Source organism: Perna viridis, chromosome 11 (assembly GCF_037379345.1).
Source record: "Perna viridis isolate PV_CMFRI_1.1 ecotype Kerala chromosome 11, ASM3737934v1, whole genome shotgun sequence".
Taxonomy (NCBI): domain Eukaryota; kingdom Metazoa; phylum Mollusca; class Bivalvia; order Mytilida; family Mytilidae; genus Perna; species Perna viridis.
Window position 1 is genome coordinate 435,503 of NC_142455.1, and position 119,923 is coordinate 555,425.

The window sequence follows — 119,923 nt, forward strand, 5'->3', positions numbered from 1 at the left end:
CTAATTACAGACCCATAATTCTTATAAGGTGTGTTGGGGAAGTAATGGGTTGTTAAATACATTTACAACCACCTTCATTCAAACAATCTACTATATACGTTTCAATCGGGATTTCTACCAGAACCATCCACAGTTATTGAAATGTACATGTATAACAATATTGTTATACTCAATTCATTGGAAAAGAAATTTCATGTTTTGTATTCTGTGATTTTTCAAGGGCTTTTGATAAAGTATGGCATCAGAGGTAATTGCATAAATTGAAATCATATGGCATCCAAGGTAAACTTCTGGACTGGTTTCATAGCTATCTTAAAGATAAGAAACAACGGGTATTCATAAAGACTTCCAACTTAGATATTTGCATTACCTCGACCGGAGTACTGCAAGGCTCAGTATTAGGACCTCTTTTATTCACAATTTATATAAATGACATAGCAGATAGTCTTTTTTTCCTTTGTAGGATTTTTGCTGATGATGCATCTTCCGGCTACTCAAGCAACAACATAACAGAAATAAAAAATGCTATCGATCTTTTATCGTTGGACAAATGGTCAAAAACGTGGTTAATGGACTTTAACCCAAATAAAACAGAAATTATTATGTTTTCAAAATCCATGAAGATACCAGGAGGCATGATTCAGACAAAGTCATCACAAATATAACAGAATACAACAATACAATATCAGACAAAATCAGTTTTTATAGCACAGTTTCCCAATAAACATTAAAAAAATCAAAAGTAACTGTACTGAAGTAAGCAAAGGATACATTTACAAAACATATTAATTCTAACATTCTTACAAAAAATCACCTTTTTACCTGTAATTAACATCACCAATTAAATAACGTTTTTACAAGCTAATCCGATTGTTTACACAATAATTCCACCTATTCCAACATGAAATTTTTGTTTTTTTAACTTAAATTTCAAAATGTTGGAATAGGTGGAATGAACCTAAGGGAGATTCAGGCACCCGACAAATTTAAATTGTGTTTACTGAACACCAGTGATAAATTATTCCTAACATTTTTGCTACGGCCCAAGAAATTTAAATATATTGATAACTCAACTTCGTAATTCTTCATTCTTTTTAAACGTTGATTTGTATAGAGTCAATATCATACAAAGTCCGTCGTGTCATTGTGATCATACCTACGAGACTGTTCACAATTACTTTTTGTATGCCCTCTTTATAGCAATGCAAGAACCAAACTAATGATCGATCTACAGTGGGTTCTTGAATTTTGCAATATAGACCTATCTATATCTACTTGTTGGTCTTGCAGAAAATCTATCAGAAAAAGCAATACCAGGTTGTGTTGGACCGTGTATATTCCTCCGTTTAATGCACTAAGGGATTCCTTATTTGCTCGAGCTGAATTAGTACACATCACATCACCTAATCTTATATTTTTACGGTCTCGTCATAACTTTGTAAAACATTAATAATACTATTGAATTTGAATGCCTATACTTTATTGTAATTATTATTATTTCAGGAGACTTCATAAGTATGTTATTTTACTTGTGTCTGATCCATTTGGTTAATTACAAATTAAATCTGTTTAAACTCAACACTCGCATCTTAAACCACTTATTCGTAAAAAAAAACTTCATTAATTATCCATAAATACTTATAGTATTCCTAATTGTGTTCGCAGTAGTTACACATTCGTAATTTGGTCGTATTTATCGTCGTATTCACTCTTAGAAAATCGCACAGGGTTCGTTCATACTATAGCAAGCAATCGAAAATCACTCGTAAAAAGTGCTTTTGTCGGTCAATACGTGTTCGTTTTACGAGTCATGTACATTTTACAGATTGGTAAGGACAATCCGTGTGTGTGAAGAGGGCTTGAATCATATCATAATAACTCGGTATTTCTAGGCATTAAAATGTTCGTGTTTTCATCGGTGACCAGTGTAAGTAAGAGAGAAAAAAAGATAAGTCGTTGGGCAGTTACGAATTGTAGTCATGTACAGAATGGTTGGTAGTTTGCATTTGTACTTTTTCTTCTACGCTTCATTGGGTTTTTATATAATATATGTTTTTTTTTATTCAATTACTTTGTTTCCCGTTCTTTGTTTAGTTTTTACTATCATAAAAGGCCTTATTCCTATAAAGAAATATTAATTATAGATTAATACATAGCCTTTTCAGGTCGCTATTATTGTTAGCAACTTCTTGCACTTGTAATTTCAGTAGTGTACATTCGTATATGATTTGTATAATTAACTGTCTCCGGGACAATTTTGCAATGCCGGTGAGTGCAAAAATGGTCTTCACCATTTTAAATCACAGTCAAAAATATTTTGTTAGAGATGATGCACTAACATCCTAGTAAAAAAAATATACGAGTTCACAATCTTACCTTGCTTACAATCTAAACACAGTAAGCATTTAAAACCAAATTTCCTCTGAGGAAATCTGATTTCCTTTAAGGAAATTCTTATTTCCTTTGAGGAAATTTCATTTCCTTGAGGAAAAACTACATGTCAAATTTCCTCAAAGAAAATTTCAAAACAAGCATTTCCTTTAAGGATAACCTTTTTCCTTGAGGAAATTTATTGAATTAATATTTGCTCTAAGGAAAAAGTGTTTCCTTAAGGAAATATATCAAATTCAAATTTCCTTTGATGAAATTTTATCACTTTAAATTTCCTTAAAGGAAAAACTAGTGAAGAACTTTTTCCTTAAGGAAACTTATCGTGTAAAAATTTCCTCAAAGGAAAATTCATTTCATTTAGTTTCCTTAGGAAAAAAATAGGTCTTCAGAAAATGCACCAAAATGAAATGTCTTTGGCAAAAATTCTATCCGAGGAAAATTCAAATGAAATTTTAAGTAACAAGCTTCAAGAAGAAGGTTTTTTTTTTAGAAAGATGTTTAAATTTGTTACATTATGCATATCAACATTTTATATCTTTATAACTATAAATTCTAATAAGCATTCGAACAAATGTCCTGCTGGGTTTGATGGTTAGCAGGATACAGACTGAGCTTGATCATCTTAGCTGGTTTCGTCCTCTGAGATTGTTTAGGACAGTGTTGTAACAGTGGATGAGTGGAGATCAACCAGGTGATGGAATTAGCTTGGCCTTGGAAACACTGTATTTCAGGTAATTGGTTTGATCTGGTCCTGGTTTGTGTCAGATGTTATAACACAGTCACACTGGAGTACTGTTTCACCCGTTTACAACAGATTCCTGTAAAGTAACAAAGTCATGGTTTTAAATAATTTATTTGGAAGAGTGTCATTTTAAGACATGATTTAAATAATCATTAAGACATGATATGTGTAAGTCACTTGTTTTAGTTGAGCATAGATACAGTATACAATACTACTTTTTGGAATTTTCACAATGTAAATGGGAGCATATAACAACAAAACCAAAAATTCAAATTAATTTCCATTTCCTTTTTATCTTAAAAGGCTTACGGATGGAATACCTAAAAACTCTATGTTCCTCATTACATTGCATCTCACAAAGTTTGATGAAACACAAAACATGACCAGAATATTAAATGAAAGTAACTATAAATTCAGAAACTGATAAACACCAATACATGTATCTAAACTGATAAATACTAATACATGCATCCAAACTGATAAATACTAATACATGCATTCAAACTGATAAACACTAATACATGTATCCAAACTGCAATAATTCTGAGTAAAAATGTACTGTTGGATTTGGTTTCTCTCTTCAAAGTACTAGTACTAGTTTGGTTTGTCAAATGGTTAAAATAAATGCATTATTTAAAATCAAATATATGTACCAATTAACTACTAGTAACCAACTATCCTTCTTTGTTACAAATATTTTCTTCTTTAGCCCCATTTAATGTCTCCTTTCTTGGAAGTCTTAAAAAAATAGTGTTTAAAATATTAATATCATAAAGTGTACAATACTGAATTTTATGCAAAGCAACATGACAAAAATGTTAAAATGTTCCACCTTAATACCTGTCTTACATACTACTTGGTAATAACATCTTCAAGACTTGATCATTCTGTGTCAGCATATCACCTGAAATGATATATATGCAAATAAAAATATCACATCTCATCATTTGAACCGCACACCATTTTTTGGCAGTACAGTACACAGCAGTACAGCAAAAGCCTTAGGGATGACAAGTTGGTTTTGTGGATATCAGTTATTACATAATGAATAATTAATTCATTAACATCAGCTATTACATAATGAAAATACTGATTAAATGTTTAAACCTTTAACAAGGCGAAAATAGATATCTTGATCAAAAACATTTTCCAGAGTCTTATAAAAGGTGATATTTTCTTCATCATCTACATATTTTTTTTTTATTTAACACCTAATTGTTCATCGCAGTTATACAATAACTATTTTACAACAAGAGACAAATATTTTTTTCACTAAATTATAGTTGTTGGGCCTGATGGGTTCAGGAATGATGTACTTTTTTCTGTAGTGTATGTCATTTCTAATGGTTCTTACAGTGTATAACTTGCTTGCAGTAATACCTGTTGATCATACTAAGTTATGAAAGATTAAGGCAAGTGCAAGGTGGTGAAATTTGCCAAGCTCACACATTATGTATAAGAATTAAAATTTCTGATAATTCTTACTTATTTAACACTTTCATATGTGACATTTTAGTGTGAAAACATGAATTTTACCAGAAAATCACCTAAAAAAAAGTATTTCATTGAAGAAATAGAAAATTCATTGGTATTAGCAAAGATGGTTAAAAAGGGGGAGGGGCTCAGCATTTATTTACATAAACTGATAAATTAGCCATAGGCTTGACTTCATTGCACTGATTTTGTTGTTCTCTAAATCTTTTAATGTTAAATTGATAAATTAAGTCGAAAAAGGATGTATTTACAGACAAATTAACAGTTTTTTCCTCCACAACTTTGATATACTTCTATTAAAGCTATGTTCCCCCCTAAAACCACTCATTGAAACTGTCTTATAAGTTTGTAAATTTGTTAAAATATTCTATTGGTTGAACAGAATGAATGCTTTTAGTTTTGTTAGAAAAAAAAGTAACTCTTTAGGCTGCTTACCACTTATTCAAAAAACTGAGCTTTTAGAATGTACACAAAAATGGTCCTAAAGCTTAACAATTTTTTGTGCACTTGTGTAATATCACTGTGGAAAAAGTCAAATCTACAATAGTGTACCTATTTTAAGACCTAAATTACACTTTCTTTACTTGTACAGCATAATTAATGGTGACTGCATGGTACTGAATTTAAATATTTCTATGAGTTTTGCAAAAAGACTCCCTCTTTTTTAAAGAAATGTAGGGGAATTTCCCTTTAATTTTAAGCTCATTGACTACGGCACTTCGCCCCGTGCAGGTCCGGGTGTTAAAAGAATAGGCCTGCAGCAGCGCTAAGCTTGTCGTATAAGGCAACTAAATAGTGCTAAGAAACCTAGCCGGGGGCTAGGTGCTCTGCCCACAGAGCAACTGGGATGTGTGCCCCAGGTGGTGGAATGGGGTACCCCTGGCGTGTTACATGCTGGGGTTGTCAGGCTATAATACTGAAAACTTGACCGCAAACCATAGTGGTGCACCGTGTTGGGAAAGATGCCACGTTCCTCGCACGTTAAAGAACCCTGCTGTGGTATTCGATAGGAGTAGGAACCTTTGCGCTCTGCCACAGGAGGCTAAATTGCCCTTACCCATCCCCCCTTTTTCCAGTGGCAATCAAAATTTGTCGACCCTATTATCCTTGTGACCCATCCTTTCTTTTTTTCATTTCATGTTCATTTTATCATCCATTTCATGTTCATTGTCTGAATATAGCTGAAATATTGCTGCTCGGACGTTAAACCCCAACAAACAAACAAACTACGGCACTTCAAGGTAGTAAACCTTCTATGATATTTTAGAGTTAGTAATATAAGTATGCAGCATTTAGGTGATAAACATGTATAGTCTTCTCCGGGTTAAACTATTTGGTAAAACTAAAGGCAGAAGCCCCATAAATCACGAACAGGGCGATAGAACAAGACTGATCTGAGACTTCTGTGACTAAAATTATAGCAGCATATGATATAATTACCTATTCTTTGCTACGATATTGATTGTAGACTTTCCAATGTATCTAGTAAGGTATTTAATCAACTACTCTTTCTTGGAAGCAAGAAATGAACGAGGAACGAAGTGATAAATAATGCGTATATTTTCTTAGCAGGTCATGATCATTTCGTACCAAAGTTATTGACGCCTTTTAAATTTGTTTTCCACAGCTTACGATTCCCTATGATCATAAAAAACCGGGAACCCTCCAACCTAAGTTTACTTTTTAGTGCGATGTCTGTTCGGGAAATAATTCTGGAATCGAGCGCGTGTTTTATAACAGAAGTCTATTGTAATTGCAGGCAAGGATTTTTATAGATGATGCAGGGGTCCGGCCTTTTTGAAAATTTTTGTTAATTTCGAGTAAAATTTTGACCCCCCCAATTCAACATCTTAGGGTCCTCCCCTTATGTAGTGTTTATGCAAACCAACCCGACATATCGATACTAGGAGGGTAGCAAGATCAAGGATTCGACCATGTACATGTATATCCCGGAGAGTATAGATTGTACATGTACAAGCAGTCTGAATACAAAATTAACAAAACTTGTAAATAGTCCGGGTCCCTGCATTTGAAACATATGAATGATTGAGTCTCCAACATACACCTATAGTATATCAAATAGTTAAATCAATCTGGGTCGGATCCAGGATTTTAGATTAGGAGGGGGCGCACAGATAAAATTTAGCCGAGCGGAGCGAGACGAAAAAGTTTTTGAGGTTAAATTTTTTATATATTCTTCTAGAGTGGGTGCAATGTTGATTTCTTTTGTGGTAAAATCAACTGCAAAATTAAACTTTCAACCTAAAACCGCCTAAATCTACCCCTGACAACCCATGTTTGCAAATTTAGAGGGGCGCACGCCCGCCACGCCCTCACCTGAATCTGCACTTGTGAATTATATATTGATACTCCCAAAACAAATCCTTAGATCTTTTGACGTAAATTAATCTAAATATACACTGGCGTTTATGGTAAATGGTATATATTTAAGAAACCTTATATAACTTGTGTGAAATTCGCTTTTAACATTGAACATAAAAAATTGAAAACGCGCGTGGCCAGAAATTAATAATAAACGGAGCATTAATGAAATAACATCAATTAAACATTTGCGTCTATACAATGCAGATTCGATAATGGTAGTATTTTTTTTTTATTAACAACATGTACAAGTGCATACGTTGGTTGGTTTTAATAAACAGTAAGTTAATTACGTGTATAATGAGCATTAAACGGGTACTGTGGATTGAGATACTGTGTGTAATACATGGATACAATTCGACTAGGAAAATTTCTTAGAATAAAACAGGCCAGAGACCTATGATATAATTAAATTAATTTAATTACTGGTCCATGAACGTGATCCAGGATTTTGGGTTAACGGGCGTGTATAGAATGCCGAGCGAAGCGGTACAAGAAAATTTGGGTGTGTGTATAAAAAAATTTCAAGATTTCATGACAAAAAAAAATTCCTCATTTTATGTCCGTCCTTGGATTCCCGCTTGGAAATGTGAAATAACGGATATAGGGATGTTAACACTTTCTGCGATTTTGATATTTATTTTGGTGTTCTCTGAATATATAAATATTATTTTTTCTATAAAATGGTTAGACGCTGGTGCATTTTTTATGCGATTTACTCAGGAGTTAAATATATTATAAAGATCCTTGGTTTTACCTTAGACCTGTCATTAACTACAGGTCTATGGTTTTACCACATCCGTTCTTTTTTCTACTGATAATATAAAGTGTGTAGTTCGAAGCATTTTACTTGCCGAATGTCTTTTGTTATTTCTACTGTTTAAATTCTTCTCTTTGGTGTTAATGGATACACAGTCAACTTTTTAATTTTCAGTAAGAAACATGCTTTATTTCCTTAGAGTAATGTATAACATAATTGTGTACTGATAGCAGGTAAATTTCTTTGGTAAAATTTTATGTTCAAGACAAATTGCCAAGACCAGCCACTTGTATAATTTGATAGACAATTAAACATTCACCATATCATTTTCAGCATAATATAGTTTTAACGTAAAAGAAAAACATTGTTTTTTTTATAGATCAGATACAGATTTATGATTTTGCCATATTAGCGGCACAAGGAGAACAATCATAGATATGGTGAGTCATCCATTGGTCAGAATTATGCTCTTTGCCAGTGACTTGTCAGCTTACAACGGATTGCAGGATAATTAAACATGAAGATAAAGTGATCTCATTGTGAATAGTTTGCTTTTTATACACATGTATTGTTTCTTAAATGTAAGATATGACTTGATTTATTGCTCTACCTGTTTTTCAAAGCACATTAATGAAATGAGATTTAGTGATAAATAAAACACTTGACAGTACTTTTCGAAAGAAAATGTGAGAAAATTTATTCCTTAAAAGTCATTTTTTCATTTAAAATTTTGTTCTGGTAAGAAAAATGATTTCCTTCGAGGAAATTTTAAGTGAAAGGGTTTCCTCAAAGGAAATTTTAATGTGATTTATTTCTTAAAGTAAAAAGTTCTTACTTTGAGGAAATTTTAATATGATGTTTTTCCTTAAAGAAAAATAATTTCCTTTGAGAAAATTTTGCTGTGATATTTTTCCTTCAGGAAAAAAAACTTTTATCCTTTAAGGAAATTCTTGTTTTTCCTCAAAGGAAATCTGATGTATAATTTTGCCTCAAAGAAAATTATTTTTCCTCACAGGAAATAATATTTCCTTAATGGAAATAAGAATTTCCTCAGAGAAAATTTGGTTTTAAATTCATACTGTGCTTAGATGATAAGCAAGGTGAGAATGTAACTCGTATAATTTTTTTATTAGGATGTTAGTGCATCATCTCTGACAAAAAAAAATTCGCTGCGACTTAAAATGGCGAAGACAATTTTTGCACTCACCGGAATTGCAAACTTGTCCCGGAGACTGTTAATTGTAAATTACTACACCACCTTATGCTGCGGATCGGTGCCGTAGAACCGTCAATTCTAGCTTCATACGAGATCAAAATGTAACTCTTGAAACACTTTACGTGCACATGTGTTCTACATGGGGTTTTTACTTGTAAGAGAGCGGGAAGATTACATTAAAAAATGAAATGATCGGTTAGCATTGAACTCTCTGTAATATAGCTGAGAAAGGCCTCGTCTGCGAGTTGTTTTGATTGAGAAACATTCTCAATCCCCACTGGGTCAAAAAGACTAGATTTTTATGACTCAATCGTTTGAGCGTTTAAGCCTTTCTGAGACAGCATGTGTGAACAAACTAAACTAATTGAGTTATCATCTTGTAGCCCAATGTCTCAGCTTTACAATGGTACCAAGGGAAATGCTGTAAGACTTACGATTTTGGGGTAAAATGAAAAGATATGTACCACTGCTCCACCGAAAAATCGCTTAAATTGGCATATGGAAAAAGGAGACGTTGGGCTGCATAATGATACATATATATGTCAGTTTTCTTCGTTTTGTAGAATGAAGAAGTTCGAGGAATAAAAAACGTCAAATATGGATTTTTGCCTCAAGATATAAAAAAGTAGCCAAAAATACAAAAATCCTTCAGTTTATTTTTTGCCGACAAAAAAGATTCGTAAATGGGAGTTACACTCCTTGAGACGTCTAGGCAAAATATAAAATATCTGTAAAAGCCTTTCTAAGATTATGCAATGTATAACAAATATAAATAAATGTCAACGACAAACTGACATATTGTTGTTGAAAACTGGGCATTTCACAGTCCATTTTGGAAATACCCCAATAATCCTTCAAATTAATATTTCTAATGTGCTTACCATAAAACAGGTTAAAACAAAAGAAGTATACATTAAAATACAAACAAGTGCATGTATTTTAGATCTCCGCAATTTATGACTGGATCGACGAAGAAATTCAAATAACAGTTTAGATAAATTTTGCATTTTATTTTCTGTCATTTCAAAAGAGGCATAGAATACGAAAGAAATATTGGTAATTTTTATTTCATAGACATATTAATGTGTAAAGATAGAACATTTATCTCGCATATGAGCTTTCTATACCAAATACATGTAGCAACATGTATGGTATCTTTATACGTATATATATTTGAGATATAAAGAAGGTATTTTAGTGTTAAAGTTCACACAAAAATATACATTTTAGTTATGCTATAGACATTGCAGCATCTGTTAGTTCTTTTGATTTGATGTCAACACAAGGAACCGAAATCTGAATATACCTTGCTAGGCCCATATACCACAAAACAGATGCAGTGTGGGCACATCAACCAACGACACGAGCACCGGCTCTACATTGCCAATACGAACCAACAACATCGACCTCAGCATTTGAGCAACCGGTAGGAATCCAAAGCCGATATTGTTTGCTTTATACATGTATATACCCTGATTGTATTTTAGCACGGTAAAGATTTTCCATATCTTTACAAACAGAAATGCCGTACTGTCCGTCGTCTTTGAAATGTTCGTTTGTATTAGAACGTGCCTGGTTCAGTTGGTACACCCCAAGGTCATTTCTCTCATGTAATCTTCAGTTAAACGTGGAAATTCTTTCCAGACGTCGGATGCTTGCATATTGTGCCATAATGATCTTTTTTGTCTAAGCCCTTGATTTTACCATTTCTTGTACAAGATTTGGCTCCTTTACTTTTTGTAACAGTCTTTTAGCTCTGGCAAGGGCATGTTCGTTGTCGTAACCTAACGGCGGTCTATGTTTGTTACAGGTACCTGCAACGATACGTACAATATTTCCTATAATACTTTAACATTGAATTGGGTACAACATTGGCCAAAAAAATGCTATCGCTTAAGGCGACTATTCGCGGAACAACCCATCTGACTTTTGTAACTAACTTTGAGTCATTGGCATTAGATGTGGTGTGTTGTTTTACAGACTGTGCAAGGTATGCCGGAATGTGAACTTGGTACCCTATGTCATGTAGGAGACTTAAAGAATCCCTGAAACCCCTATTCAGCACAAAAACATCCTCTTTTGCCAGCCAATCATTTAATCCTTCACTGTCTGTCCTCATCATATGCGTCAACATAGACGCATCATAGTTCTTGCCATCTGCCAAATAAGGTCCAAGCACACAAACACTGTAGCCATCACCAGCAACAACAATCATTGGCTAATTAAGGGGTCTGTTTTTTTTTGTGCATGGAATAGGACCTACGCTGTAAAAGGTAATCACTACTTTTCTCAATGTACATATATGTCCCGTTCATGTCCAAATCTGCCAAATCAACACGTCCATCGGCAAGAAGTTCCTGGCAAAGACTGTGGTATGGTCCTTAGCTATTGTTTCACGAGACACGTGAGAAAAACCAAAAGTCGAAGGGACATATGTTACAAGATGGGATTTCCATACAGATTGAAATATTTTGAAAACGGTTATTTTTCCGGACAGAGAAAATAATGTAGAAAGTAATCCTTTCTTAATTTCATTAAAAAAATTCCCAGAGCTTAGCGTTTAGAACGAACGGAGGAGGATCGTTTGTTCAAGTATGATACTAAGTCATTGAATCGTATCTTGTCTATACCAGTGACCAAAAGGCAGAATTATCAAAGTCTAATGTTTTGAGGCTGCATATGTTTAGGCATATGTGTTGTCGACACTGTGGTAAGAGCATTTTTATATCGGTCTCTTGGCATTGCGAGTGATGGATCCACCTAGTTATTTTTCAGGTAAGCAGTGCAACACTGTGCGCCAGCTGGATCAATAATGTTTTGCTTAATAAAAATGTCCGTCCTGGCGTTCGCTCTTACTGATTTTAATCCGGGTTTCTTTTTCAGGCAAACAAAGCAAATGACATTTGATTTCCAGACCTTCAAAATAGGAATCGGGAGAGTTGGCATATTTATTTGTATTTGATTTCAAAACGGTGTTTCCTTCTTTGCCAGATCGCGTCAAGAAATAGAATGCGTTGCGACATTTATTGCTGACAAAGTCATCTTTAGACAGTGTGATTCATGTTCTTGTACACAGATACTTGTGCAAGCCAGTCTGTACCTTTGACAGTCTACGAGGATATCTCAGATCTCTTATTCTTTTATGACAGTTCAAGGCAAACGTAAATCAGAACGGAGGACAGGAGATTTTTTTTTAAATAAAAAAGTAAAGAAAGATATTACATTCAAGTATGAAAAACAAAACAAAACGCTTAAAATTTGCATAAATACGGACAAGGACACGGTTAAGAAAAGTGCATGCACGTACATGCAAGCATGTTCAGCGGTGGCTAAAACAAAATCTACATCTGATTCAATAATAGAATAATTGAATAAGAACAACCACTATTAAAGTAAAGCATGAAGTAAATGAAACAAAATGATAAAAGCTCTACCTCTTTCACGTACGTATGTACTCACATGTGTTAAGGTATGATTAGGTTTCACGGGTAGCCTGGTGTCTTGTCATGTGCTAGTAAGTTAGGTCACATGATACATGTACAAGTACAGGTAAAGTTGGACAGTCATTTTTTAAGTAATTTTATGTGTGATTTTTTAAGGTTTTTTTCCGAATAGACATGGTTATTTTCTCCCTCATTGCATTCGCCCGAAAATGAATCTTTTCTTGGCTCCTATGAATGTGAAAAACAAGACAGTGTAGTGTTGTGCGTTCGTTACAAGATCGCTATTTATTCAACAATTTACAATGATTGATACACTTGTAAGATTAAAATTAAGAACTTGAATAAAGAAGAACGAAACGAAAACTGCCTGGACTTAAAAATCTGCCGAGTTTTCTTATAATAATGCACACAAAGAAAACACAAAAAAACCGTCGTTCATTGCAAATAAAGGGCTCATGTAAATTTGGACTGCACTGAACGCTGATTAAATGTGCTATCCTATGTACAACAATACAAACAAACTAGGATTGGTTGGACCGACTCAAGACAGTGTAGGGTTGTACGTTCGTTACAAGATCGCATATCAAAGTAGTTGGGTTGATATAAAATTAAAGACCAAGATTCATGGAGACTAAAATTTGTTGCTGAATAATATCCTGAATATAACCGTCTTTGGACTTTTAATAGTCTGTCTGGGACTTTATTGTTGGCTGCTGCTGATACGCCCCCACTCCTAAGGCTACGCAAAGCATATTTAGAACTGTGTAAACTATTTCTTGAAGGGCATTCAAAAAAACTTGGCTCTGGTATAAGAAAGAGGTTTATCTGTGTTTACTTTTGAAATAATTTACAGCAGTAAATAAATAATCCTCTGAATGTAGATCTAATCCTGCTAGTGAAATACATTTTCTTCACCAGTGTACGGGGCATAAATCGTTCTAGCTTTTAGCTATGATAACGGAATTGCCTCGTCTGTAAATATCGGTCTTACTTGTAGGAATTTTTACTTGAATGTGTGAACTATGCCAAGTAATATGCGACAAACGAATGCCTGACAATTCACTAAACCTTAAGAAACCAGAGAACCCTAAAAGGCACAAAACGCAAGTACGTAATTTTAAAAGGTTTTCCTCGTCTGAAGCATAAAAATGCACCAATTTGGACAAAATTTCGGTAGCGATAGGTTCTTTTATTCAATGGTTTTGAAAGAATACGTTTTCCACCCTCGAGAATCAGATTGACAAATTCACCAGAACAAAGGTTTCATAATCAACAAGATCAGTCAATCCTCTCCATGAAAGTTCGTATTTTAGAAAAATTTACCATCCTACGAACAGTCCCGTTCTAAGTAAAAACTATCGTAGAGAAAGAGAGTACTGGATACGCAGACTAGGTACTGCAATACCTTACTGATGCAATGGACTTATGGATGCCGTCGAGGACTATGCAAGAAAATGGATAAAACGAGAACAAGAAGACATTGATTTTCTGTCAGAGTGCTTAAAGGCCATGATGTCTTTAATTTTGAAACGAATGAAAGTTTTAGGTAGGTCAATGAGTGCCAAGGCTACATTAGTTTTCGAAGACCCCGATGTAGCAAAAACATTGTCTACTGTACATGACAAATATGTTATACCAGCAGACAAAGCCCAAAACAACATTGTTTTTGTCTGCAAAACGTTTTCTATCCAATCTTTATTATCAGAGGTAGACGTAGAAAATAATAGCAGTGATAAAACCTATACTGCTACCACTCTCTCCAAAGAAGAGATTGTGGAAAACCATAAATCTGAGCTATCCTCTTTTGGTCTCTCTCCCAAGGCGATGATTGTGATTTACCGTCTATGTACTGGATTCCTAAACTTCACAAGAATCCATACAAACAACGTTTCATAGCTGGATCTGCAAAATGTACCACCAAACCTCTTTCAAAACTTTTAACTTCTATACTCACAACTGTCAAAGAGGGTCTGCAGTCCTACCACAACACTTGTTACTCCCGTAGTGGTATTATTTCAATGTGGATCCTGAAAAATTCGAAAGATCTTTTGGAGACAATCAGTCCAAGACTATTATCTGAATATATTAGCATTAAAATCTATGATTTTTCAACACTGTATACTTGTATTTCCAATACTCAGTTAAAATCCCGACTTAAAAACATTATACATCGTTGTTTTTCCAAAAAAGATTGTACACCTAGATACAAATATATAGTTCTTGGTAGAGATGCCTTATACTTTGTAAGAAATAATTCCAAATCATCTTCCAAATATACTGAGGAAGATGTTTACAAAATGCTGGAATTTTTAATCGACAACATATTTGTCCAGTGTGGTGGACGTGTTTTTCAACAAACGGTCGGCATTCCAATGGGAACAAATTGTGCTCCTTTACTTGCTGACCTATTCCTTCACTCTGGCTGACTTTATAGCTGACCTGATCAGAAAGAAAGAATATCGTTTGGCTAGATCTTTTAATCTCAGTTTCCGCTATATAGATGACGTATTATCTTTAAACAATCCTAATTTCGGGGATTTGATACATCGCATCTACCCAAAAGAACTTGGGATATAGGATACTACAGACACTGTGAGGTCAGCCTCAATATCTTGACCTACACTTAGAAATCGATGGTAAAGGAAAACTATTCACCAAACTTTACGACAAACGTGACGACTTTTCATTCAGAATTGTCAACTTTCCTTTCATCTGTGGCAACGTCCCTTCGGCTCCTGCCTATGGAATGTTCATATCACAACTCATACGTTATGCCAGAGCTTGCCGAAACTACGCAGACTTTTTGTATCGCGCTAGAACTCTAACAAATAGGCTTCTGGAACAGGGTTATGTTGCTACAAGATTTTAGTCATCACTACAGAAATTTTATGGTCGTCATCATGAACTCGTGGATCGTTATGGTGTATCCATCTGCACCATGAAAACTGATTTATTCCACGGGTCATAGTTTTCCTTTCCTCGTTTGTCTACCCCGGACTTGACTTTTTATGAGCAACTCGGCGGGTGTTTCTAGAAAAGCAGAGGACGCTTACCCTACCGGTGCACCTGGTCCCATGCTCCCAGTTTTTAGTGGAGTCCGAGTTGCTGATTTGCTTTTGTTACTTTGTATGTATGATTTTAGTTACTTTATGTTCTTTGTTGTGTATGTCTGTTTTCCATGTCTGGTCTTTGCCCCTGGATTACATTCTTTTGATTACCGCTATAACCTTGGTTCCCTTGATTACTCTTTGGACTTGTGCTAGGGAGTGGTACCAACGTTTACTGTAGAAATAAGCCTCTAAAACTGACGATGATACTTTTTGTTGGACAAGACCGCCTAGAAACAGATACTAGATACTGAAGCCGGTAAATCCGAAAAAATAAGAGAAATGCACCATTGTTTAAATTTAGAAAAATAACAATCACATTTTTTATTGGTTGATTCTGATTTAGAGTTCTTCACAATATCAGGTAAATATTTCACAATGTCCGAAAATTCTCCATGGTTCTGAAAGGCCCGTAAATCATCCCAGTGGCTCCGTTGAGTAGTACCTGTAATAGATATCAGTATAATAAATGATACTATTCAAAAATTATAACACAAACAAAGTTAACGAAAATCAAAATAATTATCACACACGTATAAACATATGTACAATACATTCAAAATTACTATACAGAGAACAGTCCTCTATTATATATAATGTTTATGCAGGAGTACAGTCCTCTTTTACAATCTGGCATCAATGTTCAACACTAACACATGACTTTGAAACTTGTATGAAGCAAAAATGCTATCTTTATCTGAACCAGCTATGAAAAAATTCTTAGGGTTCTTATACTCAATAAAATTCTTAAAAAAAGGTAAAAATGGACCTAAATTCACTAGGGATGGCCAAAAAGCTGCCGATCTCCATTTCGAAACTAATAGCGACCCTTTAGCTCTACACTGTAAAAAATGACTTATAGTTCTGTTGATTAGATGAACTGGCGGGACAGCCCAAATTAAATCAGAGGATCAGTCAAAAGCGAAAGCATCTACGCCCGATGTACCAGGTACCCAGAAAGCTGAATAGAATTTGTTTACTTTAAACTTAGAACAATCTGCGAAAGCATCGCAAGTAAAAGGGCCCCAAATTTTGTTCAAATAGGAAAATATATGATGATTCACGTGGTATGCAAGCTAAAGATAAATCAATGTTAAATATCAAACATTTTTTATAAATAGAACAAGCTAAAGATTGTAATTCGGGTTTCATGCTTCCTATATGGTTTATTCTTACAACATTCTGATTGTCAGAATAAAGTTTGACAAACTTATTATGGAGCTGTTCTCCAAAAGATAACAAAACTAATCTACAGCTTTTAATTCTTTATTTGTGGAACTTGGAGTTTTGTAAATTCGTCTCACATACAGTGGAAAGTTTGATTCACAGAATCGAGCAATACTCCTGCACCAGCGTGATCGCTTGCGTCCGTATAGAGAATACGCTCCGGTTCGCGCAGCCATGGTGAAATTACACGCGGGGGGGGGGAATACTACTAAACCAAAACTCTAACTCTGTTCGTGCAAATTCGGTAAGCTCAAAATGAAGATCCCAGTGAAATTTCTGTGCGATTAACATGGACATCTGCCTTGTAAAAAACTGACAAACCGCGCCATACGCGAATCGCAAAGAAATAATGAACCCTACAACGGATGCAAGCTCTCTGGCTGTAACTAACCGTCTAGACCGTAAGCTAACCTTTTCACGCAGGTTTTCTAACTTGTGTTTCGGTATATCAATAAAACCGTCTCTAAGATTCCACGTAAAGCCTAGCCAATCAATAATTTGAGAAGGTTCCAATTGACTTTTCCCCTCGTTAACTAGAAAACCTGCGTTAAAAAGATCTTTTTTCATAATCTTAGCTATTATATGACAATTATTAAAATTGTCACAGGCCCAACCGTCGTCAAGGTAAACAATAGCCTTGATTCCGCTCGACCTCCAGTGTTTAACTAATGGTCTTAACACCTTAGTAAAAACAAACCCAGAACTAGAAAGGCCAAAAGGTAGGACGCTAAATACAAAATATCTGGTTCTGGAACCAAATTTCCAAGAGAATCCTAAAAAAGTATAAAATTCTGGGTGTATATTTACATGGTGATATCCGCTAGTTAGGTCATATTTTATCATGTAATTACCTTTCTGAGCGAACGCTAAACCTTCTACTGTACCTTCAAATTTTACTTTCCTCTTTTCTAAACAAGCATTAACATGACGCAAATCTAAGATTAATCTTGGTTTTCTACCACTTGACATAGATACAGACAATGGATTAACACAATGAGGAGGATTTGACATTTCATAAACAAGATTTTTCTGTAACAACTCTAATATACCCTTTTCTGCAAATTGTGCAAGGTCTAATGCAGACTTATTATTCTTTAAAATAACTCTACTTGGAATAGTAAAAAAATTCTAACCTATACCCGTTTTCTACGATATCTATTATGAAATCTGAAGGTTTTAAAACTTCTTTCCAAAATTTTACAGAATTTTTTAACCTGTCTTTCACTGAAACAGTACTGTTTTTAAATTCATATTGTTCTTTCAAATTGTAAAATAAATACTCAACTTGTTCAATATCTGACGTCGTATCACCTGAGACTTCACTGTTTGCTGTCTGGGCGGGTTGCTGTAGCACTAGGTGGTTGTCTCTGCTGGTACTGATCTGTGTATGGACAGAATTTTGCAATGTGACCCGGAAATCCTCATGTATGACAGAGTCCGTTGAAGGCTGAAGGGACGGCTGACCTGTACCCGTAGAAATTGTTGAAGGTTGGCCTTTGTGCGGGACCGGCTGGTTGACGGGGGTAGAAGCCTCCTGCTTGAGCGCCAAGAACAAGCTGTTTGCTGGACATTCCGTCGAATACTCCTGGATTACGCTGTGAATAGTTATGTGCAGGTTTAGAATAGGGGGTATAGCCCTGAGTGTCGCTTTTTGGCGGCTGCTCGTGAAACTGCTGCACGGATTTTAGCGGCATCTTCAGCATTATCAGCGATATCGGAATCAGTATACTCTTTAACTGCATCCCAGCCATGTTTATCTGCTAATTTCAAAAGTTTATTTCTATATTTAATGGCCTTCTTTTCTGAATCAACAATAGATTGCACACCTTGCAAGTCACCAAAATTAAGTTTATTTTCAATAGTTTCTAAATTGGGCAAGTGCTCTTCATTAAAAACAAATTTAATTTTGTTACCTTCGCTTTTGAAATCCTAATTAGTTTTAAATTTGTCCTGTAGTTCAGAAACAATTTCGACTCGCTGAGTTTTCTAGGCAAAATCAATCTTCTTGTTAAACAAATTGACAGCGCCTACTGCGTTGAAAGCTGCGCCTCTAGTATCTCGGGGAGAATTTATAGAGCGTCTTTCTGCTTGATCAGATTCATGTCGAGAATTTTCTACATCAGACATCTTATGTATACACCTATAACACCTTAACTCGTAACGGACGTCGCATTAATGAAAAACTTTCACGATTTGTTTAAATACTACATGCAAAATCATCAAAGCGAAAAGGACTACTCGATTAGGTAAAGAACTTAATTTGCATATTAGGTTGAACTATTAACGGAATTTCATATACGAAAAGAAATTCAAAGATCCAGCGTAAACCAAAAGATCCTTTCTCGTATAGAAAGTATAAGTAAAGTCACACTTTCACTTTTCATTTTTTTGGTTAACGCTAAATCTCACTATTAAATAAGACGCAAAAGAGTGAAAAAAATAATATTTTATGCACTGAATAGCCTTCCATACGGTTTTCGTGCATTCGTTTCTCAATCTCTGTTTTCAAGTTTGAAATTTGATGTATCAAAGCATAAAATCTATCACATAACCTATATTCTTAATGAGTTTTCTTCCGAGTTAAAGGAAAAAATCACCATTATTTCAGTACGCAGAAAGCCTTATGGACCCTCATCCTTTGAAAGTCATAAGCTATTGTCAGTCAAGTTGCTTACATGTATATGTGATTGTTTGGGATCATCGCATAGACCTACAGTTTATTTGAGTCATTTTCTTGTTCAAAGAGTACCTCACATTCAATTATAAATATTCTTTGTGGTTGACGTTGTAAAGCCTTCAAAATGTTTACAACTTGCTCCGGTTATAAGTGTGTATCCTTGAAGCAAAATTATTTATATATTGTTTGTAGCGATATTGTCACCAGCGAACAAATCATGCATTAAATGAATATAGAATTCAGTTCTATCGTGGAACTGACAACCTGCTACTCTCCTCTAACAACGTATTGAGTAAAATAAACAATTCACCTGGGTGAATAACAAAATAACCAATCTAATCTGGTCAAAATTCAAAAAGAAGACTAAAGAGGGGACGTCGGTATCACGGATGGCAATATTAAGGTAAGAGCCGGAAACCACCGCAAAGGTCCTGACGTGGGACGGGCATTTCCGATAGAAATGGTGGTCAAAGTCAAGACAAATTAAGAAAGGAAAAGGAAGAAATGGGTAAAATTTAATAGCTCAAAAACTTCATTTGTCAAATTTAGAGAACAATGATGGAGTTTTCAGATATTCTTCCTTGTACTGAGATAAAATCAGTGAACATCCTTGATGAAAAGATAAACGACAAATTGTTCCGGCTCTGTATCTGACATCATCTTGTTGTCGGAAACTTTTAATCAAAATGAGGAAGAAAAACAAACTTCCCCAGAAATTTCATCAATCATAATAGTTACTACTTGTAGAGTCAGAGCTCGTTTTGGGAGAAAGGCAAAACATGAAGTTCTCTTTAGGGATGTTAATTGTTACTGTAGCTTTTATACATAGACCTGTATATGCCTGGACAGGGTAAGTCCTTTGTATTTGTTGGACTGATTCGTTTAATAGTTTTTCATATTTCTTCCAAAGTTTTTTAACTGCCCCAATTCTATGCTCTTTCAATCAAAAGTCATTCTCCTTTTTTGCATAAGAAAATTTCAACGAATGAGTCGCATTATGAGCGTTATATACTTTACACGAATTAAGTAAAGAAAAATGCTCCCACATGGATTTTATTGAAATATGGTAAAATGTATCTTCAGAATCATGCCTATCATTCATTTTGGTTTCACTTTGAATCACGGATGAACAAAATAAAGTACCTTACTTTTATTGGGTGAATTTTATGTCAACTTTTCCCGCAATTTCTTTATTCTGGAATAACTTGCACTCCCTCAAACGTTCACAGTTCCCATTTTAGCGTTGGTGCATCGTTTATCGTGCGTTTACACATCGTTTGGCGTTCGTTTAAACGCACGATACAACTTGAATTATCTGTTGTATTTGAAACTGCATGGACCTAAATTATACAGGCTTTAAATGAAATAAATCTACATAAACCTGGACTCTACAAGTTAACATGTACTGTAAATATTCCATCTGGACTATACAGGATTTCACAAGCGCATCAAACTTATTAATAAGTGGAAAAGTATTAAAAAAGTAATGTGTATAATATATGTAAGTACTATAAGCTACATGTATCCATGTACATCCACATAGACTTTACAGGTATTAAATGAAATACATGCTGCACTGCTGTACATTAACCTGGACTACACAGGTTGTTAACTGTAAAAAAACTTTTTACTCATACAATGTGTATTAATACGCAGAAAATTACTGAAATGGACAAGTTTTATTAATATCAAGACAAGTTATCATACATGTAACAAAATTATTTCGAAATTGTTGCTTTAATGTCACCACAACTTTTTTTTAACATAGTCTGGTAGTGTTGTCCCTTGCCATATGCGACATTACGGGCCTGAACAACCGCTGCTCTTATATTCTTATACTATTTTGATAGCCCAAGAGCATAAAGGTGGACCCCATCTTATTCGTAATTTGAAGCCATGGTTTCCCTATTCCAAAACCCTTTTTGTCGGAAGAACTTGATAGGTTGGTCTTTCTCGAACATCTTTCCAAGTTCCTATTAAATTCTTCAACCCTTGTATTAAACCAATTCGTATCGACGTCACACTGGATCCGTTTTTTGGGTTCTATCCTGATTAAAACTTGCATCAAAATAATTTGAGGAGCCTCAAATTGCTTCAAGCTGACTACTAGTCAATTCAATTTCTGGACAACATCGTCTACAGGTTTCTCCTCGCGCAAATTATTAGACCCAAATTGTAACACAACTATGTCTGGTTTTACATAATGGACCATAGCTCTTTGTATCTGACCCTGCATATGTCCCCTCCCGGAGTGCCACCCAAATATACACCACAAGCATTGTATGACATACAAATTTTGCTTGTTCAGGTGTAGCCAAGTGGAAGGATAAGCAAGATCAGCTGACTTTAACAGGAATTAATGAACAAGGCTTGTAAAATTGATACACTAGATACTCAACTTCTAATCTGTAAAAAAGATTTGATCCACCAAAAGGCTTGTAAAAAAGTTTTATTCCACTAAAAAGTTTTGTTCCACCAAAATGGCGCTTGCGTATGCAGACGACTGAACAGACTGTCCAGACAGAAAAACTGGCGGCGGTCTCCTAATCTTTGATTGGTTAACCAATTAACATTGCAGGTCCTTATTTGGCCATAACTGTATAAACAAATACTAAGGAGAATAGTTTGCATGTACTTTAAAGCTCATATGAAAATGATTTAATATAATTTGTTTTACGTCATAATTCCTTGATGTCCAAGGACATAAATACACTTTGTATATCTTGAATTTGTTCTACAGGCACACTTGTAGCCGAGTTTACAGATACTTCTCGAGCTATAGCTACTGCATTTGTAGAGGATGGTGGGGGTAAGCTTAACAATAACAATTTAGGACTTAAAACTAAGGTAAGGGACATAACTTTTGAAATCAGTGGTATATTCAATTTCTCCAAAGCCTTTCAAGCATTCAATTTAAACAGAATGAAATCAATCATACTCAGATGCTTATATGAGATTTATGAAAATGGTTTGTACGAAAACATACCAAAGATCTGTAAGAGTTATTTCCTATAACTTTAGGGCTTCCTTCTTAAGTAAAAAAATAACGTGAAACAACTGCAAAATCTCACTATAGTCAGAACTTTTTAAAGAATAACGAGTTTTATGTGAGAAATATTGCAGCTAATGTATAAACTTTGAAGTCATTAGAATATAATTGTTTCATGTATAGTTACTAAGAATTTTCATTGTAATCTCAATCTAGAAAAGAATCCGTGAAAATCTCAAGCTACGTAAGATTTTCGTAGTAATCTGAAACTACGTAAGATTTCCGAAGTAATGTAAAGCTACAACAACGTACGAAGGACCTCCGTAGTAATCTCAAACTACGTAAGATTCATATACCCATTACAGTGGAGCGGTCAACCCAGGGAAAGGGCTTTATTTTAAGAGTTTAATGCATCCACCGAACTTTTTCAAATGTGTCAAGGATATATTGAAGTTCAATTTAAGACTTTTCGTAAAAAATCGTACGGTCCGGTTTTTGTTAAATCCACGTTTATTGTCAAATTTGTGCGCAATTTTGATATAACATGTGTATGTACTAAAGTTAAGAAAAATATGCAACGCCGGAAGATGAAGGCCTTGTTCATATTTAATAATTTAGTCGAAACGTCCTGGCACAGAATCTGCCAACAAAATAGTTGCCAACGAAAACATGAAGAAATATATACAAAATTATTCTACAAAACAATGTGTAAATTTGGATTTCACCTCCTCTAACCCTAAACTATTTCTAGAAAAGCAGAGGACACTTACTCTACCGGTGCACCTGTTCTATGCTCCCAGTTTTTAGTGGAGTCTGAGTTGCTCATTTGCTTTTTGTACTTTGTATCTATGATTTTAGTCACTTCATGTTCTTTGTTGTGTATGTGTGTTTTCCATGTCTGGTCTTTGTCCCTGGATTACATTCTTTTGATTACCGCTATAACCTTGGTTCCCTTGATTATTCTTAAACTAGTCTTTTTTTATTAAACGCTGTTTAAGGACAATAAAATTCACTGTTATCCATTAGCAAGAATACGGGAGTTAACAAAAATACCCCAAGATTCAATGCAAAACTATTGATCAGAAAATATTGTAATTATTTTGATAGTATGTGACAAAGGATATTTAGTCAATTGCCGGAATAAATTCCTCCTTCTTGCCGGAGTTTGTACATAGAAGGAATATTCGATTCATCTTACATTTCAATTTCTTGAAAAATACAGCTATTATTTCAATGAAAATAAGTGATAATTTGTTTGTTTTCATTGCATTTTAAATTTACAGTCAAGTAATTCAGTGAGCTATTATCAGACGAAACCTGCAAACTAATGAACATGTTAACCAATTATGTTAGGCGCGTTCGATTTGTAGTTTCTGGTTTAAAACTTGAACGTGTTAAATTATTAGACTTATGAGTTTTTCTTGTATTTTTTCCATGCTGATATTAAATGCATTCAATAAGTTGTTTTCATCATTTTCGGGTTAGGATTTTCCCTTTAGTTGTATGAGGCACATACCCATTTTATACTAAAAGACGGGGTCGTGGTCTAGGATTTTTGGTCTTCTTAAAATCATTTTTTTTTTTAAGCAAATGAATTATAATATACTCTTCAGGCATATGGTAAATTTGCTTATTAGCCAGTCAACTTTACGATAAGTAATAAATGGAAAATATTATATCATTATATAAATATCACTTGAGGTCAAATGAAAGTAAAGATTCAGTTTAATCAGATATTTTATTCTTGATAAGACCAAATAAAATTAATAAGTAGACTTTCAACCCCCCCCCCCCAGAAAAAATGACCCCAAAAAATGGAACTGGAATTTCAAAATCGGGATATTTTTCACGTCAGTTTCTAGTATTTAGGTCCATGTACAATGTAATATAGCACACAAATCTTTCATTTCTTGGTGACTAATATGATGTTTCTTCTCTGTGGCTATAGATTTAGAACCTATCTTTACATCAGATAGCTAAACTTAGGCTAGCAGATATCTGGTAAGGAATAAAAAATAGAATCTTCCCACTAACCCCATATTTTTTGTGAAGGTTGGAAGAAAATTTACCATTTCAGTTTACTTGGCCTAAAGAAGACATGGCTTTGTATGTAGTCAGGAATTTGTGCAAATATATCACATTATTACTTATGAATGTCTTCATGATTGTATTTCAATTATAGTTTATTTAGAATTGAATGTATTTTGTGATACATATACACATATCACAAGTATATTTCACGGACCGATTATCAGCCGCCCTACCAGTATAAAGTGAAAGCGTAATCAATGGTAGTCAAGGACGTTAAAAACCCTCACTCAGGGAACCAAGATTCTAGTGGAAATGAAAAGAATGTAATCCACGGACAGAGATCAGACAAGTAAAACAGATACCCACACCAAAGAATATAAAATAACCAAATTAATACATACAAAGTAATAGAAGTAAATGACCAGCTCTACAAAAAAACTGGGAGCATGGACCAGGTGCAACGGAAGGTAAGCGACCTCTACTTTTCTAGATTTGTCTAAGCGGGTATTGTAATCTTTCAGTTTTCCTTATGTAGGTTGTTCGCTTCAAACCTTTCGTCCTTGTAAACTATTAAATCTAAGCTTACAGAACATATAAGTAAATAAGAGTATTTCATGTTCTTCATTATTCATGTATTCATGACAAATAACATTTGAAGCTGATCAAATTACCCATTAAAGACAATAAAGCCATAATTTCAGAACTGTGGATGCATATGTTGTGCTTGTTTGGAAACTTTTCAACAATAAAGTTAAATGGTGCATACGCGTGTATGTCGTATATTTCAAGGCTAGAGACTGTCCCCATTTCACATTATATACGATGAAATAAGAGTGTAAATTTAAGATCATGAGTATTAAGAATTAACTTTAATATTAGAAGTGAGTGCTCTTTGTCCCAAAGTGGAATAGCATATATTCTTCTTTTTTTTTTCATTTCCAACTGCCTTTATTAGTTCTTGACTGTTTGTATACATGCTTCGTATATCATAAGTACATAGTCATTCAGATACTGTAATAGTTCCCAAATGTCTCGTACATATGTTTCTTGGTCTGTTATTACATGTAGCAAAAAATTGTTTAGAAGTCAACCGAAGTTATCCGTTGGAGAACCACATTGATACATAATATTCTTGTCATGCACTTCCCTGTTGGAGTTAAAATATAATTTGGTTATAATGTTTAGCGGTTCTTGGTGTGTTTTTGGTAGAAATAGCGTCTGCCATATTTGTTATTTGTAAACCCTTGTTTCAACTCGGCGTTCTAGGTGTCGGATCCAATCTTATTGTAGGTTGTTAAGTTTTACGATATAAAAAATTAAAGCCTGAGGGCAAGCCAACGTGTGCTATGCATTATGAAAATAGAGAACTCATACATAGTAATTTATTCATATGGAAATAACATGTTTTAGTCATAGTTTTGACTCCTCTCAAATAGATTTCTTGTAAATATTGTAGTAATGTAGATATATAATTTTTATACATATTGCACATGTAGATATAACACCACCTATAGATAATTTTCTTTCTCACTTATACCCTCTTTTTTCTAATTTTAATTTAGGTATACCTTAATGAAGAATATGTCCTAGTTACGTCACAAAAACATGTAAAAAGACCACGAGCTGCTTTTATATTAATATCTATATTCATTCATTGATTTTTTTTTATAAATTACAACAGTTGGTGAAACAGGCCTAATATAAAAATGTATAGTTTTGACAATTATATCGTCTAAGTCCTTTAATTTTAGTTATATTAAATAAATGAATAATAAACATTCAAATCCACTACTTTTTACAGCCATTTGTCGAATTGAGTAGTTAAAAAACGAAATGATTTAGTTAAAAAAAAAGTGTAGAAAAAAGTCACGACGTTAAACTATGTGTACATAAATCGTTGAAGATTGCATTCAATTCACGATAGTAGTTGTTTACGATTATCAAAGAAGACCATTTTTCATGCCCTTTCTTTGTCTTGGAAATGATATCTAAAAAAAATTTTATTTTTAAGTCACCTGGCCGAATGCCATGTGAGCTATTCCCATCACTTGGCGTCCGTCGTTAACAATTTTTCAAAACTCTTCTTCTCTGACAATTGACCAATTGGAAGAAACTTAGTATGAATGTTCCTGAGGATATACTGCATAGAACTGTAATGGAAATATTTGATCCGTCGAAAAACATGGCCGCCGTTGCTGAAAATAGAACATTGGGGTCAGACAGTAGTTTTTCGCATACATCTCCAAAACTGTTCGGTTTAGGCAAATTCTGACACAAGTATAACTGTTCAGCATAATCTATCTGTTGTCAAATTTTCATTTTAATCTGTTGAACCATGTTGCATTCCTTTTTTTTTTCTTTTTTTTTTTTTAGGGGTAAGACAGTAGTTTTTCGCATATCATATCTCCGTTAGATTTAGCCAAATTCTTTCAATTGCTGAAATGATTCTCTATATTATGAGGCCTAGAAAAGTCACCCAGGTATCAAAGTTGTCATAATACTCCTTGTAAGATTTATTGCCCTTGAAAGATGAAAAATTACTGTTTTTTTAGCCAATATCTTGAAAACTCTAATAGATAGAATGAAACTTTCTATTGCTGAAATGATCCTTATGAAACATGTAATTCCTACCATAGTTTTCTTGAGTCACAATTGTTTGACAACTCTTTGCAAAATGTATTGCCCTTGAAAGGCAAAAATTAACCTGGTGAGCGATTCAGGCCTCTTATTTCATAAATTACCCCTCTCTATTTTACATCCAATTTTTATATAACTGGACCACCTCCGACTTTTACGACAAGTTATATTTTAAAGTAGAAATATTTTTCTTTTAAATGATGTATAAATTAGGTGTAAGTTCTTCCGGTGCATTAAAATCTTATTTTTCACACTTAAACCGCTTCACTACATGTATACAACAAATATAAACAAATATGCATTTTGTATTATCGTACTGAATTTAATTTCACAATTTCACAGAGTTTGTAATAAAATGGCTCTTAGTGCCAGTCTTTTCGTAAAACTTGAATTCTAAAATCTTTAATTAGAAAAATGGCTTGTACATGTAGTAGTGAATGTTCCAGAATTGTATAAATTGCAGTAAGTGGTACATGTACGTATATTTGTCCAAAAATATTGTTTGACAATATGTATTACGTATCCAAGTGTCTATGAATCGAAGTATTTGTTGTGAAAAAAAGTGATGATTATCATTGAACCTACTCGCTCTACTATGCCTATCCATTATTGAAATTAAATAATTTATTAACAGCGCTCGTATTTTCCTGTGAGTCATTTAAACAGTAATGAATCGAGTATGCCGGTCCACATTCCTCAATAAGTTCTTTATTTTTTCATAAGATGTTTGTTTTCATTTTTAAACAGAATTTTGCGTTGAATTTTAAATTGTCTAATACATAGAATGTCAGTAATCTTACTTCATCGATATTTAACGTATAAGTCATATATGTAATGATATATAATATTTGAGATGACAATATACATAAACCACCTCTATCATATTAACATGATAGAGCATAATGCGTATGCTTACTTGCTTTAACACAATTAAATATTACATTAAGCTATTAAGCTATTACATTCATTTTCGTACATTCTATTATACTATTATCTTTTCAAAATCTTATTTTGAGCTTTAAGTTCATCTTATACATTTTTGTATTTTTTAATGTTAATATAAAATCATATACAAATTATGACCTTATTTTTTTTTATCTCCCCTTTGTCTTCAGGGGTAGGTTGGGTACGTCCTGCTTATCTTTTTTTTCAGACTTTTATCTTGTTCTCCTACAGAATTCAAATTGTTAACATGAGATTTTATCTTTGGTTGTGAAGCATAAAAAATAGATGCATCACTCTTTTTGTTTTTATCAGAACTATGTTCTTTGTCACTGCTATTGTGTCTTGCAAACTGTGAATTTGAGTTTGAGTTGTTCTGTTTTTGTCGTTTATGTTCCCTTTGTCCTTACATTTATTTGATTCATTGTCACTATCTTCATCAGCTTCTATACCTTTGTGCTTATTGTTCTGCTTTTGTTAACTTTGTTACCTTTGTTCCTTGTTTCATTCTTAGATTTATTATCACTTTCATCATCAACATTTGCAGTCTTTGCACTTTCAGCATCACGTTTGTCATCTTCATCACATTCATTGTCACTGAAGATTTCAGGGTCAAGTCTTTATGGACAGGCAATTTCTTTATGCCCATAGCTATCACAAAATCTACATTTCCAGTCAATTTGGCAGTCCTTGAATTTCATAAAAATTGGCAGAGGCTCTTCAAATTGCTTATATATTCTCACTCTTTTTCCATTTTCACACTTGGTTATCTTTCCTTCAACTCGGGCACATTCTTTGCGGAAGGCTATAAAATCTAATCCTTTCAATTCTATAACTCTTTTAATATTACCATCGTCTGTACCGAGTTGCACCTTTTAACTCTAACTTTCTTGATTACACAACATGCAGCATTGGGGTTCAGAGGATTAAGTTTTTACTTAATTAACCTGTGACTTACATGTATACTCAATAAAAACTACACATAAACTTAGAATTGTAAATTTCGTTGGGTTTTCCTTGGGTGTGGACATCTTTTTCTTGTCAGATATATGACCAAAACGTAAAACTTTGAAAGAATATCTTAGTTTTGCTAAACTCAGTCAAGTAACTATTTTTCCATTTAATGCAACTTTTTTCTGGAGTCCTTATATTATTTCATTTGCTATGGATACATGTTCAAATTCACAATTAACACTTTTAACACATGATTACTTTTCAGTCGTATTGTAGGTCAATTAGCTTTTTCTTAAATCTTGAATGCAATGAGTGATTCATTTTCAATTTTATTCAAAATTAAGACGTAAAATAATTTTTCAGTTGCTTTCATTGGGGCCATATAAGTAGAATACATCATGTAAAAAGGTACGACTGTTGTCATGGTTGGAGGCATAATGGAAATCAAAACTGTAATATCCGTAAGTATCCTGAATTTATAGGACCTGTACGCCGTTGTTAATAATAGTATTAAAGATACGATAATTCCACCATTGTTTGTTGCGTAGATTCTGATTTCATTCCTTGATGAGTAGAACAATAACAGTGAAATATTTCCTGAAATGAAATTAACCGCTTTAAAGTTGAATTTTTTTCTTCCATTCTAAGCTGGTGATTGAAAATAAAATGCACGTGGCTAATTTACGCGGGGCGATAAATACATTTCTACGAGAGTTTCCCGCCATTTTATATTTTCCGAGTTTTCTAAAGATTTCATGGAAGAAACCTTTTCTTCTTCAACCTGTTCTTGAGTTGCGTTATTTCTTTACTCTTTGTGGTACAATTCAGAAACTGATTGCGTCCCCGTTCATACTCCGACAAACGCCTAAAATAGTACGTATTTGTATATTTTTATTCAAGAGAACTTTGAAAATAATTATCGAATGAATAGGTTAATCAGCTGTTACTGTTCTATAAGGATTATAGCATGTACTTTCTAACAATTGGTCCTGACTCCTTTTCAAAGTCAATGATTGCAGTTTTTGGCCGAGGCAACAGCGAGGCCAGATACAGTTTTTTGAGGTCCAATTCAACTTGTAGGTCCGAGGAAATTGTACAGTACATACATGTAGTACCAATATGAAAAAAAAATAAATTCTATAACATCTTTACTAACCAGTTAGGCTAAAGAAAAAATGCAAGTTTCGGGTAACGCCTTGATTCTGTATAAGGTAGGTAAGGATTTAGATTACTTACCTTTACTGTGGCCACAATCTAGAGTTGAACGGTGTTTTTTTCCAAATATGGCACAAATTCAATAAAAAATTAAGGTGGTGAAGTGATAAACACAGCGAATTATTTTTAGGTCTCATGTAAAATTAGAAATAAACTACACATATACCTGCATACACATACACACGATTTGGTATGGAATGTATTATCGACTGGTGACTATTCGCCGAAATCCAAAATATTCCTAGATGGTGCTGTTATTAAATACTATGTTGTGGCTACAGACACTTAAAAAGAATTTTTCATAGTTCACAAGGTTTGCGTTCCTATAAAACGAATAATTGTTGAAAATGCCAGAACTTGATTACATAGTCCGTAAGTTTACGTATTAGATTCGATTTTCAATGTTTTGCATGGTCTGAATCTCTTCAGAATCTCGTAAAGAATAAGAATATAAAAGATACTAAATCCATTGATGCTGTATTGTTCATTAACAACCCTTATTTTGGTAAATGGTTACCTTTAATATATCTACAAGAGCTCGAGATAAAGGAGACTACAAAACAGCTTGTTAAACATCCTTTTTGCACCTACATCTCGAATTCGGAATTCTTATTTCAAATATCAGTCCTAAGTTGAAAAACACTCCGTTTCTTTAAAAAAGGTAATGACGGCTTTTTATAAATATTCTTTATGCTGATATAACCATTGATTTACACATTATGACACTATAGCATATTTACACTGCAATGGAAGGAGATAGTTCGGAATGCTGTAAAACCTAGAAATAACTCACCATTTCGTTTTCAATGTCTCTACCAAGTTGTTTCAGTGGTGTAAGATCTATTTTGTCAGATTTATTTTGGACTTATTATGAATCAGATGAGTGTTTGGCCTTTTTTTCTTACCCTTATTTTCATATTAGACATTTTTTCCTTATTCATCCCATTTTTTTGTCTCCGTTTTTGTGTGTAGATCACATTTTTTATTTTTATTTGTTCTGGTGATATAGTTTACAAAAGAAGAATATCAAACGTATTTTACACAGCAGATTAATAACTGTATTACAGCTATATGCAGCCCTGACTGTCAAAACGGTGGAACTTGTGTCAGACCGAATACTTGTTCATGTAGAGATGGATATGAAGGAGAAATTTGTAGTGGAAGTTTGTATCCATATATTTCTCTGAAATATCTGAACATTATGTTAATTTAACTTGATTTTGAAATTAAAAGTTGACGTAGGAATAAACACATCTTTCCATTTTTGTCGATAAAAGTTTTCTGTTTTCAAAGCTATTGTGTTTTTACTTTTCGTTTTATTCCTTTAAGTTGTGTCATAATCGTATTGAAAAAATTTTATCATTATGATTTTCAACAAAGTACATACGTTGACAAAGGTTGGCTTATTAATTGTTTTCCTATTTTACAGTTGCTGCCTGTTCCCATTTAATGCCGTGTTATCCAGGACGTTGCTATGGGAGTCGATATAACAGCCAATGTATGTGCTCGGAGGGCTTTGGGGGACTAACGTGTAAAAGACGTAAGTTTTTCTTGTCCAATATGCCACCCCTGACCTTAACTCGACCTGTTTCAGATAAAATTCATCATCAACTCAGAGACAACGTGAGTTACATTATACACCTTTCGTCTACAAATAGATCTAGTTAAATCAAACTTTTCACTGCATTTATTATACAATAACAAGTCAACTTATATAAATTGTTATATGTGTAATATGTAAAATAAACACTTTCATTTTTGTTTCCTTGATCTATTCAGAATATTTATTGCAATTCTCGTTTCTATGATCTATTTAGAATATATAACAATTGTCAGAATCAGAACAAATGTCACTCTTATTTTATTGATTCAGAAAAACCTGTTATTCGTGTTTAGTTGATCTGTCATTCACTGTCAATCTCTTTTCTCTAATTTTTTTTCGGAATATGAGCTGTCATTCTCTTTTCGTTGATTTTTTCGGAATACGAACTGTCATTCTATTTTCGGAGGCTTTTCAGAATCAGAACAACTGTCATCCTTGCTATCTTGATTTATTCAGAATAAGCTCGGTCATTAATGCTTCGTTTATCTATTCAATATAAGAAATATAATTCTTTTTCCGTTTATCTATTCAGAATTAGAACAACTATCATGGTTGTTTCGTTTTCCTATTCAGAAGAAGTACTGTCATTTTTATTTCGGTTATCTATTCAAAATAAGCACTGGCATTAATCTTTTTTTTTGCTAATCAGAATAATAAAATCATTGTCAATCTTTTTTTTTCTTTTCGTTGATCGAATCAAATTAAGGACTGTAAATATTGTTTCGTCGATCGGTCTATTCATGATAAGCACTGTCATTTTTTTTTCGTTGATCTTATTTAGAATAAGAACAGTTGTCATTCTTGTTCCGTTTATCTGTTCAAAGTAAACAGTTGTCTATCTTGTTCCGTTTATCTGTTCAAAGTAAACAGTTGTCTTTCTTGTTCCGTTTATCTATTCAAAGTACACAGTGTCATTCTTGTTCCGTATATCTATTCAAAGTAAACAGTGTCATTCTTGTCCCGTTTATCTATACAAAGACTAATCGAGGGAACCAAGGTTATAGCGGTAATGAAAAGAATGTAATCCAGGGACAAAGACCAGACAAACTATGACGCGTTGAACAAATCAGTTTTCATGGCGCAGATGGATACACCATAACGATCCACGAGTTCATGATGACGGTCATAAAACGTTTGTAGTGATGACTTCAATCTTGTAACAACATAACGCTGCTCCAGGAGCCTATTTGTTAGAATTCTAGCGCGATACAAAAAAGACTGCGTAGTTTCGGCAAGCTCTGACATAACGTATGAGTTGTGATATGTACACTCCATACGCAGGTACTGAAGGGATGTTGCCACAGATGAAAGGAAAGTTGACAATTTCGAATGAAAAGTCACTACGTTTGCCGTAAAGTTTGGTCAGTAGTTTTCCTTTACCATCGATTTCTAAGTGTAGGTCAAGATATGAGGCTGACTTCACAGTGTCTGTAGTATCCTTTATCTCAAGTTCTTTTGGTTAGATGCGATGTATCAAATCCCCGAAATTAGGATTGTTTAAAGTTAATACATCATCTATATAGCGGAAACTGAGATTGAAGGATCTAGCCAAACGATATTCTTTCTTTCTGATCAGATCAGCTATAAAGTCAGCCTCATAAGAGTGAAGGAATAAGTCATCAAGTAAAGGAGCACAATTTGTTCCCATTGGTATGCCGATCGTTTGTTGGAAAACACGTCCACCACACTGGACAAATATGTTGTCGATTAAAAATTCCAGCTTTTTTTAAACATCTTCCTCAGTATATTTGGAAGATGATTTGGAAGTATTTCTTACAAAGTATAAGGAATCTCTACCAAGAATTATATATATTTGTATCTAGGTGTACCATCTTTTTTGGAAAAACAACGATGTTTAATGTTTTTAAGTCGGGATTTTACCTGAGTATTGGAAATACAAGTATACAGTGTTGAAAAATCATAGGTTTTAATGCTATCATATTCAGATAATAGTCTTGAACTAATTGTCTCCAAAAGATCTTTCGAATTTTTCAGGATCCACATTGAATTAATACCACTAAGGGAGTAACAAGTGTTGTGGTAGGACTGCAGCCCCTTTTTGACTTGTGAGTATAGAAGTTAAAAGTTTTGAAAGAGGTTTGGTGTAACATTTTGCAGATCCAGCTATAAGACGTTGTTTTTATGGATTCTTGTGGAGTTTAGGAATCCAGTACATATCACAATCATCGTCCTTGGGAGAGAGACCAAAATAGGATAGCACAGATTTATGGTTTTCCACAATCTCTTCTTCGGAGAGTGTGGTAGCAGTGTAGGTCTTATCACGGCTATTATTTCCTACGTCTGCCTCTGATAATAAACATTGGATGTAAAACGTTTTGCAGACAAAACAATGTTGTTTTGGGCTTTGTCTGCTGGTACGACAACATACTTGTCATGTAGAGTAGACACTGTTTTTGCTACATCGGGGTCTTTGAAGTTGTTAGTTCTCGACACTTATTTTCAGTCTTATACGTCAGATTATAAAACAATCATGATGGTTCGTATTTCAGTGGAAAGTGATGAATATAGACCGTTGATAGAAAAGGCCAATGCGACATTTGCTAAGTATTCCTATACAGAAGGAAATAAAATGCTTTATCTCTTCATGACTGACGCAACAAACTCGACAACTAATGCTTTAATCTGGACAAACCAAGCCGAATTCAATGAAATGAAGTTTGATATCGACGCTTCTATTGACGCCAAGTATGTGTTTCAACACATACCACCAAAACCACGATATATCAGAAACCAGAAGTTTGGAATTGTCGATGCAAACGTTTTGATAGAGCACTACAAGTTGAACAGAGGTGAGATTGTCTTGTTGTATGACATGTTCACTTTGCCATAAATTATGGGTCATTATTATTATTATTATATTAGTTTTCAGCTGATTGGTACTTTTACTCTAAAATTTCATCTCAAATTTTATAACGCTATGGTGAATGTATGTGACACTTGAAAATTTTTCAATTCATGAAAACTTGAACTTAATTTTCTATCTGAATGTCTGATCAAATAGAAGAAACGCACATGTAAATAAATCAAATTTGGAACGAGGAACCAGATGAAAAATGTCAAAATGTATAGGCTACAAAAGTAAAACCATAATTTATATTGAATTCAATGGATAAAACCGGGATAGTAGTTAACACACTAGAGACTCTCTTGTTCCGTTCATCTTTGAATATGTTTATTAGTTTTATTTAATGAGGTCTGCACAGGAAATATTTCTTACTTAAAAGCATTTTTAAGCAGAGGCCAAAATTCTTATTTTATGGTATGAAGACATTTTACCGTGAGAGTGTTTGTTAAATATAACATTTCTGAAATAGATAATAGATAAATGATAAAACTTGCAAATATATTTTATAAAAAAGCTTTAATTGAAAATTCTTTTAAATAATCACAGGTTTTTATTTTCAAGATTTTAGTATCAGAATGCAGTAATCATCCTTTGGGTGTACAAATGTTCAACTTTTCATGACGACGATATTGGAATATGATTACAATGTTTCTAAAATTCAATGGTCTTTAGATTATGGCACAGTATATGGGTCATTACTGTCTTTCAAATAATGATACAAACCGGCATCTGCAGGTGGGGAAGATCTTATCATCAGTTCTTATTGTATCTTTTCTTACTCGCTATTTTTGTTATAAACAAACTTCATTTAGACCTTAATTATATCATTGAATATTTCGAAACTTAAATAGCCACTATTTTAGAATAGTCTTTCAATGTTTTGAATGATAGACATATTTTCCTCATATTTTTTGGGTAAACAAGTAAAAATATCTAGAGTTTTAAAGCTGTATTTTGTACAGTTTACATAATCAGACACATTATTATTACTATTATTATTATTATTATTATTATTATTATTTTGTTTCCATTTTGATAACAGAGAGTAACGAAAAACTCGTGAATTGTCAAAATTTTACCTGTCAAGGGCCGAGTGACAGAACGCCAATTGCAGACGACACCATTAAATGCCGACTGACGAATGGAACGAATCTGTTTCAAGTTGATTCAGGAGACAGGTAACATTTTAAATAAAACGAATATGACAAAATACCACGGGAAATAACGCGAGTTGCATAAAGCGACAACCCGATTCAGCTATAAAGGAATTAATCCTTTAGCCAAATCAATTATCAATAATTGGCTATTTAAATCTCACTACCTACTACAAAGCAGGTATGCCATCCTGTCACACATGTACTGTTGAATACTTACACATAATTATTCAGAAAACAGATAATAAGGTTGATTACTCGTGATTGGATAAAAACCGAAGCAGCAATATGTAAATAAAGACCATAAAGGGAACATACATCCCTAAATGAAAACAATTCTTGTAGAATCAGTCTGTTATTTAATTATTTGTCTTTGACGATGAGACTAATGTGTACTAATCACTGAAGACAAAGCACGTTAAGTGTGCACTTTCAAGGAATTTGACGTGGACATAGATAATTCAATTACGCAACTGCCGGTGTATACATTTCAATAATTTGACCCGGACGCCAAAACAAAGATGATAACTGTCACCTGACTTCAAAAGGAAACCACAAAAATCCGAATAAATATAGTTCCGAACAAAATTAATTATTTTTCTAACCTGATAGCGTATAACTTAGTAAGCATTTCTGTCAGTCTATCAGTCCATTCGGTTATCTGCATGCATTATTCATTATCTCTCACATATCATATATCACTTTATCACCTATTTCGATATTTTTTAATATTACATGAAAATTATGAAAGTCGACATTCTCGTTTACTGCTACTGTTCTTGTATGCGTATTACAGTGGTATTTTCAATGTCATTACAGGTATGTTATAACGTACACCGTGATAACTGGTGGTTACAGAGAACTGATAGACACGAATAATAACAACCAGCACAACACCGAGACTTATCACGGAATTCCATCAAAAAGCACCATGGAGTTCCGGTTTGACCGAGATGTTCCGATACACTGCAGCGAAAGTAGTTTATGTCTTGGAAACCAACCACCGTTCAAGCTTGAGAAAGATATTACAAAGGTGTACATAGAAGTTACTTTTACAAATTGTGTTTGTCATTGCATTTAAAAAGAGGATAACTTCAAGATCTAATAGTTTTGCGAAAAAAAAGGATGAGGAAAACTTTTCATACATAGTTCTAATTTATTATTACATAAAAATTAATGCCAAAGTATCAGCAAAAATTTAGCGGTCCTTATCTATTACTTTCAGGAGAAAACAACCTGAGCCTACATGAAAACACAGTTCGAGTCAAACTGTTCAATTTTATCGACAGTGATAATGTAATTTTATGTTATTTAAGGAACCATTGAAGCCGAGTTGGTTTGGGTGGACAGACAAACTATCAGGTATCGTCAGATATTCCTTTGAAGTATGGAAAATGGAGTACAGTTTTGATTATCACGTTTTGAGGGAATCTAATATAAGAAGACACATCAACCCTGTCCCAGATTATATTACCAGTCAGGATTCAGGAAACACCACACGTCCTGTCTATGAACCTAAAGCACCTGGTGTTTATTCAACAATTTTAGAGGTGGTTGATATGGCCAATAACTCACGATATGCCAGAAGAATAGCTATTTATGATAAGACTTCTAATATTACAACAAGGTCAGAATTTCCACTGTATGTCATTTCCGCTAATAATGATTCAAACTATAAATGGCAGACAACCCGTAATTCCGAAAGTAGTCCAAGCGCTATAATCAAGCTAGAGATATCCTGGAAAGATCACTTCATCAACCAAATACATGAAGACGGACACTTTTTAGCAAAGATAAAGTCTTACGAGCCGCGACTCAGTGACGGTGTCGACAGGATAGATTATAAGAAAATTGATCCTCATTTTGATGACAACGAGGGAAACAGAACAGTTGCAGCCATTCCAAACGTCAACTCCATCGTAAAGTTTGAGTTTAATTACGGCACGGTCACTTCAAACGTTCCACCAAGCGGATGGGAAATCATCCCTCTACAAGAACAAAGAAAAACTAAAAGACTTACAGGAGAAACTATTAAGGACGGAGATTTCCGCAAGATATGGGTTAGAGCTCACGACATCATGGGGAATACAAATGTAGACTCTGTTGTCATAGGCTTTGATAACACTCCGCCCATCATTTACGATACGCCGAACGCCGTGGAGAAGAATGTTGACGATGGAGAGTACCCCTTTTCTAGCAGGTTTGTGTTGTGTTTAAAATCAGGTTTTACAGCCGTATTATTGTCTGATTTAAGTATAAACCGCGTATGCTTTGGATGGAAGTATAATGGCGCATTTTTTAAAAAAAAGTTTTGTAGTCACTTACAAAACAATAGCTAAGGAGATTTTAATGTTCTGGTACAATATCCGTCATCCTAGAAGGGAACTCACCTTCATTCTTTTTTTTTGGTATCCGTCATCACAGAAGGGAATTAACACACTATTTTTTTTTTATTGTTATAAGATATTTCTTTTCGGAATTATGGATTTGTAAATAACACTGAAAAAGGAAACACATATGTTCAATTATTAACTTATTGTTCAAATTTAGAGTCACAGTTGAGAGTGAGGACCGACACAGTGGAATAAGAAATGTTTCTTTCAAATTTATACTAAGAGGCTCAGGAGAGATTAAATCACAACATAACTTTGTTATTGAACCAAAACGAAAGGTAAGTCACATTCTCTTTGGATAAAGCAAAAACAGGAAAAACACATTATGCAATACAGCTGAAAGAATAATCAAGGGAACCAAGGTTATAGCGGTAATCAAAAGAATGTAATCCAGGGACAAAGACCAGACATGGAAAACAGACATTCACAACAAAGAACATAAAGTAACTAAAATCATACATACAAAGTAACAAAAGTAAATGAGCAACTCGGACTCTACTAAAAACTGGGAGCATGGACCAGGTGCACCGGTAGGGTAAGCGTCCTCTGTTTTTCTAGAAACACCCGCTTAGTTGCTCATAAAAAGTCAAGTCCGGGGTAGACGAACGAGGAAAGAAAACAAGTAAATAATTCATTTATAGTACAGGATTTTTTTCCCAATGAACGTCCTTTTTTTTGTTTGTTTTTGTTTGTTTTTGTTTTTTGTTTTTTGTTTTTTTTTGTTTTTTTTGTTTGTTTTTTTTTTAAACTACGATTCAGTGAAATAGGCACTGTGAAATGAAAATGCATATAGCGGCGTTCAATTGTCAACGTCACATGGTAGTCAATTTAAATAGTCAAAGTATATAGGGTCTCCTCATAAGCTAATGCTTCCAAAATACGGTGTCGGAAAAGAATGAAATGAAGCAGATGTTGACTCTATATTTAGTCGAACATAGCCATGTTAAATTATGATGTGTACAAAAAATTTACAGAGTGGTAATATAAACTGTTATCACGAAGGATAATTCAGATGAATAACCAATCACAATGACCTTAAAGACAATTATTGTACCAATAAGATTGGAATTATTGTCAGATATACAGCCAAAATATACAGGCCATGTAACCTCGTTGCTCGTTCCACAAACATAGTGTGTATTTTAACTGGTCCTTGTATATCTGCCATGTTAGCAATCTATGCAACCTACGATATCGTAAATTAGTCTTTGTCTGGTTTAGACTACACTAGAGGATGCCCGCTAAATCGCGGTCGAATGAGCAAAGTGTGAATACAGTACTAATTTGACGGATCCAAACAAAGTGAGTAATCGTTGTACAAAACGATCATCTACCATACGTCAATGGTGCACAGTTTTGTTCAAATTGCATTAGTGGTTTAAGAGGAGTTGATCATTAACCTTTCTGGGGGACTTGCTTTTCTTTTTTTTTTTTTGCGCTCGCGGGCGCGGGAAAGTGTGTACTTTTGGACCGCATTTAAGGGAATTATACTTTCTATTTTTATTCACATAACTTATTTTTTAACCCTTCCTTACCGAGGAAGATGTTTACAAAATGCTGGAATTTTTGATCGACAACATATTTTTCCAGTGTGGTGGACGTGTTTTTCAACAAACGGTCGGCATTCCAATGGGAACAAATTGTGCTCCTTTACTTGCTGACTTATTCCTTCACTCTTATGAGGCTGACTTTATAGCTGATCTGATCAGAAAGAAAGAATATCGTTTTGCTAGATCTTTTAATCTCAGTTTCCGCTATATAGATGACTTATTATCTTTAAACAATCCTAATTTCGGGGATTTGATACATCGCATCTACCACAAAGAACTTGAGATAAAGGATACTACAGACACTGTGAAGTCAGCCTCATATCTTGACCTACACTTAGAAATCGATGGTAAAGAAAAACTATTGACCAAACTTTACGACAAACGTGATGACTTTTCATTCAGAATTGTCAACTTTCCTGTCATCTGTGGCAACATCCCTTCAGCAACTGCGTATGGAGTGTTCATATCACAACTCATACGTTATGCCAGAGCTTGCCGAAACTACGCAGAGTTGTTGTATAGCGCTAGAACTCTAACAAATAGGCTTCTGGAACAGGGTTATGTTGCTACAAGATTGAAGTCATCACTACAGAAGTTTCATGGTCGTCATCATGAACTCGTGGATCGTTATGGTGTATCCATCAGCACCATGAAAACAGATTTATTCAACGGTACATAGTTTTCCTTTCCTCGTTTGTCTACCCCGGTCTTGACTTTTTATGAGCAAGTCGGTAGGTGTTTCTAAAAAAGCAGAGGACGTTTACCCTACCGGTGCACCTGGTCCATGCTCCTAGTTTTTAGCGGAGTCCGAGTTGCTCATTTACTTTTGTTGCTTTATATGTATGGTTTTGGTTACTTTATGTTCGTTGTTGGGTATGTCTTTTTTCCATGTATGGTCTTTGTCCCTGAATTACATTCTTTTGATTACCGCTATAACCTTGGTTCCCTTGATTACTATTACAAAATAATCTTTTCTCCAAAGATCGAAATATTTTTAACAACGAAAGAAAAACCTTGATTTTTATGTTATCAAGAATTCCGCTTATGTGCACGCTGAAGGGGGCCTTCTTGGTCTGGTTTGAGGATGTTGGTGTTTTTTCATTGTTGAAGACCCTAACGCAACATCAAGACGCAGAAGAGGCGTTACAGCCTAGTTCCTTGATATCGTTTTTTTTCAATGTACCATGCGAGTTTTTTTTTTTTTTTTTTTTGAGACGCGCATTCACTCCGTAACTATCCTTCATATGTTTATACAAATATCAACCCCCAAACTAGGATTTATTCGCCCGTAATTTTAATGGGTGATTGTTTGATGGTCTAGTGGTTTTTTTTTTTTTTTTTTCTTTTTGTTGTTTTTTTGTTTGTTTGTTGGGGAAGGGGTGGGAGGGAAGGCGAAGCTGGGTTGAACACCCTATAATTTTCTGAAAGTCCACCCAATTAAAAAGAGCATAATAAATTCTCAGATCACAGAAAACAATGGGTAGGGGGTTTACAAGTCATGCCAGTTTACACAAAAAAAATGGGGGATGGGTACCGGACTTCGGGCGCAGATGTTACACATAGAAGGGGAAAGTTTATTTCGACACGTTCTACGTCTTTCCATGTGTGGGCAATTGTGGCCCCCAGAAATGATGTATTTCGTTTAATTAAGCAAAAATAATGGACTAAAAGTACTCGTGTAACACATGTACACATGATCCGAGCAGTACGTCGATTGAGCATGCGCGAAAGCGTATTATAGCACACAGAGTATAGATTCGTTAGTTATTAGAATGCATTGTGGGTAATTTAAGACGCTTTTCAGACGATAATATATTCTTCTGGGTTTGTTGATTTAATTTTACAAAATAAATGGCTTAAAGCTGCATTAGCTGCCACATTTGTTCAGTTTTGATTCTACTTAATTTTTGCTGATTCAATGAAATAAATTTGTAGTAATGCAATTGAAGCAATAAATGCCGAATGCACCAACAGACTGTTGTGAAAACAACGTTTTTTAATCAAAGAAGATCGATAGCTCTGATCTAATTATTTTTTGCCATTACTTCCGAAGATTGCCGACAGGACATTGACTTGAGTAAAAAATACTTTCACCCTGGTAAAAACAAATACGATAACGGATACACAGGTAAGCCACATTATATCACAATACGTAAATTATAAAAAGATCCTTGCGTTATTTTCGTTTTTTTTTTTCTTTTACGGCTTGGGTCAGTCGGTCTTCTTTGCCGTTTATTAACCACCCTCGCTTTGCAATCAATTATCTTGAAGATTCGACCCTTACAGCACACGCGCGGATTAAGGTCACCAGAAGTTACATGCATACGAATTTATCTAGCCTAACGTCGACTTTTTGTCTTGCAAGACAATAAATATATCGATACCTATTTCATGTATTGAATGCGTTTTATTTGTGGATATCAAATGAAATTATACAGGAAAAGTACAATTTAGTAGAGATTATTCAAAGTTAAGGCATATTTCAACAGATACAAAAATTTACGAAAATGACAGCTAATGCGGCTTTAAACTATAAAATGTGTGAGTCATATACATTACTAATCACCAGTATGAAATCTTTAATTTGTTCACAAAGTAACGTCTCTGCAGGTAGACCTGTTTTCAATGTAAACATTACTATGTTTGTAAATGTAAATGCGACTATTTTCGAAACCAAATACTTTAATCAAAAACACGTTGCAAAGTATCATTATTTGAGTCATAGTTATTTCCAACTAAGATTTTATTTTCAGCATTACGTAAAAATGGAAAACTTCAAGTGTATTTATTTTTAAATATTTTAAGCAATCAGTTTAACATTATAATACACCTGCATGTTCTTGGGTTGTTCGCACTAGGCCATACTATGCTACATGGAGATATCCTACACTCATACGTCTCCATTATCTTGGGTTTGTCTCTGATTAAGAAGGGTCATCATCACTTTCATCAGATGTTTCTCCTTTGACTTAGATTTCATAAAATATAGGATACATCAATAAAACTTGAACTCAAATACAGTTAATTCAAATCTAATGCAACTACACGTGTTAAGTATAATTAACATGTGTAATATAATTATTGGTATTGTTGTATTGTAATATTTAACGTAATTTTACGGTTTCAATCCTAATATTCATCGTTCTTTTGTAAAATCAGTTCAATTCATTTTTATAAACAACAAATAAAATCATATACATGTAATCGTTCGTACTGGAGACTGTTTTTTATAAAAAAAAATGTTCATATGTTCGTTTAAATATTGTTTCTCAAATGCGGAAATATGTGTAGTAAATGATATTAAACTATAATATTCCATATTTCTAACCTTTTAACAACGACCTTGTCTTTTCCCTCTGGTCCTTCAAATGGTTGACAATACATATTTATTATACATATTTTTATTACACATAATACACTTTTGTGTATTGCTTGTGTTTGCTATGCTTCATTGAGCACACTTGATCTCACACAGTACAAGTATGTCCATTTATGGACATGAAACTGTAAGCGTTGAATGTCTCAATTTGCATCTGTTTCCACTTTTGATGTCTGCTGAAAGTATTGTGTACTAAAATAGCAATTAAACCAGACAAAAAACAATTTACGATATCCCAGGTTGCATTGTGTACATTGTATTAGTTTATTCTTTTCTGGATTAAATTCAGATACACTGTAATTAAGTAGATAAAAAAGATTGATCTTAATCAGATCAGTATGGCTAAAAAGGATAATGACCATTAGTACCATTACTATTGGAATATAGTATACGAACGATATTGTTGATGACTCGACTAACGGGAATATGCGAGACTTCTTATTACATACATTGTGAGTCTGGTTAAAATTTCAAACAATCAATCCTAAATGCATACTATGGAACGCCTAAACTGTCTGATGAGATACAGATTTGTTTGCGTGCTGTCAATTTTATATTACTTGCTGTGCTTTTATAATTACATGTGGTCATTTTGTATTTACGTTATGTAGGAACATCTTTACATTATGTCATTTTGTCTTTAAGTTCTGCCATTTCGTCTTTACGTTCTGTCATTTCGTCTTTACGTTCTGTAATTTTGTCTTTACGTTCTGTCGTTTTATGATTACGTTATGTCAACATATATTTACATTATGTGGATTTATCTTTACGTGCAGTGGTTTTCTTATAACGTGAGGTCGTTTCATCTTTACGTTATATCGATCTCTAAATACTTTATGTGCATTTTCTTTTCTTTACGTGCTGTGATTTCTTCTTTACGTGATGTGGTTTCTTCTTTACGTGATGTGGACAAAAAATTCATGATGACGTGTGACCGCGGAACTTTTCGATCCGGTGTAAACTTCAAATCAGTCCGTAAAAGGCAAAATAGACGTCAAAACGTCTACACTTGAGTAGTCTATCCAGTCACCCTAGAGTGTTTATTCTATAGTAAAAAAATAGCTTATTCGTTATTTACATTCAATATTATCACAATTGATACACCTGGGACTCTGTTGATGACTTGTGGCGATTTCGTAGTCAGAATATATTTTTTTAATTCCAAAATCATGGGAATTTCGACTCCCGCGAAAATTTGCATAAATTTGCAATAAAGAATTTTCAAAAAATGTTAAAAATAATACCCTTACCCCTAGAAAACTGGTCCCAGTATCAAACATAATTTTCATTCACAGCATACTGACACTATGAAACTCGTATTTTAGGCATTCATAATTAAGATAATGATTTGCTCAACATATCTGATCAAATCAGGCGTTTGAATTCCTTTATGAATTTTCCGTTTTTATGAAAAAAAAAAAACATTATTGTCGCCTACACTCTTGAAATTTGCAAATATGTTGGATGCATCGATAATGAAAGCAATCGCCCGCAACATGCCCAGTGTACGCCGTTTATATGTTAAAAATTAACATTTTGGTTCATGTTGAGGTTTTTTTTTCATGGGTAGGGGTGGTAATTTTTGCACCAACTTTACTTGGAAAAGTTCAAATATTAATTACCTGGCCGATTTGAAAGCTTAGACACTATACAAATCTACTGCATCACACAAAAGCTTGTTTAAACTACGGTATTCTGAAAAAAAGATAATAACAGGTGATATAGAAGAAATTCTGAAATTCTGTAAATTCTACTTTTTACGATTTTATAGTAACTGTAACCCTATAAACAAAAACACACGCCTGAATTGGTCAGATATTTTGGGCAAATAATTATCTTTTAAGTTATGAATGCCTAAAATATGAGTTTCACAGTGTCGGTATGCTGTGAATGAGAATTATGCTCGATACTGAGACCAGTGTTTTTTTTTTTACGGGGAAGGGGTTAAATTTTAAAACATTTAAAAAAAATCTTATTAATTCAGGAAATTTAATTTCTATCGAATGAATCAAAATTTGAGACTTTTAAGTCGAATGATATCTTGTAGAGTCGAAGTTATGCGACTTTTTACGGGAATATTGAAATTCCCATTTTTGTATTTTTTATTTCTATTATTATTATTATTTTTCTTTTTTGGTTTTATAAATTCTGATTACGAAAATCGCCACAAGTCACCAACAGAATCCAAGAAGTATCAGTTGTGAATATCCCGAACATAAATAACAAATACTAGTAATCCTGTTTTACTGAACAATAAATACTCTAGGGGTTGTGATATTGAAAACTATGTCAATTTAAGCGATTTCAATGCGACAGAGTTTCATTGTATTCATTTTGATACAAAACCCAAGTGTTACCGCAACTTTCTTGGTATCATTGTAAAGCTGAGACATTTGGCAGCATATTGATACATACATATGTGAATTTACTTCGTTTTGCAGAAAAAAAAGAAGTTAGAAGTATAAAAAAACGTTGTTTTTTTTTCAAGGACAACAACTCTAAGGAGCTGTCCAACAATTTTGACTCAATGAACACTTTGGTAGGACTTATCAGAAGGATCCTTTTATCAATTGAAAGTTTCATTCTATCTATTATAATTTTCAAAATATTGGCTGAAAACTGCTAAAACATATTTTTTTTGTCTTTCAAGGGCAAACAATTTAACAAGGAGTCATTCAACAAGTTTGATCCCCACAAACATTTGTAGGTAGTGTCATATGGTCCATTTCAACAATTTAAAGTTTTATACTATCTATCATAGTTTTCAAGATCTGTAAAAAAATAATCATTTTTCACCTTTCAAGTGCAATAACTTTTTTCTCCCTGGAGACTTTAGGAAGCCTCATAATAAGGATCATTTCAGCAATAAAAAGAATCTGGTCAAACCTAACGGTTTTGGAGATATATGCAAAAAACTAATGTCTGACCCCTATGTACTATTAGTAGTAACGGCGGCCATGTTTTTCGACGAAACAAAAATCCCCATTTCAGTTCTATGGAGGATACCACATCAAGTTTGATTCTAATTGGTTCATTAGTTCACATGGTCTTGGGACAGGGGGGCTAAAAAATGATTTTTGCCTCAACGAGGTATAAAAAGTATGCAAAAATACAAAAAAGTATTGTTTTGAACTAATCAGATATGTTGAGTAAATCATTATCTTAATCATGAATGCCTAAAATACGAGTTTCACAGTGTCAGTATACTGTGAATGAAAATTATGTTTGATACTGGGACCAGTTTTCTAGGGGTAGGGGTAATATTTTTAACATGTTTTGAAAATTCTTTCTTGAAAATTAGTTTTATGTGGTTTATTAATGTAGAAAATTAAATTTAGTCACGCAATAACTTGTAGAGTCGAATTTATGCAAATTTTCGTGGTAGTCGAAATTCCCATGATTTTGGAATTAAAAAAAATATATATTCTGACTACGAAAATCGTCACAGGTCATCAACAGAGTCCCAGGTATATCAATTGTGATAATATTGAACGTAAATAACAAATAAGCTATTTTTTACTATAGAATAAACACTCTAGGATGACTGGATAGACTACCCAAGTGTATTTCGTTCAGCATTTTTCGAATCGGCGTTGTGACGTCTATTTGCCTTTTACGGACTGATTTGAAGTTTACACCGGATCGAAAAGTTCCGCGGTCACACGTCATCATGAAATTGTTGTCCACATCACGTAAAGAAGAAACCAAATCACGTAAAGAAGAAACCAAATCACGTAAAGAAGAAACCACATCACGTAAAGAAGAAATCACTGCACGTAAAGAAAAGAAAATGCACATAAAGTATTTAGAGATCGATATAACGTAAAGATGAAACGACCTCACGTTATAAGAAAACCACTGCACGTAAAGATAAATCCACATATCGTAAATGTATGTTGACATAACGTAATCATAAAACGACAGAACGTAAAGGCAAAATTACAGAATGTAAAGACGAAATGGCAGAACGTAAAGACAAAACGACATAATGTAAAGATGTTCCTACATAACGTAAATACAAAATAACCACATGTAATTATAAAAGCACAGCAAGTAATATAAAATTGACAACACGTAAACAAATCTGTATCTCATCAGACAGTTTATGCGTTCCATAGCATACGTTATTTCTGGAATTACGTAACTTCGACAGAACGAATTTTAGCTATTCGTATTTCCAGAGCAGATCTACATATTTATGACGTCGTTGACGCCTCGTCCCTATAAAGATGATGTCATGAAAAACCGAGGCAGTGGGTGGCCCATTAAATTTTTTTTTCACATAATTTTCAGCCATGTAATATCAAAATTATGTTATGATTTCTTTGAAGTGAATCGTTAATATACTTGATTACAATCTTTTACACATAAAACCATACTACCTTATTACAATCTTACCAGCTGGGTACATGTAAACACGTATCTCACGACAAGTCAACATGTTACCAACTGGGTACGTGTAAACACGTATCTCAAGTTAAATCAACATGTTACCAACTGGGTATATGTATACACGTGTCTCGCGATAACTCAACATGTTACTAACTAGATGCGTGATAAGTCAACATGTGAACCGGGTACATATTGGCTCATTTGAAAACTAAGTCTGGTGTTATTCAAATGTAATTAAAGATAAAGATAAAGACACGTTTATTGTACAAATCTCCCACGGTACAAATACCAATACACAATATAATATGTTGTCATCATAAATTATCATCATTAATATAATTTTGAAAACATTAATAACAATAGTTATATCGAAAGTTCACATTAATGAACAATAATTTACAAGTACACCTTTCATTTCATTACAAAACAATGAAAATGACAATACCTCTTTTCGCACATGTTTTGCCTTTTTGATATAAATAGCAGTATTTTTCAAGATAGCTTAGTCTTCAGTTTTAAAAGGATTAATCAATTTGTCCACATGTGGATTACTGTGACACCATATAGGTAAAAAATATCTTCTAATTCTGACAATATTGGACAAACAAGCATAAAATGGTATTCATCTTCCACTTCATTAAAATTACACAATTGACATACTCCGTCTTCACGTAATATATTTTCATGTCTACCTTTTTCAATAGCAAGCTTATGATCGGAACATAGAATAGAATAAATTTCTAAGATTACGATACAGTATTTGAATATTTTCAATTATACATATTGAGTCCTTAATCTTGGTATAAAACGAGCATTTGGGGGAGTTAGAAATATATTCCCACCAGTTCTGTCCATTTATATCTCTTAGTCTTTGTTTAAACGTACATATAAATAATGACTCATCTCCAACACGTTTGTTTTCCCATACTTCACCAAAACCATACAAAAACAACAGTCCTTTGACCTTTGTACACCAATTCAAGTGTCCATGATATCCAACATCTTTGTATAACATAGTTTGGGTAATCTATCATCCTCTATTATCCTCTAATTTTAGTAAACGCAAAAAGTATTTGATTGGTTTACACATATAGTTAAAATATTTCGTAAAGACCACATTCTCCTCTCGCTATATGGTTATTTGGTCTCTGTCCAGTTTCCAAAAACAATTTACAGAATTTGTTTTGAACAGCTTGAAGGTCTTTTACTTTATTCATCCCCCCACTTCAGCACCATAGTAAAGAATTGGCAATACCATAGAGTCGAACAGTTTAAATCCATGATTAATGTCTCTTGTTCCAAGTTTGCATAAACACTGCTTCATAATATTCATTTTTTTCACACTGTGTGATTTCTACAACAAACATTCCATTTAAGTCTATTAGTAAAATCTAGTCCTAAGTCTTTATAATAACTAACTACAGTCACAAGTTCTTTCTTAAAATATCATTTCTCATTTTTTGATAAATTACCACCATTCATAAAAACCACTATATTTGATTTATCCGTATTAACCGACATATTCCATGTTCACAATAGGTTTCTGAACAGTTCAAACGTCTCTGTAGATCAATAAAAGTATCGGCTATAAGTGCAAGGTCATCCGCAAATAGAAGTAACATAATGTTATGAAAGTTCTTATGGATAAAAATACCATTTCCTCCATTTCTTTCCCTTTCACTTGCAAGTTCATTAATACACATAGCAAATAACCATGGACTTAGCATACAACCTTGCCTTACACCAGAATTGCAGTTGAAAGCAACAGTTAGAACTTCTGGCGTTTTTACTTTAGCTTTTACATTATCATAAATACTTTGTAATAATACTATCATTTTACCATGTAAATGTTTACACAAAAGTAAATAAAAAAGTTTTGATCGTATGCCATCGAACGCTTTAGAAAAATCTATATAAGCACAGTATAAGACACCACCTTTCTTTGATAAATATTCATAATAATACATAATAATAGTAAGTATAAATATATTATCAATAGTGGAATGACCAGTTCGAAAACCTGCTTTTTCTTCAATAATATTATCATTCAAATCAGACCACAATACCAATCTTTTATTTATTACACCCATGAAAATTTTACTGATAACACATAGCAATGACATTCCACGACAGTTTCCACTGTCACACCTATCACTTTTTTGTACAATATAATAATTATAGCTGTAACCCAACAGTACAGGTAATAACTCTGTATATATACATTTATATAATTCCTCTGGCAAATCATCTTCACCTGGTGATTTGTTATTTTTAAGTCTTTTTATCTCATTTAAAATTTCATCACCAGTTATGTCGCTATTTATGAAGGAAAATCTTCCTCAATACACATATCACAATTATTGTTATGTGATTGTACAAAATCTGAAAATTCAGTATCCTTATCTACAATATCAGGGTTTAAAAGATTACAAAAATAAGTTTTCCATTCCTCACTTTAGAAAAGTCATTTAGAAGCTTACATTTTTTACTTTTCACTTACTTGCATTCTGAATCAAACCATTCTTGTTGGTTTAGTACATTTGTAGTGTTATATTTTTTACTGCCACATAATAAACCAGCTATTTCGCACTTTGTAAATGACTAATTAGAAGATTTGTACCCTCAGTAACATCCCCCTCTATCATTATTTCGATGTAAGACAGAAGATTTACAGAATCTGATTGATTAAAAATATTCTTACATATCACACCACTTGTATCTTTTCTTTTTTTTTTCTAAAACCTCAGCATCATTTTTACAACATCTAAAGCTGAAAAAGTTAAACACATGAAATTGGCAAATGCTTTGATAAATCATTTGAGAGCACTTTAAAATCTGATACCCGTTCAAATAAATTATAGGTAGTATTTACATAGTCAATAACACTGGCTTCATTTGAACAAATGTATGTAAATTTACCATCTTAGTCATTATGTTTTCGACCATTGATTATACATAAATCATATGTGTAGCATAGCTGTACTAATGATCGACCAAAGTTATTTGAACTTTTATCTTTTTACGACAACAATTTACTACAGATGCATTTTCACCATCATCATTCATTATAAAACTGAGACTACTAATAAAGTCAGTTTTGTCCTGTTCAACAAAATCTACCAAATCAGCTCTCCTAGAATTAAAATCACCAACAAACAAACATTCACAGTCCTCAAACATTGATTTAATGTCAAATAGTGTATCTTCAAGTATATCAATACCATTGTTAGTATACTGAAAAACAGTATTTTCTGGATGGATATGTATAAAACCAAAAACAATAACCTTGTTTTTTAATTACACACTTGAGAAAAAATCATATCTTCATAATGTTTTAGTATTTGTACAACTTTCATTTTTTAACAATATGCCTTCTGACAAGTCCTAGTACACCACCAGAAGCTTTATTATAGTTAAGAGTTAACATGATTACAAAAAATTTCGAAACACTCAAAATCACAAAATATATTTACATGCATAAACTCATTTTTTGTTTTTAATGTTTCTTGAAAGCTCAAAATATCATGACTGCTGAGTATCTGTTCAATACCACTTCTGTCTCTGTATACCTTTGTGTTCAAACTTTCAACATTCCAAGATGCAATTCGAACATCAGTCGAGATATAACAATTATTAGAGTTTCCAGCATATTTATAATACCTCGGCCGAATCCCTGTTTTTACATAACTTCACGCAACTCTTTGCTGTTTTCATCATATGAATACAATTTACTGTCGATCAACAATTTATTTATCATATCTCATGGAGACTTTACTACCTCTTTCACGTGCTTCAAGAAAAAAAAATAAAAATTACTTAAGTTTTTCCTTGCTGTTATCACTTTTGGGGTAAAATCTTCACTGACACGGTAATGCCTTTTTTCAGAATAGTATTACAATCCCAGTGCTTAAAAATTTAACGATTATCGGTCAATTCTTTTCAGCTCCGCGTACCCGCTTATCATATTCTATTTGTATTCATTCAACAAAATTTGTATCTAATTTTAGAACATGACTCATAAATCTACAGATTTTCTTCTCACAATCTGATCATGTTTCTCTCTTTATAGATGAAGCTGAAGCACTTATTTCTTCTCCAAATTCGTTTTCAGTTTCAGTATCACTATCTTTTACACATGGTTTATCGTCAATGCCAACAAAAATCTTTTTTTTCCTCGAGGAAGCCTCTAGTTTTTCTACATGATCTTCCAAAGTTGTCACTCGATATTTAATTTCGTCGTTTTTTTTCTGTAGCATGTCTATTTTAAAGTCACTTTTATCGTGCAGTGTTTTGATATTGTCTTTCACATCAGACACGTCTGTTTTAACCTCGATCACATTAGATGATATAGCAGTCATTTCTTGGCGAATTCCATGTAATGTTTTACATAAAGAGTCAATCGAGTTATTCCCCTTATCCTACTGTAACGTTGTGTGTGACATCGATCGGGTACTGAGTCTTTCAGCTGTAGGGATGGGCCACGATTCAATTCAACATCTCCACTGAGCATTAAAATTATACTTATTAAAAGTGATAATCTCCAGCTGAATACAGAATTTCTACTATGTATTGTACTGGGTTTGGGGCCATACATCATGGCGGATTTGTCGAGTCCGAATTTGCCGGGTGGTTGGTGGAATGAACCGATTCTCGCTCTCCACTGGCATAAATCATCACCCATTTTGATATGAACACCTATCACACGATAAGTCCACATGTTACCAGAACTGGGTTCGTTTAAATACATATCTCACGATAAGTCAACATGATACCAACTTGGTACGTGTAAACACGTGTCTCGCGATAAGTCAACATATTATCAACTAGACACGTGATAAGTCAACATGTTAACCGGACATCATTTTGGCTCATTAGAAAGCTAAGGTGCTATTCAAATGTAATCAAATATGCAAAGAGTAATCAGGGGAACCAAGGTTTTAGCGGAAATCAAAAGAATGTAATCCAGGGACAAAGACCAAACATGGAAAACAGACATACACAACAAAAACATTAAGTAATTAAATAAAATACAATACAAAGTAACAAAAGCAAATGAGCAACTCAGATTCCAATAAAAACTTGGTGCACCGGTAGGGTGGGCGTCCTCTAGGCGTTTTCTAGATATACCCGCCGAGTTGCTCATAAAAAGTCAAGTCCGGGGTAGACGAAAGAGGAAAGGACAAAAGCGTGTTTAAAGTACAGTATTTAAAAAAAAAATATTGCCCATTACAAGTGAAATGAAAGGAAATATGAAATTCCGAAAAGTTCCCTTTGTATGAAAAGCTCATTGTTGTCAACGTTATTGACAAATAATCGCCTGAAATGAGCAGATATCTTGAGTACATCGATGATTACAACTATAGTACCCAACATGCCTTTTTACATCGTTATATGCTAAAAACAATTGGGTTCATGTTGAGGTATTATTTTGCGGGATAGGTGTGGAAATGTTTACCTCATTGGACTTCAAAAAGCTCGAATACATATAACTTGAGCTCATTTGAAAGCTAAGATACCGTATAAATTTACAGTATCATATAAAATCTTGTTTTTTTATGGGTATGGGTAATATTGTTAACTTTTTTTGACAATTTGTACATGAAAATTAGTTTTTCGTGATTTATGATGTGGAAATTGAATCATCTATCGTACGATACCGAATTTGATACTTTTTAGATGAGCAACAACTTGTAGAGTCGAGTTTATGCGACTTTTTATGAGAATAACCGAAAATCCCATTTTTTACAATTTTGGATAAATTCTGACTACATGAAAATCGCCACAAGTCTTCAAACGTAACCCACAAGTATCAATTGAAGTTGAGTTGAAAAAAAATGTCAATTAATGCGATTTTTCGGTAGGGTAGGGGTACATTAGGAGTACATATTCAAAACTCCCAAGTGTTACCGCGCCATTGTTTTAGTACCATTGTAAAGCTGTGACATCGGGCTACACGATGACACATATATGTATTTAGTTTCTTTACACGTAATGTCATACGAAGACGCAGATGCTCGTACAATTGAGTTACAAGATTCTTGTGTTTTTGGGTTTTTTTTGTGTGTGTAAATAGGGTACAAATATAGGCTTATATTGAAAAAAGAATCCGAGACAAATTGATATGGTAAAAGGAGATATAAAAATACCTGTAAATCATACTTTGATGTTGATGAGTGGGGGTGTTCGGTGGCCTTCTTATCCTATGGACTAGAACAAAATTCCAAAGTATATTAGATGCTGAAACAACTTCATAGAGTATTTATCTAACTCAATGACTCAATGATAGGCAGAGTTAGACAAATGTAACGTTTAAACTAAAAAAGGCTTTGTCGTGGTCAAAGAACTAGAGTCATTTTTAAAGGTACCCAACAAGTAAGCATTATATATAATAGTATTATTTTGTTATTGTGATATGTTTGGTTTTGCCTCTTTATTTGTCTGTTTGTTTGTTTCGTATTTTGTTTTGTTTTGTTTTGTTTTTGTTTTGTTAAGTTTTTTTGTCAAAGATATGTAAATATCTGAACTGTGTTGAATAAATCCCATTCTAATAATAATAATAATAATAATAATAAGTTTTAAGTTGTACTTCCAAGCAAGTCACATACAAGCCCCCTCGCGTTCCGCTAATGATCACATAATTCAAAAATTTAAATTCAGTGTACAATTTCAAGCCTATATACCAAGTTTCATAAAATTTGGATGAAATTTACACTGTTTTCCAGTGGGCAAATTATTTTAGATGGCAGCCATCTACAATAATCCAAAATATGATGCTTATTCACACTTAGATGATTTCATATACCCTTTTTGGTAAAGATATCTCAAGTAATTTTTCCTACATAAAGAAAAAGCATTTAAAAATCACAAAAATCAACCAATTGTTTCATTTTGTTCGTTACTATGGCAATACATGAAATATCAGTTCGCTTCTTTGGGATAATATTATAGAGATCATCAAACACTACCACAACACCAAATACACAACACCAATTTTCAAGTTGATAGCTACTTAGATTTAAAAGATATCACTATGTCCTATATTATGACCTACACCCCTTTTCGACCGAAGTACCCCTCCTTTCAATTTTTTTTTTGTGAAGTGATAATCTTTGGGTTAAAATTCCCAAAATGTTGAATTTAGCATACAATTTTAAGCCTAAATATCAAGTTTCATAAAATTCTAATGTCATTTACACAATTTTCTAAGGGGGCACTTTATGTTGGGTGGCGGCCATTTTTAAATGGTGGCTATCTAAAATAATCTGAAATTTGCATTCAATCACATTAAGATTGTTTTATATAGCCCTGACATTTGGTGAAGGTATCTCAAGACATTCTTCCGACATAAAAAATCTAAAAGATCACAAAAATTGTTCGTGTTTTCGTTACCATGGCAACACAAAATATACCGATTCACTTTTTTTCCATAATATTGTAATTCTGGTCAAACTCTACTACCACACCAATTTCCAAGTTCCTGGCCACCTGGGTTTCTGAGACATCGCAATGTCCTAAATTATGACCTATCCTCCTTTTCTGCCAAAGCCCCCGCCCTTTCAAATTTTTTTTTGTGGCGTGCACATCTGTGGGGCAAGGCCAAACTTCTGAGAAAGTTTCGTTTCTTTCTCTATAGTAGTTTCCGAGAAAACGTGCGGACAACTTCATCAGTAAAAAACGTACAAAAACAGTAAGTCCCGACACTTCGTGTTCGGGGACTTAATTAATAATACATCAAATTCTTAAAATCAAGATTTATTAGCTCAACTGCACCAAGGCCATATGAGCTATTGTCACCACTTGGCGTCTGTCGTCGTCGTCGTCGTTCGTTAACAATTTTTCGAAAAATCCTCCCTGAAACTACTGAGCAGAATTATATGAAACTTTGCAAATATGTTCTTCAGGGTATCTTGCACAAAAGTTGTGTTTAGATTTTTTATCCGTCCAAAAACATGGCGTTAATAAAAATAGACCAAAAAATAAGGGTCAGACAAGCGTTACCTTTAGCCAAATTCTGACGTGGCAAAGGTGTTTAACATGATGAGATCTATCTGTGGTCAAATTTTCATTTTAATCTGTTAAAACATGTTGGAGTTATTGCCCTTCTTCGACATTTTTTTGCTATTTTTAATGTTTTTTTTTCGAAAATCTTCTCCTCTGACATTACTTGACCATTGGAAAAAAACCTGGTATGAATGTTCCTTGGGGTATCTTGCACAAAACTTATGTTTAGATTTTTGGTCCGACAAATACATAGCTGCCGTTTCTAAAAATAGAACATAGGTATCAGACAGTAGTATTTTGCACATTATATCTCCACACCGTTTGGTTTAGCCAATTTTTTTCATTTGCTGAAATTATCCTTATTATAAGAACTACAAAATTCTCCAGCTGTTGCCCTTGGAAGATGAAAAGTGATTTTTTTCCACAATTTTCAGCCAATTTAAAACTATGATATATAGAAAGAAACTTTCACCTGCTGAAATGATCCTTATGATAAGTCCTATCAAAGTCTTTGTGAGTCAAAATTGATGGACAACTCCTTGTTAATTTTTTTACCCTTGAAAAACAAACTTTAATCAGGTGATAGATTCCTAGTAGCCTTTGTTCTGTTTAGGGAAGACACTGTCCAGGATCAGATTGTTACTGTTTAGGTCAACTCTGCTATGAAGAAAAAACGGTTCTGGAGATGAACAACTGTTGGTTGAGGGTTCCTATTGACAGAGTGCAAAACGAGGCTCACGACCTTGAGATTACAGTTTATAACTCAGCAATGTTGTCAATATCAAAGACCATCGAGGTATCTGCTTTTTTTTCCTATGATCAAACGATACATTTGATATACATCATAAAATGATAAGTGAGATAATAATTAACTTTGATGAATCACATCGTTAATAGAATGTCATTCATTAGAAAAAGATCCCATATTTTTTATGCAAGTTAGATTAAGACCTTTTATTGATGAAATGGGCGACTATATTTATACTGAAAGCCTTTTGGTATAATATACATAAGGTCTATGCTATTATAGAATGTCATGGTAAATTAAGTTATCCCCTTAAATGCTATGTATATAATTATTTTTATATATCTGCCTTTGATTTCAGATTGGAACAGTTGACTCATTCAATGGAATCAGAGAATGTGAGTACGATTTCAGAAAAGTTTTTGATAACCTTTGGTTATGGACCGTGCAATATTTATCATCGGGGTTGGACTGGTAATAGATAAATGTAAATTAATACATGACCCATGACCATAGTTTAAAGTAGTATTATCCTTTAAAAAAGATATCAGGTGCGGAATAATTTTGTTCTTTTTACTTACAATTTTCATTCAGAAAATAACACATGACACGCAATTTCAATTTTCGATACAGTTTTGTAAACGCCACTGAGTTATCAGTATTTGGCCATTCAAGAAACAGAATTGCGATCAGGTGACTTGCGTTTCCATAGAAGAGCGTCTTTAAGGTCAAATGGTATTAAAAAGAGAAACCACAACTATGACTCAAGAACACTTTTGTAGGCCTTATCATAAGGATCATTTCAGCAATCGAAAGGTTTTTTTTTCTATATTTCATAGTTTTCAAGATATTGGCTGAAAACTGTAAAAGAACGTCATTTTTCACCTTTCAAGGGCACCGACTGTAACAGGAAGTTGTCTGATAACTTTGATCCAATGCAGGCTTTTGTAGGCCTTATTCAGCATGCAACTGAGAGAACTGAACTAAAACTAAAAGTAGAAAAATTATGACTGACCTCTTTGTTCTATTTTTAATAACATGTCTTTCCACTGATCAGATCTATGCCGCATATCCTAAGGAATATTCATACTAATTCTGATTCTTATTGGTCTGGTAGTCTCAGAGGATAAGATTTTTTAAATAAATTAAATTAAAAATAGGGATAAAATGGTGAAAAAGGACAATAAGTCCAAATTGGCGTCATAGATTACAATGAAAATTTGACCAGTGAGATAGATCTCATCATGCTAAACCCTTTTATTTATACTCTGGGTCACCCGCCCACTTTTGACAACCCTTTTATTTAGACAGAATTTGACTAAACCTAACGATTTTGGGAACATTTGCGAAAATATTTTTAATATAAAGAAAAAAGAATGAAAATTATCCACAGTCAATATTTGGTAAACTTATATGATACACGTACAGCCAATTCATCCGAAAACTTTTATTGTAAGAGGAATCAACGGAACAAAGATTCGAATGTAGTAAACGAGCAGAATAGACTCCACTAAAAGGCAAATATTGACCAGGTGTACCGGTAGGGTAAGCGTCCTCTGCTTTTCTAAAAACATCCGCCGTTGCTCATAAAATGTTACGTTCTGGGAAAAAGAGGAAAGAGTACTATATAGTAGTTGATGTACTACTAAATTGGCAAGAAGAAAAACAATTGAAAAAAAAAAGACTGGTTGTAGAAATACATGTAAGGGTTGTTTAACGGTTATACTCGTGGAGAAAATTACGGATGGCTTCAGATAACCACTCTTATGTTTTGTTGTCAAGGAATTTGAAGCAAACGATTATGATATCCGTCCGTCTGTTCGTTCACCCGTCAGTCCGTCAGTGACTACTAATGAGCCAAGTTAGAACAAATGACATCAAGTGCTGCCATATGCCAGGAACTGACAAGGCAATTAAACTGTTGAATAGTTTATTTAGCACAGAATGATGTAATATGCGAATGCGTATGCCTATGGTGAAAAGCTACAAAGAGAAATGAAGCTTCCTTATAACATAGGTTTAAGCACATAAAAATTAACAACAATGCGTCAAATATCCAAAAATGCATGTACAATAAACCTAATCTACCAAGTATCAGTTATGAATACTATCTGTAAACATAATCAAAACATACATCTCAAATACCTAAATTACCCACAAAATTATCAAAGCATTCATCATATATTAAGAAAAACATATATTCCTAACTAGAAATCGCAATTAACACTTTTGACGACTCCCACGTACACACATGGCGCGCACCCATGTATACAACCGTAACTATAAAAAATCGATTAACATACGCACCTACAGTGATTTCACAGGTGAATGGGTGAAAACAATAATACGCCGAGCCACTGCCTGAATTTCACACAAAATATCAGAAAGTTGAAACAACTTGCCATTGTCCTTGTATGTTAGCCTCGGAAAAGCAGGAAGTTTACGCCTTAGTGCGCTTTCTACTTTATCGGGACAACCATATCGTGTGTTCAAACCCTCCCCAGCACGATCGAGTGCAACCTTCGGGTTGCCTGCATTAGACACTTTGAAACTCTTCACCTGTTTGTGTAATTCTGGTCCTGTACACTGAAGTATTAAGTCTATTTCTTCCGACAGTGTAGCACCGATTTCCTTGATTACACTCACAAAAGTGTCCTTCCACGAAACATAGTTCTCCGGTTTATCGTCATATTTATACAATCTTGTTGTCAGTATGTCCTTTTTCACCAGAAATTTCACTAAATCGTCAGCAACTGACACAGCTAGTCTAGAAGTTGTGTCGACGGGATTGTTGGATATATTTGGAGGACCAGGAACAAATAGAGAAATATTTACATTTTCTGCACACGGTTGCTGCTGAGAAACGTTCACATCATCATCGTATTGCGTATTTTTTTGTTACCGTTGAGGAATAAAGTCATTATTGTCCTGCACTCGTTGACTAAGACGAATATTCTGATCACTCAGGTAATTGTCCACATGTTGTTTCCTAAAAGTACATTCAGCACTACTCGCGTTATCATCTTCATCTAGAGCGTCTTCCAATACTTGAAGTTCGGCAGTAACTACAGCTGCGTCCCTTCTAGCCAACAAACCTTTCTCCTTCACGTCAATTTGAGCTGAATGATACATGATGCTTCGTACTGAGCTCTTTGATTCAATAACTCAGATTCTTCTTGTAGAAATTCAAGTTTCTTTCTCGCAGCCTCAGCTTTAGCTTTCTACTTTAAGAGCAAGTCACTACAGGTACTTGAGGCACTTGATAATCTACTCGAGCCTTTATCGGACTTTCTAGTTTTTACAGTTAGTGCTTTAGTTTGCACTTCCTTCGGTTTTGCTGTGAATGATCTCAAAAGTTCTTCTACTTTCCGCACTAAAGAGTCTCTAATCACCTTGAGAGCAGATAACTTGCGATCTGCTTCGTCAGTCCTAGAAGCTGTCAAGAATCGAATAAATTCATCTGACTTTTCAACACAATGTTGCAGTGTTCCATGAAGTGAATCTAATGTTGACATTAAATGGTTTTTATGACATTCTCCAGAATTCATCGTGGTATTAGAAGGATTAATAAGCCGAAAATGAGGTGCTCTGACTGAGCGTCGCAGTAAACAAACGGTAACCACCGGAATGAAAACCGGACCGATTGCCGGAAAATATGAAACATCAAGGTTACAGACCACCAATTCAACCAATGAGCATTTGGAACGTACGCAAAAATAGTCCTACGCAGAAATTACCCCTGTTCCTCATAGTGCTGTGAAAAAAGTTCTCATCTTATTTTAAAAATTTAAACAGTTTCTGAAAGGAAAAACATTTCTGTACATTTTATAGGTGCATTTTGCTTCTTGTGATGTGAAGCCTAATCTCCATAATGATTTTTAAATATACCCCTATCTTGTGAAAACACTGGGATTTCCCATGCTATTTATAGACCCTTCACTTCCGGTGACCAGTACTGCACTGCAAGTCTGCTAACCCCACATGCCATTCTGAGGATTGTGAGCTGACATATGTAGAATCATGCTGATATATAGTCATCTGCAGGTTAAAGTTAAGGTAAAGTCCAGAGAAGCCATTGAATATTGTGAAATTAGCATAGAAGCCTATGGGAAGTGGAATTAGTGGTTTTTAGCCTTAAGCTGAAGCCATGGCAAAATGAAAAGTTTCTTGAAATAGCTTTAAACTACTTGAAGATCTTGTTAACTTTGCCATGAGAGGAATACACTACAAAAATCCTTCAAAATATGCATTTTTTTAAGTTATAGGTCCAAATTATGGAAAATTGGTCTTTTTGGCTGATTTTTATGTCCTATCTTGTAAAAAGTGTAGAAAATTTAGTAAAAATATCAAATATTAAACTTTGAGGGCTATATTTACCTAAATATGGTAGTAATAAGCACTTGAAATCAAGTTTTGTGTAGATTTGAGCAAAAATTAGGTTAGAAATGAGGAAAAACTCACTTTCATTACTGCGGTTAAGGCCATATAAGCATTCCCCTATGGCAACATGGAAAATCCATTATTGAGCACTTTTTTTGCTTTAGGTGCCCTTTACTGGTCATGTTTTAATGTGAAAACACTGTATTTACAAATTTAAAGCCAAATATATCACCTTTTGTGAAAATTTAAAGATTTAGGATGTTTGACATGTGATCAAGAAAAAGGGGGAGGCATGTCAGAAATAAATTTTTAAAAATAGACCAATTTCTCAGAAAATGATTACTTTTAAAACTATTTCTTCATTAATATTGTTAAAAAACAAGTTGTGATTGATATTTTTTATTTGAAAAGTCAGAAAAAGTTCTTTGCAAATATTTAATGCATTTCAGTATGGTAGAATATTTTCACTTTTTTGCTCGCACAACTTGGTTACCCTATATTTAAAAATCAAATATTTAAAAAAGTGCTTGTCACATTTCACTGAAACTTTGCAAATGCATTCAGTATGTGTGTAGGAAGATACCTGTATAGTTATTTATTTTTTCTAAGACAAAAAGTGACTCTTTAGGTTACAGACCACCAATTCAACCAATGAGCATTTGGAACGTACGCAAAAATAGTCCTACGCAGAAATTACCCCTGTTCCTCATAGTGCTGTGAAAAAAGTTCTCATCTTATTTTAAAAATTTAAACAGTTTCTGAAAGGAAAAACATTTCTGTACATTTTATAGGTGCATTTTGCTTCTTGTGATGTGAAGCCTAATCTCCATAATGATTTTTAAATATACCCCTATCTTGTGAAAACACTGGGATTTCCCATGCTATTTATAGACCCTTCACTTCCGGTGACCAGTACTGCACTGCAAGTCTGCTAACCCCACATGCCATTCTGAGGATTGTGAGCTGACATATGTAGAATCATGCTGATATATAGTCATCTGCAGGTTAAAGTTAAGGTAAAGTCCAGAGAAGCCATTGAATATTGTGAAATTAGCATAGAAGCCTATGGGAAGTGGAATTAGTGGTTTTTAGCCTTAAGCTGAAGCCATGGCAAAATGAAAAGTTTCTTGAAATAGCTTTAAACTACTTGAAGATCTTGTTAACTTTGCCATGAGAGGAATACACTACAAAAATCCTTCAAAATATGCATTTTTTTAAGTTATAGGTCCAAATTATGGAAAATTGGTCTTTTTGGCTGATTTTTATGTCCTATCTTGTAAAAAGTGTAGAAAATTTAGTAAAAATATCAAATATTAAACTTTGAGGGCTATATTTACCTAAATATGGTAGTAATAAGCACTTGAAATCAAGTTTTGTGTAGATTTGAGCAAAAATTAGGTTAGAAATGAGGAAAAACTCACTTTCATTACTGCGGTTAAGGCCATATAAGCATTCCCCTATGGCAACATGGAAAATCCATTATTGAGCACTTTTTTTGCTTTAGGTGCCCTTTACTGGTCATGTTTTAATGTGAAAACACTGTATTTACAAATTTAAAGCCAAATATATCACCTTTTGTGAAAATTTAAAGATTTAGGATGTTTGACATGTGATCAAGAAAAAGGGGGAGGCATGTCAGAAATAAATTTTTAAAAATAGACCAATTTCTCAGAAAATGATTACTTTTAAAACTATTTCTTCATTAATATTGTTAAAAAACAAGTTGTGATTGATATTTTTTATTTGAAAAGTCAGAAAAAGTTCTTTGCAAATATTTAATGCATTTCAGTATGGTAGAATATTTTCACTTTTTTGCTCGCACAACTTGGTTACCCTATATTTAAAAATCAAATATTTAAAAAAGTGCTTGTCACATTTCACTGAAACTTTGCAAATGCATTCAGTATGTGTGTAGGAAGATACCTGTATAGTTATTTATTTTTTCTAAGACAAAAAGTGACTCTTTAGGTTACAGACCACCAATTCAACCAATGAGCATTTGGAACGTACGCAAAAATAGTCCTACGCAGAAATTACCCCTGTTCCTCATAGTGCTGTGAAAAAAGTTCTCATCTTATTTTAAAAATTTAAACAGTTTCTGAAAGGAAAAACATTTCTGTACATTTTATAGGTGCATTTTGCTTCTTGTGATGTGAAGCCTAATCTCCATAATGATTTTTAAATATACCCCTATCTTGTGAAAACACTGGGATTTCCCATGCTATTTATAGACCCTTCACTTCCGGTGACCAGTACTGCACTGCAAGTCTGCTAACCCCACATGCCATTCTGAGGATTGTGAGCTGACATATGTAGAATCATGCTGATATATAGTCATCTGCAGGTTAAAGTTAAGGTAAAGTCCAGAGAAGCCATTGAATATTGTGAAATTAGCATAGAAGCCTATGGGAAGTGGAATTAGTGGTTTTTAGCCTCAATAACCAAATATATAGGTGCCGTGACACCGTCCGTACGGTCATGTGGGTGCGGCTCCTCAGTTCCTCCATATTTGGTGAGATGACATTTTTTTCCCTGCTTTTTCATTCAACAAAATGTTGTAGGAGTTACCGTACTTATGTAGCATTCCTTTATCAATGTAAAAGGCAAAGCACATTGCTTGCCTCCACATATGGCAGAATGTATTGCTAGGAAATTTCAATATGAACACTATTCTGCTATTTTGATATCAGCAAATACCAATGTATCTTTTGTAATCAAATCTTTTCTTTTTTCGTCCTAATTTTACTCTTATCATATCTTGTGATTTGTTATAATGTAGTATTCCGTGATTTCTGAGGTATTTCAACTTTTAGCCCTTCTTATTAGTATGTACATGTATCATATTTCGTAGGTTTTTTTTCTCAGATTCGGTACAGGTGGGGTTCAAATGGCGATGTGTTGCTTTCTCATTTTCTACTTTTTTTCTTTTTTTTTCAAATTATGTTCTTGTCTTACTATTTTTTTTCGTAGATTACAGTCCATCTAACATCACCGTACATGAAACTACGGACACATCACTAAGTATCAGTTGGATCCAGGCACCTACTTGTTATGAACGTGCTGGAATTTTGATTCGACTCTTTCGACCCGACAACACATCACAGGACTTTAAGGTTCACAAGGACGCCACATCATTTGACCTGACAGGACTGTCGGCGACGACACATTACTGGTTTGAACTATACACGAAATATGGCAACGATTCCTTCTCAGAAATAAGCCGATCACCTGCAACTTTAGAATTTACTACGACTGAAAAACGTAAGTTTAATTTTCTTCTTCCTGACTTCATATTACAATTAAATAAATTACAAATACTTGTTGAAGAGGAAAAAAGCAAATTGTAATAGGACTTGCTACGAATACTTCGTGTACACAACCGCATAATTACAAAGTGTATCATTGGCTATAATAACCAAATTATAAGTAAAACACTTGCATAAGAAAGAAATGTGTATTGAAGTCGCCATGTAATGTCCTGTGCAGAACTTCTCTAATTCTAAGCTGGCGATTAAAAATGCACGTTGAATTTTTAATCGCAAGGTGGTGATAAAATTTCTTTGAAAGATTTCTTGCCTTTTTACATTTTCCAAGTTTTCTACATATTTCATTGGGAAAATATTTAAGATGCCTAAATCTGTATTTACAGCCTCTGCTATGGAAAGTTATAAATCCCATCTTTATGTGAAATAGAACAGTTTTTCTTAACTAATGTAACGGAATGATACATTTTGACTTCTCTGATGGAATATTTTGCATTATTACGAACTAACTTAAAGACGTTATATGGTATCCATGCGAAACGTTCTACTTCATCCATTGTGTACGTATAGTATAATTATAGTTATTAGCAAATATTACGAAAGAATGTCTGACGGATTGTCTACAACTACGGTCGGTGGAATATCTGGTGGTAAGTAGAACGTATAACCAGTTGGTGTAAGTAAATAGACAATAACAGTGCACTGACTTGACACTGCAACAATGATTTAAAAGAAAACTGATGTTATACGCATGAAAAACGTTGAATCGGTGGACATCCTGGCAACTTCAACAAAATGTAAGGTTGTGACATCACATCGGAGAGTGGCTGTATATTATGAAAAAGGATATCCGCCATAAATATGTTCATGCGTTTCTTTTAACTTTGTTACTTGCTCGCGTGTTCTCTGTATTTTCTGTCTTTGTTAATTGAAGATTGTTCAAATGTTAATCCATGAAATGCATTTTTTAGCACTGTAGCTTACAGTTTGTACGTATCTTTCTTTGCTTAATGACGTTTCTTTTTATGTAACATCTTTCTTTTACATTTCTACAATTATTAATTTGTAAAAGACTTCTTCTAACCCTGAAAGTTGTAGATTTCCAATATCTTACTTTATCGGATTCTTTGAGCGTTTAATTTGTGCATCATTTTGATAAATAGATATTTGAAATTAATTTAGAGATAAATCCAAAATCTTTTAGGGATAAAAAAAATCTTCATTTATTGTCATAATTAGACCTATAGCATAATATGCATTCCTTTAATCAAAGTGACATCATGTTATGAAAGATTAACCGAATATAAACAGTGTCTGTTAATTGTGTCTGGTGTAATTGTTTGATGTATATTTAAGTAGGGCTGTCTTTAGTGCTATACCGTGTTTTTTTCAGGTTCAGGATCAATAATATAAAGTCTAGAATATTTAATTTATGGAAAAGAATATTCCAATTTCGTTCCTTGTAACATAGGTGTCAGACAAGGAGAAAACTTGTCACCTATATTCTTTTCAATACATGTCAATTATTTAGAGGACCTTTTCAAGAATCAAAGTATTCATGGGCTGAATCTTTTAACTGAAGAAATTGAAACTGAACTCTCGTATTTTTAAAATCTTTTCACTATATTAAATGCTGACGACACGGTATTACTATCAGAATCAGAATCCGATCTACAAAAACAACTTGATGCACTTTATGACTATTGCACATTGTGGAAACTTAGTTAATGTTAGCAAAAGTAAATGCAGATTACTCAACTTATTCCTGGAATGCCAGTTAGATTTTTTTTGACCGAGTTATACGACCTATTCTCTTATACGGTTGGGAAGTATGGGGCATTGAAAATAATACTGTTATAGAAAGGGTGCATCAAAAATTTTGTAAGACCCTAATGCATGTCAAAAAGTCAACGCCATATTTTACGGTTTACGGGAAACTAGGCAGATATCCACTGGAAATAAAAATTAAACTGAGTGTCATTAACTTTTGGTTTAAATCAGGTACTGGAAAATCTGAAAAGCTATCTGCAATTTTATTTCACTTTGTTCTTAAAAAAATATGGCGATAGAATTTTCTGGGTAAAAAAGGTTAAATCAATACTGGATGAGTATGGTTTGTCTTTTGTTTGGAACAAACAACACGAACATAATGAATCTTGGATATTTTTGACAATTAAGCAAAGCCTTCTAGACCAATTTCAACAGTCGTTGAACTCAAAAGTGAAAAATTCACCTGTCTCTGAATTATAGATTGTACAAAGAAGATTTGGGAATTGAAAACTATTTCAGGATTTGAGATGACAAAACATATTATTACTCTTTGTAGATTTAGAACCTTGAATAATAACCTTCCCATTGAAAGTGGGCATTGGCAAAATATGGTGATAATAAAAAAATGTTATTTTTGTAACTCGGGAGATATTGGGGATGAGTTTCATTATTTGTTTAAGTGCACATCGTTTGATATTGACAGAAAAAATACTTCTCGGAGAAAAAAAATTGTTAAAAGACCAAATATTATTAAATTTTAAGCTTTGATGAATAGCTCATCACCTCAACATTTTATGTAAACTTATGCGACAAATTACAAAGATGTTGTGTCCAGGGTAGTTCTCTAAATTTATGAATATTGAAATTCATCATGAATGTGACTCAATATTATTCCTTCCAATACATGTACATTAATCAAATTCTTATGCATATTATGTATCTATGTAAATTGTATTGAATTTGTTCTCTGTACTATAGTATAATGGTGTTTGAGTAATAAAATATACATAGCATCTGCACAAAATATGTGTTTCCAAACACTACAGCTCTCAACCCCATTTTTATAGTCACAACCTACCTTGTCCTCAATACCATCGGCCTCACCACAATTCATTTCTACAGTTGCAGGTTTTGATTTCACCTTACCTACTTGACCTATTAGTGATTTAGGAAACATCCTGAACTTTCCCTTTTCCAAACATGAAATCAAATGGTCCCTGATATATTTTTCTTCGTACTGAATATGAAGATCCCAGTAAAACCACTTATACAGAATTGAACCGTCTTTGTAATTACATATAAACCACAATCAACTGAATTATAGATTGTTTATGAATTTCTGGGATTTTGACGAGAAGCCGCGTATTTTGTTACATGAGTAAATCTGTGATAACTGGATTTCCTGAGAAACTGTAAATTTATCAAATAAACTATTTAAAACATAAACCTGTTTTTTTCTTTTTTATCTGTTTGGACTGATGTTACCCAATGGCGCTTTCCTGTATGGTGCATTTGTGCTGATGTGTCTGATAAATTTCCCTCAGCCTTACATGCCATTTTTCATCCCCCAACTCATGCTCCGCTTGATTTAAAGGATACCATTCATAGATTTGAGGCTATTTTATGTATTCTATTATGTCAGAAGGTGCAATATGTCGTTCAGGAATGACTAATTCGTCACTCGAAATAACTGCTCTAGAAAACTTGTTTTTAGGTGATAGTTGCCTGTGACAGACAAGCCGATAAGAATTAATCTCATAGTTTTCATAGTTTTATACAAAGTGGAAACCGAGAACAAGCATGTTAACAGGCAGTTCCTGTCATTCATTCTCTTGTTTCAAAACAGCATTATAACTCTCTCATAATTTTTGTTATAAGTTTTACGAGCCAGTTAACCTGTTAATGGTGATTAGAGATTGTTAATTGCTAATTGTTAATGAGTGTTAAACAATGGAGCTGTGTTTTTAGACACTGGGCTAGAGTTAATGTTATGCCCATGGATAGAATTAATCATAGAGTTCTCATATAGTGCCATAGACATGCTATCTGTAATAAGAAAAATTGGTGTTTTAGAACTATGTAAAAATTCAGAGAAAGTGACTTAGATCTATATACAGATTTACATAATATATTTTGTAAGAATTTAATTCCTCATCTTGAGGAGATGTTGTTTCATAAGTATGAAATTGAATGGCAACGGAGAATTTTATCCAATTATGTTGGTAAAAAATTAAGAACTTATAAACTTTGTACTACTACTTTTGAAACAGAATTATATTTAAGTAAAACCATTATTCACAGATATAGAAGTGCATTTGCAAAATTTGGGGGTGGCGTAGCGTAGCCCATTTACGTCCTGAAACAGGTCGTTATGAAAATAAAGAGGTCAATGAACGAGTATGTTTTATATGTAATAATCAGATTGAGGATGAGAAACATATGTTATTATCTTGCCCTTATCTTGTAGATTTGCGAGAACAATTATTTTATAAAGTCAAAGGTGTAAATAGAGAGCTTGATAATTTATCTGATGATGATAAATTTGTTTTTATGTTTCAAAGTGTTGAATGCTTTGATATAGTTGCCAAAACCTGTTTTATTATTTTAAATGGAAGAAATAGTTTTCTGTACTCACGACAACATTTTATCTTTTAAGCTTAGTTACTTTTTACATGTGTGTTTATATTATGTCTTATTCAACTAATTTATGTTTAATAGTCTCCCATAATTATTTATAGAATGACACGTGTACTTACATTGTATGATAATTTTTAATTATTGTATTATACTATGTTTTATTATAGTATTGACATGTCTTATGTTGTACATGTGGTGAGACTTTAATAAAATATTGAATCTGAATCTGAATCCAATTTAGGCAGATTATAAAGAACATAATTATGTAGTTCGACCTGACACGATTTCTGCTTATAAAACTACTGTTGTGAGACTAATTAAGATTCTATATAAAATAATACCTCCAAATTTTATTTTACCTACATTAAATTTTCATAAAATATATACATGTATATTAATGTTCTAAGCCTAATTATGTCGATAAATGATAAAAGATTTTTCACCACGAAAAAAGTTCGTCCTGTCAAGATTGTGGATTTATTTCTAAATCAATTTAAAATACCAAAAAGCGCTTTTATTCTTCTTTAGAAATCATTCAAAAGTTTTGAATGTCATTAAACAAAACAAAAGTTATAGCCAAAATAATGTATCGGAAAATGACCGTCCTGTTTCTAGACCAACCCCTCGATCTCTGGTGATAAATCACCCATGATTAACATGTTTATCCTTCATTCGTCAAATGTTAGTGCGTTCTTTGTGACCGGGTCGATCGTATTGATTTTAAAAGAAACGTTTTCAATTTATATATAACCTGTATAAATCACTGATTTAAGACTTTCAACAAAGAAAGATACTGGAAATTTACGACTTTCACGGTTAGAAGAAGTATTTTACAAATTAATAATTGTAGAAATGTAAAAGAAAGATGTTACAGAAAAAGAAATGACATTAAGCACAAACTGTAAGTTACAGTGCTTAAAATGCATTTCATGAATTAACATTTAAACTGTCTTCAATTAACAAAGAAAGAAAATACAGAAAACAAATGAACAAGTAACAAAGTTAAAAGAAATGCGTGAAAATATTTAAGGCGGATATCACCTGTAAATATACGGTCAATTATATTCTGACTGCTCAAATAGAACCGTCGCAATATAAAACATAATTCGTTCTATTTGTAGATGTTAGTATAGATTACTGAGTTGTAGAGCACCTTACGGGTCCGGGTGTCAAAAGAATATGCCCGCAACAGCACAATTTTGTTTACACGCTTCGTGCGACATTTTATTTTGTCAGCGTGTAGGAAACTGTCTATTCAATCAACGTTGTTATTGTGTGAAGTTCCGCGGGTCGGAAACTATTGCATCAACATTTTAGTGTTTGAAGTTGTCAGCATGTAAAGATATACAATTGACATTGTCAGTGTGTGAAGTTGTCAGCATGTAAAGATATTCAATTAACATTGTCAGTGTGTGAAGTTGTCAGCATGTAAAAATATACAATTAACAGTGTGAGTGTGTGAAGTTGCCAGCATGTAAAGATATACAATTAACATTGTCAGTGTGTGAAGTTGTCAGCATGTAAAGATATACAATTAACAGTGTGAGTGTGTGAAGTTGGAGGTCGTAACCAATGCATCAACATCATCGTTGGTGTGCGTTATTGTCCTGGAAAAAAAAACGTAAAACAGAGGAAAGTTTACTTAATGTAAAAGTAATGGAAAAAGCGGGATGGAAAAATGTATCGATGGCTTCTTCTGGCTAATGTATTGAATGGTGTTCATTTTCTGTGTTTGGGAATGGATGAGTAGTTCACACTGAGTTATACGACACGGTTAATGTATCATTCAGTCTACTGAACAAAAATCGTTCAATTAAAACTCTCGAACTGTTTATGAGCAAATTAATAAAACGTATGTTTGACCAATTCATTTTTTAAACTCAGTGGCGGATTTGTGGTTGCCAATTGTTAGAAAATTTTGTTAATTTCGCGCAAATTTTGAAAAAAAAAGCAAATGATGGCCTATAGCGAGAACCCCCCTTTTTACGGGAATCCCACTGGATTCCAATTTCAAAACTTCTGGTTCCGTTCCTGATGTATGTACTTATTTATCAATTGTCTTATTTATCACTAGAAAATAAATTAAAATTTCTGACATCCATTATTGATTTCAGGTTTCATTATCCTTATCATCGTCATCATTGTCGTTTTGTGTTTCCTGGGACGAACTGGACGATTACAACCAGCTAAGGCTAGAGTTACGCAGGGTATCCGAACTATACGTAATTCCGTTCGTGCACGGGATAATCGCTCATTGGGAAGTTATAAAGTGAGTCTTTATTTTTCATTCCAACTACTTTTTCTTGAGAGAGCATAGAGACAAGTTTTTTGTTATATATAATTATATGTATGTTGAATGTTTCTGTTTATTATATTATACTCCTACTCAACGAGTGGGCGGTATATTGGATTCAACTCATTTGTCATTCCGCCCGTCCATCCACATTCCGTCGCAATTATCTCGGCTACCAATTGATAAACCTATTTCAAATTTGACGTGTGATCTTATATAGATGGGGCATATGTTGTAATATGTGGTTCTTGGTGCTGTCTAATTTCAACCTTCTATTCCATGGGTCTTATGTCACAAAAATCTCATCTCCCCGTGGATGGAAAGATTTATAAGTTTGTATGTTGCTTCATATAGATGAGGCATACGTTGTAAGTGATTTTTGGTGATTTCAATATCACGTACAACTAGGGGTATCCCTAGCACGACAACGCGTGCGACTTCATGTTTTATAATGATATTTCGATTTATCTCAGTCCTTTTGTTTAAGGAGTGGTTAAGAAGGAAATTATTCTTTTACGATTGCGCATGTACATTTTAAGTTGAGACTCCCTAGTATTTTATTAATACATGTATAACTATGTTTAAACTGTTTTAGAGCAAACTTATTTCTATAGTGGTGATAACAGGTGCGATATTGCAAGTAATAAAGCTTTGGTTAATCTACAAAAATAGGGATAGTCTTTCCTTGCAACGTTTCATTCCCTTAAAATATTTGAGCTTTCAAGTCAGCGCATCGATGTTAATATTTGACAAAAAACCTCATGTAAAATCACTGCAGCGCATCGATGTTTTTGTCAGATAAAAATATCATGTGTAACCAAGTCAGTGCATCGATGTTTATATGACAAAAAACCTCATGTGTAATCACTGCAGCGCATCGATGTTTTTGTCAGATAAAAACATCATGTGTAACCAAGTCAGTGCATCTATGTTTATATCTGACAAAAAACCTCATGTGTAATCACTGCAGCGCATCGATGTTTTTGTCAGATAAAATACCTCATGTGTAATCAAGTCAGCGCATCGATGTTTATGTCAGATAAAAGACCTCATGTGTAACCAAGTCAGTGCATCGATGTTTATATCTGACAAAAAACCTCATGTGTAATCACTGCAGCGCATCGATGTTTTTGTCAGATAAAAACATCATGTGTAACCAAGTCAGTGCATCTATGTTTATATCTGACAAAAAACCTCATGTGTAATCACTGCAGCGCATCGATGTTTATGTCAGATAAAAGACCTTCTGTGTTATCAAGTCAGCGCATCGATGTTTATGTCAGATAAAAAACCTCATGTGTTATCAAGTCAGCGCATTAATGTTTATGTCAGATACTGAAACAGCCCATCAATATATGACATTAGTGATTATGTTTGAGTGGTCTAGAGAACAGTGGGGGCCTCCATATGGTCAAGTACACAATGTATTTGAATTTTTCACATATATCATTACAGAACCGAGCCTTCGGTACGGAATATGACGACGACATTTATTTCTATGGACAGATGGATATCAAATTTGATAATTTGGTCATATCGCGAAAGGATATCGCATTAGAATCCCAGCTGGCAGAGGGAAGATTTGCTACTATATATTTAGCTAAATACTATGGCAATCAAAAGGACTCTCAAAGTGTAGTAGCCAAAATCATGAAGGGTTAGTAAGATATGACCTAATAATTATTTTCGTTCAGTTATTTTGTAAGAAAATGAATGTTCAGTACCTTTCAAATGTAAACTGAACTCAAATATTGTGTAAGTCTTGAATGATTTCTTCTAGGGAAATACAAATAATGGACAGGTCAGAACTTAACATTCACAGGGAGACATATTACAAATAATGGACAGGTCAGAACTTAACACTCACAGGGAGACATATTACAAATAATGGACAGGTCAGAACTTAACACTCACAGGGAGACATATTACAAATAATGGACAGGTCAGAATTTAACACTGGAGACATATTACAAATAATGGACAGGTCAGAACTTAACACTCACAGGGAGACATGTTGCAAATAATGGACAGGTCAGAACTTAACACTCACAGGGAGACATATTACAAATAATGGACAGGTCAGAACTTAACACTGAAGACATATTACAAATAATGGACAGGTCAGAACTTAACACTGGAGACATATTACAAATAATAGACAGGTCAGAACTTAACACTGGAGACATATTACAAATAATGGACAGGTCAGAACTTAACACTCACAGGGAGACATATTACAAATAATGGACAGGTCAGAACTTAACACTGAAGACATATTACAAATAATGGACAGGTCAGAACTTAACACTGGAGACATATTACAAATAATAGACAGGTCAGAACTTAACACTGGAGACATATTACAAATAATGGACAGGTCAGAACTTAACACTCACAGGGAGACATATTACAAATAATGGACAGGTCAGAACTTAACACTGAAGACATATTACAAATAATGGACAGGTCAGAACTTAACACTGGGGACATATTACAAATAATGGACAGGTCAGAACTTAACACTGGAGACATATTAGGCTTATTAAGTCTCCTGGGGAGACAGATTATAAATACGGGAACGCACTTCGGTCACAAAATTTTAGACAGGTTGAGATAAATTCCGATGTTTTTATGTCATGGTGTTTGGTATGTTTTAAATACTTGTAACATGGCAAAACAAAGATAAGTCATTGTATCCATAAACATACAACGCCATACATTACTTTTTGGATTCTTCTGCACTTTCAAAGGCAGTGTTTGATCTCTACATTGAGATGTGTATAATGTCAAACAAGTTTTGTTAAAACATATTAAGCTGGACATTTCAGCTCCTTTCAGCTTCCTCCTTATTTACTCACTAGAGTATCAGGCTTCGTCGAGTTTTTTTTTAATATGTGGTCAGCTGTATACTTAGCCATTTGTTTCTCCTTGCTTCCCGGCAAAACCTTACAGATTTGTTTGTACTTTTAATCTAACAATTCGAAATATGGATAAATATATAAAATTTTGTATTTCCCCCATAGCGGTGTCAAAGAAAGATTCAGCATGCATACAAACTATGGATGGTTAACCGGTTAACCATCGGGGGTACCGAATATCGAATACCAAAATGCTACTTGGTTAACTGTCGGAGGTACTGAATATTTAATTCCAGAAATGCTATTTGGTTAACTGTCGGAGGTACGGAATATCGAATACCGAAAAACGCTACTCGGTTAACCGTACAAAATGTACATGTTATGGGTTTGTGCCAATTTACCGTTCATTTGCGCAATATATCATCATTTACGTCTGAATTTACGCCTCAGTCCAATATGGCTAGCCTCAGACTAATAACTAAGCCAATATGGAAAAACTTGCGCAAAAATACTATAATATTATTGTGAGTGCATGTTGCGTGCTTATCAAATCTTGTTTAAATATATATTTAGATGATCAGAATGAAGAAAACGTGATGAAGATGAAGGCAAAAATCAATTTCTACGTCGACAAAGTTGGGCAACACAAAAATGTTATGGCGTTTATAGGCTCGGTACAGGATGACCAAGCACGTAGGTATTCTAGTAAGATATGGAAAAGAACATATAAAACATGTTGGTAATTATTACTTTGTTCTTATTCATTTCAAGTAGAGGACGCTTACCCTATCGGTGTAATAATCCCACTTTTTTAGGGGAGTCTGGGTTGCTTATTTCTTTATTAGTTTCTTTGTAAATTCAAACAGTCATTTGTGTTATTTATGTTATATGTCTAAGATATTAATTCGTCAAGTTTAGTTGAAATTCGCTGTGAAAAAATGGCGGGAAATTTTTCCCGCTGTTTTTCAATATATAAATAGTAACAAAAATCTACGTCACAGATGCTTCAGGAAACATTTGAGTAGCTCTTCGATAGTTTTCTAGATGTATTGAATATATTTTAGGCTAAAATGACTAAGTTGGGAAAATGATGTGCCACCCATCGCCTGATTCTTACCAAGAATGGTACTTAATCTTCGTCAAAGTTCTCCCCATTATGGACTAGGATCATTGCTTACCGACCGGATACGATATCGTCGATATTGTTCGAAACCATAATTAACGCATTGTTGTCAGTGTAAATGTTTAAATGAATGACTTCATAATTACTATTGGGCGTTTCCTTCTGATTTTCGGCTTCTCAGTTCAAGCGAAAAAAAATATTCTCCTGGACATGATCAACGATAATCTATAATAATTATGTCAAAAAAGCATTTCTACCCGAAGTTTTGTATATTGACTGATCGTTACACATCCTATTCGTTCTTTATTTAGGAGGACCATTTATGGTCCTGGAACACTGCGAGAAGGGAGTCTTAAAGGACTTTCTGGTTTCTAAGAAAGGTAACGTCACCATGGACATTGAAGAGATACTGTTTAGGATGTGTTTTGGAATATGTCTTGGTATGGACTACCTATCTGGAAAAAAAGTGAGTTGAAATGTTTTGGAAGGGACTACCTATCTTGAAAAATCTTGGAAAAGACTATACCTATCTCAGAAAAATGATGAGTTGAGATGTCTTAGAAGGGATTACCTATCTTGAAAAAAGGTAAGATGGTTTGTATTGGAAGGAACTACCTACCAGGAAATAAAGTGAGTTGAAATGTCTTAGCATGGACTAGGTAGACCACATGTTTTGTTATAAGTGCATGCAAGATTGATTACCAGTCTGTCCCGAAGGTAAATTAATACATTTTCCGGGATGTGTGTACATTGACAACCAATGTAGCCGAACGGTAAACTGATACAGATTTTTTAGGAGGTAAGCATTGTGGACTAGGCTGACCCAACTGAGGTTTGTGTACCTTTGTACAGTTTAGACTAGTCTGGCTTAAATGTGTGCGTACATTGAGGATTGGTCTGGCCTAATAGAACTGTACAGCGAGGACTAGTCTGGCCTAATAGAACTGTACAGCGAGGACTAGTCTGGCCTAATAGAACTGTACAGCGAGGACTAGTCTGGTCGAACTATAAATTGATATGATTGTAGGATTCGCCTTTGAGCCTATGAAGGACGGAGCTATTTGTATTAACCTTGGACTTTGTTGATAATACAATAATGTGTTGTTATATCGCTGGTATGTCGATCAACAGGAGCATGCGAGACTTCCTAAAATACATGCAATTGTGTCTGCGTTCAAAAGTTCAAAACATTTTTTCCAAATACACAGTCATTTCCTAAATACGTCACATCCAACAAAAAGATGTTTCAATGCATCTACATATATAGGACATCGCTGACACCTTCTGTTTGCTTTCACTATAGCAATGCTGGTATTTTGTGAAGATATTCTTCGATCCTGAAATCATTCTGTCCTTCCGTTATCCCTCATCGCTTGTATTCTCTTATAACTTCAATTAAATCGTTTGATGGATTTACGTGTAAGAATCAGCCTTATAAAAACCAGACAGGAGGTGATTCATGCATGTTAACCAAAGTCACTCTCAGAAGCAGTTACAGACCACATAATCACTCTTAGTTTGTCATTGTTGCACGTTTGAAATAAATGAATAGGAAAAGAAGTTGCGTAAATATATGGGATATGTAGACCAAAAATGCATGGTTTGTTCAGTGGGGTTTTCTGCATCACGAATGACCTCTGCCATTGAGAGTGTCTGAATTTCATAGATGTATGACAATATTTTCTCAAATCTAGAGGAGTATGTAACAACCCAGTTCTATTTGTGTTTTTATTGAGCACCTGCTATTTTAAATTTTGGGTTTCCATTAGAGCGTATCATGAATGTAAGTAGAGTATTAGTCGTACCCATTTCTATCTTCAAGTTCTCCTATACCATCCTGTAGAATTGAACTTTATATGAATTAAAGAAATTTTTTGCCGTTATGCACCCATTTTATCTAAAATTAGAATTTTAGGCCTTCATGGGGACATTGTTGTTGATTCATATGCACTTTGTAGGAGGAACAAATGTACTAATTTGTGTCCAATACTGCTCTGTGAAAGAATGCATTTTGTCCCATCTAATTTTGTTCTCCGCCGCAACGCACAGGATAGACTTTATCTGGCCTCAGTACAAAATTTATGTCTTGTTTCGTTTTCAGTCTACTTGTATGTTGTTGGAGTATAATGAGGTAACTATTTCGCTGTACTGTGTATAATATTGTTTTTGAGCCAGCTGCTACATGCCCTGTGGTATGATGGTTTCCTCGTCGTTCATTGAAGACCCATGGGTGGCCTTGGGCTGACATTTTTCATCCCGGTGTGCTTATTGCATCTTTGACATATTCACCATATTCATTCTCGTATATTAGTAATGGTGTGAGGTCGCCCGTCCGTCACAGTTACTGTGTGGCTGAATCTCCGCTGAAACCGGTAAACCTTCTATATTTGATAGGATTTATTGTTATGGGGTGTAAATGTGCATACTACGCTGCCATTTCGTGTCGATAATTTATGGTAGATACAAGACTTAATATATTTACTTATTTAATGTTAAACATTTCTCAGTCAAAGAATTAAAACGTTGTGGGTCCTTTCCGTGATTTTAAAATTTAGGTTTTTGAAGTGTAAAACAAGCAATACCGTATGTTTGATTTGAAATATACCGTGAGAGTATATAATGAGACTAAAGCTATCTCCTAAGTATTTGACCTTTCAACACTGATTGGGACATCTTGTGATTGTTTTGTCAAATGAAAGGCAATAGAAAATTTTCAACTGATAAAACCTAAGTAGTGGTCAAAATCAAAGTCCGTATAACACAGGACAATATCCGGGTAAAAACCGGAAACCACGGCTATGATCCTGTCTAGTACATTACGGTACATTATTTCCAGCACATTTCAACTGTATTATTGAAGGGCAGAACATAGCATGACATTGCCACATATGATCTATCTTTTTTCTTTGCTGCCTTGTATGTATTTAATGCTCTTGCGTGTCTTATGTGTATTATTGTTATCGTTATACGTTATGCCAGAGCTTGCCGGGACTATGCAGACTTTTTGTATCGCGCTAGAACTCTGACAAATAGGCTTCTGGAACAGGGTTATGTTGCTACAAGATTGAAGTCATCACTACAGAAGTTTTATGGTCGTCATCATGAACTCGTGGATCGTTATGGTGTATCCATCAGCACCATGAAAACTGATTTATTCAACGGGTCATAGTTTTCCTTTCCTCGTTTGTCTACCCCGGACTTGACTTTTTATGAGCAACTCGGCGGGTGTTTCTAGAAAAGCAGAGGACGCTTACCCTACCGGTGCACCTGGTCCATGCTCCCAGTTTTTAGTGGAGTCCGAGTTGCTCATTTACTTTTGTTACTTTGTATGTATGATTTTAGTTACTTTATGTTCTTTGTTGTGTATGTCTGTTTTCCATGTCTGGTCTTTGTCCCTGAATTACATTCTTTTGATTACCGCTATAACCTTGGTTCCCGTGATTACTCTTATTTGAACTTGACACACCTTTCCCACAAAATTCAAGACTTTTTTTTTAAATCATGGCTTGGTTTACATAATTTTTATTAAAGTTAGTTCTTTTTTTTTTTTACTTATTTTTGTTCATTTTCTTTTTCTGTACTGATTTTACCGATTTTGACTGGTTGCAAGTTTATGCTGCTCATTTATGTTCAAATCTTTATTTATAATCGGTACTTGTAAAACATTACAATACAAGTTCTAATTAGCTTTTAAAACCAGATTTGAACATAAATGAGCAGCATAAATTTGCGACCAGTCAAAATCGGTAAAATCAGTACAGAAAAAGAAAATGAACAAAAATAAGTAAAAAAAAAGAACTAACTTTAATAAAAATTATGTAAACCAAGCCATGATTTAAAAAAAAAGTCTTGAATTTTGTGGGAAAGGTGCGTCAAGTTCAAGTTGAAATAACGTTTTAAGATTTTAATTTGACTTGGTTATTGTCCCGGAAACCTTTCTTGAACCTTTATATAAGTTTATACAATTTTAGTGCATTATGAAGTTTCTCATCTTTCTGGCAGGTTGTACACAGACGGTTGGCTGCCAGGAACATCTTACTAAACCACCTGTATGAACCAAAAATCACTGGATTTGGGCCGGATCCAGATCAAGAGGTGGAAGGGGAGGTAACAAACTTTGATTATTATTATTGTTTGATTATTCATTCACCGAAACTGATTTTAATGCCATTCTAGTGTTATTTGATTCATTTAATATCGTTTAATGGTACGTGTAACAAATTCGTATAAAATAGTTATGAAGTTAATTTTCTCTTTCATTTAGACAATTTTTCTAAGACTATAGGTGGGTTAACTTGGAAAACTTTTAAAAAAATATATACAATGATTAAATCCAGATTTTCACTTTCAAACTGTTGAGTATAATTGATTATGTTCATGATTTGTTTATAAGGAAAGGATTCCGTTGAAATGGATGGCTCCTGAGTGTCACAAGTCAACCAAGGGTGCTACAGAACTTAGTGATGTCTTCTCGTATGGTGTTGTAATGTGGGAAATATTCTCATTAGGTACATTGTGTTTAATGAATGCTTTGACTTCACTTTCCGCTTTTACTATCATCTACAATGAAGCCAATCGAGACTACTCGGCCATTTCCGCTATTCTTAAATCAACTTTGTATACTGAAAGTATAATGTTTTGCGAGTCAAAAATTCCATCCACCAGATAGCACTTTAAATTTTAGTGAAATATTATTAGAAATAAATAACATAACTCTTCCAAGAATTTTGGCGCGAAGAGAGGAGCGAGCTACGAAAAAGTGTTTAATTATTTTCTACTTCACATTTGACGTAGCAAATCAAAGTGCATTAGACTCATCTGTACCCTTTCATTTAGTATTGAATGCTACATGTAAGTCTTATATGAAAGTTGAAATGGGTCCTCGATTCATTCGACCATTCATTTCTGTATATCAGAGTTTTGATGTCCTGTATGATTATCAGTCTGCGCTATTTATAGAAGAATAAATGTTCACTTATTTGTACTTAAGATAGATATAGAAAGTAAAAAGGCAGCGACTTTCGTTATCACTTTGGTCTTATTTTCAATTCTGTTTTTTTTTTTTTCAACACTACATTTTAGGCGATACACCATACCCTGGGATCCAGAGCAGAGATGTTTTCTCAAAACAGAAACAAGGATATAAGATGAAGAAACCAGAACTATGCGATGATCAGTAAGTAAATGGGTTCAGATAGAGTGTTCAATCTATTCTAAATATTTCAAACAGATAGGCCATTTAAGCCCGATGGCCAATCATATTCATAATAGTTTTTCATATTGACAGGTTTTAGTTACGTGATTGTCCAAAGGTTAAGGTTCAGCATCACTTTTAGACAAATTAAACTCAATTAAATACTACGCTGTAGAAGAAGATGTGCACCTGCGAATTTAATGTACACCTATAGACACGGTAATTAAAATAAAATTCCTTTTCTGCTTTAAAATATTTTAATCCTATCTCGAATTTGCTGTACATAATTTGCTATTCTGCAGATGGTGCAAAAATAAATTAAGTATATTTCATGGTTTGAGATGTTCCGGTTCCCCACACGTCAAACGTGAACAGTAGAACCTAGATCTCGGTGATGGCTTTGGCTTCCTATTTCGATCGTTTTGGTTTTTACTACTTCTAAAATCTTGAATACAATTTATTTTGGGATTAACATTTTCCTACATTGTATATATTTGATTCAAATGCTTCTAATAAGTGGGTTTTCTTTGAAGCACATGTACAGCATGTCGAAATTTTCAATACATGTATATATGATTGGTATTTCTTTTAAATTCAAATTGGTGTGCTTGTCAAAGATTCTTTCTAGTAAAGTCGATGGACATGTTCAATAAACACATCCGCAATGTATGGCTTGGGTAGAACAAAATCATTTTCCACCCGGAAGTGTTTATTGTGTATGCTCTATGCAGTTAGCACGAAAGACGATTAATTTAAATTATAAATAAGTGGATGTATCAAGAGAAATTCATTCAGGTGTTTGTTCATTTTGTAATCATCTGTATTCGAAGCAAAAGTAAGTTCAGTTTTGATTTAATTGATTTTTCATAAAATTAATGTAACTTTCCCTTATCTTGGGGATCCATTTTATTTTTTTAGATACACAGGTTTGTAGACAGAGGGAAATTGAGTCGATTTGACGAAAGATTATTATGAGCCTTAATGCGCTGTAAAATTTTAATTATTTTAGATTTTACAAGATAATGTTGAACTGTTGGCACTACCATCCTTCTAAGCGAAACGGATTCGCCCAAATCAAAGACGATCTGAGTACAATGTTTACAGAGGCTCCTGGTGATGATTACTACTACAGGTCTAATGAACTAGAATAGACTCTTTACTGTGTCGGTTTGTATGGGGTGTATTATTTTCCCTTTTACCAGTAGTGTGTTGACAGTGCTTCAGTATATTGTTTGGCGTATATTTTGTTTTCAATAGATTAAGCCAGACATGAAAGTCAATTAAATTTAAGTCCACTTATTTAAAATGGAAGATAGATATTTAGCCATAGCTGTATATAAAGCTATTGATTTGTTCTTTTATTTGCAATTAATTCGCTTTGGTATAGATATTTGAAAAAAAAAAAATATTTTTCTGAATTCAAGTGTGCAGGGGCAGATCCAGAATTTTGTGAAAAGGGGTGTCTGATCTAGAAAGTATTACAAAGAGTGGGTTTCCAAGCTACCTCTTAGATAGACAAAAAAGTGGGTATAGTTCCAAGCTACCTCCTAGGTAGACAAAAAAAGTGGGCATAGTATAAACAACAATAAATAGCAAGCGGACACGTCTGAGACCACACATAATAACTCAAATACTGAAACAAAATAATTTAGTGATATTTTTGTGATTAAAAAAAATTCTGGTCCAAAGGGTCTGTGGGCCTCAGGTAAAGGTCACAACTCTGACAAATCATTGAAGCGTTTGTATTCAGCATTTTACATCAATCTCATGTAAGCATCAAAGTAACTGATTGCATTCTGTTTCAAATGAAAGCTTGATAAGCGTTGGTGAAATTGAATATGATACAATCATATCACTGATTTCAAAAGTTATGTCCCTTACCTTAGGTCTACCTCCTTAACATAAAGCACAAATGTAATTGAAAAATGACAACTTGCCAAAAAAGTTTTATTTTTTAGTCATTTAATATATTTATAATTTTCTTTCGTTTTTGTATAGAAATCTTTGTTTTTGCTTCGCTGATTAATTTTAATACAAGCTTAAAATTAGCAGAATAACAGAATAATTCGGTGTTTTCTTAAATGTATACGGAATTACGTATAATGTTATGGGCTATAATTTTCGCGGGTTCCAAATTTTCTAAATGTTCTAATGAGAAGGATGTCAAATTTTAGCCATCTTTAATTTTCGATTATTAAAAATGTAAAAATGCGCGATATATGCTAGTACACAGAGAAAAATTTGCGAGATTTTATTTTCTCGCCAACATGGCGAAATACGTCTATTCAAACAAAATTATAGCATCGGAAACGCATGAGATTTTTTAAAAACTATACAGTTATGAAGTACGCCGGCATTTTGATTCAATAAGATCGTATTTGTTATTGTTTTTGGCTATGTATACGTATATATCTAATATATCTCCGTATTGTCCTGTGTAGCAGTGTATAGCAATCATTTTGTCCTTATAACTTAAATAACTTAATATCTGTCTAAAAAACAAACATAAACATTGATATAGTTAGTTTACTTCTCTTAGATTGTGTCTACGCTTTTTGCTATTTTCATTAATAAATATAGCTAACAATTGACTGCTTTATTTCTAAGTATCGGCCATACAGGGAAGCCATGAATTATCCAACGCACAAATCATTGATACGGGAATTATTTCGGAAAAAAATATTCCCAAATTTGTGCAAAAAAAATCAAGTCAGCAGTGGGCAGAAAAAAATTATGTTTCAATATTTCTCCTATTATTTAAAAGTAATCAAGGGAACCAAGGTTATAGCGGTAATCAAAAGTATGTAATCCAGAGACAAAGACCAGACATGGAACACAGACATACACAACAAAGAACATAAAGTCACTAAAATCATACATACAGTACAAAGTAACAAAAGCAAATGAACAACTCGAACTCCACTAAACACTGGGAGCATAGACCAGGTGCACCGGTAGGGTAAGCGTCCTCTGCTTTTCTAGAAACATGTTGCTGAAAATAAAACATATAACTCGACATAAAATCCCAGTCCCTAGAGAAGAAAATGGTCTACGCCTAAGTAAGGAAGCTTTCCATAGCATGGCATTCATCGCTGTCCATAGCATGGCATCCATCGCTGTCCGTAGCATTCATCTGTCACTCTGGTTAGCAGAATCTATCATCTATACATAAAGCGGTGTTACCGATCGATACAGGTCAATATATAGAATTCGAAATTTCCGCTCCTGAACATTCAGTTTTACCAGTCCTTGCTTTAACAAATTATATAACCAAAATGAACAGTCAATGTTATGGTTCTATCCAAACACTTAGTGCCTACATGTAGTATAACCACTGCAATGTTAGCTGGATTTTATGTCTTGTCACGTGTGAATTCCATTTCAAAGGCATAGGCAGTGGATACAATAATATAGAATTAAGACCAAAAAAAAGCACAATGCGTAAATTCAATGATAAAAATATGAAGAGTAACTATTTCTACACTATAATAAGTTTGGTAGTAACACAAAATAGACAGTCTGATAACCATGCATAATATTGATGTACCCGGAAGTAGCAAACTAATTACAAATGGGTCTTGGATTTTGAATGATTTCAACAGTATAAATTCCGGGCGAACAGTTTCACACGCATGCCCATTTTGTTGTCATGGAGGGATAATGGATAATGTAGTGTTTATCTTCTTTTATTTTTAATCAAGGCACATCACGTTTTTATCGTAAGTGTTATTATTAATGGGTAATTTTGTTAGGCGTAAATTATGCGAACTCAGTGATCATGAGAATCCGATTTTTACTCGATACTAGCCATTGAGGATCATGAGAGCGTCACCAACACCCACAGAAATAATATTTTTACTATTTTCATATGTTATTAAAAGTCGCGAACTTGAACTTTTAAAGTATTAAAAGGAGGGTAAAAAATTGAAATTGAGCATTGATGTTGAAGTTTCTAGACAGTACAGTTACTTTTATACACACATATTTCGACCATGTATATAAAACTGTATTATTTAAATTATGTTATACATATCAAACACTTAGTGTAGAAAATCTGAGAAAAACATGTATACCATAGATACTGGTTCACTAGAACCCTTTCATTAATTCATTATAGCTGCAGATAAGACGGCAGGACACTGAACCAAGACTATAGTAAGCGTACATGATAGGTGTGGGTTCAAGGACAGACGTTCCGGGCGTACGCTCCCTACAATTGTAAAAAAAAATATTGGTTTTTTTTGTTTTTTTTTATATTCATGGTTTTTTCGCAATTCTACCTCAAAGATTTATCTTGCCTGGCATGAACTTCTATTTACGCCCCTTCCACCCGGGACCCTGGATCCGCTCGTGTATACCGACCTAAATATGTCTGTAAAAGCCGTTGACGAGTGATAAAGTTATCAAGTTATTTAGACACGTCATGTTTATCACACATAAGTTCAACATTTAGGACCAAACACATGTAAGTTGTTCATTTTTATAGGTGTAATACATCAAAGTATATAAAACCAGAAAAACTTAAGTCATTGGCACTGACATAAAAAATAGTTTTAATGCCTGTTCATATTCACTACCGTTCATTCATTGGAATAAAGCACCTACCGAGTTATTATGTGGTTCTTTTGACATGTCACATGTCTTGACCATAGGGATGTCCTCGCCACTGTCAAATATGTGCAGATGGACTTGTATAAACGGACAGATGAGGATTTGATTGGGGTATGCAAGCCCGGTGGTTTATTGTTCAAACATTTTACCACAAATACAAGAAATTTTATAAAACATGTACGCGTAACCAACACTCTAAATTTACAAACATATAATATACCTTATCACACAAAGTCATGTTTTTTATTGTTTATTTTGACCCAAGAAACATTTTGCACACAAACCTTCCAAAATTTCTAATAGACAATGTTTATTTTATTAAATGAAAGTGTCAGTGAAAGTTGAATGTAGATATTTACGGCTACGTATTACTTGATCTCTAATATGAAATAGTATGGAAAAGTTTCCATCCAAAAAATTGAACTACCAATCAAAAAGTATTTCCTAATATACATCTTTCCCAGGGGAGTGAAAGCAAGGAATCTGAATTCGGTTATTAAAAAGAACATTATCCAGAGATAACGGCAAGACAATAAAATGGACAGCAAAGAACACAAAATAAACAACGCACATATAAACAAAATAAAAGGGACATCCCGGACTGTACTAAAATCTGGAAGCATGGACCTAGTGCACTGGTAGGGTAAGCATCCTCTGCTTTTCCAGAAACACCCTCCGAGTTACTAATAAAATGTCACGTCCGGGGTAGACGAAAGAGGAAAGGAAAAATAAGACTCTGCGAACTAATTGGTTCCAATGGTGCAGATGGACAAACCATAACGATCCACGAGTTCTAAGAACACCAACCGGCTTGCTCATAAAATGTCATGTCCACTGACGACGTCCTTTGGTTATTTAATGAGTCAAGGATAACTACTATATCACGTAGATGATTAAAAATACTACATATGAAGCCTATAACATAAAGAAAATAATAACAGAAAATTTTAAATTCGTGGTAAGAATATTAAATCAGATTTCTTGGCTATTCAATACATTTGTATACTATAATTACATTTCGTATTTTGTAATTTCCATTTAAACTGTTTTTCTGACACAGCCATAGTTAGTGATATTGCACGCTTGACGTTTTGATTACAAGTGATATTACTCGGCTGACGTCAGCTGTTTGAATTCACGATAAAAGTGTGTTACGTAGTACCCAAAATTATCAGAATGAATATCAATTGGTGAAATATATCTAGATATTTGCCTACTTTGCTCACCACAAACAACACACACAAAATGTGATTATACTTGACTCGACCAATTAAATTTAGTTATTTTTTTTTAAATCGTGATGAAGAGAAACTCACTCAGTAGACAAGTCCTAAAATTTCAACAGAGAAATGCAATAAAACAATTATGTCAGCTTATTGCATGCAATATTGTGTTCTATGAAACACTTAAAAGAGATATCGACCTCGACCATGGACCTTAGCCATTGTCTCTGTCAAGTGTTCTATAAAACATGATACCGCATGCACTGAGCTGCCATAATTATCGAACATTCAATACAATTTATCATTTTTTACAAACTATGACTCTCTTGGCCAGAAACAGAAATGTGAACTTGTCCTCTTTTAATTTAGACATCGTTCGATATTGGGGTATTATTTTAGTCATTGCCATAAGAAATCGATCAAATTTGGATTTATTATCAGTCATTGTCATTAACATCGATTGACATTGTGGTATTATATCAGTCAACGTCATTAGACATTTTGGTATTATATCAGTCAACGTCATTATAGTCGGCGTCACATAAATAACATACTGTTAAAATTTGAATAAAAATATTTTCCACGACTTTATTGACACCTACCGTCGTTTAAATTGTCTTAAATGACTTGCTCATTCGTTTAGCCAAACGGCTTCTCCCTAAACATTGAATCGTTAAATTCCGGTCAGATTTTAATTCTAGGTGGCAATATTTACATTGTAAAAAGTCGGCCATGTTTACAGTGATCGGGTTGCTAGGAGATGTTGTTTACGTTTAAATGGTTTGTCCAAAAACCGAAGAACCCAGAATGCAATTCGGCGTTATTTCGGATATCTCGGATTTATTTTACGCGAACAACGTATAATACCGAGAAGTTGATCAAGCAGACGATTGTCACCGGAGTTCGACGGGAACTTACGCACTTCGTTTGTAAACAAATCGTCCCGTAAAAACCAACATGGCGGATATTAGTATGGGATTTTCCCGTAAGGATTTGTTACGCATGATTTAAGCTAATAAGCGACTTGTTTTTGAGAAGCTGTTTGGCTAAACGAATGAGCAAGTCATTTAAGACAATTTAAACGACGGTTGGTGTCAATAAAGTCGAAGAAAATATTTTTATTAAAATTTTAACAGTATGTTATTTATGTGACGCCGAGTATAGACATTGTTCGATGTTGGGTTATGTTTCCATCACGTCATTAGACATTGTTCGATGTTAGGTTATGTTTTCAGTCATGTCATTAGACATTGTTCGATGTTGGGTTATGTTTCCGTCACGTCATTAGACATTGTTTGAAGTTGGGTTATATTTTCAGTTACGTCATTAGACATTGTTCGATGTTAGGTTATGTTTTCAGTCGCGTCATTAGACATTGTTCGATGTACCGATGTATGGTTATGTTTCCGTCATGTCATTAGACATTGTTCGATGGTAGGTTATGTTTTCAGTCACGTCATTAGATATTCTTCGATATTAGGTTATGTTTTCAGTCACGTCATTAGACATTGTTCGATGTTGGGTTATGTTTTCAGTCACCTCATTAGACATTATTCGATGTAGGATTATATTTCCGTCACGTCATTAGACATGATTGTTCGATGTTGGGTTATGTTTCCGTCACGTCATTAGACATTGTTTGATGTCATTTGACATTCTTCGATATTAAGTTACGTTTTCAGTCACGTCATTAAACATTGTTCGATGTAAAGTTATGTTTTCAGTTACGTCAGTAGACATTGTTCAATGTCGGGTTATGTTTCCGTCACGTCATTAGACATTGTTCGATATTATACTCGACGTCACATAAATAACATACTGTTAAAATTTGAATAAAAATATTTTCTACGACTTTATTGACACCTACCGTCGTTTAAATTGTCTTAAATGACTTGCTCGTTCGTTTAGCCAAACGGCTTCTCCCTAAACAAGTCGCTTCTTAGCTTAAATCATGCGTAACAAATCCTTACGGGAAAATCCCATACTAATATCCGCCGTGTTGGTTTCTACGGGACGATTTGTTTACAAACGAAGTTCGTAAGTTCCCGTCGAACTCCGGTGACAATCGTCTGCTTGATCAACTTCTCGGTATTGTACGTTGTTCGCGTAAAATAAATCCGAGATATCCGAAATAACGCCGAAATGCATTCTGGGTTCTTCGGTTTTTGGACAAACCATTTAAACGTAAACAACATCTCCTAGCAACCCGATCACTGTAAACATGGCCGACTTTTTACAATGTAAATATTGGCACCGAGAATTAAAATCTGACCGGAATTTAACGATTCAATGTTTAGGGAGAAGCCGTTTGGCTAAACGAATGAGCAAGTCATTTAAGACAATTTAAACGACAGTAGGTGTCAATAAAGTCGTAGAAAATATTTTTATTCAAATTTTAACAGTATGTTATTTATGTGACGCCGAGTATAGGTTATGTTTTCAGTCACGTCATTAGACATTGTTCGATGTACCGATGTAAGGTTATGTTTCCGTCATGTCATTAGACATTGTTCGATGGTAGGGTATGTTTTCAGTCACGTCAGTATATATTCTTCGATATTAGGTTATGTTTTCAGTCACGTCATTAGACATTGTTCGATGTTGGGTTATGTTTTCAGTCACGTCATTAGACATTCTTCGATATTAGGTTATATTTCCGTCACGTCATTAGACATTGTTCAATGTCATTTGACATTCTTCGCTATTAGGTTATGTTTCCGTCACGTCATTAGACATTGTTTGATGTTAGGTTAGGTGTTCAGTTACGTCAGTAGACATTGTTCAATGTTGGGTTATGTTTCTGTCACGTCATTAGACATTGTTCGATATTAGGTTATGTTTCCGTCCCGTCATTGGACATTGTTCGATATTAGGTTATGTTTTCAGTCATCGTCTTTAGACATTGTCCGATATTAAGTTATGTTTTCAGTTACGTCATTAGACATTTTTCGATGTTGGGTTATGTTTCCGTCACGTCATTAGACATGATTGTTCGATGTTGGGTTATGATATCAGTCATCGTTCTATATTGGGTTATAATATCAGTTAAGTCATTAGACATAATTCGATACCGGGTATTATATCAGTTATCGTCATTAGATACCGTTCAATATCGGGATATTATATCAATAATCATAGGACATCGATCAATATTGAAATTTGATATCAGATATGTCATTAAACATTTCATCACTGTATATGTATTTTCAAATAAGCATGGTATTAAGTCTCGATCGATTCCTTCTACTCATGTCCTTGTGAAAGATAAATAAAGCGCTCCTAAGATGAACTTACCTGATACAACAATATTATATAAATGTTCAATGTAAAATTTGTAAGAATGGGGCAAAATTTGAAAAATCTTAAACACGTATTTTATGACAATGATAAATCATAATTTCACTATATAGACAAAGATGGAGAGAATCGGCACTGCTCTGATCGGAGTTGGTCGTATCGGACAGGTACATCTAAGAAATATGATCAATGGTCACAGCGTGAATATCTTCTGGCTTGTTGACAATACGGAAATTCATAAAAAAATTGAGGAGCTTGCAAAAACTTACAATTTGAAGGAAGCTCAATTATCAACTCCAGAAAATGTTGACCGAGTTCTATGCGACAAAAGGTATGTACGTGTATAAGGATACAGCAGTATTGATTAAATTTCATGTACCTTCTTAATCCTAGATTTTGACTTTAGCGAAACCTTGATTTATTTTAAACTATTTATTACGTTTTCCACGTTGTTTTACTCTATGACTGAAAGTTAACACTAAAAACTTACTTTTACTGGATTTTTTTCCATGAACCTTGAACTCACCTTTCCTTTTTTAGATTAATTGATCCTTATTCACTCTCTGTATATATGAACAAAGTTACGTGATTACGACTTCTTTCAGAGTTCAAGTCGTTGTTGTCTGTGTACCGACTATTTACCACAAAGAGTTCGTTATAAAATCGTTACGGGCAGGTAAGTCATTTCTATGGACAATAAAGTCATCGTTACGGTCAAGTAAATCATTTTGACGAACAGCTTAGCTTTCCTTACGGACAGATTAGCTTTCGTTACTGACAGGTTAGTCATTCGCTACGTACAGTCATCGTTATGGACAGTCAAGCTTCCGTTACGCACATGTTTTCCTACGTTACACACAAGAAAACTTGCAGTTCGCAGGGGCGGATTCACGTGCCCCCTAAAATTTGCAAAGCATGGGTTGTCAGGGGTAGATTAAGGCGGTTTTAGGTTGAAACTTTAATTTCTCGCTAATATTACCACAAAAGATATCTACATTGCATCCACTCTAGAAAACTATTAAAAAAATTTAACCTCAAAAAATATTTTGCCTCGCACCTCTCGACGAAATTTTAATTGCGCCCCCCACCCCCCAATCTAAAATCCTGGATCTGCCCCTGGTACGTACAGGTAAATGTGCATTTGTAATATATTGTAGGCAAACTATATGTCACTGGGGTAAAGGTCATTGTGGGCATCTCAAGATCGCGGAGGAAAATTTGGATAAGAATGTTTTTATAAAGTTGTTCTCTCAAGATGTTGAACAAAATAAATATCATAAATGGATCGTAATTCATTTGATGCGGGAAACGTAAGTGCATAATATATGATTAATGAGAAATCACATGGTAAAAATATCGGGGAGCTGACTGTAACGAAGAATAGTCTTTTCCAAAGGATGAAGTAACATGCAACAAGAGATGCCTGTAACATACAGAAACAAAACCAAATATTTCGTGATGAGAGTTCAAAGGTGTCAGGAGCAGTCAATTTACCCTCTACTTAAGAAACTATGGTATTTTTATTGAAAAATCTGAAGTCTTATGTCTTTACAGAGACGATAGCTTTATGTATACATTTTCACACGTTGACAGTTCCTTTCGTTACAATTTATCATAAACATATTTACTGGTTCCCTGTCTTGTACTATACGCTGGTTGCTGCAGAGGTTTAGATCACATGTTTCTCAGAGTTGCATAGATTGTTTACTTGTTTTGCTTTGGAGTTTCTTAGTAATCATATGCTTTCCGCTTCAAATTCCTAGGAAGAATCATCAGCTATTTATATTAATTTTGTTTAATATCTTGAATTAACCACTTTATGAAAGATGAAATATAACATTTGTACCTGAAAAAGGCCGCCATCTTAAGACGACCTTAACGGCCGATAAGGCCAACAGCTTTTCTCCAATCAATGAATATTATTAGTAATTAAGTCTGTCGTAAATGAACAACAGCTCCTATTACCGTTATGTAGCGGAAGCATTGAGATTTATTTAGCAACGGTGTAGAAATTTAAAGAAAGTTAGAAAGTCGGATTACAACGATATAAAATTGTAATTTGATTGCAATCATCATAATTAATTTGAGTTTAGAGACAATACAATGGTCTGTTGTTATAACTCCTACATATCAAAACCAGTTTTACCAAGAAAATATGCTATGCATGCTCTTTATTATAGCTATAGCTTTTTTGTCTTAACATCTAGGTAAGCATGTTTTCTGTGAGAAACCGTTGTGTGAGAATACAGCTGATGTTCGTGAGTGTTATGAAGAAGCCAGACTTCAATCAAGAGTCTTAATGTGTGCCTTAAATAGGTTAGTGAATAAACAACGCATCATTCCTGTTCTTTTCTCGAAAAGAGTACAGTTTTTGCTCTTTCAGACCAGTTATGTAGAAGATTGTGAAATTGCGGACCAACTGATTGCACACTCGTTTTTATTGGGTTTCTTTATTCTGTAAAACTGATCTTTGAAGACCGTGTGAGTTACCCGTAGAATTAGTTTAATTGTTTATTAGTTGACTTTTGGTGGGTGACTGTCTCATTGGCAGTCATACCACATCTCCTATTTTTATATTACATGTATATATATATTTTTTAAATTCCTTTGTGGAGTGTTCTTCGTCTATTATCCGATGTTCTCGGTTCGATTTTTTTTTCACGGGTTTCCACTTGATTGAAATGTCGGTACGTCACAGACGTGACTTCTTATGAGCAGCTCGACGGGTGTTTCTAGAAAAGCAGAGGACGCTTATACTCTACCAGTGCACCTGGTCCATGTTCCAAAAACCAAAAACAAATAAACAAACAAACAAACAATAATAATACAGTACATGCATTTCTTTTAATAAATTGTTGCTGTTTTCTAAAGGTATACAGAATGACAACGGATAAGAATAAGTATATCGTATAAATTTTTGTGATTTGAAAACTTATTTTCAGACGTTTCGATAAACAATTTTTGAAAGTGTTTGACTTAATACGAGGCGGAAAACTAGGGCGTTTAAGAACCGTCAAAATGGAAAGCAGAGATAACCAGATGAACGTGGAATATTATGAAAAAAACAAAGGTATTGAAATGAAGGAAATAAAAATATTCATCCAAGTTACGGCCAGCGCTGTGACATCTATGGCAACACCGCCTGCACAAAGGAGGAGGAATGACCCGGCCAGCGAAAGCTATATTTTTATATAGCCTAGCTGACCGAGTGGTCTAGGGCGCTGGACTTTGTGCAGGCGGTGTTGCCATAGATGTCACAGCGGCACGAGTTCGAGTCCCGCGGAGGGAACGACCCAAAATTTGCATTGCAAATTTGACAGTTCTAACATCGTTGGGAATTTTTCAGACCTTTCTATACGTTTACATATTCTCCCTCTATCAATTTGATCCGATGGAGCAGTGTAGTGAATAGAGTCGTCACATTCTGAGACGTTATATATGAGACGAATATATACTAAATAATTAATAAAACTCGAGCATATTTTGGTTTTAAAACAAATTTGTTATATTTTTACGGAAGCCCTTTAGGGCCTTGCAATTTATTTTATTAATTCGTTATATAACAAGTTAATAATGTGATATAACAGATAATGAATTCGATATAACAGACAATTAATTCGATATAACAAGTTAATAATTCGATATAACAAGATAATAATTCGATATAACAGATAACTAATTCTATATAACAAGTTAATATTTAATATAACAGATAACTAATTCGATATAACAAGATAATAATTCGATATAATGGATAACTAATTCCATATAACAAGTTAATATTTAATATAACAGATAACTTATTCGATATAACAAGTAAATAATTTGATATAACAGATAACTAGTTCGATATAACAAGTTAATAATTCGATATAACAGATAACTAATTCGATATAACAGATAACTAATTCGATATAACAAGTTAATATTTAATATAACAGATAACTAATTCGATATAACAAGTTAATAATTTGATATAACAGATAACTAATTCCATATAACAAGTTAATATTTAATATAACAGATAACTAATTCGATATAACAAGATAATAATTCGATATAACGGATAACTAATTCCATATAACAAGTTAATATTTAATATAACAGATAACTAATTCGATATAACAAGTAAATAATTTGATATAACAGATAACTAGTTCGATATAACAAGTTAATAATTCGATATAACAGATAACTAATTCGATATAACAGATAACTAATTCGATATAACAAGTTAATATTTAATATAACAGATAACTAATTCGATATAACAAGTTAATAATTCGATATAACAGATAACTAATTCCATATAACAAGTTAATATTTAATATAACAGATAACTAATTCGATATAACACGTTAATAATTTGATATAACAGATAACTAATTCGATATAACAGATAACTAATTCGATATAACAAGTTAATAATTTAATATAATAGATAACTAATTCGATATAACAAGTTAATATTTAATATAACAGATAACTAATTCGATATAACAGATAACTAATTTGATACAAGAAGTTAATAATTTAATATAACAGATAACTAATTCAATATAAAAAGTTAATAATTTGATATAACAAGATAATACTTCGATATAACAGATAACTAATTCCATATAACAAGTTAATATTTAATATAACAGATAACTAATTCGATATAACAAGTTAATAATTTGATATAACAGATAACTAAATCGATATAACGAGTTAATCATTCGATATAACAAGTTAATAATTCGATATAACAAGTTAATAATTCGATATAACAGATACTTAATTCCATATAACAAGTTAATATTTAATATAACAGATAACTAATTCGATATAACAAGTTAATAATTTGATATAACAGATAACTAATTCGATATAACAAGTTAATATTTAATATAACAGATAACTAATTCGATATAACAAGTTAATAATTCGATATAACAGATAACTAATTCCATATAACAAGTTAATATTTAATATAACAGATAACTAATTCGATATAACAAGTTAATAATTTGATATAACAGATAACTAATTCGATATAACAGATAACTAATTCGATATAACAAGTTAATAATTTAATATAATAGATAACTAATTCGATATAACAAGTTAATATTTAATATAACAGATAACTAATTCGATATAACAGATAACTAATTTGATACAAGAAGTTAATAATTTAATATAACAGATAACTAATTCAATATAAAAAGTTAATAATTTGATATAACAAGATAATACTTCGATATAACAGATAACTAATTCCATATAACAAGTTAATATTTAATATAACAGATAACTAATTCGATATAACAAGTTAATAATTTGATATAACAGATAACTAAATCGATATAACGAGTTAATCATTCGATATAACAAGTTAATAATTCGATATAACAAGTTAATAATTCGATATAACAGATACTTAATTCCATATAACAAGTTAATATTTAATATAACAGATAACTAATTCGATATAACAAGTTAATAATTTGATATAACAGATAACTAATTCGATATAACAGATAACTAATTCGATATAACAAGTTAATAAGTTAATATAATAGATAACTAATTCGATATAACAAGTTAATATTTAATATAACAGATAACTAATTCGATATAACAGATAACAAATTCGATATAACAGATAACTAATTCGATATAACAGATAACTAATTTGATACAAGAAGTTAATAATTTAATATAACAGATAACTAATTCCATATAAAAAGTTAATAATTCGATATAACAGATAACTAATTCTATATAACAAGTTCATAATTTGATATATCAGATAACTCATTCGATATAACAGATAACTAATTCGATGTAAAAAGTTAATAATTCGATATAAAAAGTTAATAATTTGATATATCAGATTACTAACTCGATGGCCAAAATTTTAACGCTATATTACTAAATAACTACTCAAAGATCATGTTGTAAGAATTAAATGTGAATTGTTCAAGAAAAAAACCTGCTACATCCAGCGATCATATGGGGGGTATGGTGGTATTCATCTTTTGGGACAATGTAACAGTCTTTTTTTGTTGTTTTTAATTTAATTCATACAACATGACCTTTAAGTACTTATTTAATAATGTGGCGTTAAAAAATGGCCACCACACATCTACAGTGTCGGTAGTAGAATACAGTTTCCAACAGAATTCGTCCTTGTGGTTATAAAAGCGACACAACGTTTGTCGTCTGTCCTTATATAATGATTAATTTGTAAAATCAAATTAATAATTCGTTATATCATATATTTAGATTAAAATATAACTTGTTTGTGTATGCATTATAAGTGTGTTTAAACCCTATATCGGATACCCTATATCACACCTCTTGACCTATATCGTCTACCCTATATCACACCTCTTGACCTATATCGTCTATCCTATATTACACCTCTTGACCTATATCGTCTACCCTATATCACACCTCTTGACCTATATCGGATACTCTATATCACACCCCTAGTCCTATATATCGTCTACCCTATATCACACCACGAGACCTATTTATCGGATACCCTATATCACACCTCTTGACCTATATCGGATGCCCTATACCACACCCCTTGACCTATATATCGGATACCCTATATCACACCCCTTCACAGACCATACATACAGTTTGTTTAAATCTAATGATGATCAACATATGAAGCTTTTGTTTGCTTAAGAATTGCTTTCTATAGTTAAAATATATGATACAATGAACATGACATGTTAAAATCTGTATTACATGCTGTATCAACCCTCGACCAATATCAAACCGCAGGCTTGTGGCCCTTTGATGATAAAGAAGTCTCAGGTTGATACAGCATGTGATGCAGATTTTGACATGTAATATTCAGTATATATCAAATTAGTTATTTGTTATATCAAATTACTAACTTATCAAATCAGTCAAGTTAATCGAATAGTAATTAGTAGATATATAAATGCCATAGCCCTAGTTGCTCATTTATTTTTGTTGTTTTGGACGCATTATTTTCGTAATATTTATTCTTTGTTGAATGTGTTTGTTTTCCATGTCTGGTCTTTGTCCCTGGATTACATTCTTTTGATTTCCGCTGGAATATTGGTTCCCTAGATTACCTTAAAAGGCTTCCGTATATTTTGTTATTTTCTCGTTATTAATCTGTAATAGAGTGATGCCAATGTGGAGGTTTTGATTATTGACTATAAGACCGGTGAATTTCCCGAGCTTTTTTACGACATATGTATCATATGACTTGTATTGATGGTTGAATCATGTACAGAAGAAATGTATTAATGTCAAAAAGTAAACGTTTTCTACTAGGTATAATTTCAGTGTAGCTCATTTTCCAACAACTCATGTGAATTTAATTCTATATTAGGTGGTATATTTATTGACATGGGTATACACGATATTGACTACATTTGTTGGTTGGTCGGTGAAGAACCAGATTACTGCACTGCAATCGGTTCCCGAACATCTGATCTAGCTGAAGGGTACCAGTCATATGGGGAATATGATACAGCGATGGGAGTCATCAAATTCAAGAACGGCGTTTTGGTCAATATTGACCTTTGTCGGGTCACGTGTGGTGGTTACCAACAGTCAGTCAGAGTAAGTCATATTGTCATTCTTGCTTGACGTCCTTTTTCTATATATGGTTTAGTTACCCTATATACCGTCCAAACATCTACATCCCACTCTAAACACTGTAGAAATAACGGATTATGACGCCGTGTCTGAATGAATTTGGTAGATATTCATATTGCATTATCAGGTTGAATAAGGAACGTAGATATTTTAACGCAGTTCTACCTCCGTAGATTAAATGTTCGTTTATTATTTTATCTTGTCCCGGGGATTTACATCACGTTAATTTTTGAAGTACAAATGTAATTGTATGCACATACATGTATATTGTTTTTGGTTTTTTTAATTCTTTTGATAAAGTAGTACAATTAGATTCTAGGCACTAAACAGATAGCAGAAATAACCAACATACGGGAATCTTCCCTACAAATAACAGATAATGAAGGCACACATCAATCGCCATTCTACCTTGTCGATGGATTCCTTGATCGTTATTTAGAATCTTTCGAGGAGGAAATGTCTCATTTTCTTCATGTTGTCAGAGGTGAGGATATATACAATAGCTAATGGTTAGAATACATGTGTATACAATAAAATTGCAGTTGAGTAAGTTCCGATGTTGAATTTTTATCAAGGTTAAAATTTTTTTACCATGGTAGATCTAGAAAATATAGATTAGCCGTACTGAACAGCAAGAGGCCCATTTTTTTATTTTTACATTTGTGATTATTTTCTGGAAAGGAGAGTATGGCCTCTTTTCTCCCTTTAGAATATGCCGTGTGCATATGGTGGGCGATCCGTACAAGAGATTTATAATTTGGTACATTTTAATGATTGTATAAAAGTACATGTATCACGCTTGTCAAATTGGTATATACGTATCGTATCTGTCTACAGTTGCTTGGTTTCTATTACATGAGTGTCTCTCCTTTTAATATTTTACTTTGCTTTTTTGTAGGAAAAGGTGAATGTATGATATCAAGTGACAGTGTGGTTAATGCGACCAGGCTAGCTCACATGCTGACAAAAGCTTTGCACACTGGAGAGAAAGTTTTTTGGGACGAAAACTTGGCAAATTAAACTGAAACTATGGATTTCTCTGCACTTTTTGGGTTTTTTGACTCGAAAGGCTCGAAATAAAAAATGACCATTTTTCGCCGCGGTTGGGAACAAGTAGAAATTTTGCAAGGGGGGTCCAGAGGGGAAGCGCCCTTCTGTTTGGGGGTTCAAAGGGGGCGTAAGCCCCCTCGCTGACAGAAAGACTGGAGGCCTTTCAGGTTTGCCAAATAGCTAATAAAATTCGTTCAATAACTATGTTTATGGATTTAGAAGGTTTCTGATCCTACCATTTGATAATGATTTAAAAACAAAATTAAGGCAAATTTTCAGTGAACAAAATGCAAATAATGCATTTTTACCCCTTTGAGGCTCCTTGCTGTCTCCATGGTAACTATGAACCAGTCTCTGCAACCTGTGTTCTGAAGACACTTTGCAAGTTTAAAAAATACTTCCACCAAGTTTGACCTTTTTGGGGACTAATTTGAAAAATCTAGAAGTTTGAATTTTTGGCTGGAATCACAAAAAAATAACACATCAGCCAAATCCCATGACAGAAAGGGTTGAATTGTATTGTTTAACTAGTCAGTATTCACTAATCTAAATAATTTTGTATTATGGTTTTGTTTTGAAGAAAACTAAAAGATAACGAGAACCATTACTAAACATTCGCTCATACCCCATGACAATTCATAACCATGTCAAGAAAACTTAATAATTCTTTTAAGAGTAATCAAGGGAACCAAAAAATCTATCGGAAATCAAAGAGTAATTAAGGGAACCAAGGTTATAGCGGTAATCAAAAGAATGCAATCCAGGGACAAAGACCAGACATGGAAAACAGGCATACACAACAAAGAACACAAAATAACTAAAATCATACACACAAAGCAACAAAAGCAAATGAGCAACTCGGGCTCCACTAAAAACTGGAGGCATGGACCAGGTGCACCGGTAGGGTAAGCGTCTTCTGCTTTTCTCGAAAAACCGCCGAGTTGCTCATAAAAAGTCAAGTCCGGGGTAGACGAAAGAGGAAAGGGAAACTATGACACGTTGAACAAATCAGTTTTCATGGCGTAGATGGATACATCGTAACGATCCACGAATTCATGATGACGACCATAAAACTTTAGTAGCGATGACTTCAACAAAACCCTGCTCCAGAAGCCTATTTGTAAAAGTCTGCGTAGTTTCGGCTTGTAAAGAATTTAATCCAAGACCAGACATGGAAAATAGATGAACACAACAAAGATTAACTGCCACCGTCATATCAATATTTCAGCAGCACTGTCAAGTTGCATGCTGTACCAATCCAGTTTTACATATGCTATATTACATCTATAAACAGTCAAAAAAAAACTAAAAAAGTAACTTCCTTCAATAAAGTACAAATGCCATCGTATAAGAACATTAAACCAAAAACAGAAGAAAAATAAAAAAAAAACAAACAAAAAACCACAATGTCATGGTAAACTTTATTAAATTATCTAAGGGTTAACAAAATTGCATAGATTAAAAAAGCAAAGTACCTAAAGTCAGATGAAAATTCTACAATATGGCACAAATAAGTTTTATATTTTTTGTTAAAGAACTAGGCTATAGACAAAAACGTTTATAGAATGTTCTGAACAATTTAAAAGTAGCATTTAGGTTTATTGTAACATTAAATTAATTCGAGCAATTGTACAATACTACACAACATTAGACTAACAGTGAATGGGACGGGCACTTAAGGCCAATGGCTACAGGCCAAATGAAGCTGAAAATTGTCCATTTGAGTAACTGAATTTTACTTAGAATGTTAAACAATAGTCCATTAAATTCTTTAATATTTGTAAAAAAAAAGTAAAAAAAGAAAATGATTCCTCAGAAAAAAATCTTTCCTGACCACTGGTGTAGAATCATGGAAGTTTTCTCATTTCCTAGTAATTCTTGTGATAGTTAATTGGGTATTTTTATTATAAATCTAGCATTTTTCGTAATATTGAAGTAATCCTGTCGTAAACTTATCACACGGGGTCCAGTTACAGTAACTATAGAGGTAGTCGTAATTCAAGAAAAAAAATGAATTGCCATAAACAAGCCAAATATTACTGCAAATCAATAACAATAACACGGTCATGAAATCCCGCCCTATACGTCCGTTTGGATATTTACGAAAAGAGCTAGGCAGTGAATGTAACATGACAAGAAATAAATAAAGGCCCATTCTATTTCATAACTATCAGAAGAAAGAAACGAACACTAGATTTGTCATAACTTCTTGTGTGATGATTTCATTCAAATCGTTATTTTACAGTAACAGGAGAGGAATATTATTCTTAAAAAACACTAATGAAAAATACTCCAATTTGTAAAGGTGCAGATGTCAAAGTGCGGTCTCTTGTGGTATTATGGACCATTCATTCTTATTATAAATTTACAGTCAGTTTAACAGGTTTAGTCATTTATGTTTCAGATTTCAAAAAATGTGCCTGAATCTCATAAAGACTTGTACTTAAAGCTGATAACATAATATTCACATAGAAAATAATAAAAATCAAGTATTGCAAAATTAAGTGAGACTTGGCAACATATAACATGAGGCACACAATGTATACACGTCTTTACTTTGTTAGTTTTTAAAAGTAAAAATATTCATATATAAAAAGTAACAAAATGTGAAATATATATATATATAATATTGATAATTCTCCCCATAACTACAATGTATATGATAAATAATAAAAATATGGTGTTTAGCATTTAGTAAACAAACAATTATCACAATAGCTTAATATCATCAAATACAACTTTCAAACTTAACAATAACCTCTAAGGTTTAATTTAGTTCAGCAGTAAGACGTGTCTGAATTCTGCATCATTGTTGTAACTTAGCTGATAAACCAAAGTATATGTACAAAACATCTGTCAAAACTTCAGCCTAGTAGGACCCAGTAGAGGTTAAAAACAATTCAATAATCTCCTCTTGTATTGACCTGACAGCCTTTATTTGTGCCCATTTATAATGATCGATGTTAACCAATCCATATCCACTGGAATGATGCTGTGCTTACAAGCCTTTGAGATTTGAAACCCATAAGTTGGATTATCTCCCCTTGAATAAGCTGGTATTTCAAATTGTCAACGTAATATCAATATTCTTGTTCAAATATTGCTAAAGAATAAGGCTTAAAAACTTGAAACAGACAATACACATTTAAAACTTGATAAATTATTGATAATGTAGGTATGCCAATACATCATTTACCAATAAGTGATTATCAGTCATTTTTTAGGTTAATTACACTTCGGTGGACAAACATATGCATTGTGTATGAGGCAAACAGTATTTTGTTTATACCCATACAGATAATTATAATACACAATGAAGGTTCCACTAAATACATTTACCATTTGTATGTTTTGGATAACTCGAGGGAAGTTTAGCAGATGGTATATTTCTCCTCCACTTGTTGTCTTAAATGCAAAAAGAGGCAATAGCAAACTGGATAACTTTCTAAAAACAGTCCAAAATCTTAAATTTTCAAGGATTTAATAACTAATGAGCAAAATTGAATTAATAACGCAGTATTTGGAAAAATTTCATTAAGCTGTTGACCAGCATTGTGTTGAAGCCTTAATAGAGTGTTAGACTGACAACCAGACAGATTAACATATAGATCTACAGATAATAAAGTATTCATATATAGCCAGTAAAATAGTTCACTCCCTTGATTGAATGACCATTACCTTATGTCATAGATAGTTAAATGTATAATTAGTAATAAACTTTCTATCATTACATAGTTATATTAGTCTAAGTTTGTTGGAAAGTTTAAATCTACTTGTAATGTAAATTTAGTTTTTTCCTTCAATCTTAATACCTAATAAACAACTTAAAATTGTGCACTTTCAAAAATAATGGTGAAACATGAAGATTTAATTTTATACCATAGTTTGTTCTATAGAAGGTCATAGTTTAACCTTTGGACCATCACAACATGTAAGAGAGAAACCCCCCCACCAACATCTTGTTTTCCTTATATGGAAAACTTGCTAATACAAAGTATTAGGCTACTTTATGACAACTTTCACTATTGTTTCCGAGGTAGGCGAGGTAGGCGTTAAGGTGGTTAACATTGTTTTCAAACCAACAATAAAATAAAATCATTTCAAATAGCCTGAAGAAATACTTATGTACAGTTGAATTTATCTTCAGCTTGCATCTTCCAGAGAATCCATTTTTTAGATATAATAATGAATAAGCAGTAGTTTAATTAAATGGCACACCCACAACCAATTTATACTGACATAATGTTTTGTTAAAAACATATATACCACGCCTTACTTATTAACATATTTGTACAAACTCATCCTGCAGGTTCTTTGTTTAAATATGTTAACTCATAAAAAATACTTGTCAATTGTCCAGACAATTACCTTAAGAAGTTCATCAGGTGATTGTCATTAAATCAAGGGAAGTCTATTCCATGAAGTTAACCATGTTGTTTGCTGAGATGTGATTGAGAAAACTCCCATTAAGTGACACATGCCCTTAAAAGTGCAATTAAAAGTACTAACTGTTTTTAAGTGCTGGACTCTGTTAGAATCAGGCAAAATTGAAAAAAAATGAAAATCAGAAAAAAACCACACCAATTTGACAACATTGACACATAGTACATGTTCTACTGAAGACAAATTGACAGTTGTGTTAGAAGTTGACAGTTGTGTTAGCTAAAGAGGATGCAGAATGGTGAGTTTTACAGCGTTCCTCTTAGAAGTGTCAAAGGATGCAGAATGGCGAATTTCACAATTCGTTCATCTTAGAAGTGTCAGAGGATGCAGAATGGCGAGTTTTACAGTACGTTCATCTCAGAAGTGTCAGAGGATGCAGGAAAGTAAGATCAAAGTTACAATAGAATCATAATGGAAATATGAGTTATCCTCCTTTGGTGATGAAATTGTAACGTATTTCATATTATTAATACCTGCAATTACTGACACTTAAAATAGAAATAAATGCCATTTCTGCAAAATGCATTTCTGATAACATATTGAATAAGATTTCATGGAAAGACGTGTATTTGTTTTGCACCATGATTCATCCACAGCCCGATTCTTACAGAGAATAGTACCTCAGAGTACTGACAGACCTATACAAGTTAACAATAGTCAATAGTAAATTGATATGATTATGTTGGACATAAAACAAGTAATTACCTACAAGGTCCTTTAACTTTAAAGACCTTATATAAAACTAGTACAAAAAGACAAAAAGTGTACTATTATGTAAATATAAAAATCTGTATAATAATATATTTAACAAATTATTAGGCACCAACCAATTTATTAACAAAAAGGGATGAGGTGGGAATGAAAAAAAAAAAAACCACTTAATTTGTGTAAAAAGATTATGACCTAAGTAATTGCACACAAAATATGAGTATACTTGAAACAAAAACTGCATCCAAGTTAATCAAAGTGTTAGTTTAAACTTCAAATATATTTAATGTAAACCAAAAAAAATTATCAAGCATGAAATGCCAACCCTGTTTTCGGTAATACAATGGTTGTTTCCATGGTACCAACCCTCAGTAATACAATGGTTGTTTCCATGGTGCCAACCCTCGGTAATACAATGGTTGTTTCCATGGTGCCAACCCTCAGTAATACAATGGTTGTTTCCATGGTTCAACAATTTGATCATTCTCCTTTTTCCCTTGAGTTACACAGGAAAATAACGTAGCATGAATGTAACTTGGAAATCGTGTGATTTTCACAAGAAATTTGCATAACATGATTTTCAATAAAAATTTCATGTAAAATTCATGTGAAAATCTGTTTTGCATCAATTACACATGAACTCTAACACAATAGTTATATGAACATTTTATGTGATAAAATACAATAAATTAAGATGCATCTCCATTCAGAATGATATTACATTTACTGTAGGCAAATACCATGCTGTTACTATGGCTACCAACAGCCATCTTTTTTATTATGCCATAATGTAAAGTTGTTAATGGAAGTGATTAAACAAAATTATGGTTAATTTAACCACATTTGATATCTCATAATTCTCCGTTACAAATATGTATGAAGAAACACATCTAAAACATACAACTTGAAGGTACAGATTCAACAGTTTAGAAAAGAAAACGTAAATAATAATTTGTTTAGAAGGAAAATACACAGTATTTTATACACATTTTTTGTGACTAATCATATTGCGAGGTGCAAAAAAGGCATTTTTTGTTCATACTGCAGCAGGGAGGATAAAGAAATTCATAAAATGGGGATGTATTTGTTTAAGTATTATACAATAGAAATGAGTTATGAAGATGAAGACAGCTGGGAAGAAAGAAAATATTAAAGGGGTTTTTAAGACACGACGGTTGGTTCCTGGTCATCCACTACTGCTAGGAACCCTTTATCTGGTATATACTCTGCCAAGGGGTACCAGAAAAAATTAAATCCAACAGAAACGGCCTCATTAACAGATCTATAGATAATATCCTCATCATCCTCGTTAATCATTGCCATGACATCTAATTGACGATTTAATGTTTTGATGTTCTTCAGTCTGAGCTGTGGGGATGATGATCCTGCACCGTCAACTAATACACCTGAAACCTCCACAGAATCATCCACCTGTAATGCTGCCATGGTGTCTTTAAAGCTGTTAGCAGCTGTGATACCTACAGGAACTGTTATGTCTCCAGCTTCCATATCAACTGACAGAGAGAAAGAATGAGTATCATGTCTGTGGAGATGACATTCATGGCCTAAAGATGTCATAAGAGTGCAGACTTCTTTATCTTTTGTTGATTTCTCATCACTGGAACAATCACCATATTCCTCACCATAAGAACATCTCAGATAATTAGCAATAAATCCAGGCATTCCCTTTAGTAATGGCTCCACACTGTTCTCAATTTTGGTGATTTTGGCTTTTTTGAATACACCAGTCCATGTCACACTGGATCCAGACAGAGATACGCAAGCAAGTTGGTTTGGGACAGTATTGGCATCAGATCCAACACACAGATTTTGGTATTCATCCCATGTCACTACAGTCTTAGATGGTTTTTTTGTTGATGGAAGCTGGACGAATATCATTGGAAGTAAAGCCAGGACAGCAAATACTCCCATGACAATCTTCTTTGTTGTGCCAAGCTTTTTGTCAGTTTTCTTGCCAAACAGAGTTTTGGTTTGCGACAGCAGTAAAGCTAGACCACCAAGCAGTAAGGTTACAATCAGTTTACCAAATATGGCTGTCATCAATAAACGGTAAACAATGTAAACAAATCCTAGCATTATGAAAATAATTGCCAGGGGAATCAGCATGGGTAGGAAAAAGTATCCAACAGTAGATCTGATCAGGCCTCTCCATGTTGTGAACGGGAAAACAGATAGCATCAGATGCCACCAGAAATAACAAACTAGGTGTGGCACTAATACTTGGTATGTTCCCTTCCACGATCCCTTTGCTGCCATGAAGATAAACATTACAGGGACAATGATATAACAAAGAGTTGGTAATCCTATGTTTATTTGGAATCCAGCTCCAACTTCTATGGAAATACCAGCACCAAGAGCCATCTGGACTGCTGAAGTTACATATGGAATCTTTGGAAAATTGTGCAAAAATGTTGGTAATGAAGCAACCAGGTTTAAGATGACAGCAATTATCAGCAACATATCATGTCTATCACTAAGTGCAGTAAAACAAACTCCTGCCAGGGCCATACACAGTATACAGAACTCAGAACAGGGGATGTACATCTTATTAGCCAGGGAAAAGCTTACCACAGCTAATGGCAGGGCTCCAAAGAAAACAAGATATGGTGTTAGTGAATTCCAGGAGTACTGTGACCGAGTTTCATTAACATCCACACCGACATCATAGGTTTTTAGTACACTAGCAAGAGCAGCTGCATCTCTCATTTTCTTCTTTTTATAGAACATCTGCAATGTGGCGACAATCATCACCATGACACTGATGTAAAACACTAACAAAGGTACAATCAACAGAATCATTGGTGTTGTAATGAAGTTATACATGTAGAACAGTACCAGTAAATAAATCTGATTGGTTGGAATAAGAGAGGTAACCCAATCCATACCTTCTTTAGACACAGTCTCCAGTCCTTGTTCAAACAATGCTTGAAAAGTCTCCTTAGGGTATCTGTATATCTAGAAAATAGTAATGTATAAGTAAAGAAACTCTGTGGAAAAAGAGAGATATCAAATATTGTAAAAGTTAACATTGTCAGGCAAATCAATTACATTTTAAAATAAAAGACAATGATTTGCATAGAAGCATAGGACCGAACATGCTTGTTGTATAACAGAAAAGCACAGCACCAAACATGCTTATTGTATAACAGAAAAGCACAGGACCAAACATGCTAATTGTATAACAGAAAAGCACAGGACCAAATATGCTAATTGTATAACAGAAAAGCATAGGACCAAACATGCTAATTGTATTAGAGAGAAGCATAGGACCAAACCTGCTATATGTATAACAGAAAAGCATAGGACCAAACATGCCAATTGTATAACAGAAAAGCAGAAGACCAAACCTCCTAAAATGTTTAACTAAAGGCAGTGTATGAAGTTACATATCTTCACTGGTAGAAAAAAATTTGGACTGCCTGTCATTACAAAGTTAAAAGTCACTTTTCAACATCCATAAGACAACCTTCACATACTGACTATTCTTTTCTCATTAGTTTTATTTTCTCCAAGAAATGGCAATTACCTTGGTAACGATGCCAGCACTTTTATACTCCAATGAATGTTCCTCTGTTTCTCCTGATGTTAGAGTTATGTTCCCTTGAATTTTCTTGGAAAGAACTTTCACAAACTCTGTTTCATTTATAGTGTCACCAATCTTCTTCCCTGAAAAAAAAAACAGCTGGGTGAATGCACAGTTGAGTACTTAGTGTATTAGAGGTGGCTAAAATGCTTCACAGGGTGTAGTTTGATAAAACAGAAGAGGTCATACCCTGAACAGTTGGGAATCGCGTGTGAGCATTCAAACTTGATATAGCTCTGTAGTTCTGATTGCAATGTTTGACAAAGATTTGACCAAAGATAGAAAAGTAGTCAAAGAACTGTTGAATTTGCAATAAGACATAAGAGATAAGTAACTTTTTAATGACCTTCAGACCCCTTCTTGGCACTTTATTCCAAAAAGAAAAATCATGTCCTAACCTTTCATTCCGTCAAAACATTCTGCGGTATAAAACCAATACAATTTTATTGATCCATACACTTAAAAAAATCAATTTAATACTAAGAAATCAGAAATATGTTGATTTTTGGCCTCTTTTTACCCACAAGTTCTTCAATGATATGGTAAACACCTCCAAAATCATTCTTAGCCTGAATTTGTTGTTGAGATGAAACTTAGTGATACACTACAGCTGTATAGAGATCTATACACACATTCTTTAGTTATATAATTAGGTTTAAAATGCTTGTTTTTTGTTTGTGTTTTATTAGTTCACATTGCAAGTTGGCTTTATAATTTTCAATTGCATCATTATTCCATAAGAATTTCCCAGGTAAGGGGGTTAGGTTATCTCTATAAATGTAATGAGGGTTATTATGAAAACATGTCAGAAGGCAGCAATTTAATTAACAATGAACTGACAATTCTGTCAAATCTTCTACTTTAAAGCTGCACATTCTTTGTAATAAGTCCATATTTACGAGCGTGTAGTTGACCCCATTCCTAAATACATGTGATAATGAAACCTTTTTTGAAATGAAATCCTGTGGTACAATGTACAATACTTCATATCCCAGTGACTTTTATAACTTTTTTTAAAAGGTGTCTGTGCCTTATAATTTGGGAAAAATATTAAAATATATAAGAAACTGGTAAATTTGTAAGAAAATTATCGTATTATATTCATCATTATTCATCATAAAGCTCTACACATGAGCCCCAAAATTGACAATTTGCAAAACAAAATATGAGAAGTGTTGGAAATGGGAATTTAAGAGGTAAAAATAGAAGTCACCTTATTTGGCGTGTCCTGACTTGTCAAACTGGTACTGAAAAGATTAAGTAGCATGATTTTTGTAATTTCATGGAAAAATAGGGGAAAGTAATCATGTTTTGGGGATTTCAGGGAAAAATCGGGTAAAGTAATCATGTTTTATGGATTTTAGGGGAAAATAGGGGAAAGTAATAATGTTTTGGGGATTTCAGGGGAAAATAGGGGAAAGTAATCATGTTTTTGACAGTAATAGGGAACAGCCTTATCAGGTTCTTGTACAAAAACCATAAAATAAAACTTTTACTGGAAAAACTGTGAACTTAGCTCACTAATGGATACCCCTAGAACAGCTGTGAACTTAGCTCACTATAAAAGGATACCCCTAGAACAGCTGTGAACTTAGCTCACTAAAGGATACCCAGCTCCAAACCACAGTAACCATATGATCAAAGTCATCAACAAGGAAGTTGATATTGCTTCAGTCTAAAATTGAATCACATGATATGGCATACCTATATAAAGCTTCTGTCAAAATATCAAGTGGCTGTGATAGAGTAGTTGCAAAAAAAAGATGAAAAGTTGGGAAGGTTTAACAGACAAACAAATGGATGGACTGTCACAATGATTAATATGAACAAAGCAGGAGTAAAAAATGAAGCAAATATGTGCACGTATTGAGACTACTTCATACATATTCACTCAAGTAATACATATAGACAGTCACAAACTCAAAATGATCTAACATCTCATTGTTTTCTTTTTCTGTTTTCAGTCTTATTAATTTAGTTACATTTACAGTTCCAAATAAAAACTGCTTTGGTGAGCTATGGAATGTTAAAAATTTTACCAGCTGCTAGTAGGAGTTTCTGTTCCAGCACATCCCCTCCTGTAACTTTTTTTACTGCAGTGATGTAATCCTCCTTTGTCAGAACCTCTTTATGAGTATCATTCATCTTTGTGTATAATTTTCGTGCAGCTTGGCGGACCTTTTTCTCCAGATTACTTGTACTGACACACCATTCTACATCTTCTTTGTTCTCATCTGTCATCCCTTGAAAACAATTACACTCAATTGTTACACACAAAATGGCAAACTATTGGTCATGAGGTATAAATATTTGATTTTTGTGGTATAGCATACCATGAACTTTTGTGGTACACATTTATAGCATACCATGTATATTTGAGGTAAAGCATAAAATGGATTTTCATGGTGTAACATACCATGAACTTTTGTTGTATACATATATATATATATATTGCATGCTATGGATATTTGAGGTAAATGGATTTTCATGGTATAACATACCATGAACCTTTGTGGTATAGGATACCATGAGCCTTTGTGGTATAGGACACCATGAACCTTTGTGGTATAAGATACCATGAGCCTTTGTGGTATAGAATACCATGAACCTTTGTGGTGTAAGATACAATGAGCCTTTGTGGTATAGGATACCATGAACCTTTGTGGTGTAAGATACCATGAACCTTTGTGGTATAGGATACCAGGAATTTTTGCTCAAAAGCATAGTGTGTGAATTTAAATTTCCTGAGCAAACAATATGAAAAATTTCTGTTGAAAACTAAGACATTGTACTGCAGTTAAAGAATTCAAAACTCCATGATCTAATAAGATTTTGAGAATCCATGATACAATGAAAATTGAGTGTTTACTTATGAGTTAAAGTACCTTAAATCACAGTAATAAAACAGACCCAAATACATGTACAATGTACTCAGCTGACATGTTCAACTTTAAGCATTTCTTAATTTCTACACAAATGACAGCTGCCAATAATTTCAAAATAAATATTTGTTTTGTTGACAAGAATCACTTTAAGTAAATGAGTTTAATATTAAAACACAGTAATTATAGAGTTAGCAAGCTTGTACAATATAAAATCTGCTTGGAATAATACTGTCCAATTTTTACACTTCAAGCAAGCAAGTGTTACTAACTTAAGTGATATGTGTATGAAGGATAATATTATATCCCAAAATATTAATGCAATAACTACTTTATTTTCTAGAGAAGCTTGTTTTAAAGTGCTATTTTATTAACAAGGAAATCATGCATTTTACACAATTTTGCAATGATGCAATATGCAAATTTATTGCAATGAGTACTTGTAGTTGTTTTGTAAACATACAATTGTTACACAATTGTACCTGTTTTTGTCTTGATGCATTTTTGTAGTAGTTCTGTTGCCTCATCATTGCCCTGTTTAGATGCCATGATCAACCATTTTACAGCCTTTTCTCCATTAACCTTTCTCTCCACCTCAGAATCAGCCAATGTGAGGTAATGCTGACCAAGACATACTTGTGACTCATCATCACCTTCAATTGACTTAGCCTCAAGTTTGGCTATTTCTGGTGGAAAAAAAAATTAGCAAATAATTTTATCACTACCTAGATCAGTAAATCATTTTAATTTTGGAAATATTTTGGTTTTTTTTGGAAAAACCATGACACACCTGGGCCAAAAGCATACACTTTATTATTTCCTACAATATGTTACTGTTTCCTGTTTAGTTAACAGAGCCATGATTTATTTTTTCCCAAATTAGGACTTTCTGGACAACATTTTTTTTCCATCTGATATCACTGTCAAGTCATACATGTACATGTATATGTATAGACAAAACAGAGAAAGGCCTGTTAAACAAAACCTTCATGTACATTTGCGTACATCATATTTAGAACTTATACATGTAATATACATGTACCAGTTTTTTTTTCAATCTGCAGAAAACTGTCTTATTCTGATTGATTGATTTTTGTTTCTTGTATTTCAAGACAAGACTAATTTATGATTCTAACTACATAACCAAAAGTGATAATCATTCATAAGAAACTACCTGATAATTAACATATACTGGTAATCCTCATATGGTTATCATAATTCAGTCCTCACAATCAAAGAAAATAATTTACTGGTCGGAAGTCACAGTTTACAGGTTTAGGCAATTTGTGCCTAATTATGGAATAGAGAAAACACTTTTACATAATTTTAGTGGTCCAATATTCACTAATCTTAGGCTGGCAGTCTACTCCTTATTTCACAATCTGCATCCATGTAAATTTTGGCCTGCTAACATTTATCATTACCACGTTTGTGACAAACATGATTATCAAGAGATACATGTTATAATCCTATATGATAACCATACGTAAACTGAAAATATACATGTATTTATAGCCTAGCTGGCCAAGTGGGCTAGCGCGCTGGACTTTGTGCAGGCGGTGTTGCAATAGATGTCACAGCTGTACGAGTTTCGAGTCCCACAGAGGGAATGACAAAAAATTTACTTCGCAAATTTGACAGTTCTAATATCATTGGAAATTTTTCAGACCCTTATGCCATATTGGCTTACAAAAGCAACTACCCCTTTTGTAGGCAAGGTAAATTTTGGCATACACATTTTAAAAGGCAAGAATTTGTAGGAATTTTCATAATTACAATGGAAAACGATATGTCTGCTTAGTGCTACCATTCAGTTCTAGAAGTAATTGGCTCTGCACATGCACAATTTCACGTTAACTTATTGAAATACATGTATTAACAGAAAAAGAGATATAATTTAAAATGATTGAATTGAAACTTCAATACACTATTGAATTTTATATGATATCAGCAAACAGGGAAAATGAATCCAAAATGAACTAGGCACATGTATATGTACATGTAGGTGTGACAAGCAAGATTTCAACTGGAAATCATCTAAGCATTTGAGGTGTCCCACCCCACCTTATTGCGAAGAATTACATTACAACTTTTTTTAGGCACATCATTCAGACCCAATCCCACATCATATATCCATATAAGGATGAAGTTTGGAGGACCTTGAATACAGAAAAAATTCATATTAGATACACATATCAAAAAGTACATGGGTGCCTATTTCAAGGTAGTGCCTAGTGGGGCACTGGGATATGTGGACAAAGGAATTGAGGCTAATAGGGTTATACCTTTGTACGACTGTCAATCTTATTCAAACTATCAAGGACATTGGTCTTAAGATACATATATAATGTGTATCAGGATTTACGTACATGTAATAAGTAATTACGGAGGAGTCGACATTATTTTAAGTTTTGCTGACACGACACTTTTTCATCTACATTAAATATATATCTGTACTTCGATATACTAGAAGCGACATTGGCTGCCATTTAATGGACAAACTCAACAAAAGTAAACAAGACGATAAATGCATATTTACCTTTCTCACCAAGCACATGTTGCTCTCCGCCTGTCATTTTGAACACCTGAAAGATACATGTATCACATGACTTAATCACGTGACATAAAAAAAACACGATATCCAGAAACACTCGAAAAGCTGTTCGATTATCTGAACATCTAAGACGTAGATATATTTTTGTTGCTGAGGTAAGGGAAATTGCGGGAGACGTTTACAGCCATTTATCCATAATGCTTGATCTATAAATTGATATTATTAATAAACCCTTTGTCAAGTTGGTTTTATTTTTCTGGAGGCTAATATAGTGCACGTTCTTGAAAAATACAATAAGATCATATGCGGTTATTTTTTTGTATTTTTTGTTTTGTTTTTATTTTTTTTATTCTTTTTTTAGTTTATTTGTCTTTGTATTGTATTGTGTTTGTTTTGTTTTGTTTTTTTTATTTTCTTCCTTTGCCACACTTATAAACACATTTTGCCTGATTCTTATTCAGAAATATACTGCATAGCCGCCATTTGAGGGTATGTAAATACTAACTCTAGCTTCAGGTGAAAAATATCCATGGATTGGATATATATCATTTCTACTTTGAGCCGCTGATTAAAAGTACAGTTAATTTTTTTAACCACGGGGTAGTATTAAATTTCTGCAAGAAATTTTACATTGTCCTAGTTTTTCTTAGGAAACCGCTTCTCCTTCAGCCTTTTCCTCGATTTTCATAAAAGTCCGATTTGCTCATTTAGTTTTGTTATTTTATATGTATTGTTTGGATATTCTATTTTTTTGTTGTGAGTGTCTGTTTTTCATGTCTGCTATTTGTCCCTGAATTACATTCTTTTGATTTCGCTTTTGATTCCCCTGATTACTCATTCAGTGTCACCTCCTTGGAATGTCTGATCGTGCAGGGTTTCCTTAATTTTGTTTTGTTTTTTTTTCGACGCAGTCAATATAGTTTCGCTTTTTCACTCTCTGACCTTAAAGACGATCTTCTACGGAAACGCAAGTCACCTGATCGCAATTCTTTTTCCCGATTGGGCAAATACTGATGTCTCAGTGGCGTTCGAAAACCTGTATCGAATATTGAACTTGCGTCACATGTGTTATTTTCTTGCATGAAATGTAGAAAAATTATTAGTTAAAAGAACAAAATTTTACTGCGTCGCCTATCTGTTTTTTTTCTTTTTAAGATAGTACTTGTTTATTAGTGCGCGCACGCGCGCGCGTGTGTGTTATTTTTTCTTCAAACTAAAAACAAAATCTGCGTTACTATGCCCATAGGAAATTTCTTGTATATTTTTCCGACGCCGTCGGTATATTTTCGCTTTTTACCGGCCTTTGAATTTATAAGACGCTCTTCCATAGAAACGCAAGTCGCCTGATCGCAATTCTAGAATAGAAAATTAAAAGTAGAAAGAACAAAATTTTACCGCGTCGGCCATCTTTTTTTTTAAAGATAGCACTTGTTTCTATTTCCGTTGAAATGACAAATATTGGAATAAAAAAATTGAGATTAATTAGAATTAACTAATTTACTACTGACAAAACTTTGACCCTATTACACACGAAAAAAAAAGTACCCGATAGCTTATGAACCCGTTCTTCTTTCTCACTGGAGGCTAAAAAATTGAGTGCGCTTTCTTTTTTGCTTTCCTGTACAATACAATACAAAACAATACAATACAAAAGCTTTATTTAACGTCGATATTTTAGAACAATACAACATAAGCTCCTGGGAGCTTTTAAAATCGACATACATGCACTTCAGTAAATAACATTTACTTCACAAATACAATACATGGCAACTATCTAGTTCTTTTAACATACACAAATCATCAGTAAACATATAAGGCAAATAGTAGCAAATCTAAATTAAGATTAAAATAAAAGCAGCACTATAAATAGCCAACAATGTAAAAGCATAAAGCAGTTATGAATAGCAAACAGAACAATGACATGATCTATCGTTCCATGAGTTTAGAAGATTCTTAAATTGAGTCAAAGGTGATTCTCTACGAAAGTGGTCTGGCAGGTCATTCCAGGTTTTTGCAGAAAAATATCTGAAGGAGTTAAACCTATACCTTGATGTTCTGACGCTGGGTAGTATGCTGTGTTCTAATATCTGAAATTATATTTATTTTACATGTATACTGTCCAATTATTATCTTGAAAGTTTCAACTGCAATATTTCTAATTCTTCGTACTTTCAGTGATGGCATTTTTGATTTTCTTGGCTATATGAGTATCAAATTTCAACTGGTAATCTATTGTCCAACATTACTCCCAAAACTGGCAAAAGTTTTACTTCATCCTCACATTTTATGGCATTATCACCAAGATCGAAAGAAATGTTTTTATCATTAGTTTTTCGGCCAATGGCAAGTGCCTGAAATCTGATTCACAGCAAACCAACCTATCAAGAATCCAATATTCATTTTTCATCAAAGGTACAGGGTAAATATCAAGGCATGACACAAAAAAACAAAACATAACAAAACAAAACAAAAACAGTATTTTCATGAAAAGTAATGTTCAGAAAAGGGGTCTATTTTATGAACTATTTTGAAAGTAGAAAAAGTCTATTTTTAGTTCGACCTGTCCTGTTTGTTTGTTTGGTTTTTTTTCTAGAATGGACAAAAAAAAATATTTTTGACATTTCCTTAATGGAAAAACATGGTCAAACGTTAGATTGAAACGCCTTGTTTATTTATTTTTTTAAATCATGAAAATTTAAGGTATAATATAGAAGCCTATGGTGCAAAGACCATATCGCGGAGCAGTTAAGAGAATTTGTGTTAATGCTATGTATATAGGTTAGGAGAATATGACAATGGTATAAACACTAAGACGTTTTATTAATCTATTTCTGTCTTACCCTAGAATTTAAAATCGAATTCGTAGAACTTTAAATGTTTTCTTTTGAAATGGAACGTGAACTATAATTAAGGTTTTAGACGGGGAATTGCTTTAATACCTAAAATGCAGGAGGATATTTCTGTTGCTCAACGGTAACCAGAAGTCTCCCGCCTAATCACGAACTCTTTTAATACGCCAAATATAGTTCGGTGCAAATGAGAATGAAAGTAGGGAAAAAGATAAACATAACAGTGTATACATTATACATTATACAATGATAGAAATAACAACAAAATATGCAGTTTATAAAAAAGCAAAACAATGTAGTTTTTACAGTCAAACAGAAGCTGTGCTTGTAGCTCAACGTTAAATATATTACTGAATGATTATGATATCATTTGTTGGTTGATTTCGGAAGATAAGCTTGTTAAGTGCAGCTCCATAGTTGGATTTTACTTTTATAACATACATGATTAATTTTCAATTTTTCTTAACCATTTACCAATGATCCATACGAAAATACATATAGATATATAACATTGGTTACCCATGGTCCCCCATAGAAACATACATATAGAGGTAACTATGGGTTACTGATGGTCCCTTATAGGAACATACATATTGATATAGAGTTTGGTTACCCATGGTCCCCTATAGGAACAAACATACACATGTATACAGATATAACATAGGATGACCAATGGTCCCCTGTAGGAACATACATATAGATACATGTATAACCTTGGGTTAACCATGGTTCCCAATAGGAACAAACATAAATAGATATAAAATTGGGCTACCCATGGACACTTATAGGAAAATACATAAAGATGTAACACTGGGTTACTCAAGATTCCCTCTTGGAACATACATATAGATGTAACATTATATATATATATAACGTCTCAGAACCTTTATATATATATATATATATATAAGGGTCTGAAAAATTCCCAACGATGTTAGAACTGTCAAATTTGCGAAGCAAATTTTTGGTCGTTCCCTCCGTGGGACTCGAACTTGTACTGCTGTGACATCTATGGCAACACCGCCTGCACTAAGTCCAGCGCCCTAGACCACTCGGCCAGCTAGGCTATATGAAATATAGCATTCGCTGACCGGGTCATTCCTCCTCGTAGGATTAATCTAAGGCTGTAACAAAGCTGGCAAAAGCATTTAGATGCACCTAACAACTATCTAGAACTTTGCAAAAGCATCTGGATGCGTTGCATAACTATCTTCTCAACGGCATTTAGATGCTTCTGAAAAGTATTTAAATACTTCGCAAAAGAATATAGATGCTTCTCACAACTGTCTAGATACTTATCGAAAGTATCTAGATACTTCTCACAAGTATTTAGATACTTCGCAAAAGCATCTAGATACTTATGAAAATATCTAAGTAGTTTTAACTGCAAAAGCATCTAAATGCTTGTCACGACTATGAACATTTTATCAAAGATACATCGATGATATTATTCGGTTGTATCGTATTTATGTAAAATAAAATGTACCAATATAATTGTGAGGATCAGTTGTATATAGATAGTTGTTAGAGAGTAATCAAGGGAACCAAGGTTATGATCAAAAGAATGTAATCCAGGGACAAAGACCAGACATGGAAAACAGACATACACAACAAAGAACATAAAGTAACTAAAATCATACATACAAAGTAACAAAAGCAAATGAGCAACTCGGACGCCACTAAAATCTGGGAGCATGGACCAGGTGCACCGGTAGGGTAAGCGTCCTCTGCTTTTCTAGAAACATCCGCCGAGTTGCTCGTAAAAAGTCAAGTCCGGTGTAAACAAATGAGGAAAGGAAACCGGTTGAATAAATCAGTTTTCATGGTGCAGATTGATACATCATAACGATCCACTAGTTCATGATGACGACCATAAAACTTCTGTAGTGATGACTTCAGTCTTGTAGCAACATAACCCTATTCCAGAAGCCTACTTGTTAGAGTTCTACTGCAATACAGAAAGTTTGCATAGTTTCGGCAATTTTAAGCTCTGGCATAACGTAGGAGTTGTGATATTAACACTCCGGTGCTGAAGGGATGTTGCCACAGATGAAAGGAAAGTTGACAATTCTTAATGAAAAGTCATCACGTTTGTCGTAAAGTTTGGTCAATAGTTTTCCTTTACCATCGATTTCTAAGTGTAGGTCAAGATATGAGGCCGACTTCACAGTGTCTGAAGTATCCTTTATCTCAAGTTCTTTGGGGTAGATGCGATGTATCAAATCCCGAAATTAGGATTGTTTAAAGATAATACGTCATCTGTATAGCGGAAACTTGAGATTAAAGGATCTAGCCAAACGATATTCTTTTTTTTTGGATCAGATCAGCTATAAAGTCAGCCTCATAAGAGTGAAGGAATAGGTCAGCAAGTAAAGGAGCATAATTTGTTCCCATTGAAATGCCGACCGTTTGTTGAAAAACACGTCCACCACACTGGACAAATATGTTGTCGATTAAAAATTCCAGCATTTGGTAAACATCTTCCTCTGTATATTTGGAAGATGATTTGGAATTATTTCTTACAAAGCACGAGGAATCTCTACCAAGAACTATATATTTGTATCTAGGTGTACTATCTTGTTTGGAAAAAAACAACGATGTTTAATGTTTTAAGTCGGGATTTTAAAGTATGGGGAATAGAAGTATACAGTGTTGAAAAATCATAGGTTTTAATGCTATTATATTCAGATAATAGTCTTGAACTGATTGTCTCCAAAAGATCTTTCGAATTATTCAGGATCCACATTGAATGTATACCACTACGGGAGTAACAAGTGTTGTGGTAGGACTGTAGACCCTCTTTGACAGTTGTGAGTATAGAAGTTAAAAGTTTTGAAAGAGGTTTGGAAGTACATTTTGCAGATCCAGCTATGAAACGTTGTTTGTATGGATTCTTGTGGAGTTTATGAATCCAGTACATAGACGGTAAATCACAATCATCGTCCTTGGTAGAGAGACCCAAAGAGGATAGCACAGATTTATGGTTTTCCACAATCTTTACATGTTTTTGCGAAGTATCTAAATACTTCGCAAAAGCATCTAGATACTTGTCACATGTATCTCGGTACTTTGCAAAATCATCTAAATGTTTCTCACAACTATCTAAATATTTCTCACACATATATAGATAATCCTCACAATTATATTGATAAATGTACGTGTACTTCACATGAATACGATACAACTAAATTGTATCAGCGATGTATTTTTGTTGCTGTATGCATATATATTAATTGTACTAATTGTTTGTTTTTTTAGTCCCCGGTTGAATGTCCATGAACGACAGGCTATTCAACCAGTTCTAGGTCAAATAGCCACTGCTTAACAATTTTGCATTTACGTTAAAAAAAAATCTTATCCGACATCAAGTCCTTACCCAGCCCCCCACTCCACCCCCCCCCTCCCCGGATAAAAAGTGGTCCGCCATTTTTAGTATGCATAAAATATATAGAGTATCCGACTTAGCCCCCAAATTAAAGGTTTGCGGTCTATTTTGTTGACCTCAGCGGACATGTAGCTCTCTAAAATCATTGTTTTACAACAATTCCACTATGATCTTCTACAGATAGTGACGGTCTTGGAGATAGTTGTGAATCCGGGGGTGGTGTTATTGGGTTGCTATTTTGCTTCATTCGCCGAATCGCTCGTATGTCAAGTCCGTTAGTGATCCAAAGTCACTGTGGAAAACTATGGTACAGGAAACAAGTAAGTCTGTCCTCATAGCAGATATAATAACGCTATATGATCCTACATTCATCTATAAGTTCGTGATGGCGATCATGGAGCTTATTTTTCAGAATAAGGAAACAGTGAATAATATTGGCGGCGACATCAATATTATTCCAATTTTTTATCCGTTTTGCGTAATTTGATTAAATTTCTAGCCGTGTCTAGATAGTTGTATGAAGTATTTAGATACATGTGGATAAGGCAAGCATCTAGATACTTTTGAGAAGTATCTACTAGGTGCTCGTGAAAAGTTTCTAGATAGTTTTGAGAAGCATCTAGAAGCCTTGAAAAGTACCTAGATAGTTGTGAGAAATATCAAGATAGTTGTGAGAAGCATCTAGATGCTTCTGAGAAGTATCTAGATAGTTGTGGTGAGCATCTAGATGCTTGTTAGATGTATTTTCCGAACGAACCAATATGTCAAGAAGTGATGGAGAACAAATAGCCGAAAGGACCTCACCTAACCAGTAGAGCGAAAATGATCAAAGCACAGAGTTTTGTGTATAAGGGAGTTACTCCTTTTAATATTTCATTATTTATGATATGTTTGATTGAAATTACATTATCTGATTCAAAGTGTTAATCTAGATGTAATTAGTACAATCTGAGTGATGTCAATAAAATTATAATACTGTTGCACAGGACTTATAAGGACACTTTCATTTTTTCGACTAGATTTTTCTAATGTTTGATTTTGCAGCAAATATGAAATTATACCTTTTTGGACTACTTTACAAAAGTCTTACCCCTACCAATGTTTGTCAGAACATAACTGTTTAGGCAAAAGACCACATGAAATATTGCACAAAGCATTTCTAAACAGAATATAGACAACTCAGGGTACAACACTCCTAAACTAATGTAAAAATCAATAGCAGATAATTTAATTATAAAAAAAAAACAGAGTATTGCAACCCTCTTTTGAAGTAGACATTCAGAATGACAAACCCTTGACATGTTGACAAATCTGAATCAGAATACCCTACAACTGTAATTTTATACACTTAACATACAATCATAACTTGAATCAATAACATGATTCCAGTGATGAAAAATGTCATTGTGTGTGTAACCCCTCCCCTTTTGTATGCAGCTCGTTTTAAGAGCGTAAGCAATACTTCTGCATGCGCAAGAATCCAAAATTTAGCCTAGACGCCGGATTCACTGTGTAAAGTTTCAAAATTTTAGGCTGGAGTCGCTGTCATTTTTTTAGAGTACGCTAAAATCAAGGGTCGGGACACATCCCCATCATTCATATATTAAGTAAATAAGCATGTTAAAACCTACCTGCTTTACTTAGTCACACCTTCTTGTCAATAACCAGGCATAGGTATTGATTATCTGGATAACATTAAAACAATGGATAACGAAATATAGAAAGATGTCACAAACACACAAAATATAAAAAAAATTTTTGACCCCATACGCTGCAATACAAACCCATTCCTCCAAATAATTGTTATTTAGACTAATACAGCCAATAACAATCCAACCCGCGTCTAGACAACATGACTTGTTAAGACATAA

At 33.6% G+C, this 119,923-nt stretch overlaps 3 protein-coding genes and 1 long non-coding RNA gene across 7 annotated transcripts; 2 read left to right on the plus strand and 2 right to left on the minus strand.

Annotated features, from left to right (window-relative positions):
* Positions 1–685: 685 nt before the first annotated feature.
* LOC148602232 (uncharacterized) lies at positions 686–6,206 on the minus strand. The gene is made up of 3 exons (XR_015916630.1): positions 6,068–6,206; positions 3,974–4,037; positions 686–3,209 (listed from the first exon to the last, which is right to left on the minus strand). It is a non-coding gene; the product is annotated as an uncharacterized LOC148602232 (long non-coding RNA).
* A 13,863-nt stretch (positions 6,207–20,069) lies between these two features.
* On the plus strand, positions 20,070–82,393 carry LOC148602233 (uncharacterized). 2 transcript variants are annotated; one of them, XM_088553482.1, is made up of 22 exons: positions 20,070–20,289; positions 22,180–22,248; positions 29,356–29,453; positions 31,275–31,370; positions 31,637–31,747; positions 34,321–34,620; positions 35,719–35,854; positions 36,650–36,863; positions 37,147–38,030; positions 38,381–38,501; positions 56,159–56,341; positions 56,652–56,688; positions 63,641–63,931; positions 64,539–64,583; positions 70,455–70,609; positions 72,089–72,290; positions 74,065–74,184; positions 74,926–75,080; positions 78,617–78,721; positions 79,008–79,122; positions 79,697–79,790; positions 80,818–82,393. In XM_088553482.1, the coding sequence occupies exons 1-22, from the start codon at positions 20,219–20,221 to the stop codon at positions 80,957–80,959; spliced, it is 3,744 nt and encodes a 1,247-aa protein (XP_088409608.1). In that variant the 5' UTR covers positions 20,070–20,218; the 3' UTR covers positions 80,960–82,393. The 2 variants fall into 2 exon arrangements, with proteins under 2 accessions (XP_088409608.1, XP_088409609.1); XM_088553483.1 differs by lacking the exon at positions 64,539–64,583.
* A 1,032-nt stretch (positions 82,394–83,425) lies between these two features.
* LOC148602234 (uncharacterized) lies at positions 83,426–97,672 on the plus strand. Of its 3 annotated transcripts, none has more exons than XM_088553487.1 (8): positions 83,426–83,527; positions 89,053–89,270; positions 89,545–89,615; positions 91,147–91,255; positions 91,882–92,009; positions 96,309–96,541; positions 96,890–97,061; positions 97,476–97,672. In XM_088553487.1, exons 2-8 carry the CDS (start codon positions 89,059–89,061, stop codon positions 97,595–97,597), a joined length of 1,047 nt encoding a protein of 348 aa, XP_088409613.1. In that variant the 5' UTR covers positions 83,426–83,527; positions 89,053–89,058; the 3' UTR covers positions 97,598–97,672. The 3 variants fall into 3 exon arrangements, with proteins under 3 accessions (XP_088409613.1, XP_088409614.1, XP_088409611.1); XM_088553488.1 differs by lacking the exon at positions 83,426–83,527 and adding an exon at positions 83,945–83,963; XM_088553485.1 differs by lacking the exon at positions 83,426–83,527 and adding an exon at positions 84,178–84,273.
* A 1,357-nt stretch (positions 97,673–99,029) lies between these two features.
* Positions 99,030–111,872, minus strand: LOC148602235 (wolframin-like). The gene is made up of 5 exons (XM_088553484.1): positions 111,804–111,872; positions 109,747–109,950; positions 108,422–108,625; positions 106,326–106,465; positions 99,030–105,754 (listed from the first exon to the last, which is right to left on the minus strand). Exons 1-5 carry the CDS (start codon positions 111,838–111,840, stop codon positions 103,940–103,942), a joined length of 2,400 nt encoding a protein of 799 aa, XP_088409610.1. The 5' UTR covers positions 111,841–111,872; the 3' UTR covers positions 99,030–103,939.
* Positions 111,873–119,923: the final 8,051 nt, after the last annotated feature.

What these genes read in the sequence shown, in the direction of transcription:
- LOC148602233 (XM_088553482.1), top strand. Translation starts at nt 20,219, where the DNA reads ATGAAGTTCTCTTTAGGGATGTTAATTGTTACTGTAGCTTTTATACAT. An exon ending in ATTCAATGGAATCAGAGAAT is followed by an intron (nt 56,689 to 63,640) that starts GTGAGTACGATT and finishes TTTTTTTCGTAG; the next exon opens with ATTACAGTCCATCTAACATC. An exon ending in ACTACCTATCTGGAAAAAAA is followed by an intron (nt 75,081 to 78,616) that starts GTGAGTTGAAAT and finishes TCTTTCTGGCAG; the next exon opens with GTTGTACACAGACGGTTGGC.
- LOC148602234 (XM_088553487.1), top strand. Translation starts at nt 89,059, where the DNA reads ATGGAGAGAATCGGCACTGCTCTGATCGGAGTTGGTCGTATCGGACAG. An exon ending in CGAGTTCTATGCGACAAAAG is followed by an intron (nt 89,271 to 89,544) that starts GTATGTACGTGT and finishes GACTTCTTTCAG; the next exon opens with AGTTCAAGTCGTTGTTGTCT. An exon ending in TTTTCTTCATGTTGTCAGAG is followed by an intron (nt 97,062 to 97,475) that starts GTGAGGATATAT and finishes GCTTTTTTGTAG; the next exon opens with GAAAAGGTGAATGTATGATA.
- LOC148602235 (XM_088553484.1), bottom strand. Translation starts at nt 111,840, where the DNA reads ATGACAGGCGGAGAGCAACATGTGCTTGGTGAGAAAG. An exon ending in ACATGTGCTTGGTGAGAAAG is followed by an intron (nt 109,951 to 111,803) that starts GTAAATATGCAT and finishes TTTTTCCACCAG; the next exon opens with AAATAGCCAAACTTGAGGCT. An exon ending in ATGCATCAAGACAAAAACAG is followed by an intron (nt 108,626 to 109,746) that starts GTACAATTGTGT and finishes ATTGTTTTCAAG; the next exon opens with GGATGACAGATGAGAACAAA.